General features: G+C 38.2%; 3 protein-coding genes across 6 annotated transcripts; 1 reads left to right on the plus strand and 2 right to left on the minus strand.

Annotated features, from left to right (window-relative positions):
* The first annotated feature begins 15,188 nt into the window (after positions 1-15,188).
* Ap1s2 (adaptor related protein complex 1 subunit sigma 2) lies at positions 15,189-43,108 on the plus strand. Of its 3 annotated transcripts, XR_003301543.2 has the most exons (6): positions 15,194-15,337; positions 17,533-17,711; positions 25,127-25,235; positions 25,821-25,958; positions 29,432-29,526; positions 41,538-43,108. XR_003301543.2 is itself a non-coding variant. In XM_026396715.2 (5 exons), the coding sequence occupies exons 2-5, from the start codon at positions 17,533-17,535 to the stop codon at positions 41,583-41,585; spliced, it is 474 nt and encodes a 157-aa protein (XP_026252500.1). In that variant the 5' UTR covers positions 15,189-15,337; the 3' UTR covers positions 41,586-43,108. The 3 variants fall into 3 exon arrangements, 2 of the variants coding, with proteins under 2 accessions (XP_026252500.1, XP_077650194.1); XM_026396715.2 differs by lacking the exon at positions 29,432-29,526 and having other exon boundaries at positions 15,189-15,337; XM_077794068.1 differs by lacking the exons at positions 15,194-15,337; positions 29,432-29,526 and adding an exon at positions 15,700-15,717.
* A 2,556-nt stretch (positions 43,109-45,664) lies between these two features.
* Positions 45,665-70,277, minus strand: Zrsr2 (zinc finger CCCH-type, RNA binding motif and serine/arginine rich 2). Its single transcript, XM_026396731.2, has 11 exons — positions 70,221-70,277; positions 69,758-69,837; positions 67,417-67,507; positions 64,036-64,144; positions 63,414-63,500; positions 60,195-60,233; positions 59,537-59,655; positions 53,054-53,267; positions 50,135-50,190; positions 49,258-49,367; positions 45,665-46,448 (listed from the first exon to the last, which is right to left on the minus strand). The coding sequence occupies exons 1-11, from the start codon at positions 70,256-70,258 to the stop codon at positions 45,766-45,768; spliced, it is 1,626 nt and encodes a 541-aa protein (XP_026252516.2). The 5' UTR covers positions 70,259-70,277; the 3' UTR covers positions 45,665-45,765.
* An 8,419-nt stretch (positions 70,278-78,696) lies between these two features.
* On the minus strand, positions 78,697-121,888 carry Ca5b (carbonic anhydrase 5B). 2 transcript variants are annotated; one of them, XM_026396739.2, is made up of 8 exons: positions 121,813-121,888; positions 109,064-109,258; positions 97,610-97,807; positions 89,781-89,899; positions 88,082-88,177; positions 86,818-86,880; positions 85,689-85,844; positions 78,697-79,291 (listed from the first exon to the last, which is right to left on the minus strand). In XM_026396739.2, the coding sequence occupies exons 2-8, from the start codon at positions 109,203-109,205 to the stop codon at positions 79,112-79,114; spliced, it is 954 nt and encodes a 317-aa protein (XP_026252524.1). In that variant the 5' UTR covers positions 109,206-109,258; positions 121,813-121,888; the 3' UTR covers positions 78,697-79,111. The 2 variants fall into 2 exon arrangements, with proteins under 2 accessions (XP_026252524.1, XP_026252525.1); XM_026396740.2 differs by having other exon boundaries at positions 121,838-121,866.
* Positions 121,889-144,179: the final 22,291 nt, after the last annotated feature.

The raw sequence follows: 144,179 nt of genomic DNA on the forward strand, positions 1-144,179 counted from the left end.
TAACTACCACGCCCTGGGGTCATTGGTCCTGATCTGGATGTGGGTGGCGGCTCTGCTGGGTCCCCACTCCAATTGGTGTGACGCGTCTACCACGCTGGCAGGCCTCTAGGCCGGTGGGTCGCAGTTCTGCACAGCCTCCACTCCCAATGGGGGTACCTGACTACCTCTCCAACGGGTCGCTGAGCCCCCTCCGGACCCGGTCGGCGACCCTGCTCCACCCCCACTCCAACCAGTGTGACGCAACTGCCTCGGTGTTACGTGTCCACCACGCTGGCAAGCTACCTGACCTGTCTTTCCAGTGGGCCCCAGGTATCGTTGCTCCCCCGCTCCGGCACCTTGCCGCTCCCCAGTGCGCGCCACAGACTCCAGCCGCGGGGCGATTGCCTATCAGGCTATGCGACCCTCCGTGTGGAGAAATGGAGCTCCCGCAGTCAAACTTCGCACGATGGAAATCTGTCCACTAGATTCTGGAGCACCTCAATTTCACTGGAAATTCCCTACAAGATAGCCTTCAGGCGATTCACATCATCTTTCTCCCGCTCAGTGACTCGGCGCACTGGGGTGATGCACTCCCTTCGCTGCCATCTTCCCTCCTCAGGACTTGACTTCTGCACCCGCCGCGGTGCCACCTGTGGAGCCGGGTAGCTGTGGCCGCGTGGTTAGGAACCGGGCGGGAGAGGCGGCTGTTCCCAGAGCGAGCGCTAGGCCTCCTGGGGGAGCCCGGATGGCGGAGGCTGACTGCCGGTTCGGGCGGGGCAGCCCAAGCCGCTCAGGGTGTCCGCCGCTTACAAAAGCGGCAGCTGGCTCCGGGACTTGACTTTTGCACCCGCCGTGGGGCCACCTGTGGAGCCGGGTAGCTGGGTAGCTGCGGCCGCGTGGTTAGGATCCGGGCGGGAGAGGCGGCTGCTCCCAGAGCGAGCGCTAGGCCTCCTAGGGGAGCCCGGATGGCGGAGGCCGACTGCCGGTTCGGGCGGGGCGGCCCAAGCCGCTCCGGGTGTCCGCCGCTTGCAAAAGCGGCTGCTGGCTCCGGGACTTGATTTCTGCACCCGCCGCGGGGCCACCTGTGGAGCCGGGTAGCTGCGGCCACGTGGTTAGGAACCGGGCGGGAGAGGCGGCTGTTCCCAGAGCGAGCGCTATACCTCCCGGGGGAGCCCGGATGGCAGAGGCCGACTGCCGGTTCGGGCGGGGCGGCCCAAGCCGTTCCGGGTGTCCGCCGCTTGCAAAGGCGGTTGCTGGTTCCGGGACTTGACTTCTGCACCCGCTGCGGGGCCACCTGTGTAGCCGGGTAGCTGATGGCTGTGAGACTAGACCTCTGTGCCCGAGTGGCCGTCCAAGATCCACTTTTCTGGGACAAACTGTCACTTCCAATAAACCTACCAGATCACGGCTGCTCTCCTCTTAAGGGAATTATGCTAGAAGTTCCTCCGTAGGTAGGCTGCAGCTGTTCAGATGGGTCTTTCTTATCCCGTTAAAGTAGAGACGTTGGAATCGCTGCTTCCTTGCCGGCCACCATGTTGGATCCCCCTTGTATTTTATTTAGAGACAGGGTCTCACTGAGTTGCTTAGCACCTTACTTTTGCTGAGGCTGGTTTTGAACTCGCAATCCTCCTGCCTCAGCCTCCAGAGCCTCTGGGATTACAGGCATGTACCACCATGCCCGGCTATCCTGTCTCTTTAAATGCTGTAAAATACCCCAGCCTTTTACCCTTAAGTATTATATTTACTAAGCAAACCATCCTCACTGATCTTGGCTATTGCTCAGATGCCATGATTTATAATACTCTATGATATGACTCTTAGGAAGAACTTGAAGTTGGTCTGTGTCCTCATGAAATATGTTTCCCAGAATTGAAGATAATAAATCAAAATGGTGATATTCATTATCAAAGCATGAAGCAGTCAGAATACTGTATTTATATTTAAATAGCCTAGGAATCCTTTGGTTTGGGTCCCCCTCCCCTTGGTTTTGCAGCCTCATTGTGTTCTTTGTTGTTAGTGAATTCAGACCACTAATGTCCTCAAGTCTTTTTTCCCCACATGATGCTATTTAGCAAGTTCTCCCTGCATCCTTAACTCTGGTCCCAAGAATAGAGCACTAAAACTTGTCCTATTTAAATTTTATTTTAATAGACATGCAATTTATGCATTTTTATCCTATGTTATTCCGAACAACACGAGGTGGCTGATACATCATCCCTGGGCCAATGCCAGTTTGGATCTTGTCTAGTGATCTAATTCATTCACACTCCCTCCTAGGCTCTTGTTCTTCATATATTGTTAACCAGGTTCACACAGTCCACACCTAGGTTACTTAAAAAGGCATTGAAAAATACCATGCTAGGAGAATAGCCCTGTTCCAGATTGTTGACAAACATTTGCCCGCTTTGACAAGAAAGACCCATTAATCAGCATTTGATTTTATCATCCATCCAGTTTCTCTACCTTTTCTACAAGGATGACATGAAACACTTTAAAAAATTCCTTAAGAGAATACAGAAACTCTATGTCTGTGGGATCCCTTTGGGGTGCCAATATAAGCAACATATCACAATAGAAAAAAAGACCAATTTATCATGTTCTTTTCTTAGTAAATTCATGTTGCTTTTTAAAGGATCTCCTCTTCTTTCTCTATAAACCACCCCTTTTTTTTTTTCTTTTGATACTGGGGATTGAACCCAGGGATGCTAAGCCATATCCCCAGCCCATTTTTTATGTTTTATTTGAGACAGGGTCTCACTAAATTGCTTAGGACCTCACTAAGTTGCTGAAGCTGGCTTCGAACTCACAATCCTCCTGCTTTGGCCTCCCAAGCCCCTGGGATTACAAGAATGTGTCACCAGGCTCAGCCTTGACATTCTTTTTAAGATGGTAAGCCTTTTTTAAATGCCTTTATTTTGTATTTATTTATTTTTATGTGGTACTGAGGATCTAACCCAGTGTCTTACACATGCTAGGAAAGTGCTCACTGAGCTACAACCCAGCCCTTGATATTCTTTGTTTTTTTTTTTTTTTGAGAGAGAGAGAGAGAGAGAGAGAGAGAGAGAGAGAGAATTTTTTAATATTTATTTTTTAGTTTTTGGTGGACATAACATCTTTTATTTTTATGTGGTGCTGAGGATTGAACCCAGTGCCCCGCGCATGCCAGGCGAGCGCGCTACTGCTTGAGCCACATCCCCAGTCCCCCTTGATTTTCTTAATAGAGAATTAAAATTGAAATCACTTGCTAACATTTGCATCATCTATCTTCTCCCCATTTTTGAATATCAAAACATTTACTTTCCTATAGACTGCAGATTATATTTTATGAATCTCTTTGGAAAACTGTTTTCAGATTATTAGCTATGATTTGTCCACACCTTAAGACTTACATTCTTTTAGTTTTGTTTTTGTTTTGTTTTGCAGTGCTGGGGATAGAACCTAGGGCTCTGAGTATGCTAGACAAGCGCTCTACCACTGAGCTACACCCCCAGTCCATTGTTGTAGTTTTCATGGTTGGAATGGCAGTAATGATGGTAGGAGGAGAGCAGTTTCCCCAAAGAATGGGGGTACTGTTTTCCAAAGGAGTAAGGAATACTGGGCAAACAAAATAGATTCCATCCCAGCAGTGAACCTGCAAATTCAAATACCCCTCATCAAGTCAGTTCTTTTTGGCTAGTCTTTCTTGCACTACACTCACAGGTCTGTGCTGTACTTGTGGTTGGAATGTCTGATTGTTATCTTCCTCTTCCCAGGCTTTTATGTGTCTTTTATAATCTGAGTTCCTCAGAGAGCCTCAGCTCCTCTCACCAGCAAATTTGGTCTCTTGTGTAACTTTCTCAATGCTACAGACTTAATGTTTGTGTCCCTTCAAAATTCATATGTTGAAACTTTAATTCCCAGTGTGATATTTGGAGATGGGGCTTCTGGGATGTAATTAGGCTCTGCTGATGGAGCCCTCATGATGCGATTAATGTCCTTATAAGAAGAGACTCCAGAGAGCTTGCCCTCCCTTTCTGTATCTCTCTACTCTGTGAGGACACATGAGAAAATGGCTGTCCACAAACCAAGAAGAGAGCCCTCACCAGACAATGGATCTACTAGCACCTTGATCTTGAACTTCCCGGACTCCAGAACTGTAAGAAATAAATATTTGTTACTTTCACTGTTTTGTTTTTTGTTTGTTTGTTTTGGTGCTGGGGGTTGAACATACTATATACCACTGAACCGCACTCCCAGCCTAGTAGTTCTTGTTTAAGCCAGATAATCTGTGGTATTCTGTGACAGCTGCCCAAACTGACCAAGATATTCCACTATCATTGAAAAGGTGCTCTAGTCCCTTCATACAGACAACAGTCCTTATGCTTGTTTATAATAGACATTTCCTGGACATAGATGTATTCATTCAGTTTCATCGCTTTCTGTGGGTTCTGATCCCCTTCTATGGCTTCAGTTACTAATGTAGTTGAAAATTAGCCAAAGACCAGAGAAGATATGAAGCCATTGAGGGCTTCCAAGGTCAGTAGGCTAGGAAATAAATGATTCCATTTATCAGGATGAAAACTGAATCCTCACATTAACCTTTCTAATTGCTTGCTTACCTTGTTTTTATACTTTCTAAGTGAATGGGAACAAAGCTACTTGCTGCTGTTCTCATTATCACTAATGATCAATAAGTAGAAAAAAATTTTTTTTGCTGATTCTTATATTTTGTTCAACGTTATGCATGCTTAATTTAGAGCTTATTAGGGCATTGCCAGTTTTGCTCATTATCTCCTCTAGAAGATGAATGTGTTTCTTAGGCAAGTAGTTAACATGAAGCAATAATGATGGACTAGATTTTTATGATCAAGCAAGGCTTTCAGTAATATTTACTGCTGGGGGTAGGTAGGGAAGAAGCAAGCATAAGCATTTAATATGGACTTATTTTAGACACCCCCAAGAGAAGGAGGTACTTATAACAATTTAGCTGAGCTGGTGTCCAAGGGAAGTGTTTGGCCTCAATCTCCTTTGAGGCTCTGTCATTCATTAAAATCCTGCTCTGCAATGAAATGCTGATACATACTGCAACATATATGAACTTTGAAAACATTGTGTGTTTATGCCCTTCCTCTATTTAACGCTGCTCTGTGTTTTGGGTTGCATCATCTCCTTACTTCCCAGTGTTTCTGTAGTACTGAGTTGTTGCTCCTTTTCCCCCATGTCTTCAACTGCCCTCTCTACTGACACCAGTATGTCTCTCCCTCCTGAGGCCGTGACAGCACCTCTAACTTCATGGCACACTCCCCTATCCAGTTCCCATTTGTGTCCTTGTCTTTAAATCTAGAAGAGCTGTCTCCACTTCTCCATTTCCACTTTTTCCTCCATATGCTGCAGTGGGTATTTCTATACATCATTTCAAATGGCTTTTTAAAAATCTAGTGAGCCTTTTCTTTTCCTACTTGAATTCCTAGCAATATTTGGCACATTTGACAATTTTCTCCTGCTTACCAAGATCTCTTCCTTGTCAGGTACAGTGGTGCACATCTATAATCTCAGTTACTTGGGAGGCTGAGGCTAACAAGTTGGAGGCCAGTCTAAGCAACTTAGCAAGGCCCTGCCTAAAAAAAAAAAAAAAAAAAAAATTAAGAGGACTGGGCACTTGCCTCTGGATTCAATCCCCAGTACAGTCACCCCCACCTGCAACCCCCAGCCAAAAATCTCTTCCTTTATCTTTAAGACTCTACATACTTCTGGACCTCTTCTTTTGAGGTGCTTCTCTGCCTAACTTAGTATTCTTTATTTGTATCCTGGGTATCTGTATGAGTGATCTATGAATGTATAACAAAATAACAGAAACACATCAGTCATTTAAAACAACGTCAACTGATCTCTCAGTTTCTGTGGGTTGGGAGTCTGGGCATGGGCTAACTGGGTCCTCTGCTCAGGTCTCATAAAGCTACAATCAATGTGTTAGCTGGGGCTGCGTTCTCCGCTGGAAATGAAAGTCCCCTCCCAAGCTTATTCATATTGTTGGTAGAATTCACTTCCTTGTGGTTATAGGACTGAGGCACCTGTTTTCATTTTGTTGGCTACCAGCTGGGTTCATTCTCACTTCTTGCAGGTAACTACCCAATCCTTCCACATAGCCCTTCCATCTTAGCAATAAAAATATCCTTTTGGGGCTGGGGTTGTGGCTCAGCAGTAGAGCAATTGCCTAGTATGTGCAAGGCCCTGGGTTCGATCCTCAGCACCACATGAAAATAAATAAATAAAATAAAAGATATTGTGTCCAACTACAACTAAAAAATAATATTAAAAAAATATATATCCTTTTGTGTTGAATCCACTCGTGCTTCAAATCTCTCTGACTTCTTCTACCAACCAGAGAAAATTCTTTTCTTTAGAGAGCTCTGTATGATTAGGTTAGGTCTACTTGGATAAACTGTCTTATGGTCAATAGATTAGTTACCTTAATTATATCTGCAAATTCCCTTTTCCATGTAACCTAACATAACGACAGCAGTAACATCAGGTAGGGAGCATCGTGGGAACCAGCTTATAATTCTTCCTTCCACAGAACATTTTTTTTTTTTTATCTTGCTGGGGATTGAACCCAAGGCCTTGTGCATGTGAGGCAAACACTCTACCAACTGAGCTATATCCCTAGTCCCTTCCACAGTACTTTTTAAAATTATATTATTGTGGTATAAATTCTCCTGGAGTGATCTCACCCTCCTACTCAGCTTTATTTACCAGCTCTATGCTGATGACTCACAAATCTCTAGCTCTAGCTCCAATCTCATTCTGGAACTTTTAGAACTGTATCCACAATTCCAACTGTCCACCTGGAGGCCCCACACATAACTGATTTGAGGTTCATCACCAGTCTGCCTTCTTCCTGGGTTTCTTCTCTCAGGGAATCATCCCCCAGCATCATCCCTGACTTTATGCCCATCCACCCTGCTGCATCAAAGCAATCTACACCAATCAATCCTATCTCCTAAAACCTCTCCAGTCTATATCCCTCTCTTTATTCCCTATTCACACTACCATCACCTCTCCTGTAAAATTTTCAACACAATTGGTCTCTTGATCACTAGTCCTGACCTCTGCAGTGGACACATGGATCTTCATTCCAAACCCTTACACTACTCTTTCAGGAAACTAAAAACTACATTTCTTTGGCTTCTGGTTGCAATGTAGATTCCAATAACCAGGTGCACCATGCCAGATTTGGGAGATGGAAGTGATATATTATGAAAGGGTGGGGGCTTGCTTCTGCTAGTTCTGTTGGCCAGCAGTATTATGAAGGCATTCGGCTTTTAACAGCAGTTGTAGAGGAAGTCCAGTGTCCAGTCCCTAGCTATATGAGTGAAAGGAGCATCCACTCTGCTGGCAGCAGCTTCCCAATCTCCAGATGACAGCAGAGTAAGGGTAGTCCTGGAGCCAGCAGTTATATGGAAACAGCATCTTAACATTCCAGCTCACTGCACAGCAGAGGCAACAGCTCTTTGGCAGTCAAATTCTGCAGTGTTATTCTGGAAGGTTTTCCTGGAAGCTCAGTCTAGATTTTGCTCCTCTAGCAATGCTAATCATTTTTAGACTGCTTCTGTTTGTACCAGTTAGAATGGCATATTTCATCTGCAACTAAATTCACTACAATTAACCACATCTCATCCAGAGTGGTATTTCTGAAACTCTAAAACCCCAAATCTATAATGGCATTGTCCTTGCTCAGTGTTTTTCACTGGCCCCAATATCCTCATATCAAGTCCAAACATTTTAATCTTTTTTGAAAGGTCCTACACAATCTAGTCCTCCTAATTTCTGTACAGTCATCTTTACCCAGGCACCCTCTGGCCACAATCACCTTTCATTTCAGGTGCCTAAGACAGTCAGGCACGCATCTCTTTGTTTTGGTACCTGCTATTCTCCCTGTGTGGAACTCTCCCTGTCTTCTCTTGGCCAACTCCCATTTTTCTTTCAATCTTGGCCTAAAGGCTATGTCCTCCAAGAAACCTTCTCTGACCCCACCACCCATCATCACCACAAAAACTCTGGGTTAGAAACTCTCCTATGTGCTACCACAGCATCCTGGTCTCCCTGCTTTGAAACGCTCCACCGAGTTGGGATTGACAATTATAGGCTGTGCCTTACGCCATTATACCATATGAACTTGGCAGAAGGTTCCTTGTCTAAGTTGCTGTCTATTTTGCCCCCAATATTCAGTGAGTGAATACTTTTCTAAATTTTTTCATCTTTAACGGACAAAGATCAGTTTAGGCTCAAGTTTATAAACTGAATGAAATAATAAAGAAATTCAAGAATTTTCAACAGAGGGTCTACTCTCTATAGGATCTGTTTTAGAAAAACAATCATATGTCTATGTGAAGAAGGAATTGTTAATGGGATCAGGTGGAGGGAAGGGGCTGAGATAGAACGTCCAGTTTGTTGGTTTGACATAGTAAAATATTAGTGGTGAGGGAAAGCAGGAGAATATTTCATAAAAACTGATAATATTCAAGAAGTAATAAGACAAGGCATTATTAAATTTTCTTTTGGCATTTCAAGTCAATTTAATTAACACATTGAGTACTTTATGCAAAGCATTATATTAGGTTATGAGACATCAATTTTTAAGTTATCCCAAACCTAGAGATAGTAAGCTAGTAGAACTTAGTAGAGTAGCTAGTAGAAATAGTTGAGTAGTAGAAGTACAGATACCTTAATACCAGGCAGGGAGAAAAAAGAAGGCAGAATTGAAGAGTTTATGTTTTGAGGGTGAGTGTGGTTTCTTGGTTTTTAATTAATTTGTTTGTTTTTGCCTAAAGACAATGAGCTAGTGATTGGCTGTAAAAGACAACGTACTGTGATGCGAAGAACATTGCCTGGAGGAGTTTTGGTTCCTCTCCTGCCACTAATTGTACTATAATCTTGAATAATTTGCTTAACTTCTCTGAGGTTTAATTTCATCATTTGTAAAATGAAGTTTTTGAATAAAATTACCTTTAATTCTATTGTTTTATATATTTGCCATACTTAAAATATGTGCAGTATTTCTAAAAGTTTTCAATCATCTAATTCAAAAGTCCATACAATCTAAATAGTGCTAATAGGACCTTAGTATAAATGTTTTAACTGTTCCTATAGTATTTAGATGAAGTTTGGTTTCTTGATTATAAGAGATTATAATATTCACATGCGTCCATTATGGACAGTTTACCCAAATGTGTCCCTCCCACCCCAACCCTTTCTAATTTTTCAGCCCTTTCAGCCTTCTGATTTTGTTTTTACTTTGTTTTATCAATTGTCTGGTATGAATGCCAGGCTTTATCAGAGAAATGTAAAGAAAAATCTCAAGTCTTTTTTGCCTTTTTGATAGATGAGTAGTTTTAAATTCTGGACTCAGACTATGTGACAATTATCTTCAAACATCAAAGGAAGGAGGATATAAAGCAGGATTAGAATTAAGAAAAAGTGCTATCCACTTGAAAATTCACCTTCTATTCCCACTACTATGGTTCTTTCTCTTTGTAACTGCGCATGCAACAGCTTGCAAGAATGGATAGTAGTGCTAGCAGCTGTAACAGATGAACCCAGAAAAATCAGTCTTATTCACTTAAAGCACAATTGATGGTAGGAATGATTGGTTGCAGTGGTCTGTGTATGTATGCTCCATACAGTCATTCAGGAACCCAGGCTGACAGAGACTCAGTTTCATTAATCAGATCTCAGCTCCATGGTCACACTTAACTGTAGAGGAGCCTGAGAAACAGGGTTCTTCTAAGGAAGAGAAGAGCAAGTTTGATTACTAACTACATAATGGTCTCTGCCTTACCCAAAGATATTGATTCTGTCTAGCTGTTCCCTCTTATCTTCCTCCTTTCCAGCCCATGTCTGAGTTGCTTATAAAATAGTTCAGGGGTGATTCCCACTTGCTATAAACAATTGGAAAAAACTTTTAGAGTAGTGACATTCATCCAGTAAACTTCTGATTTTTATGGTACAACCTTCAGGTTTCTCTAAGCACTCTGATTTCCTCTGCCTTAGAATCTTCTTATAGAGTACAGGGCATATAATGACCATATGTCACCCTGGGTTGTACATATAGATTTAGCTTCAGATTCACAGAATTGGGAATGTGACTCTCCTAATGTGATCAGGCTTAATGAAGTCAGTGACAAAAAGAAAAAAATCGGATCTCAATTCTCCAAGTATGGCCCCTAGATCAGCAGCATCAGGATCACCTAGTAACTTATTAGAAATACAGTTTTCAGGCCTTGCCTCAGACCTGTTAAATCAGACTCTGGGAATGAGGCCCAGCAATCAGTGCTTTCTAAGTCCTCTAAGAGAATATTCTAGAACCACTGGTCTATTTCAAATTGAGTTAGAGAACTTTGGAAGCACTTTGTTTAAAACATATAGAATCTTTTTTATATTGCTATGAATTAAGAGTGAGATAAAAAATTCATAGAATGCAAAAGATTGCTGCTAAGAGCCCTGGGAAGGGACTGGGGCTGTAGCTCAGTGGAAGAGTGCTTGCCTAGCACACGTGAGGCACTGGGTTTGATCCTCAGCACATTAAAAAATAAATAAATAAAACAAAGGTATTGTGTCCATCTACAAAAAAAAAAAAAAAAAAAGAGCCCCGGGAGGTCGTGAGGGCAAATAGTTTTCAAATGCGTCATACATGGAAATCTGAAGTTCTATTAAGTATCTCTAGGGATTTCCTAAAAGAAAATACATTCATATGTGACTGATGACTGCTAATTTAACCAGCTAGGATCTGTCTGCAAAAGAGTTGGAATTCTGTATCAGGAGTTTAAGGACTGAGTCAGTATCTTATTCATCTTTGTATCTCTGTTATCTCCTAGCACAGATACACAATAAGCATTCATGCATTCATGATAAATCAATGAAAGGGTGGAATAGCCATCTCATGTATTCAAGTTCCTAAGTAACTTTGACTTTGAGTAATGTTACAAGCTTACTTTTTTAAAGATCATATATTCATATATACTTTTTTTTTTTTAAAGAGAGAGAGAGAGAATCTTTTTTGTAGATGGACACAACACAATGCCTTTATTTTTATGTGGTGCTGAGAATGGAACCTGGGACCCGCCCATGCTAGGCGAGTGCTCTACCGCTGAGCCACAATCCCAGCCCCACATATAAACTTTTAAGAATACTGACTGCCTTATGTATGTGACCAGCCAACCTCTTCAGAAGTTTAGGTTTTATCTAATAAATTTTAAGAATAATGCCTCCAACTCTTCTGTGTGAGAAGGTGTGGGGGGGTGGCTTAAATGACTATCGTGCTTGCTTCATTTCTTGAAATGTTTATAAAAAGATTTTACCATGTATTAACTCTTCCAGTGACCAACCCAGGATTTTTCATCCTTGACACTATTTTTTTTTTTTTTGTACCAGGGGTGCTTAATCACTGAACCCTTTTAAAAAATATTTTATTTACAGACAGGGTCTTGCTGAGTTACTTAGGAACTTTGCTAAGTTGCTGAGACTGGCTTTGAACTTGCTATCCTCCTGCCTCAGCCTCCTGAGCTGCTGAGATTCCAGGCATGCACGACCCACATCTGGCTATTTTGACACTATTGACATTTGGGGCTAGGTTATTCTTTATTGTGGAGCTGTCCTGTGCACTGTAGGATGTTGAGCAGCATTCATGGCCTCTACCCACGAGATGCCAGTAACATCACCCACTTCCAGTTATAACAAACAAAATGTCTCCAGAGACTGACAAGTGTCCCCTAGGGAAGAAAATTGCTCAGGTTGAGAATCACTTCTCTAACCTAATATTAATATGGTAAATTTCTGCATTTCATTCAGAGCTATGGAAACAAGCTTCAAGAAGGAGCATATGTTGTTCTACATCTCTCTTTAACTCATTGGTGAGGCCTTTGGCAGTGACAGCTCTATTTTGAAATTAACTAGTTCACAAACCTCATTATTTTAGGCCAGTTTTCTCCCAGGAACAACTTTATCTTTGGAGATGCAAATTCACAAACTCTAAACATCTTTTTTATACATGTCTTGTATACTGTTTCAGCTCTGAATTCCATTACTAGGCATTTTTGTTTAATAGTTTCTAAATAATTTATAGACTGGCTAAAAGAACTCTATAGAAGCCGAAATACGGAGTTAGCAACTAATGGAATGGTTGTTTCATTACAATATTTTAAAGAATTATTTAAGTAAAAATCTAAATGAAATATAATAATTGTCTTTATTTCATCCTACTTCAAGGTTCTGTCCCTGGAAAAAAATTCATCACTGCTTCTGGAATTTACTTCCTGGTATCTAAGGAATATGCTAATAATTCTATTTCTGAATTTATTTCAGATATTATCTATTTTAAAATTATTTTAACTTATCCTCACTTCTGCTCCTCCATATTCTCAATATATTACAATTTTTGTTTAAATCATCAGTGATTAAATGATAAGTTGATAGTGTATGCTGACATCCTTATTGACACCTTCATGCTAATGTCTCCTCTCTTACTATACCTGTGGGTATAAATTTTAAACTTTTATTTTTCTTTTTTTCCATTTAATGGTCTTTGGAGAGTGAGAAGGGATGAAAGCAAATGGCCATAACACATTTGACAGAAATAACAGGAAACTAAAATTATTTCTAAAAACTGTAAATGATTACATAAAGAATCTCAAAATTTTACTTTAGAAGGTAGAATCCTATTTCATTCTCACCTCTTACATTTAGCATAAGTGACAGTAAGGCATTTTTTTTTAATTTAAGAAAAAAGTATAAAATCTGGTTTTTAATTTTTCTGAAATATAGTCTTATAATTTCTTTCATTATTAACACTGAAAAATCAGGATCATCAAGAAAGCAAAAACAGAAGATTAGAAAAGATAACCTATTGCCATGATACATTAAAAAAAGATACTAGGTGAAAAGTAACATGTATGTAATGAAGCCTACAATTTGGAAGTTGAGTCAAACAGTTAATTACTAACAAAGATGGCAACCATGTTTCTTTTTTGTCTTTCACAGTGAATGCACAATTAGCACTTAATGCTAAGACTGGGGAATAAACCATCTATAATCTACTGAAAAAGACCATCTGCTTCTATAAATTTTGTTCTCATATACTTGCCAAAAGAAGAGAACATATTAACAAAATAATGGGCCCTGCACTGTTAATTGCTAGGTTGTTTGCAGTTGTGCTGTTGCTATTAGAATTTAATAAGCCATTCCTTCTGCTAAATTAATAAGCAGCCAAGATTATGTAATAGCTGCTTTCAGCTGCTAATTATTTTTCCCATAATTCCTTCCCCTTTCTACCCCACCCCCACTTTTTTTGGCTAGGAACACAGAGATGAGGCTGCCAATATGTCATCAGCATATCTCGCGTCCTCATTTTCAGAGTCACAGACCAACATTAGGAGCATAACCAATGAGTTTAAACTCGGAGGTGTCTATCTCTGGAACCTTGAGGACATGTGTTTTGTACAGAAAAAGAAAGAGCATTTGAAATCAGAGGGCGAATTTTCATTGCATAGTATTAGAGCTATCTTTGAACTGGTTAATGGTATCTATTTCATGTAGTAAGGGAGAAAAAGGACATTAGTAAACACCTTTAGGGAATGTTTGGGCAGAGAGCAGGTAAAAATTTAAGCAGGGGGCCTAAAGAACTATAGAGATACAGCCCTGTGCTTTCAGTCTATCATTTTTTAAAAATAGCTTTCAGTATAAATTAATCATACATGTTTTAGGAAACTTTCCAAGCAGCATAGTAGGACTAAGAAGGGAAGGTATTATACATTTTTTATTTTGTCAAACCAGTGCATTAAAAATACCCCAAATGCCTTCAAATCCCTATTTTACATCATCTTGGTTTTATAGACATTGTAACTCAAAATGAACATAATCTCTAATATAGGATATCTTTAAATTGATCAAATTCACTTTCATGAAAAAATTAGTATTTCTTTTATACTTTAGGCCATTAAAAAAATTCTGGCGACCATGTTTAGTAACCTCCACAGAGGGAATAACCCAACAAAAGCATTTTTCCAGTTCCTTTTGTAAGAACCTAGGTGACTGGGGTAATGAATAGTATTCGACATGGGAAACCCGTGGCTATTCAAGCAAGGTCACCTAATCCTGTGAGTCCCCCCTCCTTTCCTTATCTATAAAAGATGAGTTTAACTAGATGATTCATCCATTCTATCATCCCCAAAAAAAAAAGCATTATCCATTATGTGCCCAGAACTAGCTCAGCATTTTGGCTCTTAACAAATCTACCCTTTAATAGTCTTATTAACTCACATTTATGTTGTTACATACTAGGCAGTTAACCAGGTTAGGAAGCAAAATGAATAAAATCCAAGATGTGCAAATATAGGCTAATGGGCATGTAGGTGAAAGAGGGGCTTGTGCTTACAGGGTTTTAGGGTGAGGCTTCATAGATGTGACATTTGACAGGAAGGACATGCCAGGCAGAGCAAGTCGTCGGCAAGGCTAAACTGGAACCCAGGCGGCTGGTGGGGGCGACCCTGTGTAAAGGAAGCGGGATCTCGAGGATTCCGTCTAGACTTTTCAGCCGAGAACGGACAGTAACTCATCCAGTCCACCGTGAGGAATGGGCGAGGCATGCCCATAGAAGAAACTCTTGCGAAGCTTGGAGGGAAAGTGTCTGGGCTAAGGCTGTAGCAATACGAGGTGAAGGAGGGGCCACGTGCACCAGCTCCACGAAAGAGCTGATTTGTTTTCCCCCGAGTTGCAGCACTCTCTCCTCTCACCATCATCACCGACCGTTACCCATGCCACCATCTCGGGGCACCGGAGTCTTCGGAGCTCAAACTTGGCTCTTTACTGTCCGGACCTTCCCTACCCTGCACCACCGGGTCAACTAAGGGCGCCGCAGAACCCCATCCTCCAGTCACTAAAGAGCCGGGACAACCGCCCGCGCGCGTCCCGGAGGCACAAGCATAAGTACGCAGGCGTGCCAGCCGCGGCAGAAGCCGCTTCCGGGTCACGTGGCCCAGCTTCCGGTTATAACCACGCCCCCGAGCGGAGAGATGGCCAATCGGCTACCTCAGACTACGCGGTATCTGCGCTGCCTACAGAGCCGTTGGCTACGGCTGAGCGCCTTCCCGCGCGTCGCCCAACCTGCCCCTCCTCTCGCCGCAGCTTCGGCTCCTCCCTCGTCCAGCCCCCGGGGCGGGGTCTGTTGGCTCGCCCTTCCCTCGCTGCTTAAGCCTGCCCTCCTCCAAGCGGGTCCCCTCCCCACAGCACCACGGCTTCTTTTCCTCAGCAAGGCGACAGGGGCTTCCCCTCAGCCGCCGCCGTCCCCGCCGGCCGAGCTCCGCCGCGTCCGCGGCCAGCGGCCGCCGTAAGTCCCGAGGGACAATTGGAGGTGCTGGGGATGGGAAGAGGGAGGGATGGCTGGGCGCGCCCCCCGCCGCCCCGCGCACGCCCCGACGACCCCACCCCGCGCCCGCCTGGCCCGCCACTGGGGCGCCGCGCCCCGCAACTCACTTCTTTCCACGTCCGCGCCCCGCACACTACTCTGCGCTGCGTTTGGATGCGGGGGCCAGTCCTAGGCTCCGCGGGGGCCCCGCGGCACCTGTGGTTCGAGAATCGACTTAAGTTTTGCGGGGCGTTTTTGGGAGGGGCCGGGGGCGGCGGCGGCCGAGGACTCTAGGCGCCCCCTGCGCGGCGGCGGATGCCATTGTCTGCACCGCTCCTTGCCTGTCACCTCGCCCGTGCTTGGTCAGTGATGGAGTGTGGCCCCGGGAGTGGGGGTGGCATCGGAGACGTCGGGACCCAAGGAACGCTGGACCCAAGCCCACTCCAGGGTTGAGCCCATTGTTTTTGACACCAGTCTCGAGGAATTGTAGTGCCCTGTGATTTGTGGCAAAAATCAGAGCATTGGTTTTTAAAGAGAGGAAAAGCAATACTTGTGCCTTGCTACCAGGTTTCGTCCCATGTTAGCGCATGATTTATTTTAAGGGGGATACATTGTTTCTTCGTCCGACAAAGTGATGGGGCGGTTACAGGACCCTGCTACAGACAGCCGGGAACCCATACTGTATTTTTCGAAAGCAAACGCCCACCCCTCCTGGCTACCAGGATCTGTGAACACAGGGTCCATTCTTGTCCAAGTTTTGGTAACGGGTTTGCATAACTGTGCAGTTGATGCTTCACTTGCTGTCCCTTCGAATGCCGCTATCTTCAGGACTTATATGGGAGGCACTTTGATACCACTGAATAAATATCTGTGTGTCTTGTGCTACGGAAGCTTTTTAAGTAGAGTAATAAGCTAATTTTAACTTTAATAAAGTTAAATTACCAAGTCATAAATTTTCCAGGTATCTTGATGCCTTTTTGCATTATCGCAAAAAAAGCAGCAATAATTTCTTATTGGAATTTAGATCCCATTTTATTCTGTTGGTTGTGTAAATTCCCCCTCCCCAGGTTCAAATTCAAGATGGTGTGGTGAATATTAAGAGTCAAGGCTTGAATCTTACTCTCAGTGGCACTGTTAAAGGCACTTATAAAGGTTAAAAAAAAAAAAATGAATACCTATCTGAATCCTACCTTTAAGTAAACTTTGTAGAAACAATACTTACCGTTTGTAGTTAAGATAACCAGTTGAATTTTAAAAAATGTTGGCTTTAAAAGAAGATGTACACCGATCAACAGACTTGCAAGTTTCAAATAAATCCATACAAATTAGTTTAAGTATAAAATATATTAGAATTTGGCATCTACTCCATCTGTAAACGCTATTTTTTGTTTTAAATGAAGTATTTCATGTATTGTCCGACGATGTATACCTCTTATTTTTAGCCTTTTTAAGGTTTGCATTCTCTTCCATAATATTAATAACTCAGTTCTTAATTGTGTACGTGTTTGTGTTTTTTTTTTTCTTTTAATGAGAAGAAAACATAAACTTCAAATCAGGCTTTTATTAGGAAAAATATATTTATGCGATCCTTTTTTTAGTTAATATTTTAGATCATTGTTTTGCTTAAAATATGCTAGCATAAATTGAAGAGAGCATTCTAAATGATAAGTAGTTTGTCTGCAAGTAATTCAGCCTGGAACTAGAACGGCCTCGGGGTGAAAAACAGTAGATCTCCTGTTTCTTCCGAATGTACCTAAACCAATTGATATCTATAGTTCTTTTTTGATGCATGGTGTAGGCACTGTGGAATGTATAGTATGAGTAGAAAATCGTTTCTTAAATTACCAAAGCTATCTTTTTCTTAAAAATTTCACTCCATCTTATTACTGTTTTTCTTTTTATACACACGTTTCCCTCCAAAGATGGTGTGGTGAATATCATATGTGGTCACATGTATGTGGGTCAGGGTGGGATGGGAAGGGAAGATTTGCATCTAAGTAGTAAGATCTTTCTAAAATAATTTTCTGCTATTTTAACTGGCATAAACATATTGATGACTGCTAATCATTTATCAGTTAAACACCTACCCCTCAAAGGTTCTCTGAGAAACATGTAATCTTATAACTATTGACTCAAAGTATTGCATTTAATATTGATTTTCTTATTTATCTTAACAGATGCAGTTTATGTTGCTTTTTAGTCGTCAGGGAAAGCTCCGACTGCAGAAATGGTATGTCCCACTCTCAGACAAAGAGAAGAAAAAGATCACAAGAGAACTTGTTCAAACCGTTTTAGCACGGAAACCTAAAATGTGCAGCTTCCTTGAGTGGCGAGATCTGAAGATTGTTTATAAAAGGTATAATTTTTAATTATCAGAAAGGTGGGATAGCAGAATGAAATGATAGGTCTTTTTTGTGGGGGGGTACAGGGGATTGAACCCAGGGGTGCTTTACCATTAAGCCACATCCCCAGTCCTTTTTATATTTTATTTTGAAACAGGGTCTCATCAAGTCACTAAGGCTCACCTCAAACTTGTGGTCCTCCTGGCAGTCTCATTGGGATTACAGGTGTGCATCACTGCACCTGGCATTGGTCATTTGTAATAGGGAAGTTGCAGACTTTTCAGCAATAACATTTATAAATAATGATCAATAAATATTTAAATGAAATAGGTTTAAAGGAAAGCTTTTTATTTTAAGATAACTGCTGTTTTGATGAGTTACCCAGGCCAAAATGATACGTAGGGAAATCATCTTTAATTATATAATTAAAGACATAAATGATTAGTCATACTCAACCATCTTTTCGGGAAAATTCAGTGAATTCAGGGGCAAAAAGGATCAGTATTTTAAATTATATGAGTAATTCTCTGAATTTAGGCAAGCATAGATGAGAGTCTAATTCCCATGAATCTTTATAAAATAATGACAAATATTTAACATGCCTTGTATCTGACTGTTAGAATCTTATAAATATCTTGGCTACATATAGACTTTTGCAATTATACAGATGTCTAAAAATTTTATGTATGTATAGGATCTGTTTGTTAATAGTATTTATTAATTTGAATTACACTTGTTGCTGTGGTGAAGGTGTTCTTAGATATGATAGATAATTTTGCCAAAGATAGGTTTCTTAAAATTTGGTAATTTTTTTACACTGATATTTAAAAAAATGCTTTATATCTTTATTTTACTGGTATCTGAAGAAACTGTTTTGAGTATCTTAAATTTTTAGGATTGTTCTTTAACAGGTTTAATGAAATATAATTTATTTTTTTACAGAGTATATTTTAAAGGGATATTATTTGCTTCTTCCCCATTTCTGTTCCCTTTTGAATAATTTACTGAATTTAAGATTAAAACATTTCTGCATATAAAAAATTCTCTTGTATGGGGAGTATACAGTGAACTAACAGAATGGAATGCCATGAGGGTAGAAGAGAAGTCTGTTTTTTCTCTTTTATACTCCAAGTGTGGATGGTTTTTTGTTTGTTTCATTTTGTGTGTGGAGGGGTGGGTGGCAGGGAAGGAAGTGGCCATTGTAGGACAAAGCGAGTTTCTTAAAGATTTTAGAAAAATCGTAGCACTTGAGATCTGAGAGATATCTTGGAATAATCTGGTCAAATACTCTTTTATTTTTTAAGCTTTTTGACCCAGGGATAGAGTCTTAAATAAAACAAGCAGAAATGGAACTGCTCTTGTGAAATCATAGGTATCCCATCACCCTGCTCACTTGGCCTCTACTCTTTGCACAGGAAACCGTTCTGAATTTGAAAAATAATAATATTGATCAAATTTCTATTGTATTAAAACAATATATTTGGGAAAAGTGACTTGTTGGAGGTCATATGCTGCTGGGGGTGGGGGGATGCAATTTAAATTTCAAGTATGGAGGCAAAGCTTTTAAATAGGAGTGAAAAAAGATTAGGTGAGCTTCTTTTCAGAGATTGAAGAATGACAAAGGGTGGGGGGAGGACAGGGACTGAAACTGGCACCTGCAGGATCTGTAGGAGACTGCATAATAATAAAGTCCTGAACCCAGAGGCTTGTAAAGGAGAGCTGTTACCTAGGGAAGTTTTATCAGACTTGGTCACACCTAGAAGTGGGGAGGACTGCCAAGGAATGGGAGAAGTGGGGTGATCTTCACATTTCTAATTTGGCTGATGGGATGAATGGTAAATTAGAGAACCCTGCTAATTTTTAGACAAGTTGGTTTTGGAATGTCTCACTTTCTGGTGGGTTGTGTTGAGCATAGGCATGGAATTCTGGGGAAACTTAGACGAAAAGTGTTACATATCCATCCTTCAAGTGGAAGGCATAGGGTAAGTATTAGGTCAGTAAAGTCAGGGAAGCGGAGTGTATTTCGAGAGTAAGATCAACTAATGCCAGATGTCACATAAAATTCAATGAAGGTGAAGAAAGAATCTGGTGGATTTTGTAGTAAGCACTTTATAAAATTGTCCTTTGCCAGAACATTTTGAGTGGAGTAATAGAGACAGAACTCACAATGTAATGGGGAAAGAGTGAAGAGGTAGAGTAATTTAAATAGCACATGGAGACTATTTTGGCGAGCTTTGCTGTGAGAGAGGTGGTAACCACCCCTAGACATAGGAGTTGGGGACAGGATTGAAAAAAGGTGTGAGAGGCTTAAGCTTATTTTTAGATAGGGGAAGGAGTCCCCCGTGTGGAGGAGGAAAATACCAGCAAGGGACTCAAGCCTATGAATGCGCAGTTAAAAGGAATAAAGGAAAGAACTGGTTGGTGTTCCTATGCGTTCCACTCAGCCTGTCCCTATTGGGCCACTTCTTTTTCTTAAAGTTATAAAGAATATTTAACCTGACTTTAATATTTAGATCAACACTCCCTTAAGTAAAAGGTGAGCTTAACAAAAAACAAAAAACGTAGCTTTATTGAAATAATCATGTACAAAACATGGATTTTTTTTTTTTAAAGAGAGAGAGAGAGAATTTTGTTTGTATGTGGTGCTGAGGATGGAACCCGGGCCGCACGCATGCCAGGCGAGCGCGCTACCACTTGAGCCACATCCCCAGCCCAAAAACATGGAATTTATAATCTGTTTTTCTATATACTCCCCCATTTCATCTTCTTACCACCTCATATATTTTTGTTGATATTATCAGGTGATTTGATTTCACTGCTCTAACTGGATGAAAAAGCCTTTTAAACCAGAGAATTACTGCTTAGCTCCTGAGAAATTCTGAACAGGCACTTTTTTTTTTGTATTAGTGATTTAACCCCTCGCTTTGCACTAGCACTCTGCCACTGAGCCATGTCTGCAGCACCACCAACCGTTTTATTATTTTTTTAAATTTTTTTTTTACCTTGAGACAGTTTCTCTTTAAGTTGCTCAGACTGGCCTGGCACTTGCAATCCTCCTGCTCCAGCCTCCAGAGTAGCTAGATTTACAGGTATGCGCCACCATGCATTGCTGTTCAAACAGCTCTTTTGCTGTTCATATCAGCAGAGGTTTTTTATGTCCTTTTTGTTAAATTGGGCCATACACATTCTTCATTCCAAGTGTTTGGCATATAGATTTCCCTTTGGGGAGGGGAGCTGTAGGGGAGATTAGGAAAATATAGCTGAAAAGACAGACTGAAAATCTGAGGACCTGAATTGTCCATTTGTGCTATTAGCTAGTTTTGTGACTTTAAGCAAGTCACTTTGCCTCTGTTTCCTCATCCCTAAAATAGATACTCTTAAAGATCTCTTGAAGACAGAATATTGTATGTTTCTGATTCCTATTTTATGCAGCACTTTTTAAAAGAGACATTGGATTAGTCTTCTTAAATTAATTTAAAAATATGTTCATGCATTACTAGCTTGAGAATTTGTTAAAGGGTACTTATTGATTTTCTTTACTAACAAAAGAATTCTTAATGACATACTAGTGGGTATTGAGAATAGTTTAGCTACATTCACCCATAGTCAGCTGATAATTTAGCTGACTGCAGAGAAGTCATGTGTTTGAATATAAGAATAGGCACTTTCAGATGTTCTCTGAGTGCCAGTAATTAGAGTAAGCCTTAATCCACCGTGCTAAAAATAACCAAACATACCTTTCTTCTTACTAGTCTATTATTAATTTCACTTCAGATTTAGACTTACAAATATGTACTAAGAGAACAAAATGAGCTCATTATTGAATTTTTAAAAATGTTGTTTTTTTTTTTTTTTCAAACCATTTGGATTTTAAAAATAGGGAAAACACTTCAGGTTTTCTTGGTAATCTTTTACTAAAATCAGTATGACATTTTTTAGTTCTCTCCTTTGAAGCTCTTAAAATACTGCTTTGAGCATAGTTTAATTTTTACCAGGTGCAGGTTTATTTTAATACGATTGCTGGCTATGGTTTTTAATGTAAAATTCGGCTGTGGGGTCAAATTGCTGTTCTGGGTACATTACTCAAGCCTGGATTTCCTATAAACTCAAGCAATAATAGTATCTCTGGTAAGGTAGTGAAGATTAAAATGGTAAAATATGAGGAAGCCTTAGCTAACATTTAGTGCCTCATTTAGAGTGAGGACTCAAGTTTGGAGCCAGACTTCTGTTTCTTCCTTCTTTAAACTTTCTGAAAAGGCTTATGATCCTGATAGCTTTCTGTTCATCTGAAAAAAAGAATTCATTAAATTTTGTGTGTGTGTGTGCACGCGCGCGCGCACTTGCTGGGGATGGAACCCGTGGCGTTGTGCATGCCAAGTAAGCACTCTACCAACTGAGCTACATCCCCAGCCCAAGAATTTATTAATTTGACAGCTTCTTTTACATTCTTTTAAAAAAAATATTTATTTTTTAGTTGTAAATGGACATAATATCTTTATTTTATTTTATTTTTAATGTGGTGCTGAGTATCGAACCCAGTGCCTCACGCGTACTAGGTGAGCACTCTATCACTGAGCCACAATCCCAGCCCTCTTTTCCATTCTTAATGAAAGTAAACATTTAGAGGGCCAGGGATATATTTCAGTGATAGAACACTTGCCTTGCATGCACAAGGCCCTGGGTTCGATCCCCAGTACCCAAACAAAAATTTTTTAGATAGTGTGGGTGGGACTTGTACCTCTTTTTAAAAATATTCCATAGCTGGGTATGATGGCACATGTCTGTAACCCTAGAGGCTCCAGATATTGAGGGTAGGTGGATGGAAAGTTTGGGGCCAGACTTTATTGAGACCCTCTATCCAAAAAAAAAAAAAAAAGAGGTGGGAATGTAGCTCAGGGGTAAAGAGCCTCTGGGTCTATCCCTATTGCCAAAAAACATTATTGGTTGGTGTTTAAATTGATGCTTCTGAATGATTTCTATAATTTCAGACCTTTGAGTCATATTTAAGTAAATAAGTATCTTAAGTATTTGTAAAAGGCAGTACTGTAGATAAGGAGTAACGATGGTGCAGCCATTAGATTATATAATACCAGCATTGAGGAAATCTTGAAAATAAGGAATTTTACTGGAAATTATTAGTAAATGCTGTGTAATAGAATTATTTGGTATTCTGTTCACGTCAGCTAGCATAGCTTGTTTTTAATGTACCATTTTTATGTGAGTCCTTTTAATCTTTAGTTTTTTCTTTTTCTTTTTTTTTTTTTTTAAGCTTTATTTTTATATGGTGCTGAGGATTGAACCCAGTGCCTCATGCATGGTAGGCAAGTGCTCTACCTCTGAGCCACAACCCCAGCCCCTGTAGTTTTCTTAATTCAGGGAATGTTATTTATCATTTCTGTGAATTTCTCCAAATTCAAAATTCTACTAAAGAGCATGGATTAGGAAGAACTTAGAGTTGGAATATTCCTTTGCTTTTTGAACAGATGATCAAAAACAGGGTAATGATGGGAAAGAGAGAAATCATTTGTTAAATTTGGAAGCCATGCCTTGTTATGTCTTCATGATTGATTCCCTTCAGGGTGATAAACAAATACATTCAGATGCCTACTTTATGTGACTACAGGAGACCCACCATTTTAAATAGCTTTCAGAAAATGGAAGTTAGGTAGAAGTTAGGACATGCAAAAAGACATGATGTGAGACAGACCCTATATACATGTGTGATTATACTAGTGGTGTGACTATACCATGTATAGCTAGAGGAATAAGAAGTTGTGCTCCATTTGTGTACAATGTGTCAAAATTAGTTCTGTCATGAATAACTCATTAAAACAAATTTAAAAAATAAATAAATAAATTGGAAAAAATAAAGACATGATACGTATGACAAAGGAGTCTAGTGAGAGGGTAAAGGACCTGGATTTAAGGAGGGAGACCAGTTTCTTGTCACAGTAGTTTTCTGGGCTTCATTGATTTTTGTTTTTTTGTGTGTGATCAAAGATGATAGTACTTGCTGTTGAAAAGATCCAATAAGGGGCTGGGATTGTGGCTCAGTGGTAGAGCGCTTGCCTAGCACGTGTGAGGGCCTGGGTTTGATCCTCAGCACCACATAAAAATAAATAAAATAAAGAGATTGTGTCCAACTACAACTAAAAAATAAATATTAAAAAAAGAAAAGATCCAATAAGATAAAATGGTTTTGATAATATTGAAATTAGTAGTGTTGTGTAAATAATAGGTTGTTTTTATACTGAGCAGGGACTCATTGAATCTTAAAACTGAAGTTGTGTATATTTTCTCTATATTATTTCACATTATACTATAAGCAGTAATTGCCTGTCATATTTTCTAAAAAATAATAAGTGCTCCTCATTGAAAAGTACAATCTAAACTGAGACTTGTTTAGAATATCTTAGGTTTTTATTTTCTTTCCTTTCAAAAGCTTTAAGTACACTTAAACTACTTTGAAATGTTCATTTAATCCTCCCTAAAGGACTTGTTATGCCTCAAGGTAAGTGTGTTTTTTTGGGATCAGGCATAACCCAGTTCCATGTGCCAGAATCCTGATTCGGAGGAGAGTAAGTGTCCCAGCCTTATTCTGTCTTCTCCGGTAAAGAATCTCCTTTTAATTCAACAGTGTGGAAGTGGGAAAATTTGAGGATGAGTCTCAAGTTTCCCTTACGTAATAAGAACTTTCTGTTCTATTTCTCAAACTTCTATAATAACTTGGAGCTGTCATTCTTTTTTTGTGGGGTGGACATTATTCCACAATCCTAGAAACCTCCTTTAATAAGGCTGTTCTGTGCTGTTAGAGGATAACATAGTGGTTACAATTGCCTATAGTGATGAGAGGTTGTGACAAGAAGAGGGTCTTCAGGTTCTGTACTATTCTGTTCTGGGTGCTGGTACATAAATGGGTTCACTTTGAAAACTCATCGAACTTTTATGACTTGAGATCTTCTCTGTGTATATATTATGCTTCAGTAAAATGTCCAAGGCAATGACCTCATCTGACAATATCTTCAATAAGTCCTTCAGTAGAAAGATCTATATTACTTGCTGTTTACTTGTAGTTTGAATTAATCCCGGTGTATTTTGCTCTAATTTAGTAGATTTCGTAGTAAAAAAAACCTGGGTCAACTGTTTTCAAATGTTTATAAAAAGGATCCTGAAAGGACAAAGAGCAAAATCAGTTACTCTTTCTAGATGGTATGATTTAGTGTTTTTTTTTTTCTTTTTGCCTGTGTTTTTCAAAATATCTCATGCATTTATTACTTTTGTAGTCTAGGAGAAAAAAATTCTGTACTGTTGTAAGAAAAGAAATAAACATGCTTATAGCATGAGACCTTCCACAATAGAATATGAAAATATATTTAGAAAACATGATTATAGGGGTAACTTTTTTTTCCACATTTGTTTTTTGTTATAGATATGCTAGTCTGTATTTTTGCTGCGCTATTGAGGATCAGGACAATGAACTAATTACCCTGGAAATAATTCATCGTTATGTGGAATTACTTGACAAGTATTTTGGCAGTGTGAGTATTTATTTTAAGAAATTGAATACCATCTCTCTCCTTTTTTAAAAAAAAAAATCTTTTTCCTAACAAGTTTATTATTTGCATATATTGGGGATTACAGGGAGAAAGCAATAATAACTTTTTCTCAGTTTGTCTACTCAGTTAACTTACAGGGTCATTGGCCATACAGACCTACTCATTTAATTATGATGGTTACAATGAGTTTTAAAATAGTACAATAGAAAGGACTCTTGACTGTAAACATTAATATCATGGTAGTGCTTAGTGCAGAATTCAGATTTGGTTAGCAGTTTAATCACATAACCCAGGAAATAAGTATTTAAAGATCAGTTTTAGGAGCAGAAAATTACTAAGTTGCTCACATTGAGAGTATGCAGAGACATGTCTTATTTATCTTGTATGCATTGTTTTTTCAAGTACTTTAAAATTTCAAAATTATGCTTACTTAAATTAATGATGCTTAGTCAATGTGATTGCTATTTTTAGAAAGAGTTAAAATTGATTCACTTTGGTCAGATTTCTTTGGCTTGCTTAAGTTTTAACAGTTTGAGGGATTTTGTTTGTATTGTTTTTGTTTTTCAGGTGTGTGAACTTGATATCATCTTTAATTTCGAGAAGGCTTATTTTATTTTGGATGAGTTTCTTTTGGGAGGGGAAGTTCAGGAAACATCCAAGAAAAATGTCCTTAAAGCAATTGAGCAGGCTGATCTACTACAGGAGGTAAGTCACTTGTTTTCCTGACTAGGCACTAGCATGTTTTGCTCTTGCTAGGGAAGTCTCAGTCATCCTTCTTAGAGTTTCGGTAGTTACCCAGAGCATGCTTGGCATGTATTATCCATGTGCAGTTTATTGATTGAAATATGTATCAGTCACATCAACTCAGTTATCTATGGATGGATGGTTCACTTTAGAGATGGTCTATTGGTCAAGCTTATTTTTGATGGCCCAGTTTTGGACCCTACTAGGACAGACTATTATAAAAAGAGAAAATATTGGCTAAACCTTACAGCAAGTTGAGAACTCTCCATCCATTGTTTTGAATTACTTAAGACAACCAACCTCCTTTTTAATTGGGAGTTGACTGTGAGATTACAGCATTTTCATTCCAGATTGGTTCATATTTTCACCTCATATCCATTAAGTACAAATGTAGCCAAGCAAGTGGTAGGGATTTCCAATTAGACATTTTGTAGAACTCTCTAGTTTTATATTAATAAAGCTAAAAAGTATTCATACTTTGCTTTTCTTAAATAGCAAACCATGTTCTATAAAACTACTGTTTTCTCATCTTACCTCCATATTTCAGAACCATAATAACCCCCTTCCCTTTTTAATTACTTCAGTCATCCTGGGGTAACCATGCATGTATTTGATACTTATGTACTTTCTGTTTCTGAAATTTAAAATTTCATATTGATATAAGTCTACCTTTTTAAAAAAATTTAATGATAGCTTAATTCAGGTACTAAATGGAATTATGCCTTAGAGCCAATTGTGGTTTTTATCATATAGAAAGTTTATAACATAAGAAAGGGTCAGTAAATAGAAAAAAAACAATGTAGTGTGTTTTCATTAAGGCAGTTGTTAAGTGTGTGTATATGTACATATATATAAAAAGTTGATTTTTTTTTGATTCACAGGTGTATTTTGCAGAAGCATTGAAAGTATGGTTTTGTATTTCTAGCTTATATTAGCCCCTCATTGTGCATTACACATGTATTTGTCAGTTCTTGCTTTTTTTTCAGTTACTAAAGGAGACTTTAAATTCAGTTTTTTAGTATTTCTATTTTTACAGAAATGGCAAGCTTTAAGGTAATGAAATGAGAGAAGATTTACTCTCTTTCTCCATTATAATTTCTTTACTATTGGCCTCTGGAGAGGAGGGAACTACTAGGGAAACCTACTACAACACTCAGTGGTAGGGGTTGCTGTAAGCTGAGGTGACAACAGTGCCTTGTGCACCTAATTATCTTGTAGTTATCAAAAGAATAGTTAGGGTACCTGCAAAAGTGAAGAATTTGTTGGCAGTCCTCATACCATCTGCTGTTCAGTAGTAGAATGAGAACAGACCTTTTTCCTTCTGTGTACAGTTTGCCACAGTGATTATATTTGGAGATTTTTATTTTTAGCATCAGGTGTGCTGACTATAAGCATATGTTGTATGGTTGTAAAATTGGTTTTAAAGTTAGTACTTTCTTATTTTGCTGCTCACTAAACAAACGTTTAAATATTAGGTAGAATCCAGGATGAGGAATTGGGAATTTTTCATATTTGTCTTTTTCCTTGGTCACTTTTATATTTCATTATTATGGACTTATATTCTGTTCTATCAGAACCTGGTATTTCTTCCAAGTTTTTCATCATTTTCTGATTAATTACATTTGCTTTAAACATTTAAAACATTTTGGAAGTTGTTGAAGTTCAGCTTCTTACTTTTAATGTTTTCCTTAGATGTTTAAGGCACTGATATCTCCTTGTGCCTGGAATATTTTTTTTTAATATTTATTTTTTAGTTGTAGATGGACACAATACCTTTATTTTACTTATTTATTTTTTATGTGGTGCTGAGGATGGAGCCCAGGGCTTCACATGTGCTAGCCAAGTGCTCTAACACTAAGCCACAGTCCCAGCCCTGGATTATTTTTTAAATGATACTGGGAAATTACTATGTACTTTATAATATATGGCAATGATGCTATGTTTAGCTTATAGTACTTAATATACTAGGGGATAAAAGCATTACTATAGAAGTATAATTCCTAATATAAATGCCATCTTTAGCCTCTTAGTCTGGGGATTTTTGTTGTTCATACTATCAGTGGTAAGAAATTTTTATTGACTATGTAGATATAAATAATATTTTTCAAATTATTTCTTGTTAGATTTATCAAAATGCTTAAATTTATGTTACCTATTTTGGTTTTGCTGTTTGGGGTGTAGTATTCAATTAGTCAGTGTCATGAAGTGATTTTACTTCCAAAATTGTAAATATGGCTGTACTATACTTTATTAAATTCAGCCTTAAGTTTTAACCTAATTTTTTAAAAGTATTTATTTTTTTAGTTGTAGGTGGACACAATGTCTTTATTTTACTTTATGTGGTGCTGAGGATCGAACCCAGTGCCTCACGCATGCCAGGCACTCCCTCTACCTCTGAGCCACAACCCCAGCTCTTAATCTAATTTTTAAAGCATTGTAATTTTTTCTATTTAGTGTCAGGTCTTTTATTTGGGTTATTTCTAAGCTCTAAAAACTTTCAACTTAAAATGAACTTATATCTGTTGGGCTTAAAGATAAATGAAATCACCAAATGATTTTGGTTTTTAGTTCTTTTTTAGCTTGTAAAATGTTTCTATCCTTAAGAATTAGATTTACCCAATTTATATGAATGTTACATAATTTAGATAGTCTTTCATCTTATAGGCAAACAGGACAGATTGTCATTGGCTCAAGTAGGTTGTCAGCATAAACATTAATAAGAATAAAACAAATGCATATTTAAATAATAATTGCTAAAATATCAGCATAAGTAATCAAAGAATAATGTTACCTTTTTCATTGTGGTTAATTACTTAGTAAACAAGGGATCATTTTTGGCATTTGTAGACTGAACTCTGTGCTTGTTCTTTTGGTATTTGGTTGTGTGAATACAGGATTAGATTTTGGGGGGAAGCCTGGAAATTGGCCCATTTTCCAATTTTTAATGTTTGTTGGGATTTTAAACATTTCATCTTAACATGCCACTGGTACTAAAGTTGACTCTTAAATTATTAAAGTATAACTTGTTGTGGTTGCTAAATTGGTAATTTTATATATATATATATATATATATATATATATATATATATATATATATAGTTTTAGTTGTCAATAGACCTTTATTTTATTTATTCATTTTTTATGTGGTGCTGAGAATTGAACCCAGTGCCTCACACATGCTATGCAAGCACTCTACCACTGAGCTACAACCCCAGCCCTATTGATAGATATTCTTTACAATGTTTGGAGTACCCCCACCATACACATATATATTTAAGCCAGATTTTTTGGAGGTGAAGTGGAGTATGATGATGCAGTTGGATTTATTTTATAAACACATACATGTATAATGACAAAGGAAATAATAGCATGGCATTTTTTTTCTGTAAAAAATCAGCCACTTACCGGTTTTTCTCTGCTCCTTAATTTTATAGAGCCAGAATGAAGAATGGGGAGGTTTGTCTGAGGATATCTTATGATAAAGAGCAGTCTAAGGCTTTAGTCCCTTTGACCCCCAACTTATTTATTGGTAACTACTAAATTTACCATTTTGTGGCATGGATAAAATGGGGTGCTATGCAAACACTGTTGCACGTGAGATGATTTAAAGTCCTTGCTTGATCTGTGAAGATCAAATAGTTAAATACTGGGCATTGGGCTTTAACCCTCAGCATTAGATGCATGATGGTGTTGATCAGCGCTTTGAGATGTGTTGAACTTTCTTTTTTATACTAACAGCATCGTTTTGAAATTTGTGGTGGTTTTTCTTTTGAGCTTTGTTTGCTGTTGGTATTGTTTCTCACTGAAGTAATCTGCAATGGAAAATAAGTGAGGTACCAAAAGCAAGCATTATTATACTCATGAATTTGCTTCTACTTCAAGATGATCCACTTTATGAATAGATTTACTGGATTTGCAGATGTTTATCTGCCTCATTTAGAAAGTGGTACTCTATGGAGAATTACTGCTGCTAAAATTGATTTGTTTTAGTGCTGGGGGCTGCATGATATGTCTTAGTACTATGCTGTATCTGTGAAAGCAATAATTAATAAATCTGTGGGACTGCATAAAATGGAAAGGTAAGAATCTTAGGAGAAAAAGTGATTTCTTTAAAAAAATGAGGCTTTTGTAACTTAAAATTATTTTAAGTAAATAAGGACTTTTTGAAGGATAACATTATACCTTTTAAATGAAGATATGAGTTATCTTAAAAATTACACCTTGCTAATTAAGAATATTGGGGCATGTTAGTCAAACTCAAGAATATCTTAGTTGTTTTAAAAGAGGTAGATGCTTTCAAATATATATAATAATGCCCTTTAACAGCAAAAAGTATTTTGATACAAATCCTCCTAAGATTTGTGTAGTATTGGACAACCTAAGACAGGCACGTCCCTAAGCCACATGCTTGGTGTTTAATTAAACAGAAGGGGGGAGATGCTGAGAGCCACAGCCGAGTCAGAATGGCCCCTGGCATTTTGCCAGAAGTAATGGTTGAGAAGGGAGCCATTAAGATGATGCTGGATTGATTCAATTGTATATTAGACCTTTACTGTCCGGCTAGTTTGGAGTTCTCTGGAGGATTGCCTGGGGAGTATGAGTTGGTGGGGGAAGTTGTTGGTGGGGGAAGTTCCAGGAGAGGGAAGTTCCAGGAGAGGGAGTTCCGGTTGGTATGTGGTGTGTCCCGGAGAAGGCCATGTGGGTGGCTTTCAGGGGAGTTCAGAAATAAAGTTTGTTCCTGCTTGAGAGACTTGTGCCCAGCCAGACTGCGGCAGATTTGCTTTAATAAGACAAACTCCTGAAATTCCTTTGTAATTATTGCTATTTATGTTAAAAGTTTTAAGCTTAAACCTCTTTCTTTTAAATTGGGCAAAAAATTAACAAAGCTACAGTCTTTTATGCCATCATATTTTAATTTTATGTAATCTTAATTGGGGTCTACCAGAACCAATTGGTTACATTGATTCTTGAGATGGACAATCCAGAAGGGGGAATATACAGAAGGCAGAATAAATCTTGCCTTTTACTTTTCTTTTTTTGTAATGGGGATTGAACCCAGGGGACTTTAGCATTGAGCTACATCCCCGGCCTTTTTTATTTTGAGACAGGGTCTTGCTAAGTTGCTGAGGCTGGCCTCAGACTTGTGATCCTCTTGCCTCAGCCTCCTAAGTCATTGGAATATTCCATTGTTTGTCTCCATACCTGGTTTACTTCACTTTTAGTAAGAAACACTTTGGCTAGTGTCCTTGGTTACTTGTTTCCATGTTGTAATCATTTTGTAGTGTGTGATTTTTAGCCCTTTTCCTTTGTCTGATTTTCAGAATTTTAAGAATTATCCTCCCTGCTGTTTCTTTTCTAGCTTATTGTGAATCACTTCTTATTACTTTGGGCTATTTGTAATGATGAAAAGTTGGAATAACTTTGATCAAGTAAATTTGATCTTCAAACGTTTTTGACTAGAACCCACAGTAATACATTTTTATATCACAATAGTACATAACTATAAAAAATTATTGAATAATACTCTGGTTTCTTCTTTTGTAATCTCTCATTTTCTATTATATTCTATTTTTCTGTGTTTGAATGTTTATCCTGACTTACTAAATTGATTTCATGAGCCATAGGGTTGGGGCCTGGAAAAAACACATTCCAGAAGGGTCAGTGGTGATTTTTTTTTTTTTTCAATTGAATAGTACTTTCTGAAAAATTTAGATTTGAATTTTTTCTCTGGCTGACATTGTAATTTCTTTAGTTTCCTCTGTTGCCTTTTTTTTTTAAAAAGTTAATTTCCATTATAGAAAAATGAGCAAATATAGGCAAACACAATAGAATATATAATCTTATCCCACCAACCAGATTAATTCAGTGGCTCTTCTCTGGTGGAGGTTGGGCATTTGTGCTTTTCCAGGGTCTGTTGAACTATGTGGACATACTTGTCACAACTGGTAGTACATTATTACTGATTTCTAGTAAGTAAAGACTATGGACACTGCTCACTATTTTGCAGTGCACAGGACAGACCCCCTAGCCCCCCAGAACCAGAACCAAGAATTATCCAATCCCAGTGTCAGTTCTGTCCAGGTTGAGAAAACCTGGTTTAATTTGACACCATGGAAGAAAAATCCCATTTACATTTATAGACTGCTACATTGTTTCAGTATTATACATAGTCTATAGTATAAATAACTGGCTTAGACATTAATCAAAAATGGAAAAGGAAGAGAAGAGAAAAAACCCTAAAAATTATGAAAGAAGAATATATGTGCTAAAAAACACATAAATGCCTATAAAAGTTATTCACCCAAATTATCTTTACTTGATAACCAGTGACTGGGAAGATAATCTGTGGTTGACTTTAGAACCTGTCCCACAGCAAGGCTTGTAGGATGTCACTATATAATCTAATTTCCTCAACAACAACCAAATCTGTTCACTTCTATTAAGGTAATTGAATTTTTATGTGGAAACAAAATTGAGTCTACCCTGCGCGGGGGCAGGCAGAACACTTTTGAATTTTCTGCCCATTTCCCCATCTACCTTAGGGATTTGATTATTTCTTAAAGAAGAATGGATTAAATGACCAGAATTTATACATATAGACTTTTCTTTTGTTGTGTAGTTAGACTTTTTGTTATTGTTCTTTTACATCCTCTAAGCCTTAAACAGTTTACTTAGTAAAGGTATTTTAGAGTTTGTGATTCCAAGAAAATTTTTTGTTTAGAAAGCCCTGATTGAATTTAGGTCATTTCAAGGCAAATACAATACAGGTAAATTAGAATAAGCTTAAAATATTTCTTTATAGTCTAAAATTATATTTGATAAGCTAATTTTTCTACCTTTTTTATTTAAAAAGTACAGTTAACTGCCAGAGAAAGTAATTTGTCCTTAGTATTTTATAGCTAACCAGCATCTATAAGCTATAGTAAAGTTACTCTCATCATTATTTTCAAGACAAATGTAATAGAAATAGATGAACAGCACAACAGAAAAAGATAGCAAGGACATGAATAAGCAATTCACAAATAAAAGAAAAGGAAATGAAAATTAAAATATCAAGGAGACCTTTGTTTCTTCTTGGATTTGCAAGATAGACACTCTGGTGCCTCCTTGTGAGCACTTAACTTGTATTTTGTTTTGGAGGATTACTTTGGAGATATATATTAGTGACTAAATGCACACTATGCCATTTGACCCATTACTTACACTTCCAAGAATTTTATTCAGTGGAAATATACAAATACATCAAGACGTGGCTCAGATATTAGATCATCGGAATGTACCCAAATGTCCATCAGTGGGAAATAGGTTAAGAATATCACAACACAGTCATATTTGCAGCTGCTATCATAGCTGTAAAAGAAATGAGATCATAGCTGAGTATTGCGGTGCACACTTGTATTCCAGCAACTTAGGAGGCTGAGGCAGGAGGATTGCAAGTTCCAGGCCAGCCTCAGCAATTTAGCAAGACCCTGTCTGAAAATAAAAAGGGCTGGGGATGTAACTCAGTGGTAGAGCACACCTGAGTTCCATCCCCAGGTACTCCCGCCAGAAAACAACCTCAAGACCAAATTTTCTGTGTAATATGGAAAGATACTCAAGGTATATCAAGTGAGGAAAAACAAAATCTATTAGAGGATAATAACTAACTTAAATGTTACCTCTGAAAATGTTTAAAAAAAGTTAGAACTTTTTAAAAAATAAAAATAATGCTCCTGGGGCTGGGGTTGTGGCTCAACAGTAGAGTGCTTGCCTATCACGTGCAAGGCCCTGGGTTTGATCTTCAGCACCACATAAAAATAAATGAATAAAATAAAGGTATTGTGTCCAACTACAACTAAAAAATAAATATTAAAAAAAATAATTCTCCTGTGTGAATGAAAGAGTACACATTGTGTTGCTTCAGATAGTACAACTAGAGCAGAATTTACTAAAATAAAGCTTTAGCATATAGCGTAAAGTACTTGTCTGCTCTTGGCCATTTTAGACAGTAACCATCTGGAGCAACCACATAGATCTTGCCTCTCATTGCCTAACAGTGTTAAAAAAAAAAAATCACTAGACTTTCTCAGTAATTCACAAATGCTCATGAAATAAGACTGACACCATAAGCCCTATCATTTAAAAGGTGCCTTATAAAATGTTCCCAGTTCTTCTCTTTTTAAATTCATTGCTCAAAATAGATCTTAGTGACATTAGATACTCTCTGGCCCTTTGGGGCTTTAACCCATATAATAGGGTTCCAGAGTTGAACATAAGGACTTTGCATGCTTTGCTACATAGTTCATTTAGGGGGATTAAAAAGGGCCATTGTGTTCTTGAACATGAAGGACAAAGGATACAATAGTATCGTATAAATAATAAGTGAAGAAGCCCCTATACCAAAAATCTGCAGTAGATCAATAACTTGAAAATATACTTATTTATATTTGCTTTTCATTATATGTAAATTATTTCTCTTTTACCACCTTGTATACTAGAATTAGGAGACTAGTCATTCAGCTTGGGTGTTAAGTACCATTAGTTTACTTCAGCGCTTCTCATCTCAGCAAGACTTAAGCCTGCAGATAATTGCTAGTTTACCAGTATTCATTATCGCTTCCCAGTTGGCTTTCCTTGTGAGTCATAGCCTAGTATGGTGGATATCTAGGAAATTGAATGGTAAATGGGGTCAGGCTTTTCTTAGGAAGGTAGGCATTTTTTGGAGAACAGGTGCAATTTTATTCCTCCCTGTTGTTTGTCAGCCTACACTTCCCACTACATCTGGTCCTTTTTGTACAGGATTGAGAATAAAATTATTCTTAGTGCAGAGGAAAGAAAAGATGCATGTATATAAAGGAGAAGGAGCTGATGGAAAGAATGGTGGCAAATAGGGATAAAGGGGAAAATGGACTGTTTGAGGAGGGAAAAAGGGAATGGAATCAAAAGCATTGTTCTTGGACAAGAAGAGTCCTTATGAGGAAATAACGGTGTAAAGGTGTAGGGTCCCCCCCCCCCCTTTATGAGTTGCATAAACAAAATTGAGAAAGTTGTTTTCTTGCCAACAGAGATGACACTAGAGGAGAATGGTTGTGACTGGGGAGAAGGAGAAGGGTAGATGAAGTCAGTGTGGAGGGTTGGCAGTAGACTTAGGGTGCAAATTAGTGATGGGCAAAGGATTGCCCAGGATTGAAGGCCCATTTCAGGTTGAAAATAATACATTTGTGATCTTTATTCAAAAATTGTTTCGTCACTACCATTCTGTTCTTTATTCCTACTTAATTTAGTGTATTGAAAAGCTCATAGTTTGCTGAGTAGTGTACATGACTATTTCCAAAGGCACCCATGGGAACAGCAAGACAGTAGGCCTAGTCCTGCATAGGGTCCCTTATGTGCTGTGACATACTTTATTGTCAACCTCCCTAATCTTAAATGATTTTTCTGTGACTCAAAAGATATAGTATGAAGGCACAGAATACTGCAGTTTATATTGAACCCACTATATTTTATTATATAAATTATATTTTTATTATATAATTTATTATATAAATTTTATTTATATTTTATCCTCGTATGCAAGAGGAAAAAATATTCTTGGTTAATTATTGGCATGTCTGTAGCATTTAGTTGAAATCAACTTCATGTTAACTGGTCATTAAGGTATTTACTTATAGCAGAACTTTGTCAGACCCTGGCATTCATAACTGGGAAATTATTTAAAACACATTATCCCAACTTAAAAGTGATAAAAGAATGCTATTTCTTGTACCAACATTTCTTTTTGTGCTATTATTTTAGAGTTTCTTTTCCATTTTTCTCCCCTGGCCCATGCCTTACCCCCTTCTGGGGATTGAACCAGGGCTATGCACATACTAGGCAAGGATTTCTTTCTTTTTGAAGAATGTTTTTCCAATGAAGATGGGTTTCTCCCTACAGAGAGTATTCTTCACAATTGATGAATGCTAATTTCTTGTTTAGAGTACAGTAATTGGATCATTGGCTGAGAAGAATAGTTTGGCTTATCATCACCCCTTTCCTTTTCTAAAGGTAGTAAAAGATCTATCAGATAATGAGTGATGGAAATGCCTGGGGCAGTCACATTTCAGAATTGTTCATATAGAACTTTTGTTCTCATTCAGGAAGTCTTCTGTGGGGGGGAAATGACTCCATACTCAGCCCTATTTGGGAAGCCACCTTTTTCTTTTAAGGGAAATAAAACTCTTCATAGTTGGTTTTTAGATGGTGTGATATAAAATTAAGAGAGAAAACCAAAACATTAAAAACTATATAATATAAAGGCAAAGAACTGGTATTTAGGTGAAGGTTATTTGACAGACTTAAACTTTTCTTGTTCTCTCTCCAGAAAACAGAGACTATGTATCACAGCAAGAGTTTCATTGGGTGTAAGAAAGCGTACTAGAATACGTGCTGGAGTTCTGACATGCATCAAAATGTAGTAGGATATGTGAATTCAGTTTGTAATTATAATTTTGTCAAGTGTGTTATTTATATTTTAGCATTACTTGGAAAGTCTCAATTATATAAATCCTAAAGGATGGTCCCAATTTTTAAACAAATGTTTTCATAGGGAATTTTGCTCTGATAGTGATCTATCATTGGGGCTTACAATTTATTTTTCATTGAAAAAATTAGGTATTCATTAAATACTGTGAATTTCCAATGCCACTGGTACACAAGTAGAATTTCCCTATGAAAACGAAGCTTCATTAAGGAAGTATTTGGGATGTAATTTATTATTAACACTATTATTTTAATTGCTTGCTATTTCATTTTACTATATATTCTGAGTGGGGAAAAAAGGGACAGCTGTCTCTTCAAAAATGTTTAGAAATCATCTGAGAATTAAAATATAACTGGCTTTTCTTCTTAGATACTTTTTATTTATGGTTGTGTAAGTTTAGGAATCTGTTACTTTTTTAATACTTTCCACGCATTTGTAGCCTAATAATTCAGAGTTCCAACTTGAATAAATACTAAAAGGAGGAGACTTTCAAAACACTCACATAAGAAGTTTTAAACTTTTTAGAGTCATAAACTTCTGGTGGGGGTAGAATCACTTAAAGAGTCTAAAGGGTAAAGAGCTCTCTTCCTAGGAAAATAGACACAGAATTTTGCCTCTAATTTCAGGGAATTTTTGGAGGCCCAGGACATCTCTCTGGGACACTCTAGGGTCAGTTTAAGACCCCACCTCAGGTTACCTTTTCCCCTTGTTGATGTGAGAAACATCTTGTTATATAAGTTTTTAGGCATAGATATGTAACAAATCTGTTTGAAGGGTTCTTTAAAAATCTATTTTGAAGATTTTTAAAAAATTTATATCCTTAGTCTCAAAGTTGCATTCTTTGGATTTTTTGTCTTTGTAGCTGAGTGAATATTTAAAAGCCTTTATTGCTACTTAAAATACCATATGGTTGACTACTTTTCCCTTTGCTTAGGGAAGATTTTCCTCTGGGATCTCTGCTTGATATAATAAAATCCTGATGAACTCAAGACACTGTGAAAGAAAGTATTCTAATTGAATTTTCAGTTAACTCAGAACTGACCAAATGTCTTACACTGGAAATCTTTTCAGAGTTATTAGTAAATACAGTACTGTAGGATTTTGTAGGATGTCAGTCATCATTTTGTTCGTCATACAAAGTTAAAAGATGAATCTGAATGCCTGGGCATTGTTTAAGAAGTTAAATGTTCAGCCATAAACCAAAGAACAAAAGTAAACAAAAACTCAAGTTTTAGGCAACTTTACTGTGAACTAAATGTTCTAGAAATCTGATTGTGTCTGTATCAGTTTGTGTACTGTGTATAAGAATATATGCATTTCTCTTGTAGCCACGTCATGAATATTTTAATGTCCCTGTGTACTAAATGACTACTCATCGAGTATGCAGAATTTCACAGAGGAAATAGAGAGCTGATATACTTATGAAAGAAAATATCCTCAGCTTGCTGACTATCTTGTAAAAATAATAGAACATTTCAGAACCAGTACCATTACAATTGTATTTTTTTCCTGTTTGCATTCCTCTTTCCTGTTTTATTTCATTCTATATATGATCTTGATATAACTTATTCCTGTTCACAACTGATTTAAATTCTTCTGACAAAGTATGATCTGTGAATGTTTTAAGTAATATTTCATCTTCAACACATGCATGTTACTATTAATGAACCATTTGTGATTAATCTTAAAAGAGGAAAACATGGCAATCATTATTGTTTACCAAAGAGACTATGACTGAATTACTCTGTCAAAATAAGCAGTGCCATAATATTTAGTTGTTCAGTCTTCAATTGTTGAAGGGGGGGAAAAAAACTATAGTGTGATTGTCTTGCAGACTGAGTTAAAATGTTCTAATGTATCACATAAAAGGGTATGTGGAAATAATACAATAAAATAAAATTAATTTGTACTAGTATATAATATTCAAAGTTAAAACATTCAGTTAAGAAATTTTGTAGTGCCACATTTATTGAATCACATTTGTGCGATATAATGATATTGAACTATCAGAAAGCTGTGTCAGAAAAGTCTCTTCTGCACTATTGCTCAGTGGAAAGCCCTTTCCAAGTATTAATACTGAGCTAATTTATATACTTCAAAAATTCCAATACTGTTCAATACTTAAAGTTTATATTTTACTATTAATAGTTTTCTAATATATTAAGTCTTCATTTAAATATGTAGTGCTTTGTTAATTATGGCTTTATATTTCTGAATACTAAAATTTTTAACATTGATCACTATTGTACATGCTTTTAATAAAACGTGTAGCATATTTTATCATAAAAGGAAAAGTACCAAATCATTCATTATTTTAATCTAGAGAATTTAAAGACTGAGTTAAGTAAGTTTTCATTACACAATAACTTCAGATGATACTCAAACTAGTTTATCACTGAAAGAAAACCTACCAGGAAACTTTGTATTAGGCAGGTAACAAATCAGTTATTTCCATTCTTGGCATTCTTGCTGTAATACACTACATTTGACGCACTGGGAAACATTGATCTTTCATTTCCATTTTTTTCCCCTTCATCCCTCCCCCTGCCCTGCAACATGTTATTCATCTGGTTTTAATGCTGCATAAATATGCATTGTCTCATGCCTGTTTGCTTTGGATGCTGTGTGCTGAGCTGTAACAAGATGTTGCTTTTGTTATCTGTATACAGCTGCTTGCTTGAAATCAGTAGATTCTGAAATAGCTTTTCTTGCATGTCTAAAATAAAAGTATTGCATGTACTTTGTCTCATGTGGATGACTTTTTTCTTCTCCACCCCTTTTGATAAGATAATGTTTTATATTTTCATTTTTCCAGGTAATTTTTTAAATTGTGGTAAAAACACATAATGTAGAGTTTATTTTAAAGGTTACAGTTCAATAGTGTCAAGTATATTCACATTCTTGTGCAACAAATCTCCAGAACTTCATCTTGCAAAACTGAAACTCTAGACCCATCAATCCACCACTCCCTACATCCCTCTCCACGAAACCATTGTACTTTGTTTCTATAAATTTGACTTTAGATAATAGTTTTTCTGGGTAATGTTGAGCTATGATTTCAGTGTGAACACGTGAAAAGTACATTTTATATTTTACACATAATTTGTGAAATATTCTACTTGTACAACTTGAAAGGATTAAAATATGTAAATGAAACTAGGCCTCTTAGAACAAATACACTAAGTAATTCATATTCAAAAAGCAATCTGACTCTCTTCAGGAAATGCTATATGAGACTATAAGCAATGAGCAGGTGTGGTAGGGGTGTGTGTGACTGGCTCCAGGGAATAGTTTTGGGCCATTTTTACATGGACAAGCTGGGAATGTAAACTGTATAGAATTGAGTGTAGGCATCCTTTAATAACATTGAAGGTCCATCACTTCCATCCGATTTCTTCAAAAACTTAACGTGCAGACTTCAAGAGAATACTATGAAGAACTTTTCTGTACACACATCCCTCAACTTCAGCAACCATCGATTTAATATTGTTTGCTCTAGCACAGCTCCCCCTATTTTTGCCTCAGTATTTGAGAGCAAGCCCTCTCCATCCTGTCATTTCATCTAGAATACTTTAGAAGGTATCTGCAACAAAATCAACAGTAAGTGATCCTAATATCTTTTGCCTGCCTGTTTTTTCTGCTTATCTGAGAAATGTCTTTTTATAACCGATTTAAGACCAGATTCCAATCAAGGCCCACATTGTATCTAGTTGATGCATCTTAAGTCTGTTTTAATTCTTCACAAGCCTACTTTTTATCCCCCTGCCATCTTTTTTTTTTGAACCAGGGTATTTATGCCATAAAATTTCTTCCATTCTGTATTTGGCTCGTTTTATTCTTGTGTCAATGTTTTACTTGTTCTCTTATCCTTCATCTATATTTTTATTTAGATCTGTAACCTGATTAGATTGAAGTTCAGTCTTAAGAGGGCAAGCATACTCCATAGATTAGACTGCCTTTTTAAAAAGGCCTTTTTTCACTCAAGCTAATTTTTATTCATTTCTAGTACTACACAAACATGCTGACAACTCATCATATGAACTTTATATAATTGGTTTATAGTACTTCAATATAGCACTGAATGCTAAATACCTTTATTTAGATTTTAGTCACGTAATGACATTATCAGCTAACATTTTTTGAGCACTTTCTATACACCAGGCACTGAGCCTTAAACTCATTTACTCTCAACATGAAGGTAAGTACCATTCTTCTTGTTTTCCAACTATGGAAACAGACTGTAGAATCTTATGTATGATTATACCATGAAGTGCCTTACATACAATTAAATCTAATGTTCTAAAGATTTATGATTTAATGTTTTCTTTCCTTGTTTTGTGCTGTACCACGAATAGGATGCAAAAGTAAGTTTATTCATTATTAGATACTAAAAATTTACATTGTTTTTCTCTTAAAATATTGTGTGACCTTTTAATTACAAAATTGATAATAATACCTGAAAGTTGACCTACTTGGTCCTTTTTTATGCCCCTTTGGAAAATTTTGAAGTACTTTTTCTACATATGGCTGCTTGTCTACCTTTAACATTTAAAAACAAGTATTGGTTGTTACATAAGACAAAGAGCCTTTAGTTCCAGAGTGTTTTTTCAGTATGTGACAAAAAAGCATGGAAAACACTAGGTGAAGCATTGTGGGAACTCAGGACTTGGTGGGGGCGGGTCCTGCTTTTTATTTGAATTATAAAAGTAAGTTAATCTTTCCTGTATATGATTAAGTAGCAGCAATTTCATACATTGCTAGTGAGTTTCCATTGAGCTTGACTGCTTTTTGTGTTATGGCAACAGTACCGAGCACATTAGTATGTAATTAGTTGGTATTTAATGAATGCCGAGAACATCCTTCTATGGTCGCCAATGATGTGGGCATAAATCCCTAGGTAACCACTGGCTGTCACTAGTAGAATGATCCTGTAACACTGAATTTCTTCTGTAAAATGGGCATGCCCTTTATGTCAGTTTTTCACATTTTTAAGACTCCCTCCCTGGATCTGCTTACCAGAGTCTCACGTTTTCCCTCCACAGGAAGCTGAGACCCCACGTAGTGTTCTTGAAGAAATTGGACTGACATAACTCTCCTCCCTTGTTGATGACTTCTTGTGGCATTTCACACACTGTAGATGGTCACTGCCTTCATGTCCATGTTAGCTAATGGTGTAAGATGATGTCTTGTCAGTATTACTGTTTTGCTAAGCTGCTTCATTCAGGCCTACATTTTTTTTTAAAGGGAACTTTGATCAATTGAATGAAAAGGGACTTCAATTTGGATTAGAAATATGCATAAAGTACTTGGATTTCTCAAATTTATAGGTCTATTTCTCATAACTGACTATGTGCATATGTGAAAATGACACATCTCTGTACAAGCAATATCAAACAATTCGGCAGTGTACATTTGTTAATTACTGTACTTGACAAAGGAAGGTTAAATTATAATGTGAAACCTGGTTTTACGAAACCAAAGATGAGTGCAGCATTTCCGTATATATGGTAAAAATAAGGGAATCAACATGTCACATATTGAATGAATGAAAATTTAATTGTTGAAACTTAAACAAAAACAAATTTATACCAAAGAACCCTATTGGACACTACATACCTTAAAATAAAGGGAATACAGATTATTTTAGATGACTAAATTGGAAGATGTCATTTAAAATTAATAACTAAGCATTCTGAATGAATGGGACAAGGAACAAAGATTGCTTTATAATAGCACATAATTTTTAAGGCCAAGGCACATTTGAACCCTGAGATGATTTTTTTTTTTTTTTTGGTGGTCATAATCATTTAGTTACTCAGATTGTTTTTGATGCCCCCCAAATGAAGTAGAAATGTTAGTGTATCAGTTCTTCATAACAGTATCTTACAGAAACATTGCCCTCTTCACAGTGTTGTGTAAAGTCATTGTTTAAAGCATGAATGTTCCTTCTGGGGTTCTTGTTCAAGCTGAGATTATTTTGGTTCCCTTTGCTTCCTTCCAATTACAAGTTCTGCAAACTTTACAGAAGCTTCCTTTCCTTCCATGGCACTACCTAGTTATCAGAAGTATAAAAATCTTAAAAAGACACCTTTCATTTAACAGTGAGTTGAAGTAAAATGGCATTAGGTGGCCCTATATTTTTAAAAGCTTATATAATTGTTCAGCATCACTTTTATACATACACATATCTAAACATGTCTGTGGTTTACACTTTCACTTGTATATGCTGGGCTGGATTAAGCTTTGTTGTAATTGTGACCAACATCAGGCCACGTGAGCACTGTCTTATCACATTGCCAATTAGCTGTAATAAATGTTCGACATACAAACACCGTAGTGTGTTTTTATCTTTTTCCAAAAGTGTGTCAAACTGTCAAGCTGCTGAAGGAAGATTTTTTTCCCCAGTAAAATGTTGAAAATTTCCCTTCATTTGACTGCCCCCCCCCATTTGAATGTGGTGGTGGGTTTATAAGCACACACAAGAAAAAATGGTGATGATTTACGGAGTCTTCATGTACTTCAAGTTCATTGAAAAGTAACATGGATTCCATGCTACCAAGAGCTTACCAACACATTTATTTTCAATCAATAAATGCCGCTTTTAAAACCTTGATGCAGTTGACTTTTCTACTCTCTGAATGAACAACTCGAAATTATTCCAGGTCATCGAAAGGTATTCCATATTATCTGAAAACTCTCATCTTCCATATACTGGCACATGCAACAAATCCACTTTGGTTATCATAATAGTAAAAGGGCCTCCTGGGCTGGAGATGTAGAGCACCTGCCTATCATGCATGAAGCCCTGGACTCAATCCCCAGGTTGGGGGGTGGGGAGGGAGCTATGGACTTTCTATTACTGTAGATAGGAAATGTTACATTTTTTAAAAAAAATTTTTTTTAGTTGTTAATGGACCTTTACTTATTTATATGCAGTGCTGAGAATCGAACCCAGTGCCTCATGCATGCTAGGCAAGCACTTTACCATTGAGCCACCACTCCAACCCCAGGAAATATTACATTCTAAAGCTGGGATTTTTAAGAACAAGGAAATGATTCCATCAAATTAAGTGGCTAGTCTACTAAAAAGACATAGGTCTAAAGCACCTCAGTCAATGCAGCTATTCAGTAAAAAGCCTATGGGCTTCTGCCAACAATGTAGAGTTGGAGCTTTTAAGTCACAAATAGTAATCAGGTTATGCATATAATACCTTAATAATATATTAATCTCCAGATGGATTTTTATCAGGGTAATGAACCAGTCAGAAGTTATAAACTTCCTTTCTCTCCCTTACTGCTTGTTAACATTCAAGGGAAGCTGAATGTGGTGGCAGCACACACCTGTAAACACAGGGATTTGGGCAGTTGGGGCAAGAGGATTGCAAGTTCAAGGCCAGGCTCTGGCAACTTAGAATGTGTCTCAAGTTTTTTTTTAAAGGGCTGGAGATGTAGCTCAGTGGCAAAGCATCCCTAGGTTCAATCCTCAGAATGGAAGGAGAAAAAATTGTTTTTTTCATCTCAAGTCATCTTGAACTCAAGAAGGGATATAACTTAAATGGTATTCGCCTAGCATGCTTGAGGCCCTACCAGGGCTCAATCCCCAGCAAAACCCACCCGCACCCCCAATTGTATAAGCATGTCTGTAGTTAGAAAACTATTAAAAAATAAAGAAAATTTTAATCATTTTTAGATTAAAGCAGGCATTTACAGTGGAACAAGTCAGATTCTTTAAACTGAAATTATTCTCAACCACATACTACTTTTATTAACTACCAGATTACAGAAGTCAAAGAATGTCATGCAAAAATCTGATTCTTTAAAAAGTTTGGCTGTTTCAGTTTTTTGTTTTAGCTTTTCAGGATTTGGTGTATCTTTAAGTTCTTATCCCCAAATCTTAAATTTCTAAATGCTACATACCCTGAAATTCGAGATCCAAAGTATGTCAATTGAAAATAGTTCTAAAAAATTTATAGAAAGGCATGAGAGCATCTTTTCTTATTTATGATCTGAAATCTAGGGATAATGTGCCTGAAGCTTTTTATACATTAGGTTTTCTTCCCTGACCTCTCTTCTATGATTTCTATTCTAGAATTGTTTTGACACTAGGCATATTCTGTAGCAATGACTGATTTTCCCAAAAATGACAAAGATAAGCATTATACCTAAAGAACTTAAAAAAATATATATATACGTAGATAGAAAATTCCCAACTGAAGAGGTACTACAGATATGTGGTAGGAGGGGGGAAATGTACTTTATCCTTTACTACTTTAAAACTGACAAAATGAATTTTAAAGCAAAAAAAGCCATTCAGCTTTTGCATACAGAAAAATCCAATAGATTATTTTTAAAAGGCAAACAAAATGGCCATTAAATACAGAAGAAAAAATGTTTGCTTTAATCAATATGTACAGAAACAAATATTTAAAATTTACCAAATTGACAAAGATTAAAATAACTTAGTGTTGTGAGAGCAGCAGAGCCTATTATTGCTAGAGTAAATGTTTTGTAGTCTTTCTGGAAGGCAATTTGAAAATATAATACTTGTCTTCTTTGATGTAAGTTATCCTAAGAATATGATTAGAAATATGTGGGATTAATTAAAGAAATCCATCACAGGATTGTTTTCAGCACAGGATTCTTGAATGGTACAAAATTAAAAATCCACCAATAGGGATATGGGTACATAAACTGGTAGAGGCCCACTGTGCAGTGTATAAAATGACAAGTGGGCTTGATGAAATGAGACGTTTCTTGTGGAAAACATTCAACTAGAGCTATATATAATCTTTGAATAAAAAAAATATGTGTACCCAGTGGCTCAGGAGGCTGAGACAGGAGGATCTGAGAGCAAAGCCAGCCTTAGCGATTTAGTGAGTCCCTAAGCAACTTAGTAAGATGCCGTCTCATAAGAAAAGGGCTGGGGATGTGGCTTAGTGGTTAAATGCCCCTGGATTCAATCCCCAGTACCCCCCCAAAAAAATAATTATATGTGTGTATGCATGTGTGTGTGTGGTGTAGACACACCACACACACACATAAATAATTTAATAATCTCTCAGGGTAAGAGTTATAAGTAATTTTCATATTATTAGATTTTCTATACTAAACTCAGTTTGATTATCAAAGAGTTAAAATATTTTAAAATAGGATTCCAGGTTATATAGGCTTTTGTCAGACTCGGGAACCCATCTGAGCACACAGTCCTCTATCTAAGAATGTAGTAGCCATAATAAGTAAGATATGCAACCATTAAAGAATAAAATAGGTTTATTTGGATTTGGGACTCTGAATCGTTCTGTCTTTACTACCTGACCTCCTCCCGCCACAACTCCTGGATCTAGACGAGCTCTGGCTCTGGCTCTGGCTCTGGCTCTGGCTCTGGCTCTGGCTCTGGCTCTGGCTCTGGCTCTGGCTCTTACTCCGACTCCGGCTCCGGCTCCGGCTCCGGCTCCGGCTCTTACTCCCGCTCCTGCTCTGGCTCTGGCTCCTGCTCCTGCTCCTGCTTTTCCTGCTCCTGCTCCTTCTGCTCCTGCTCCGGCTCCGGCTTCTGTGGCTCCTTCGGCTTCTATGGCTCCGGCTCTGGCTGCCCCGGCCCCTGCTTCGGTCTCTTTTTCTTCCTCTGCTTCGTGAATTATGCCTCTCACGACTCTTTGTCATGTGTTTGTGAGATTTCTTTGCCCTGTGTGCACTTCTCCTCTTCCTCTCAGACTCCCCATTTCTCTTGTAGTTGTGGTCAGCACTAGGGCTTCTTCTCCTCCTCCTGCCATAGTATTCTTCGTGGTGGCCCATTCTCTCCCTCCTCTCTGAGTTCTTACCAAAGGAGGAGCCAGTCCGATCCGGAGACAGGTAGATGTCTCTATTAGCTTCCCAAAATTCATTGTTGGGATTTCTGAATACATGAAGAAAGTTGCAGTGTTTTCCTCTTGGACATTGTTGTATTTCAAACAAACCTGCAATGGCACAGTGAGAAAAACAGCAATTACTACTGTGTATTCTGAAGATGGCACTTCGTTCCAAAGGTACATTTCTGATGTTCGGATATGTTTGAATTACTTCCTATTATTTGGTAGCTAAGAGGCTTACATATATTGATTCTCAAAATTTCAAAAACATTCAAATGGTCTAACAACTGGAACTCTGAAAGGTATCAAATCAGAAGTTTTAATTAACCAGAATATTCTGTACACCTATTGTATCATCAGAGTGCAACTGAACAAGTGGTGACCACATTACCTTTTCTACAGTAATTAGATCCCTAATAACACGGAAGAGCCAGGCCTTGGGGTCCCTGTGGTGATGACCTCAAAAGCGCATGTCGATGGCAGGACAGAACCACTGGTCAAAAGAAAAGGCCTATCATAGGTAGATGAGCCTATATTTTCTTAACGCTTTAAAAGTAAGATTATAGCCAGGCATGGTGACAAACACCTCCAGCAGCTTGGAAGACTGAGGCAGGAGAATTGAAAGTTCAAGGACAGCCTGGGCAACTTAGCAAAACTATACCTCAAAAAAGTGTATGGGGGGTGCTGAGGATGTAGTCCAGTGAGACAATGGGAAAGCACCCTTGGGTTCAATCCCCAGTAACTAACACACACACACACAAACCAAAACAACCCATTAAATTCCTATTCCCCAAATAGATAAAATAGCTAGAAATGAAATACTCCTATACCATATACTATATACAAAAATGAACTCAATCTGGATCAGAGACTTAAATGTAAGAGACAAAACTATAACTCTGAAGAAAACACAACACTTGAGACCCTGGGCTAAGCAATGCAGTCCTAGATATGATACCAGAAATACCAGTCCCCCAAAAGGAAAGAAAGTTGGACTTCATTTAAATAAAATAATGCCAGGCATGGTGGCACACACCAATAATCCTAGCTACTCAGGAGGTTGACACAGGAGGATTGCAAGTTTGAAGCCAATCGATGCAACTTAGCAAAAGCCTGCCTCAAAATAAAAAATGAAAAGGGATAGAGAGATAGCTGAGTCAGGTACAGTGCCCCTGTGTTCAATCTCCAATACTGAAAAAAATAAAATAAAAATAAAAATCTTTTGTGCTTCAAAGAACACAAAAGTAAAAAGACAACCCACAGAATAGGGGAAAATATTTGCAGATCATATTTTTTTAGTATATATTTTTTTTAATTGTAGGTGGACAAATACCTTTATTTTATTTATTTATATGTGGTGCTGAGAATCAAACCCAGGGCCTCACACATGCTAGGCGAGCACTCTACCACTGAGCCACAACCCCAGCCCTGCAGATCATATTTATGATAAGGTACTTGCATATAGAATACATCAAGAACTCAGTAATAAAAGAAGAAACAACCTGATTAAAAATGGATCAAGGATCTAAACAGATATTTCTCCAAAGAAGATATAGAAATGGCCAATAATAAAGACACAAAAAGATGTTCAAGGTCATTAGCCACTAAGAAAAACAACAAAGCTGTTATTTTTAAAATGGGAGTGGGAGGAGGCTGGGGCTTATAGCTCAGTGGTACTCGCATATGTGAGGCACTGGGTTTGATCCTCAGCACCACGTAAAAATAAATAAATAAAGATATTGTGCCTGTCTACAGCTAAAAAAAAATAAACAAATAAATAAATATAAAAAATGGGATGGGGGTTTTGAGGGGATAGCTCAGTGGTGGAATACTTGCCTAATGCACAAGGTCCTGAGTTCAATCCACAATACCACAAAAATAATAATATAGTCTCTTGCTTTGGCAGAGTTAAAGCTATACTCAGAAGCACCTCATGAAATCACACTGGATTCACACAAACTAGGAAAAGAAACAATCATGGAGAAAACAATTCCATCACTTTCATTCCCAGAGCCTTTAAACTTGATATTTAATGGTTCTTCTGGTTTCCCTAAGCAAGGAATTCTAAAATCTCTCCCCTGCTTCATAAGTGGTTTTAAAATGACAGTATCCATTAAGATAAGATTGCTAAAGATTCAGACTTTATAAATTATATATATATTTTTTACTGAGATTTTAAGCAGGTGAAAGCATTGAGCCAAGAAACACAAGGGAAGGATAAGTACACTCCTGAGGCATCAGAACATCATCCGTTCTCACCTGGGAAATTTGCACACAGATTCAGCCAAGCCCATTTTTAGAAATCGGAAAATAACTAGCACTTCAATACGGCAGGCTCTGTCCTACACAGTGCTGAATCACTTCCTGGTTCGGTTGCCACTGCCCCATGAGTCAGTGTAACTGAACTCATCAAACGCACACTTAACTAATCCTATACCTCCCATTTGGTTTCTAATGCACAAGAGCATGATTTCCAAAGATGGGAAACATTATCTATAGGTAATGTTTATGGTAAAGGAGAAAGATGTTTTAGAGAAAAAAGATGGAAACAAACAGCTCAAGTGAAGAGAACCAATGAATAGAAAATACCTCTGAAACTGCCACAAGGACAACATGGCTGCCTGCAGACACTTCTTAGGCTTCCTGATTTGTCAGAAAAGAGTCTAGGGCTGAAGATTGGAAGACTGAAATTCTACCCAACTTCTGCCACCACATTGTGACCTCAGTCACCTCCTCCACCAAGTGACCCACAAGGTCTATTACAGATCAAAACTGCAGTGTTCTTTACATGATGTCCCTGTTCATCTGCATGAAACAAATGCAATGTCTCATCCTTTTAAAAGAACTTTTTTCCCCCTAAGAATATCCTTTTATATAGTGAGATAATTGTGGGGGAAATCATTATGTTGTTTCTTACCACAAATTGCCATTTTCCATCGGGTCACTGGGCAAAATTCACACTGAAGCTGCCGTCCTGCATACCAACGTCCATTAAACAGAGCAAGGGCTGCTTGGCATTCTTCTTCCCTTTGAATAAAAAAATCAAAGGATGTGCTTTATAATAACTCTAATAGGCACATTAACCCTATTATTAATTAACCCTTTTACTCAGGTATCATAGGACCACCAAGTTTGCTGTTTGTATACTACCTAGGGAGTCTTCATTAGAACATTCGGGCTCCTGCAGCTTGCAATTTATTCAGGAGCCTTTTTTACTAACCCTCTGAGAGGTTGTGATGCATGGAAATTGGCTTGAGTCAAAGCTTCTTAATCCAAAAGACTGGGCCATTAAAACTGCAGAAGTGCTTTCCATTGTTAGAGCCTGTGCTTTCTTAGCTAGGACTGCTGTGCTCCTTATTACAATGGCTAATTGAACCCATTAGGCATGGTGCGGCCTAGGGAAACAGCAAGACAAGCAGAAATGATAGAGTAACTATTCTCCTAGCTGGTCAAATGCACACTGAGATCATTTGGGACTTCGATCTCTGGCTTTTTACATTTATATTTTATATTCTCTATTCTAGTTATCCCTTTTCAGTTTGAACTTTAATTAAAGTTATATAAGTAATAATATAACCATATTGTAAAAGATTCAAAACTAACCTAATATTTAAAGAATGAAATACAAATGTATTATTTTCACATGTCTTCTATGTTTCTATGTCAGCTCTTAATATTAACATTTTGAAAAATACCATGTTTATGAAGGGTATATATCCAGTTTAAAAGTCCTAGATGTCAACAAAAACAAAAGATCATACCATGACAAAACATGGTATGGTCACAATACTTACGACTGGTACTGAACATACACATTGCCCCTCAGATGAGGTTCTAAGTTGCAGCTAACCTAAGGAACAATGAAAAATGCTATCATAAAAAATTTAAAGAAACCATTCAGTCATCAAATGCTTTTCCAGGCTAACATTCCCAAAAGTAATTACTAATCAAAGATTCCAAAACAGACACTAGCCCACTCTTGTGTCTATTTAAGGCATACTTCAGCACAGAGAAGCACTGCAGGCCCCAATTATCTAATCTCTTGTTGATCAGTTCTGCTTTTACCCATAAGTATGTTTCACACATGCATAAAAATACAGAGAATGTAAATCATCCCATAGACAACACTACCCAGGTTTAACACTAACATTTTTCATTCTTGACCAAGAATATTTAAATAGTAAAACATTGAAGGCCCAGTTGAAGTCCTGCCATCCTGATCTTTTCCCTTCTCCATCACACAGGTGGGCACTACCTAGAGGCTGGGGGTAGCCTATTTTACTAAACACAAACACTAATGCATGTATACATATATAGATTTACACAGACACATCGTACATACATACACACACACATTCACACATACATTGTATGTGTGCCAGAAAATACGTAACATGTATACAAATGGTTATTATTCAAAATTGTAATACACATATTTCTGCATATATATGCAAGGAAATATGCATATGTATTAATAAACAATGTATATCTTTGTTTTGTATGTTTTAAAACTTTCTAAAAATGGTATTTGTTCTACATTCTTTTTTCAAGATATAATAGTGTAAACTTAATGACTCATCTGATACATCAAATTAGCAAATTTATATATCTGCTCCTATAAAGATGGCTACTGAGGTGCTTCCAATTTTCCATCCACAAATAGCACTGTGGTCAGCATTCTTCAACACACTTCTGTGGGTGTAAGGACCTCTCTAGTGTGCACAACCAGAAGGAACATGCCAATGTGTAGTTTAGGTGTGCCTTCCACTTCACAAACTATTGACAAACTGCTCTCTGAAGAAGTTTAACTAATATATACATCCTTATCTACTCTTGGGATCAATAGAATTTATAATCTTTTGGCCAATAGGTGTGAATAATATCTGACTTTTATATGCATTATTCTTATTACTAGGAATTACTAGGAATACTTGATCATTTAGGCTGAATACTTGATCATTTGTCTTCAAAAATGACAAGTTTATTTTTTAATATGGTATATAAGAAGGTCCTCAAATATACTGACTGGTGTTTAGTTTTTCTCTTCCAAATTAATCTATAATTTTACAAATTTGTTCCAGAGCATTTTTATTAGAGCATCCCAAAATAGGCAGGATCCATACTCAATGACAGTTTGCAACACCATCCTTAAAAGGAAGAATGAAAGTCCTGAGGAGTGTCAGCTGTGCCAGAGACCTTTAAGATTATTTAATCCAATGGTTCCCAAGGACCTGCTATTAATTTTCTCTAACAAATTTGATATTCTAAAATTTCTCCCTGTAAAAATTTACTAAGTAGCTTTCCTTTTGTAACTGCCAATGTGATTAGCATGAGCTTGGTCATCCTAATGTCATGGTCAGTGGATGCAGCCTATCACAGGTAATGGTATGATTTCCATTAACCAGTCTGAAGTTTTAAAAGCAGCTCTACCACTACCATATCACAGAAACAGTATGATCCAAGAATCGCATGAGGGACACCACTGATGTAAGTGAAAAAGCACTTAAAGATAAAGTGACAAGTCTGAGAGCACAGGCCTGGTCAAACCACACTGCTTCCACAGCTGGTGCTTCCTTCAAGGTGGTATCTTGTAGGTGTGACCATGCACTTCCACTTACAGGTTATTGCTTGTGCTGAGCAGCACCAAGACAGGAAGGCATACTCCACAGAAACAAAAGGTTAAGTGGGAAAGAAATCTTAAAAGAATTTTGAAAGATCTTCACATCAGTTAATAGAAGCATGACCTTGAATTTCATGAATATATCTGTTTCTCAGCTGTTCCAACTCTTTACTATCATTTCCAATTGCAGACAAATATCAGATTTATTTATTTATTTTTTTTCCCCCCAAGCTAAGGGACATTTTCCTTGCCCTAACAAAACAAAGTCATTCAGGTTCAAATCTGATCAAATAAACAGGTTAGGAGGCTTCATTGTTAGGATTCAACTAATGGGTCCCAGGAGCAGCAGGGATCACATCTGACCTTCAAGGTTTTAAAATAATTATGTGTCATCTGAATGCCTCTTTCTCATCTAGTATACGTCATCACAAACCATGGTTTTGGCGATGCTATGTTCAGTACTGAAAGTAGCCAATGAATAAAAATAATATTAAAAAAGAAAAGAAAAGAAATCAAAAGATCTATGTTTCTTGTGTAGTTCCAGAACCAAGAACGAGCATCTTGGGCAGAAGATGCAAGCAGGCACCATTAACACAGTGCACCAACAGGCTCAGGGAGTGAAGCTGAGTCCTGCTGCATCACCACAGCTCTAGGTGAAGTGCCTACAGAGGAAGGAAGGGATACACTGCCCATCAAAGGCAGTGTTTAAGTGAAAGCTTGGGCAGCTATGTGCAAGGACCTGATACAGAGAGTTCCAACAGGAAAAGAATTCAAACAGCACAAAGGTACTGAATAAACAAAAAATCCTCACCAACCCAGACCCCACTAGTCCAGAAATTTCACATTACTACACACTTATGATTTCATGTGGTATCTATATGGCATGATTCCTTTTTTTATGGCATCTATATGGCACCAGAGTGGAGGTGGAAAAGGAGAAGTGATGAAGTAAGTGACATTTACTGAGGGCCTAATCCTGGGTCAGGCATGTATTGGCACACGGCTCCACCCAGGTAAACAGCCTGGGCCCCAGCTCTCTCATGCACTGAGTACTTCAGAGGGAGGCACAACAGTCCTCTCCACACACACTCACCTTGAACTGAATCACTTTCCCCACATTCTTGAACTCAGGTAGCACATCATCATAGAAGTCTAGGAACTGTTGGTAGGTTTCCTCTTCGCTATACTCCAGGCTTGCGTCAGGGTCATAGTCATCTCTCCTGCACTGGTCCATTCCAAATGTAGTAAACATACTTTTAATAAGAAGGGTGGGACTTGATGCAGGAAAGTTATGCTTACGTGAGCACCTGCATATGAAAAAAAAAAAAACCCAATTCACTAGTCCAATAGTTAAAAATCATTTGTAAAAAACTTAAGAGATAAAGACTCAAGTAACTTAGCTGTTTTGACTTGCCTGGAAGATAAATCCTACTCAGATGTCAAGTTTCAGCATGTGAGAAAACTGTTATAAGATTGACCAATATATTGGCTTCTCATTAAAATGTCAGATTGGGCCGGGTGCAGTGGTGTACACCTGTAATCCACACACCTGTAATCCCAGCAACTTGGAAGGCTGAGGCAGGAGGATCGCAAGTTCGAGGCCAGCCTCGGAAACTTAGCGAGACCCTGTCTCAAAATAAGAATAAAAAAGGGATGGGGGCGTAGGTCAGTGGTACAGCACCCCTGCATCAATTCCCAGTAACACACACACACACACACACACACACACACACACACACACACACAGAATCAGACTGTAAACGATTTTCAACTTCATATGCCATGAAATTCAGTAATTTTTTTTTTTTTTTTTTAATGCTGGGGATGTGTCTCATTGGTAGAATGCTTGCCTAGCACGCATGAGGCCCTGGGTTTGATGCTCAGTACCCCACCACCAACACCAAAAGAAAGTAAATAGAAAGCTTTTTATATGTTGAACCATAGAGAAAAAGAAAGCCCCACTGGTATGACAGAGTATAGTGACAGGCACGAGATGCCACACGTGGGACTCTTGGGAAGATAGTAAAAATTGACAATAGAATCTTGGTACTACATGATCTTCAGTTAATTTACATGCATAGAGAATAGGGCAATCTAAGAATTTTCAATGAGTAGAAAATTTTAATCTCATCTATGTATAGCACTTTATAGTTTTCATGCCATTTTTACATTTTTCCCTCTGATTCTTAAAACCTTCAGGACAACTGGTACTAGTACTATTCCCACTTTGGAAAGAAAGAAACTGAAACCTAGAGAAGCCCATCTGCCCAGGTCATATGGTTGGAAGAGACAGATCTGGGAGATCTGAGTTAACCTACAATCTGGTACCTATTCATTATAGAGTACAATAAATATAATTTTTATTTAATGAAGGCTAATCACTATGAAGAATTTTCTTTTCACAGTTTAAACTGGAACAAGGAAAAGCTGATGAGACTCCATGTGAACAATTCTTCTTAAAATCCTTTATATGAATTTAATTTTTTATTTGTTTCCTTTTTCTAAAGTGGGAAAGAAATATATAATTCAAAGTTCTAAATAAACAAAATTTCTTTGTTAGGCTTCTAGTTAAAAATCAATAAGACAGGAGTGGGGTTGTGCCTCGGTGGTAGAGCACTCGCCTAGCACATGTGGGTACTGGGTTTGATCCTCAGCACCACATAAAAATACATAAATAAAATAAAGGTATTGTGGGGCTGGGGCTCAGCAGTAGAGCGCTCACCTAGCATGTTCGAGGCCCTGGGTTTGATCCTCAGCACCACATAAAAATAAATAAATAAATAAATAAATAAAAGGCATTGTATCCAACTACAATTGAAAAATAAAAATATTTTTTAAAAAATAAATAAAGGTATTGTATTCATCTACAACTAAAAAAAATTTTTTAAACAGTAAGACAAAAAGTTAAAGAATAAGGCAAGTATTGAGGAAAATCCTTGACCCTGAAGTGACTGTTACTCATGCTCGCTTTCCACAGCTGTAATATCCATCTATACACTTGTGAGAATGCACAACACACACCATGCCCAACTCAGAAATGTTCCACCAATGCTCATTAATGTGAAATTTTCTATATTCCAAATGACCTTCTTGATTATTCAATTAGAGACCTTGTAATTAGATCCATATTCCCAAGTACTGCTACTGACAGCACTAAGAGCAAGGATTCAACCTGGCCAGCAATGTTTGTGGTGAATTAAATTTTATAAGTGTGAAGCACATATAGAGGGAATTAGACAAGGAAATAACTTAACGAGGTTAAAATTCTGCTAACGGGGTTGTTAGATCTGAATAAAACTGGCCTTAGTTCCCAGGGTGTCAAATGAACATTCATCAGTTTTAGAACAGAGCCAAAGTCCCTGTCTAGGGAAAATCCCAGCTTGGCCTGGAGACAGTCATTATAATCTGAGGGTATTCAAAAGGCAGCCCTAGACCACCCACAGAAAGGTCAGCTAAAAAAGCTAATATGTAGGAAGGAGTTTAATGCTGTAGTACCAAGGCTGTGTGGTTCTCAGAATTACTTGGAAGAGAGATTTCTCCAGTCTGCCCCAGAGCTCAAGGGGTAGAGAACCCATATTTTCGAAATACCACCTCAGCAGGTCCTGATGATTAGCCAGATTTGGCATGCTATTTACCCATGATACTGATACCTGAATCAAGTCAAACTGCCACAAAAACACAGAGTTGAACATTATTTAGCCCAAGGATGCCAATAAATTGTGTGGGTATCTAATGGACCCCTCAGGAACAACTAACTGACTATTCTTCTTTTTCCTTATCTCAAGGGAGCATTTCTGGTGCTCACAACCTTTGTCTTTCATAGAATCACTATGCTGCATGTGAAAGGTGGGCTGTAATCATTTAGCAAAGGTCACTGTAAGAAACATTCTCATGAAAACTACACATCAACTGTTATAAAACTTCTATCAGGGCTGGGTATATAGCTCAGTTGGTAGAGTACTTACCTCACATGCACAAGGCCCCAGCACCACCAAAAAAATAAACAAATTAATTAATTAATTAATTAAATAAAATAAAAATAAAAAATCTGGGGCTGGGTTTGTGGCTCAGCGGTAGAGCGCTCGCCTAGCACGGGCAGGACTGGGGTTCGATCCTCAGCACCACATAAAAAAATAAATAAAGGCATTGTGTTAAAAAAAAAATCAAAGTTACTGTCCATCTTCATATCTAATGCCTTTATCCAAGATTCCATGGGAGACACATTTAGATTCAGGTACCAAGGGTTGGGGTTGTGGCTCTGTGATAGAGCACTTACCTTACATATGTGGGGCACGGGGTTCGATCCTGAGCACCACATCAATAAATAAAATAAAGGTATCATGTCAATATACAACTAAAAATTAAAAAAATAAAAAAAGAATCGGGTGCCAAGAAAATTTTCTTTCCAAAGATACCATTCATTCTTCTTTTTTAGTAAGAAACATACAGCTTAGTATCTGCATGGGATGCATTAAAATCCAGAGTCAGAAGCATCATACATTCACAATAACTCACTTTCCCCTCCTTCCCTTGCTTTCAATTTCCTTTATTTAATTTAACTTAATGTAGTTGATCATGAGCCTTCTTTAAATCACTTCTGGAAGTAGGTGGGGTGTAAATAATTCCTCAGTGATTATGTTGTTTTAAGAAGAAAACAATAAAATTCCTTTCAAAGGAGTTGTCATTTGAAAAAAAACGTCAGTTCTAGAAATGTTCTAATTGGATTCCGTACTAATTACAAAAACAACCAAAGAAATGTTTAGGTTAAGGAAGTGTTTCTGTGACAATCTGACAAATCTTAAAGAAAAGAACAGCTATATCAACTGAAGCAAATCACCAAGGCTCTCTGTAAAAGGGGACAATGTACTGTCTGAAGCGATGGGGCTAGGTTTCCTAACTGCTAATTTTACAGAATTTTATGTCACAATTCATCATTTAAACAATGCAAATACCTGAATCACTCTCATATTTTGATAATTATAGTAGTGCAATTTCATAGCCTATGAAAACAGAAAGAAGTGGTCACAAACTGCTAGGTGCAGTGGTGCACACCTGTAATACAAGCAACTCTGGAGGCAGGAGGATTTAAAGTTTGAGGCCAGCCTCAGCAATTCAAAATAAAATATTAAAATAAATATCAAAATTAAAAGGGCTGGGCTGGGGTTGTAGCTCAGTGGTGGAGTGCTTGCCTCGCATGCATGAGGCGCTGGGTTCGATCCTCAGCACCACATAAAAATAAATAAATAGAAGATTTTTAAAAAAAATATCACCATTAAAAAAAATTTTTTTAAATGGCCAGGGATGTAGCTCAGTGGTAAAATATCCCAGGTTCGATCTTTACTAACACAAGAAAGGAAAAAGAAAATTGGTCACAAACTAATGTGACTACAGTCCATATTTCCTTGAAATGACTCTCAGATGGGATCAGAGTCTAATAGGCCACTCCCCTTTCCTCAAAGAAGTGGGTGTCAACCATTTAAGACATTGCCCCTTCTCTCACTTAGGTCCAACAGAAGAAAAATCCAGATTCAGGCTTCCTTAAGTCTCAAATTTCAAACAAGTGTTAAAGATATATAACAAGGGCTGGGATTGTGGCTCAGTGGTAGAGCACTGGCCTAGCATGTGCAAGGAGCTGGGTTCAATCCTCAGCACCACATAAAAATAAATAAATAAGGGGCTGGAGTAGTGGCTCAGTGGTAGCCTGGCGTATGTAAGGCCCCGGGTTCAATCCTCAGCATCACATAGAAATAAACAAATAAAGTAAAAATAAATAAATAAATAAAAGTATTGTGTCCAACTACAACTAAAAAAATATATATATATTTTTAAAATATATATATAACAAGGGATCCTGGGGCTGGAAAAGACCACTTGGTTCAACTACCCACATATATGTGAATTCAAATTGACTCAGTTGTCTCAACAAAGGTATTTTGCTGTATGTTTTTCTTTGGTAGGAATTGTTGTATATTAATTATTACTGTTTCTTTTTTAAATTTTTAATTGTAGATGGACACAATACCTTTATTTTACTTAGTTTTATGTGGTGCTAAGGATTGAACCCAGTGCCTCACATGTGCTAGGCAAGCGCTCTACCACTGGCCACATCCCCAGCCCTATTACTGTTTCTTGATAAGATTAAATGTACATATGGGAAATGCTTCTAAAGATACCAAAGGGAACAAAGTCTCCTTAGTCCCTAGTTCCTCAAGAGGAGGTTTTCTACTAGATATCAGATCCTGTAAGTCCTTTTATAGGTATTCTGGGCATCTACAATCCCAGCCATAAAATGTAAAGGGAGTTACATATTGGACATCAATCCCAGGGCACATTAGAAACACATGAGGACATTTCAAAACTAAGGCCATTTGAGTCTCTAAGATTCTGAATTATTCAATTTGAGGTGGGAGACATAAGTTTTGAAAGCTTCCTAGATGATTCTAATATGCATCCAGGGTTGGAGAACCATTAATCTTAAAAAATGAAAAATGGTGTGAAGGCTTAAATTAAAACAAAAAGAAAGAAAGAAAGAAGAAAGAAAGAAAGAAAGACAAACAAAGCTAGAGAAAGTTCATATTTTCAAAGAAGCAGGAGGGTGGGGGGCTCAGGCCATGGACAATTTTATGAGTCAAAAAAGAAAACCTGAGACAACATATAGATATTTATTAAATACATATGAATTTCCCTACTCATCCCTTTTTAGGGATTAATAAGACATTAAGACATTAGATCTTCTCTTCCACAGGATGAATATACAGAAATAATTAGATTTTGCTTCAGATGGACTCATTCACCCTTAGAAATTTGGAGTTGTTCATTCATAAATAAGCCAAATTACAAAAATCACCATTACCTGGCATAAGCTAGTTGTTTAAATGTTTGCTAAATGACTGAAAAGATCAACATTAGGTTTCCACATGAATGAATGTCTTGTTTCAAAATCATTATCCCAAGAGGCAAGGATCAAGAATGTATCAGTGAATGATGGCAACCGTAGCAATAATGAAAACACCAGAGAACACCCAGTGCTCTCTGTGGTTCCTTGCGCTTGCCAGGCATTCACTCCTTCACTCCTTCCGGCCTCACAGCCCCCTCAGAAGGATGATACTGTGTTTCTACCCCATTTCACACATGAGGGGAATTAAATCACAGATTGTTTAATTAACGTTTCTGAAGAGAAGGCTACTGAAGCCAGTTTTTGAACCCAGGAGTCTGTTTCTGAGTCCCTTTACTCATGTCAAGTTTTAAAAGCCTATTTTGGGCACAGTGTTTACCATTCAAAAGATAAAGGCCAGCTGCTCCAATCATTTCCCTGTCCAAGTTGTTCACTGTGGACTCACATGAGCACAGGAGGAAACCAAGAACAAAAGGTTAAAGAGAGAATACAAAGGACACACCCTGCTCAGCCCACCTAGGGAAGAGGGTGGGTACAGAGGATGACCAGCTTGGGAGACAGAGTCAGTAAAAAAGCAGCAGAGGCCTGATGATTTCAAATTGAGCCTCTCCCCAAAGGAGTACTCAAAAACCTCCCATTTTGAATCACTTCATTCTGACATGATAAAGCAAAATATGTTACCTATCTCCAAATCTGCAAGCTCCTGTTTTACTGTAGAATGGACAATTGGCACGATCTTTCTCCATTATTCTTAAATCTGCTGGTGGTTCTGGGTTCTGCCAGGTGGTACCATTTTCCAGCTGTTGAAAATAACCATAACTTTACTTGTGGTATAAAAACCCATGAAAGACTCAATGTTTCCAAAAATATTCAAATGCTTCCATCAAAAATTAAAATGTTTTCAGTTAAAATCATTCATATTTAAGTTATAAATTTCTCTGCTGCCCAGTCACTTTGCTTGATCAGGTATCACTACTGCTACCAGGTTTCCTTTCTGTTTATCTATTCTGAAGAGGACCCAAAGACTTACGGAGCCAACATGAGAAAAGTAAAAGTTACTCTCAATCGAGGTAAACTGACCATTTGAGGCTAACAGTATGTGATGTTGCTTATACACACTTAAGGACTCAAAATAAGTACAGTTCATAGGGTGATTCAATACCACTTGTTTTTGTTCATTAATAAACTTATTGTCATATACACTAAAATGCCACAAAAGTGATTCCAGTTATCCAGGTGTGATCTAAGTAGCCTACCACCAATCTAACATTATTGAAATTATTGTTTCTAATGAAATATAAACTGATCTCAAATTCTTAATGAAAGGTTATGAAAATACCTCATTTTCAGCCTGATCCAGCATCTTCTGCACAGCTTCCTATAAATGGTGCAAACATAGGACTAATGAAAACCTGGAAGTCAGGTAAGTCACATCTGGTTTCTCTGGTTAAGAATCTAATGTGTAACAATTAAAACACACACACATACACATACACACACATACACATACACACACACCTACCTACATACATGTGGTTTTAGGTTTTGATTTTCTTTCTAAGCACAAATCTTCTGAAAAGCTTTCAAAGGACATATAGCTTAGAATTTTTATTCAAATAGAAAACTGACTAGATCAGATTGAAAAAGGTTTAAAATATAATAGTTTCAGTAACAGTATTATTTAGTATATTTGAGTATCTATATCACCTTCTAGTTTTTAAGATAATTTATTAATGAATATTATAAAATACAATACTAGGTAAAACATTATAAATATTTAACAGAAGCTAAACTATGACCAGTAATAATTAGGATTTATGAGAAATTTCAAACTTTTCAATAAGGCAAAGGGAGTCTTGCAATATGCTAGTAAATTTCTACCTAATTGATATTTGAAGAAGTTTTAAATTATGTTCTACAGACTTTTCTTTACTAGCTCCTTAAAGCAATACATAAGACTTAAGTATCTAGCTGCTTACTTGATACCTACCTGGTCATGGAAGAGTCCTTGGTAACTTAAAAGGCTCACAACAGAGGTCTACCCACCCCTCCTGCTAGGGATTAAACCCAGAGCCATATGCTACATGCTAGACCCCAAACAGAACTGGTTGTCCTCCCCCACCCGCCTACCTAAATATCCCTCTCACTAACTGGTGCTGCCATTTGCCCATCTGTTCAAACAAAAAAACTAAAACTAGGACTTGAAAACTAAACAAAAACTAAAAATAGGACGTGAATTCCCCTCACTTTTCTTCTCTTTCTCTCCCATTCAATCTGCCAGCTAGAGTTCTGTTAACTCTGCCTCGCAGCACTCCAAATCTGTGAACTTATCTTTTTAAAGCACTACCCTCATCCAAACCACTGTTGTCTCCCATCTGGAATGGCAGCCTTGAAACTGGTTACACTGTTTCCTTCTCGCTTCCTTGGTCACGGTTCACCATCCCCCATTCTTTGTATGAAAAGTTAGAATGATCTATTGAAGATAATATTACAAATGGGATGAAGTCACTTCTGGCTTAAAAAAAATCCTTTTAATGTCTTTCCATTGATTATATTAACATAAAATCCAAACTCCTTCAAATCCAAAAGGCCTTGCATAATCAGACTTCGTACCCTCCTGACTTCTTAGGATACCCTGACTCACTTTTCTTTAGTCTCTATGTTTTGAGTACCCTGCCCTTCTTTTCACTTCCAAGCCTCTTCTCCCCAAGATCTCTGCACTCAGGTGTCAATTCAAACATTACCTCTTCAGAGACTTCCTTAACCTGGCAATCTAAATAAGTACTCCCCTGTCCCCATCACTCTATCACATGACTCTCTGCTTTCTTCCTTTATAGCATTTAACATTATCTTATTGTATTTTAAGTTATGTGTTTTGCTTACTTATCATCTGACTCCCCATCTAGAAAAGTACCTCAATGAGAACAGACTGTGTGCTTTTTCACTGCTCTATTTCTGTCCACCAGAGAAGTGTCATATACACAACAGAAATGCATACAACAGAAACATACATTGCATGTTCTCCCCTCATGCTAGGGATCATGCCCACTACTTTACTGCTGAGCTCCATTTTTAAGCTATATCCACAGCCCATATTCCTTCATATATGCTCAGAATTTATTTTATTTGACCCACTTCTCTTTAATATTTAACCAGACTTCCTTTGAAACAAAAGCATAAAAGCATTAGTTTTTATTTGATCCCTAAAAGAATATTCTACCATTAAGACAGAAATTGATTTCTCTCTATAAAATATGATAAGCTCCAAATAATTTCTGCACCTCCCTAAAAACCTACTATGTTATGTTGCTTCATCTCAAAAGCAGTGTTCAAATAAGGGTATCAAAAATTTGCACTGAAACTAATGCCTGAGACTCAAAAAATATAGGCATTGGAAGCTGCTTCTACCCCAACATGATTAGGATGTAAACATATGTATTTTCCCCATTATAAGTTTATTACCCAATTTGACTCTATTCAAATTTAGCAATATTCCAAAAAAGATACATCCTGATGAATCAGTCAAGGAAAGATGAGCTGTGTTATCTTTGAAATAAATACACTGTTAAGGAATAACAGCATAACAAACCAAGTCAATCTTTAAAAAAGAATCCTGGAAAATATAGATAATACATACATACATACATATTATCATTTTTTTAAAATGACAACTGTGTGTTAGCTACAATTATCTTTAAAGCCCAAGTTAGAAAGTCATGATTTAATAACAGTTAAAAAAAAAAGTTTAAATAATGCCTCATTATTTGAGCTTCTGATTTCTTTAAGTCAAATAATTCTTGTTGATGTGTCATAAACTGTCCAATTTCTTAAGAACTAAATAAATGTGGAAACAATATAAATATTCTCTAAAGAAGTCAACACATATACAATAAAACCTCAAAAAACATGACTTGCTATAGAGTGGTACACAGAACAAAGCATGAGCCAGCTGACTGTTTTATAGAAATGTTTTACTAGAACACCTTAACCATTTGTTTACATATAACCTGTGGCTGTTTTCAGAGTACACTGGCAGAGCTGGTTCCATATAGACCACAAAGCCTAAAATACCAGTATCTGGTCCTTTAAGGAAAAAATTTGCTAATCGCTGGTATAAAGGGCAAACTGGGTAAAAGCTAAAGAAAACCGGGGCTGGGGATGTGGCTCAAGCGGTAGCGCGCTCGCCTGGCATGCGTGCGGCCCGGGTTCGATCCTCAGCACCACAAACAAAGATGTTGTGTCCGCCAAGAACTAAAAATAAATAAATATTAAAAAAAAAAAAAAAAAAAAAAAAGAGTCTCCTCTACAAACTTCAAAAAAAAAAAAAAAGAAAACCTTAATTTAAGGAATCTGTCACTGAATGACCCAAAGAAGAACATCACAAAGAAATTAGTGTGTTTCTAGACGAAAAGTCTGACTCTTTCCAAACAAATGAAACAAGAAACAAGAAAAAAATCCAAACCCTGACATGCCCACAGCTTTTTCTTCAAACCCATCACCCAGCACATGTGCACACTAAGAAGATACGCAGCGCCTATCCTCCTGTGACAGGAATCACCTCTCTTTCTCTCTTCTCCTGCAGCTTCTGCTCCTCCTCTTCTCTCTCTTTTCTCTGCTGTTCTTCCCATTCTTCCTTTAACTTTCTCTTTAAAGGAAAAAAAAAAACAGAAGAGAAGGAAAGGTCATTTCTTTTCAGACTTACTTTTAAAAAAACATTTAACATAGAGAGCAAATAAATGAAAAGAAAAACTAAAAATATTGGTAAAAAGGACCATATATATATTTGGTACTAGGGATTGAATCCAGGGATACTTTATCACCAAGTATATCCCCAGCCTTTTTAAATTTTTTTATTTTGAGACAGGATCTCACTAGATTGCAGAGGCTGGCCTCGAACTTGCAATTCTCCTGCCCCAGCCTGCCAAGTTGCTGGGATTATAGGTATGCACCACCATAGCCGGCAAGATATGCAACTCTTTTTTTTTTTTAATATATATTTTTTAGTTGTTGATGGACCTTTATTATATTTATATATGGTGCTGAGAATTGAACCCAGTGCCTCACAGATGCTAGGCAAGCACTCTACCACTGAGCTACAACCCCAGCCCAGATATGCAACTCTTAGTGAGAGATATTTTGGTTAACTATTTAGTTAATTGGTTATTTGATTAATACTGTACCTCTTGTTCTTCCTGCCGTTTTCTGGCTGCCTCTTCCTTTTCCTTCTTCATTCTGAATTCTTCTTGTGCCTTCTGCTCCCTTAGCAACCATTCCTCATGTAATTTTTGCCTATTAATTAATGATGTAATCAAATAAATGGGAATTAATCTACACACACACACAAGATAGCAAAAAGAAACAAAAAAGACATGTTTGAAGAATGATTAAAATATCATGAAATGTATTTTCTATAAAGCAGTTAAATGGGGTAAGAGAACAAAAAGATATCTTAAAAAATTTGGACAAGAACTAAGTATCAGGAGTTGGGGCTGTGGCTCAGTGGTAGAGCATTTGCCTAGCATGTGTGAGGCACTGGGTTCGATCCTCAACACCACATAAAAATAAACAAAAGCATTCTGTCCATTTACAATTACAAAAAAAAAAAAAAAAGAAGAAAGAAAAAAAAGGACTAATTATCAGCAAGTATCTTAGACAGTAATAAGCTTCAATCACTCATTCTGTTTCATAAGTGTGTGTGACTATGACATCTTTTATGTAAAAAAAAAAAAAAAAAAAAGACTATGACTTCCCCTTTAGGCTAATCACACTAATGTTTAGGTGCAAACAAGTGGGTAATAAGTTTTGAAGCAACATTTAGCTTTTCACATTATGAAAGCACTATACTTCCCATTCTAAGCATTTAAAAATAATGGCAACTCTATGACTGTAGCACTATGAAAACACTATACTTCCCATTCTAAGCATTTAAAAATAATGGCAACTCTATGACTGTAGCACTATGAAAACCTGGTTTGCCATGAACCTTGGACTACTACTCCACACAGTTAAGAGATTCTTGTGGTTTGCCTTGAAACATCTAAACTGCTGAAAAAAAGAAAAAAAAATTACACTATGAGCATGTCTTTGAAATAAAGAAAGCTTTTGGTTTTAAAATGAAAAGAAGTTTAAAAAAATGGTGTCTAGTTAATTTTTTTTTAAATGACTAATTATAAGAATTGATGTTATCTTAAAGTGGCAAGAGTCTCAGATATATGATCTTACAAGTTTCTAACTTAAAAGGGGGTTATATTTACAAAGTTTATTTGCAAATCAGGTGTTTAGAACTTAGATTTCATTTTCCCACTGATTTTTGTAGACTAGAAATGGAACATGAGAAATTGTTCTATTATTACTACAGCAACTTTAGGTGCTATATATGATTTTATGTATAGCCTGGGGACCTAACCACAGTTTCAAATATTCTAGGAAAATATGTTCCATTTCTAACTGCAGATTCCAGGAACACATCTTTTAGCTATGGTAGAGGCTGTGAATTACATATTTTAATGTTCCTATGTGTGCTTTAGGGAAACATATAGATGTTTCAGTGTGCAGAACTCTGACTTACGAATCTTTTAAGAAACACATTAATTGTATATAACTGAACCAAATGGTATATAAATTTAGGACCACATTATTAAGATGTTAAAAATTTTAGTATTTAATAACTTGAATATACTATTCATCTGCTTTAAAATAGGACATAAATCCATATGGTACTTTCCTATCATTAATTTCCCTGTTTTTCAACATTAGTTAGAGTATGCATATTCATATAGGAATAAACAAAAGATCCAAGGACAACAAAGACACATGTATATAATTTAAAAGATGGATTTCAAGTGGGAAAACAAAAATTACTTCCCTATTTCATTCCATACATATTTTGACATTTTGATAATTCCATCTACTTCTGTACCTTGGTAGACAACAGGAATCAACTACAAGAAAACAAGCAACACTTCCACTGATCATGCTAAATAGCTAAAGAATGCCTATAAAGTTCATTCTCTTTTTTAAAAAATCATGCTTGCTTTTTATTGTGGTAAAAAGTACATACCATAAAATATACCATTTTAACCATTTTTAAGTGAACAGTTGAATAGCATTAAATACATTCATATTGGTGTGTACCACAAACTATTCACTGAAAAAAATACTAAAAGAAAAATAGAAGTTTTCATCATCACATGACAGAGGAGAGCTTTTAAAGTCAGGCAACAAGGGCAGATATTATAATGAAATTTGACAACATGAAAATTGAATCATAGCAAGTAATTACAAGGTAAGTTAGGACTGACAATGATGGAGAAAAATGTATATCACACATGACAGTTAAAGAATTAGTATCTTTAATCAAGTAATAACATTATTTATAAAATACATTTTTTAAAAAGTATCCCCAAAGAGAAAGCTGTAAGACTTAAGCAATCTAAGATGTATACAAAGGCCAGGTACAATGGCACATGTCTGTAATTCCAGCTACTTGGGAGGCTGAGGCAGGAAGATCTCAAGTTCAAGGACAGCCTGGTCAATTTGGTGAGAACTTGTCTCAAAAATAAAATAAAAAGGCCTGAGGATGGAGCTCAGTGGTAGAGTGCTTGCCTAGAATGCACAAGGTCCTGTGTTCAATCCCCAGTGCTGATCAAAAAAAATTAAACACCCATAAATATATTCAATTTTACTAATTCAGAAATGTACCTTTGAAACAATGAAATATAACTTTTTACTACAGCATTTAAAAAAACTGGTAGTGTGACTGAAAATATAGGGATATAGTCACCTTGATTCACTGCTGAAAGTGATACAAATTGCAAACCAGTATACCCTTTCAACTCTGCTTATCCTTTGATCACAATTTCATGTTACATGAACTTATCCTTTTGATCACAATTTCATTTCATGGTATTTCCCTAAAGAAATAATAGGACAATTACCAAGGATACATAAGCATCAAAGCTTATTGCAACTTTTTATATAATAGTAAAATCCATTATAACCTGAAAGTCCACCAATAGAGAACTATATATTATGAATAAAGAATAAATTATGCTACATCCATACAATGGATACTGTATTGACATCAAAATGGTTGAATTAGATCCCTGTATCAACATGAAATATATGTATTATGTGTCTAATTAGATCCCTGTATCAACATGAAATATATGTATTATGTGTCTAACAAGAAAGCAATTTATAGAAAAATATGCATAAATATCATGCCATTTGAGAATTGTACAGGATATTTATATTTTCTTTCTTGGTAGTGGCTGTCTTTGGGTGTGCTGTTTATTAAAGACCTTTCACTTCCTATGCTTGTTAATTATATATTTTTTAACATTGATCAATTAGCAAACACAGTACAAAATATTTCCATTTTAAAAAAAGATATTATGTAATTTTAGCCCATCAGCTAGTTTTAAATAGTTTATACAGAGTATTTTATAAGACCCATTTTATACAAGATTTTATACAGAAAACAAACCCATACTAGCTACTAAAGACTTATAATACTCCTATAAAATAACAGAGTTCACTTTATTTCACTTAGTGCTGACCTCTCTTTTTCCAACAGCTTCTCTTCTTCTAGTTGTTGTTCTTCAATGAAAGCTTCCTCCTCTTCCTCCTCCTCCTCCTTCTGTGAGACTCCTGAGAAAATTCAAATGTTTATTAAACTTTTGAGTATTGCAAATCCTTGGTCAATAATTCAGGGAAAACATACATATAATCTTTATAAAATTTATGGTAAAAATTTTTTAAGCTTTTCTAATAATAAGGGCTTTAATTGCCTAAATTTGGTACAAAGTGACCATCAAAATAATAATAATAATGGTAGTGGAAAACACATCAAAATTTTAAAATTAATCAATGGTTCCCTAGTGATACTCAAAAAGGTGGTGGGATGTTAGAAGGAACATCCATCTTTACATAAGAATGGCAACTAAAAAATGTAGAAAGACTGAAGCAGAAAAAAATCATCACTTTTACAACTCCTACTTAACTCAGAAAAAGATGTTAAAAACATTGGATGAAAGTTTCTTGGAATGAGGATATTTACATCATCTCAAAAATGTCATCTCACAGATGAGGATTAATTGTAAAGGGGGAAATGTGCACTTACAGTAGCACAATCTGTTCACTCAGAGTGGAACAACCTGTCATTATAGCTCTTATGATGTATGCAATAAGAAGTTTATAATATGCATTCTGTAGCATTTTGGCATAAAGATGCTAATAATGAGAAAAATTTATTACCTGATGCTAATAACAAGAAAATGAACTAATCCAGAATGCAAAGCATTCCACAAGAAAACTGGCTTGAAATTTTCAAAACAGTCAATCCCCGTTTGAGAAAGTTTCAATAAGACCCATGCATACTATTGAATTACTCTTCATTTACATAGGTACAAGTTTGGCATTGTGGTTCTGCAGGAAAACATCCTTATTCTTAGAACAGGCAGGCTTAAGGATTTAGGGGTGAAGTGCTATGTAATGGGTTCAGAAAAAATGTTGTATGTATCTGTAAAAAAGAGAGAGAAAATAAGGCCAAATGTTAACAATTGACAAAACTAGCAGAAGGGTTCATAGGTATTTACTGTACTGTTTCTTCAACTTTCTGTGCATTGGAACCATTTTAAAATAAAGACATGGTAAAATAATTTTAAATATATCTTCTATTCAAAATTTAATTTTGAGAGGAAAAAAAAGTGAAATTGGGGTGGGGGGGATAAAGTTATCTTGAGGAAATGTAACAGAAAAACACAAACTTAAAGGAAAAAGATTTTGTCTGCCATATATTGAGTATAGGTCTAACCAAAGACTCACCCAGTCCAGGATCACTACAATAATTTATTATTCTTAAGTAAACTTTATTTCAGCACTTGTAATTAAAATAGGCAAAAAATTTAGGCTAAGTTCTAACATAATTATTAAGACAATTAAATTAAGATCTAATGCATGTAAAGGACCAGAAATATGACTGACTTGCATCGAGGTATGCCCACAGATTAGGCAGAGCCTGCATATAGTTGATAAAGTATCCGTTGAATGGCTTACTCAACTCCCCATCCCCTGCTGCCAAACAAGCTCACTCACTCCACAGAGGTGTCCATTAACAGTTCTGAGTGTAGCATTTTCAGTACATGTACAATCAAAATATATGAGAGGATACATATAAACACAATATATCTAATTGTATTATATATGTAACTGTATACCTAAAATCATGCTACAAACCAGACACTGTGGCCCGTGCCTATAATCGCAGTGACTCAAGCGGCTGATGCAGGAGGATCCCAAGTCCCAGGCCAGCCTCAGCAATTTAGTGAGACCCTCAGCAATTTAGTGAGACCCTCAGCAACTTAGCAAGACCCTATCTCAAAATAAAAAATAAAAAGGTCTGGGGTTGTAGCTCAGCGGTAAAGCACCCCTGGGTTCATTCAATCTCCAGCAGCACCACCACAATAATAATAATAATTTGAGTAAACAAAGGGTTTCTTATAAGTTTTGGGAAAAGGTTTCTTATAAGTTTGGGGAAAACTTGCAAAGTGTCTAATTAAAACTTTCAACTCATGCTGGGCTTACAAAGAAATATATTCGCCACCAAAAACTATTTACAAGAGCTTTGCTAGCTGCTGCAATTCATAATGCCTGCACCTGTACTGTTAGGTACTTAATAAATACAAAATCGGTTGATGATGATTAACTATGACTCTCCCCCTCTCGGACATTAACATTGTTTGTGAAATGGGTCTAACATAGCTTTACTTGGAAGACAGCAGTCACAGCAATTCTTCATCAGATGCAGTACTTGACTTCCGACACTGGGGCCCTAACTTGGGCGGGAATAGAGCGAGCAATTTCATACCCAGAAAAACCGGATAAGGAGCCTATTGATACCTGAGTCTCTCAATCGAGCGAGTTCCTGTCGACGCTTCTTCCTTTTCTCCTTCTTCAGGGCGGCCCTGTACTTTTTGTGACTGGAAGATCGAAAAATAAACACAACAATGTTAGCAGCCGCACCCGCAGCGCTGCCCGGGATCCTCTCTTCCAGGCGCCCACTTACAGGAGACCGCTCGGATGCTTGGGAGAGAAATCGCACTTCCAGTGTTTTTGAACATGTAACTACTATTACCTCATCCCTCCACACCCAAATAGCAGTTTTTCTCCAATTTGCTACTTGTTCCCCTCCTCGCTTCCCTAAGCCCACGGACGACGGTTTGACAGCCAGGGAAAGGGTTAGGGTCCAAACGAGCGCGGTGGGCCCAGCTCCCTTTTCCTTCCAGCCTGCTCAACCTCTATGACAGCTTTGGCCAGCTCCGTCCCTTTTTCTCTCCAGCCCATCTCCTCAAGCGGAGCTTACCTAGGTTTCTCGGGAACCATCGCCTCGGACGCTGCCATTTTACCGGCGCGCCCCACCCCCAAGATTTGACCGGAAGAGGAGGGATTAAGAATGGAGAAGGCGAGCGCAGGCGTCGGTGCCGCGCGGCATCAGCCCGGGCGGGACCAAAGACCAAAGGCGGGAGGTTTCTTTTTGTGACTGGTTTGCCAAAACCCTGCCTAAATAAATGTCTCCTTCCCGAAACCTCTGGAGCACTCATTCCGCTCAGGAAATAATCATTTTCTTCTCAGCGCTTCGATACCTCTTATTGGGAGTGTGGAGGCCAGGGGGTTAAAGCCGTACCTCCCCCCCAACCCCGTTTTCTCATTCACTCACGAATACTCATTCTCCCCAGAACTGCTAGCCCGGCTTCCCTTAGAATTTCTTCAGGCTCCGCCTCCTTCCGCGGCTCCACCTATCAGCGCCTCAGCAAGGCTTTAGACTCCACCCCCTTCCATTCACTCCGCTGGGCTCCTGTAATGGGAGCTAACTCAGGGGTTGCAAAATCGTAACCTGTGTACCCAAGGAGTTTACAATTTGAGGTGCAGAGAAGGATCGTTACATAGAAAAGTTAATATGTTGCCGGCAAAGATGAAGTTTAATTAAAATAGTCCACCTGGGAATTCAGAGAGTTTAGTGATGCTTGTGTTGATACTGTTTTTGGTTTTGTTTGTTTTGTTATTGTGTTTTGTTTTGTTGTACTCGGTGGTATTCAACCTAGGGGTGCTTTACCTCTGAGCTTTACCACTGATTGAACCAGCCTATTTTGGGGTTTTTTGTTTGTTTTTTAAGACAGGGTCTCACTAAATTGCTAGGACCTCGCTAATTTTTCCAAGGAACGTGGCTTTTATCCAGGTGGAGAAGGGCAAGAACAAGGTTGCAGGCAGATGATTATAAGCAAAGGTATGAAGAGGTGAAACGAATGTTCTGGGAACGGCGAGAATTTCGTTTATGGAATTTCAGCCGCAAATAAATAGTGTCAAGGAATGCAGCCGTGTAGGTGAGCTGGGCCTAGCTTATGGATGAAGGCTAAAATAATGTTCTGTAAACAACAGGGAACTATCTCTTTTAAGTAGAGGACTGTTGTAGTGGTATTTGTGTTTTAAGCAAATTACGGTGGTTTGCGATATAAAGGATTAAAAGATAAAACTGCAGCCAGTCAGGGTGGAACAAGCCTGTAGTTCCAGCTACTTGGGAGGCTGAGGCAGGAGGATCGCTGGAGCCCAGAGTTTAATACCAATCTGGACAACAAAGTAGGGAGACCCCCTCCCACTCTCAAACATATGAACATAAAATTGAAATACAGTATCACATAATCTAGGAGAGGGGTGATGAAACTAAACTGGATGGATGAGATTAGAGACTGAGAGAGTAAAACAGCCCTGCTAGCAATAAGACTGTGATGTACACATACAAGGCCAGGAACAAGGACAAGGAAAAAACTTTTCTTCCTAGTATACATTAATGACCACAGTCTTTTGAGTGATTCAGTAACTTTCCTGGCTTAGCTTTGTTTTTCTCCTCTCCAAATTAAATTATTGATATACCTTCCCCAGTTGGTAGAGCATATCTGTAATCCCAGCATCTGGGGAGGCTGAGGCAGAAAGATCACAAGTTTGAGACCAACCTCAGCAACTGAGTGAGACTGTCTTTAAAAAAAAATAAAAAGGTCTTGGGGTCGTAACTCAATGGTAAGTACCTATGGGTTCAGTCCCCAGTACCCCTCTCCCCCCCAAAAATTACAGACATACCCACTTACTAAACTGCCCTCACTTCCCCCAATCTCTTCTTAGAATCTTTCAGCTGAAGACCAAGCCTGCATAAACTTCACCCTTTACAATCTGAGCAACTCAATGCCCCCTTCACTTCCAGGTTGACCTTTCCAACTCAGTGCCTCAATAATTAGAGACATAGGCTTTGTGGGGTTTTGTTTTTTTGTTTTTGTTTTGGTACAGGAGATTGAACCCAGAGGCATTTTACCACTGAACTATAATCCCCAGTCCTTTCATTTTATTTACTATTTTTATTTTTATTTTTTTGAGACAGGGTCTGGCTAAGTTGCTGAGGGTCTCACTAAGTGGCCAAAGCTGGCCTAGAACTTGTGTTCCCTCTGCCTCAGCCTCCCAAATCACTGGGATTATGGGTATGCAACACCAAGCTCCATGGAGACATAGGCTTTAGAGTTGAATGGGCCAGGAAACTTAAGCTTTGACCATCTTTGGTCTCAAGTAAATTCCTTAATGTCTACTCCTCAACTTTTTCATCTGTAGAAATCAAGATAATAATGTTATTTCCCATCTTATATAGCTTTTATTGTGATGATTGGATAACATATACTATTTATGAGCAGTGCCTGGCAACAGTATCCCCCAAAACTTTAGCTGTCATATCATCATCACCACCACTATCATCACCATCATCAGTATGAAAGCTTCCTGATCCTGGCCCCCCAAGAATAGATTAGGTACTTGCCGTGAGTACACTCCCAGCATAAATATTTCACTTTTATAATACCTATCACAGTGTACTGGACTTTGTGTCTTCTTTTATATTTCTTGCACTAAATCTTAAACATTTTGAAGCTGTGGTTGGCCATTATATCCCCAAGCTAGAGAATACCCTGAGATGCATAGAATATTGTAGTTACGTAAGTCATCAATTTGCTGGTCCTTATAGGACTTATGCTGAGAGTTTCTGCCATTCTGGAAGCATCGGTGTTTGGGTTGCTGTAACATTGAAACAGATCAGACTTTTACTTTAGAACAATAAGTAAGAATATCCTCTGGAAAGATATTCCTAATTAAAAAAGATACAGATGTAGGTTCTGTTTTATTATGATTTATAAGTGAATGTAAATTTCCTTTTATAGGAGTTTGACATTTATTTTCAACAGTTAACCACTGAATTCATTTTCATGAACAAGCTTGAATTGCTCAAGTTAATTTCATTACAGAAGGAACTCTAAAAGCCAATTATATTTCCAAACTATAATTATCATCGTTTGAATTCAATAAGTAAAGACATCTTCCTTTACTTTTGAGGAACAGATACCTGGTTTTAGAAGAACCCACTTTACCATAACCCCCATGCAAGACAGTTGTCCAGGTGACTTCAAACTAACCCAGTTCCAACTTTCTCACTTGTAGATCTCCAGAATAAGTGTTGAATATTCTGGGAACACAATGAATATCCTGAGATATGGAGAAACAACCCAGACCTTGTTCATGCCCTTCCTTGGGAATATACCAGCTTGAGGTAGGGAGGAACTAGTCTTAGACACGCCAGATTTTGTTCCACTCTCCTCTGGAAATGGAATGTCTTTTGAAACTTTGCCCAGTGGGACCTGTGGCCCCTGGGTTATATACCTGGGGTGGACTGCTTTTTGGGGTCCCTCACATTGTGATACAAGTGGGGCCATGTAGTCAAGCCTCCATCTACCCTGTGGTAGCTTTTTCAAGCCTCAAGTCATGGGGGAACCAGCTCATAAATGATCCTAGGCTTCTTTTGTCCCTTGATGCCTATCTATTGCCAAAGTCTCGGCTTGGCACAGAATCACGAGCCACCACACACCTTGTAGATTCAAACAGCAATCCTTTATTCCCCAACTCACACCGGCCTCTACAAACACGTTCTGGGGAAATCCAAGTTCTGCCGCCCCCTTCACCTACTCCACGAGGCTTTTTCCAAATCCCATTTGAATATCACGAGAACTCAACGGGAACAAGCAGCAGGAACACCCTAAACCCAGCAGCAATAATCTTCAACCTCCAACTTCCCTAAAACCCGTATTGTCTCAGACCGGGAACGCCCTAAACTCAAGGAGCGGGGAAACTTCCTCAAACCTGATCATCTCTAAACCCGGATCCGCCCTGGTCTTTGAGCAGGGTCACCTTTCTCAAACACACATGCAAGGTCACAGCAAATTTCCAAGGCAAGTCCATTTAACATGGGGTACGCTGGCAAGGAAATATTGATGCGTCATTCCTACTTGGCAATGGCCCTCAGCAATCTATAAGTAATGCATCTGCTTCCTATGACTTGCTCTCTGCCACTGTGTTCTGTTTCACTGAACTCTGACAAATGGGTGCCCAGCACACATTGAACCTGCTCCACACCATGTACCCTGGGAAAGAAGAAAGGGGCTGGCAGCTTGCCTTTGGTGATGTCAGCAAAGTGTGCACTGGACTGTGCACAGAAAAGAGGTGAACTGTGCAAAATTAGCTGGTTCTTCACATTACTGCTCCTCTAGTAAATCCCTTATGAATTTTCCAGTTGCTAGCTGATCTACACGTTAAAGAGTGTCTTGCTAATTTTACAAACATCTTATATGCCAAAACATATGAAAGAAAAGTCATTAAACAAGCATTAATGTTGTAAAAAGATTATTTAATGAAGATGAGGAGCAATTTTAATACAAAACTCTTTCTCAAGACGTTTGACAGATCTTAGGCCCACTTCCCATCTTTATATTTAGGAAGGTATCACTTTTGAAGTCATAAAAGACATAAAGTTTCTTGCCAGGGGATCTGTAATGGCCCTTAGAGAATCATATGACAAAGATAAAATGGAAGAGACCATAATCTCAAAGCAATTTCCATAACTTTTGTACAGAAGGTGACTGAGAATTTATCATGTAAACCAGAGTATGGTTGAGAGGGAAAGGGGGTGCCATTATAATTACACCAGAACACCAGGTATAAGAAAATCAGGAGTTGGAAACCAGAATACACAGTCATCTTATAAATGCATCCTTTTTACCTGTGAGACATAAGGGCAAGACAGTCATTCTGTACCTTGATTCCTGCTCCAAAATGGCAGATTTAACACAATAGAGTTTTGCACTAAGTGTTTGTAAGAGGTTAGGAGGAAAGTCTGTGTACCCTGGAAGATGCATAGCTTATGTTTACCTTTTGAAAGGTGTCTAAGGCAGTTTTCCTTCACTCTGACAAAATACCTGGAAAAAAAAAAATCAACTTCAAGGAGAAAAGATATACTCTGGCTCCCAGTTTGAGAAGTTTTAGTCCATGGCCAACCGGATCCATGGAGTTTAGGCCTGTAGCCTGGCAGACCATGATGGCAGGGAACACATAGGAGAGCAAAGCTGCTCGCTTCATGGCAGCCAGAGAGCAAAGAGAGAGCTCACTTATAACAAAGCTCCTCCCCTCAAGCTCATGAAGCTTTCAATCCATCCATTGATGAGGTCACAGCCTTCACCTCTCAAAGGCCCCACCTCTGAACACTGCTGAATTAGGGACCAAGCCTTCAACATGGGGGGGGGGATTTCAGATCCAAACCATAACAAAAGGTAACTACTATAGTTTGAAATAGATGAACTACATAAAGCTAACTAACTTTTTTTTATACCACGTTCATCTTTATTTTTCTTCTTGCCGTGCTAGGGATTGAACCCAGGGCATGTGCCAGGCAAGCATTCTATCACTGAGACACATCCTCAGCCTTCCATGTTTATCTTTTTAAGAATTTTATGCATTTTTCTAAGACAACATGCATAAGCCTTCACCACCCCTCTTTGCTTAGAGAAGAGATACCCTTCCAACTTGAATATATAATTCCAATTCTATCCATTTTTTCCTACTGAATTTATTTTTTACTTCTAACTGGTTAAATACACATAAAATTTACCATCTTAACCATTTTAAAAATTTATCATCTTGAGCATTTTTAAGTGTCCAGTACAGTAGTATTACTTATATTCACATTCAACATATCTCTAAAAACTCTTTTATCTTGTATCACTGAAACTCTATATCCACTATGCATAAATTCCTAACCTCTCTCCCCATGGCTCTTTTTTTAAAACTTTTTTAAAATACTTTTTTAGTTGTAGATGAACACAATATCTTTATTTATTTATTTTTATGTGGTGCTGAGGATTGAACCCAGTACCTCACACATGGTAGGTGAGCACTCTACCACCGAGCCACAACCCCAGCCACCCGCCATAGCTCTTGGCAACCACCTTTTTTACTTTCTGTTTCTATGATTTTGATGAGTTTAGATACTTCATATGAGTGGAATCATGCAGTATCTTTCTGTGACTAGCTTATTTCACTTGGCATAATGTCTTCAGGGTTCAGCCACATTACATATGTGACAGGATTTTCTTCTTTTAAAGGTAATATCCTATTTTATGTATTTATCTCATTTTCTTTATTGATTCATTTGTTGATGGACATTTAGGTTGCTTCCACCTCTTGGTTATTGTGAATAATGCTGCTGTGAATATGGGAGTGCAGTTTTTTCTCTGGGATCCTGGTTTGAATTCTTTGGGATATATATACGTAGGGGTGGGGTTGCTGGATCTCAGGGTAATTCCATCGGTTACCTTTTCACATTGTTGAATGCTTTCTTTGACAAGCAGACACTTTTAATTTTGGTATAATCCCAGTTCCATCTTAACCATCTTTAAGTGTACAGTTGAATAATGGTAGTGTATATTCATCCAACCTTGTTTTACAAACTAGATGACGAGCATACTAATGAAACATTTCTAGTTTTTGATACAGTGTTGCATCTGAAAACAACCTTAGTGGCAACTGGAAACATTCTAAGATATTTATAAGCAAGAGCAACAGTGGCATGGATTCTTCAGACTATGGAGAATTATCCAGATTTTATATTTTAGCCCTCTTCCAAAAGTCTTCCAAACAACTGTATAAATTGGGACATTTAAGTTGATCACATGTCTTGGAAAAAAACCTTAACTAATAAGTAAATAAAGTTCATAAAGTTTTTTATTTGATTTTTGTAATGCTAAAGTATAAGGGATTCACAAATGCAAGGTAGGCACTCCACTACTGACTACATCACTAGACTAAGTTCAGATACTTTTTTTACAGTGGTGGGGATTGAACCCAGGGCCTTATGCATGCAAGGCAAGTACTCTACTAACTGAGCTATATTGCCAACCCTAAGTTTGAATACTTTTAAGGGAAGCTTTAAAAGAAGATAGCTCTATCATTGGGAAAATATCATAATCTATGTAATGGTGTATAAATATTGCAAAATAATACTATTTGCATTTGAAGATTATTTCTGTAAGTGTTCCATGAAAGAATTCTAAGTTATATGCACTTTAAGCATTTTTCTTTACAATGTTCTGCAGTGCTTTCTATGAGATCAAACAATTAAGTAAAACATCTAGTCTTCAGAAATGTAAAGGATTCTAGATATTGTTTTCTTATAATTACAAAACAAATTTTCTGTATAATACAATGATAATAAGTAAGTACATCATGTACTACTAATAACAAATAAAAATAAAGGCAAACACACTCATTGAGAAACCATAATAAAAGAATATTCTCATTTTAAAATAAAGTAGACCCAAAACCATGGCATTGTTCAAGCAGTAAGGACCAGTTTGGGCCCTGTGGCTGTTTCTGAAAAGCCTGTGTTCTGTGATGTCAGTATCTATACCTTTACTAGTTATTAATCACTTTGATTATAATTCCTACTTATAACTCTATAGAACCATTAATTGATAAGTATAAAAAGATAGCTCAAAAACATCAGATACAGCCAAGCATGGTGATGCACACCTGTAATCCCAGCAGCTTGGGAGGCTGAGACAGGAGGATCACAATTCAAGGCCAGCTGCAGCAACTTAGTGAGGACCTAAGTAACTTGGTGATACCCTGTTTCAAAATAAAAAACAAAGAAGGCTGTGGTTTGGGATGTGTCTCAGTGTTTAAGTGTCCCTGGGTTCAATCCCCAGTACCAAAAAAAAAAAAAAAAATTACAATTACCAACAGGTTGCCTAAGAAAAACTTGTATCTCTTGCTGGTACTTCAGTGATAAACACTGTTATCAATCAAATAAATAATTTGTTTACCAAATAATATTTCTCAAAAATTGGTTAAGTACTCATACCTATAAACACACATCTAACCTTTGAATGACATGTTGAGACCAGAAGCCCAAGATGATGGTAACTAAGAGGAGTACTAATGCCCAAAGGTGGTAAAAGTCTGACTAAAAGGTGGAAATTGTTCAACAAAAATTATAGGAAGCCATTGTTTTGGACTAAGTTCCTGTGCTAGGCCCCAACAGACCAGGCTAAATATCAAAATGGAATCACTCATACTAAAGTTCCACTTGACTAAGCAGAAACAAAACTCACTTTCTGAGAAACCAGGACTAGAAAAATAATAGCCAAATTTCTCAAACAGGCCATTTTCAATTGGTATAGTAATCTAGTCTTCAGAAATGTAAAGGATTCTAGATATTGTTTTCTTATTTTTTTTTTTAAAGAGAGAGTGAGAGAGGAGAGAAAGAGAGAGAGAGAGAGAATTTTTAATATTTATTTATTTTTAGTTCTTGGTGGACACAACATCTTTGTTGGTATGTGGTGCTGAGGATGGAACCCGGGCCGCACGCATGCCAGGCGAGCACGCTACCGCTTGAGCCACATCCCCAGCCCCTGTTTTCTTATAATTACAAAACAAATTTTCTGTATAATACAATGATAATAAGTAAGTATATCATGTACTACTAATAACAAATAAAAATAAAGGCAAATACACTCATTGAGAAACCATAATGAAAGAATATTCTCATTTTAAAATAAAGTAGACCTAAAACCATGGCATTGTTCAAGCAGTAATTCTGCCTTAATTCTTTCACACAAAAAATTGTAACTTAAAGTAACCCCGTATTAACTATTCAGTTGTTTTTCTATTGTTCTGTTTCCCTGTCCCTGCCTTGCTGGGATAGTGACTTTGAAATGCTAAAAAAAAGAGAAAGAAATATATATTTAAAGATATTAAAATGAAGGTACTTAAAATAGTCTAGTTAACAATTTTTTAAAGCTAATATGTATTAAAGCAAAATATTGCCTAGATATGAACATCTTAGGGAGTCATTTGGCTGGCAATTGTCTTGGGGTTCTTTTGTATATTCAGCACGTAATCATGGCGGAAGGATGATCGGACAGTACGATTCATCAAGGGCTGAAGGGGGCGAAAGTTGTCCACCATTCTTTTCTCTTTCTCCCCCTCAGAAGTGAAAAGCAAGGTCCGAAATTGCTCAAGCTGAAAAAAAAAATTTTTGAAAAAGGACAAATAAATTTAGTAGAAATCCAGCTTTGTCTCGTGAATAAATAACTTTCATTTTTCTAATTCTAAAACATTTTGTCTCAAACTGGATTCAGAAGCAGAAGTTATTTCTAAGTAAGATACCTTCACCCTCCACAAGGAATAAAATACTATGTTTTGCCATCCTTATGTGAGAAGGTGATGAAACCAGCCATTCACTTTGAATCAGAAGACTGAGGACAAAGGCCCTGTCGCCCATATTAACCATTTATCAAAGATGAGTTACTTTATCTCTTTGATTCTCAAGAACTTAATATTTAATTGAGCAAAACAGTCAGCCAAATAATAAAGAAAGGCCTGATACATACAGTAACAGCATAAAAAGTATGTTTTTTAAAAATTTACCAAATCATTAGCATAAAATTGTGTAATTGATTGCTCACTGCAATTTGTATTGTGAGCAAAGAAATAACACATTGAGGTCTTGTGAGATGCTTCATACTGGTGCTGTCCAATAGAACTTTTTCTAATGGTAGAAATATCCTCTGCATGGTCCATCCTGGTAACCACAAGACACATATGGCTACTGAGCACTTGAAATGTGACCAGGTGACCAGTGTGAGAAACTGAATTTTTTATTTAAGTTGATTCATATTTAAATATAAGTGGCCATATGTGGCTAGTGGCTATTATGTTGGATAGTATAGCTCAATACAGAAGCAGCAACCCAAAATATTAAGGCAATATGTTGTTCTTTGATGTGGCAATAGCCCCTTGTCTTTCTTAGCAACCATGTTATAGCATACTACTTCAAGCTAGCCAGAAAATCTGTTCAGTCAATCTGGCCCACTGTGGCTACATAGAATAACCTGGGTCACAGTAAGTAAGCATGTAAAAATTTGTTTGGAGGGCTGGGGGTGTAGCTCAGTGGTAGAGCACTTGTCGAGCAAGCACAAGGTCCAACAAAAAGAAAAAGAAAAAAGAGAATTTAGTTTGTTGAAGTAAAGACTTCAGACCAAATAAAACTGAAGAAGTAGGACATGATCAGAAGCAAGTACCAACAGAGTGGTTGTACTTGCAAATTACACATATGCCTTAGGAAATTAGGAAGCTGTACAAGTAGTTAATGTTAATTTTTTATTCAGCTAATTGAAAAAGATTAGAAACAACCCAAGTACCATAAAGTAGGTAATAAAAAGTGACATGAGATCAATAAAATGGGCTAGTATATATCCATTAAAATTATATAGAAGATAATGGTTATTATCTATAAAATGTTCTGCACATCACTGAGCAAAAAGACAAGTAAAATGGTATGCACAGAATGATTCTGTTACAAAAATTACATATATTTATATAGATAAAAGACCTGCAGGATTTCCCCCAAACAATGAATAACACTGAATGGTAGGATTCCAGGTTACTAGGATTAGTTGACAGGAAATGGTTTTTTAACTGAATTTCCTGTGTTGAGATTTTATTTGAAAATTCCTTACATGGGCTACTGACCTTCTGATTTATTTATTTTTTAACTTTTTAGTGTTATGAAAATTATAAATATGAAGACTAGTAGCAGAAAATGTGTAAACCACAAAGCCTAGGCTTATGGGCAACCAAAATCTGTTATTTGTCATTTATTTATGGTGGTTTTTATATTACAGAATTTTTTAAAAATACGCAGTCTCAGTTACTAGCTGTTTTCTTTTGGACTTCTTGTTTTGTATTATAATTAGATAAAGCTTCTTTCATATGAAGGTATGAAAGGATTTTCCTATGCTTATTCTAGGATTTTTATGATGGTATTTTTTGCATTTAATAGTTTGAATGCTGGATCCAACTTTTTTCCCCCACTCATTTAACTCCTCAGTTGTTCCTTAGTAGCACTTACTGAATGCTGTATCATTTCCCCTCACTGAGCTGAGATGCTACCTTTATCCTAAAATAAATTCTCATATGTATTTGGATATAATTTTGAACTTACTGTTTTATTCCTGTGATGTCTAATTTTATGTGCCAACTTGATTGGGCCAGGGATGCCCAGATAGCTAGTTAAGCACTATTTCTGGATATGTCTGTGGGAGTGTTTTCTAAAGAAATTAAGATTTGAATTGGTGGACTGAGTGAAGCAGATAGCCTTTCCAATGTGGATGGACATCATTTAATCCACTGAGGACCTGAATAGAACAAAAAGGCATAAGGCTGAATTTGCTCTGTGACTATTTTTTTTTTTTAACTGAGACATCAATCTTATGCCTTTTGGAGCTCCTGATTCTCAGTCTCCAGACCAGGACTGGAATCTACACCATTGGCTTATCAGGTCTCAGGTCTTTGGGCTACCCTACCAGCTTTCCTGGGACTCTCAGCCTTTATAATCGAATGAGAAAATATCTTATAAATAAATCTCTATCTCCATCTCTCTGATGGTTAATCTTGGTTGTTAACTTGATGGATTGAGAGGTGCCTTGAAATTGTTAAAGCACACTCTGGGTGAATCTATGAGGGTGTTTTCAGAAATGATTGGCATGTGGGTCAGAGAACTGAGGGGGGAAGACCTACCTTGAATGTGGGTGCACCATTCAATAGACTGGGGGCCCCCAGACAGAACAAAAAGCAGTAGAAGGGGATGCTCATAAGCTCACATTTGTGCAAGCTCCATTCTCCTACAGTGGATGTAGTTTTTGATGCTGCCATTGCTGTGAATATGGCTCCAGATTTTTCAGGTTTTGAACATGGACTTATACTAATGACTTTCCAGGGAGCTCCCAGGCCTTCAGCCTCAGATTGAGGCTGCATCGTTGTTCCTTCTGGTTCTGAGACTTCCAATTTCTTAGACTGAGTAGTTACTGATTTCCTCAGTTTTCCAGCCTGCATCCAGCTTCTGATCATGTAAGCCAATCTAATAAATCTCCTCTTATATATACATTCTATTCTGTTTTTCTAGAGGACCCCAATACTAATTCATCCTCCCCACCATTGGTTCTGTTTCTCTGCAGATTCCTAGCACACTTCACTTAACTGTTCTTTTTATTCATGCATCAGTACTATAGTATTTAATTTTTGAGTCTTTATAATTTTGTGAATGTAATCATTCCTCATTTTCTCTTTTAGAATTTTCCCTGGTTATTTATACTTATCTGTTTTTACTTGAATTTAGAAGTAACATACCTATTTAAAATTTTATTGGTATAGGGACTGGGGTTGTGGCTCAGTGGTAGAGCACTTGCCTAGCACATGTGAGGCACTGGGTTTGATCTTCAGCACCACATAAAAATAAATAAATAAAATAAAGGTATTGTGTCCATCTACAACTAAAATTTTTATTGGTATATTTATTGAGACTATGTTAAGTTTATGGAGAATAAACAATTCATGAAGAATAACAACTTCAGGAGAATAGATAGCAAAGGTGTTTTTATGATATCTTCCTGTCCAATAATATAGAGTGAATTTTACTAACTCATCTTCTTTGTGTCCTGCAGGAATATTTTAAGTTTTCTTATTGAATTCTCTTCTTAAACTTATTGCAAAGTATTTTATATTTTAAAATAATTTAAACATTATTTTATAATGTTTCTATTATAAATAGGGTTCTTTCTTCCATTATATCTTTTAACTAATTGTGATTTACATATTTCAAATATATTTTTTATTTATATAAATTAATATGGTAGGGGCTGGGGTTGTGGCTCAGTGGTAGAGCATTCACCTACTATGCATAAGGCACTGGGTTCAATACTCAGTACCACACAGGGTAAAAATGGGAGTTCATAATCTGCTTGAATCAAATGTATGAAATATGATATGTAAAGAGCTTTGTAATGTTTCGAACAATAATAAAAAATAAATAAAAATAAAATAAAATAAAGGTATTGTGTCCATCTATAACTTAAAAAATGTAAAAAAAATTAATATTGTACTCCAGTAATCACCAAATTAACTTATATTTTGTAGTATATTTTATTGTTTCTCCTATTTTTTAAAATTTTCTCATCTAATTGTATTAGCTACTTCTAGAACATTTTTTTTTAAGAGACAGGGTCTTGCTTTGTTTCCCATAGCTGGCCCAAAATTCCTGGGCTCAAGAGATTCCCCTGCCTAAGCCTTAGGTGGGTCAACAGACACACACCACTAAACCCTGCTAATTCCAGAATATAATTTAATATAAAATTTAATATTGGAATAATCCTCTCTATATTAAACATACTATAGTTGGTCCTCTGAATTCATGAATTCCACATTTGTGGATTCTTCCAACTGTGGATCAAAAGTATTGGGGGAAAAAAATTGCACCTGTCCTGATCATGTACAGACTTTTTTCTTGTCATTATTCCCTAAACAATACATTATAACAACCATGTACATAGGATATACATTGTAGTATGAGTACTCTAGAGATGATTAAAGTATACAGGATGATGTATGTAGGTCACATGCAAATATTATGCCATTCCATGTAAGGGCTTGAGCATCTGTAGATTTTGGTATCTGTGGGGAGTCTTAATCCTCTGCAGATACCAAGTGACAACTGTATTTACTTTCCTTTCTTTTGTTTTCTTTTTGTTCCTTCAGTGCTGGAGATGAAACCCAGGGCCTCACTCATATTAGGTATATGTTCTACCACTGAACCACATCCCTAGCTCTGTTCAAATTTACTTTTAAACTGAGATTAATCTCTTTTATCATATTAAGTAAGTCTCTATTCATTTCTATTTTATTAAAAATTATTTAAAACTGTCAGGTGGAGTGGGGTAGGGTTGTGGCTCAGTGGTAGAACACTTGCCTAGCACGTGTGAGGCACTGGGTTCAATTCTCAGCACTTTATACAAATAAATAAAATAAAGGTCCATCAACAACTAAAAAGATATTAAAAAAAAACTGCCAAGTACAGTGGCATATGCCTGTAATCCCAGTTATTTGGGAAGCTCAGGCAGGAGGATTGCACGTTCAAGGCCAGCCTGGGCAACTTAGTCAGACCCTGTTTCAAAATAAGTATAAAAGGCCAGGGATATAGCTCAGTGGTAGAGCATCCCTGGGTTCAATCCGAAGTAATGTAGAATAAATAAATACTGAATAGAAAAATTTACAAATGTCTATTAAGAATCTATAGAACCCAGGTGTGGTGGAGCATGCCTGTAGTCCCAGCAACTGGAGAGGCTAAGACAGGAGGACCGCAAATTCAAGGCCAGTCTCAGTAACTAAGTGAGGCCCTAAGCAACTTAGAGAGACCCTGTTTCTAAATAAAAAAATAAAAAGGGCTGGGGATACAGCTCAGTGGTAAAGTACCTCTGGGTTCAATCCCCAGTACAAAAAAATAAAAAAAGAATCTATGGAAATAACATGACTTTTAAACATTAGATTCACTGATATAATGAATTATATTAATATCATTCATAATGAATCATTCTTCCTACATTACTACAATATACACGACTTGGACAAAGTATGTAGTTCTTCTAATGTATTGGTAGATTTTTATTTTGGATTCTATTTCTAATATTTTAGGGCTTTTTTTGTTTGTTTGTTGTTTTTTAGCTTGTGTGTTCTTCAGAGATACCAATTCAGAGTTTACTCTTGAGGAAGGGTCCAATTTTCAATGGATGTTAATATTGGTAATCCTGACTTCATAAAAAAAGAGTTTAGAAGGCTTTTTTTGTGAAAATGGTTTATAGTCAATTTTTTAAAATCCCATAAAGCAATTATGAGCAAATACTATTTTACTTTAGTTATAATATGAATTAAACAGGATTCTGTTTATCGACATAGTAGCTACCACTCAAACTTATTTTCTAGGGAAAAAAATTAGTCCCAGGTTTTTTTTTTTTTTTTAAAGAGAGAGTGAGAGAAGAGAGAGAGAGAGAGAATTTTTAACATTTATTTTTTAGTTCTCGGCGGACACATCTTTGTTTGTATGTGGTGCTGAGGATCGAACCCGGGTCGCACGCATGCCAGGCGAGCGCGCTACCGCTGAGCCACATCTCCAGCCCCAATCCCAGGTTTAAAACAAGTAACTTACATTAAAATTCTTGGACAGTCATTGTTAGATTCTTTTTATCTTGCGATTCTATTGCAAAATTCCCTTAAGAATTTTAAAGATCTTTGAATATATCTCATTGCCAGCCTCCATTCTTCCTTTTAAATGGGTCTTGAATTTATATAGAGATTCATGCTCTCTATAAAATGCACAATGTATAAAACATAGGTAATTGTTAAATACAGAAGCAAGCAGCTTATGTTCTTCCTTGTTTGAACTCTTCTTTCAAATTAATCTGAAGCATTTCCTAAATCATATCCAAATTAAGATACGGTATTAAAACTGTCAAAGTTTGAACCCAACCTTTTTTTTTAGACAGGCAAACTAGGGTCTCCACAGATGGAAAACGTGAAAACAACATACCTGATCATGATCAACCTCTACTGGCTGCTTCTTAATGATCCAGGTGACAGACTCAGAGAGGGGAGGGGTAGTCAGAGACCCAGAGTATGTCCAGTAATCCGGGCAGGCAGGCATCATGCAGGAAGGGTCAAATGACCCAAATTCCACAAGGGTGTCCTGGCCATGAGAAGAAGTTACCCAGCTATTATTCAGTAGTAAAAACCACTCAGGAATTAGAAAATCACTGAGGCAATGATTCTCAGGGGGTCTGGGAACCAGCAGTGGTCCCAGGGAGCTCCAGGCACCCTGGGCAGCTTTCTGCTTAACACAGAATCATGTCCAGGCTTTGTTTCCACAATCAACTGTGTATTTCTGATATTTCTTAGTGGGAGAACAGTCAGAACCATTGTCTCCCTCAATTTTGATGAGCCTATAGCAGGTGGTCCCCTCTGTTATTGGGAGATCTTAGGTAGTGACTGCTGCATAAACAAGGAGACTTCTCCTATTCAAGACAGACTAATGCAGTTTAAATCAGGAGGAGCCAGAATCCTGGACTGAGGAGAGAGGGAAAGAGAGAGAGGGGATGGAAAGGGGGAGAGATGGAAAATGAGGGAGGGAAAGAGGAGAAGAGAGGAATGATAAACAGACTTCCAGGGAGCAGATCTTTGGGGTGATGAATGTGGAGGACTTCATCTTGGGGACTGGACAAGGGACAAGGATAATTGTTCTTTACAGCCAGACAAATCAAGTCTCTAAAGGACTTTTCTTGCTCCTTCCCTGTGGATGTGACTATAGAAAAGAAGACTGCTCATCTGGGTGTTTTCACAAGGACTTGCAAGGAGTTGGTGTCAAGAACAAAGGAGGGGAAAGTAGTATGTTCATAAGTCCAGAGTCCCAAGCAGCATGGCAGCAAAACTAGAGAGCTCAATGCCCATCAATGCAGTCACGTCTGTGCCCTGCAGTGGGACCCAGGGCCAGGGGCTCTTAACACAAGCATCATAAATGCCAAGTTCCCTACCTCGGCAGTGTTGAAGGAGAACCTGAACATAGGTCACCTAATTACACTTCCTGGTACAAAGGGCCTATTAATGTCTCCACTCTGAGATTGGAAAATAAAGTATATTTCAAGTGAGCCAGAAAAAAATATTACCTTATGCTTAATTGATGGCAAAGAATCCACCAACTTCTGTAGCTCTTTATGATGTTTGCCTAGCTAAAGAACAAAGACAAAAATATTAATAACAACAGACATCTCGCTGTAGAAACTGTAACAGAATGGGAATTAAAATTAACCACCTGATGATTACATATAAATAAACCACAGGACTGAAACTAGACTTAAGCTGATAATTGAGAATGTTATAAACATCACTGAATTCAATTAGATACAAAACAAATGAGTAGGCTGTTTGCTGAAAGGCCAGGTGCCTGCAGGGAAAGGTGCCTCCAGGCCCTATTAAGTATCAGATCTTACATTAAAATTTAAATTAATTAAAATTAGAAATTATTCTGCACTTGCACTAACTACGTTTCAAGGGTTCAATTGACACAGATGGCTTGTGATTCTAGTACTGTGCACTTTTATATCATTTGAAACATATTCATAATAACCTTGTGTTTTAAGCATTGTTTATTTTACCAGACTATTGACCCTAATACTCTTAAAATAAATAACTTATATTGTAATGTTCTAACTTTTTAATTTTTTTTGATTTTTAAAATATTTTGAGTTGTAGATGTTATTTATTTATTTTTATGTGTTACTGAGTCTCAAACCCAGTGCCTCACACATACTAGGCAAAAGCTCTACCGGTGAGCCCTCTTTTTTATTTTTGGTTACTGGGATTGAACCCAGAAGTGCTTAACCACTGATCCGCACCAAAGCCCTTTTATTTTATTTTATTTTTTGGTGGGGGGTACTAGGGATTGAGCTCAGGAGCAGTCAACCACTGAGCCATACCCGTAGCCTTATTTTGTATTTTATTTAGAGACAGGGTCTTGGTGAATTGCTTAGTGCCTCAATTTTTTGCTGAGGCTGGCTTTAAACTTGTGATCCTCTTACCTCAGCCTCCAGAGTTTTTGGGATTACAGGTATGCACCACAGTGCCCAGTTATTTTTAAATTTTATTATTATTATTATTATTATTTTAGTACTGGCCACTTAACCACTGAGCCACATTCCCAGCCCTTTTTTAATATTTTTTATTTAGAAACAGGGTATTCCTAAGTTGCTTAAGGCCTCGCTAAGTTGCTGAGGCTAGCTTTGAAATTGTTATCCTCTTTCCTCAGCCTCCAGAGCTATTGGGATTATAGGCATGCACTACAGTGCCCGGCTATCTTTGCATTTCTTGGGTACAAGAAGACATCATTTAAAGTTAATAAGGTTTTTTTTTTTTTTTTGGTGTGTTTATTACCTTTAAAAATACTCCTATCACAGCCAAACCATTTTCTTCCAGCGCAGCATCCTCGAAGGTTTCAAACTTGACTGCATTCCAATGTACCAAGTGCAGCTGGAACATCGTTAAAAGTGAGTTTAACATATAACCCTACAGGATCATTCCCAAATAAACTGTCAACCTCTTTCAACATACACATTTAATCATGTTTCTTCATCCCAAATAAAGCTACTGAGAAAAGCATATGACAATTGTGTATAAAATGAGATATTGAAAACAGGGAAAATTTAGGCAAGAACAATTAATATCACTTTGGAAGAGAAAGATTTATTAATGGAGAAAAATAGATTCACATAGCAAAGTACCATTTTAGTAAGGAATCAACATTTGTTCATTCCCATCTTGATTTGCATGAAATACTAATATCTAAAATCTATTTGCATCTAAGGGAGAGAAGCTGTTTATATACTAACAGAAAGAGATCCTCCCTATGGAAATTAGACAGGAGTTGAAGACAGATTTCTTCTTGGCAGGATAACCATTTGCAATGTGTTTTCTTTTTTCTTTGGGGTGGGGATGGGGGGGGGGCGATACTGAGGACTGAACACCCAGGGCCTTGTGCCCGCGAGGCAAGCACTCTACCAACTGAGCTATATCCCCAGCCCATGTTTTCATTTTTAACATAACATTTCAAACAGAATTAGGGGGAAAGTTGTAAGAAGAAATTCAATTTCCTTATGCTCTCTTTATATTTTCTTATAAATCATTCCTCATGTATCATTCATGAATATGACTGCATTATCACCCAGCCTCCAAATGAGACACCTCAAGGTCAGAGTTAACTTTGTCATCTTTTCTCCTGAAGAGGATCCCATAAACATCCAGGTCCTAGTGCTTTTATTTCAGAAATGTTCAATAAATTTTTTTCTTTCTATTTCTATTGTGATAGACTTCATTTAGGCCCCACATTTCTCATTTGGATTAATCCAACCTGTGGCTGTGCATTGTTTCCTGGATTAGTACTTTACACAATAGTTTGAGCCTAGTTTAGAATTCTGGAAGAATTCAGTTTCAGGATTTGTTTGTTTATTTTGGTTTGTGGTACAGGAAATTGAACCCAGAGGCACTCTACCACCGAGCTAATCCTCAGTCCTATTTATTTATTTATTTATTTATTTTGGTGCTGGAGATTGAACCCAGTGCCTCTTTACCACTGAGCTACATTCCCAACACTTTTTATTTTTTATTTTGAGACAGGGTCTCACTAAATTGCTGAGGCTGACCTCATACTTGTGATTCCCCTGCCTCAGACTCCCAACTCACTGGAATTACAGACATGCACCAGTGTGCCCAGCTCATCTTTTTATTGTTTATTTTTAAATAGGATCTCAATTAATTGCTGAGGGTATTGTTAAATTGCCCAGGTTGGCCTTGAACTCACAATCCTCCTGCCTCAGCCTACCAAGTAGCTGGGATTACAGGTGTGTGATACCATGTCAGACAGTTTCAGAATATTAAGGTTCATTTCAACCATTTTATTTCAGATGTATGTAATTTTTACATGTCTAGGCTAGAAATGATCAAATATGCCCCTGATTGAGTTATGTAGCATTTATAGGAACAACCTCATTCTTTCCTCTAACTTCTTAGAACTAGAAATGTTAGAACTATCCCCACTTCTCCACAGTTGTCCCAGTTCCTGACCTTCTCAACCTACCTCTGCTGGGTAGCATTTGCTGTCCACAGTGTGCTCAGAGCCCCAGGCATCAATTGCCCCCCAGTGAAAATGGAACTGCTTCAGTCTGTAGATGTGTTCCAGGGGTCCTCCTTCAATCACTGAAATGGAACATCCAACAATTCAGGGGATAGTTATTTACACTGTGGGGAAAAGGCTGAACCTGCAGGTGGACCATCTTTGTGAACTGTCTGAAATGGAGTACACCATATTATATACAAGTATTTATAACTTGATTTCCATGCAGTCAATACATGTATAAGGGCAAGATCAAATGGCATTAAGATTTAACCAGCAAAGCTACATGCAACTGTTAAGGCCAATTTTTGACTCATTTCTATATGCAAGTTTCTCTTAGCATATTTATTCAATCCAATCTGATAAAACAAATACAGTGACAAAAGATACTCTCTTTTTTATGCAATAACAATTTGCTTTTTAACTTTTGGAGATATTAATATTTCTTTTCCTTTCACAGAAATGAAATAGGAAATTTACAAGTCAAAAATGATTGCCTAGGGGGCTGGCCAGGGCTATGGCTCAGTGGTGGAGTGCTTGCCTAGCATGTGTGAGGCACTGGGTTCAATCCTCAGCACCCCATAAAAATAAATAAAGGTATTGTGTCCATCTACAACTAAAAAAATATTTTAAAAAGTGATTGCCCAGGAGATGTTGGCCAAAGAGTATACAGTTTCAGTGAAATAGGAGGAACAATTTCTCAAGATCTATTTCACAGTGTGGTTACCACAGTTAATAATAATGTATTGTGTATTTCAAAATTTCTAAAAGTAAATTTTAAAATGTTCTCACTACAAAAAAAAAAAAAAAAAAGAGTAAGTGGAGCTGGGGGTAGAGCACTTGCCCAGTACATGTGAAGTACAGGGTTCAATCCTCAGTACCACATTAAAAATAAATAAATAAAATAAAGGTATTATGTCCATCTACAACTAAAAAAAAAAGGAGTAAGTATGTGAAGTGATGGATATGTTAATTAGCTTGATATAACATCACACAATGTATACATATATCAAAACATCACATGTGGCCTAGAGGTACATGCCTATAATCCTAGGTACATGGGAGGCTGATGTAGGAGGATCACAAGTTGGAGATCAGCCTGGGCAAGTTAGCTATACCCTATCTTAAAATAACAAAAGGCTGGGAATGTAGCTCAGTGGTAGAGAGCTTGCTTAGCATGTCATGTGCAAGGCTCTGGGTTCAATCCCCAGCACCACACACACACACACACACAAATAGCATCACACTGTACCTCATAAATACACATAACTATTGTCAATTAAAAAACACAAAAATTATCATTCATCTTCCTTTGAAGAGAGTGAACAATGTGAACCATTTATACACTTTACTGCAGCCTTTATGGGGTTGAATAATTAATATGCCAAACAAGACTACTTTTCTGGAACTGGTAAAATCAATACAGTATAGAGAAAATAAATATTCAGAAAAAGTAAGCTGTTAAAGTCACCTTAGACTTTGAGTCGTGCTGATTTTTCCCCCTTGAATTTTCTAATGCATATTAGTTCCTCATTTCCTCTCTCTGACCAGACCCTGGCAATATCTGTACACAGTCAAACCAATATAGCATCATTAAAATCATCCATCCTATTCATCTTAATGATCCTCAGTTGAATTTTATGTACACAAATGATCAAGTACAGAAATCCCAAGGCCTAAATAACACTGAAATGAAATGGTCTGCTATGTACCTTACTGACTTTGAAAAATTCTTACATAATTTCCTCTAAAAATCAGTTTTGTAAGAGGCAAATGAAGACACCAATGACTTCTTCTTTTTAGGGGGCAGGAGAGATGCAGAGAATAATACCACATGATTCACTAGGTAATAGAAGAATAGTACTAAAATGAAATGAAGTCAAAATAAAATATCTGTCAAAAAAAATCTTACTTTTCTACACGAACTCCAAATAGAATGATTTTGGCAAATACTGAATCCAATCTGTTGAACAAAATTGAAATTCTGGTCTCAGGTTAAGGGCCAGCCCTCCTCTCCTGTCCCTAGAACAATCCTGACAACATCTTCTAGATCCTTACTGTGTGTCTCCTCCAAAGATGATAAACAGGGCAAAGAGAAGATGTCACCAACAGGTGGCTGAGGGACAGAATTGGTCTTCCGGTGAGTTTTGATTCACCTACATAGTGTTGGTGGTGCACAAGCTACTAAACAAATTTTAATAAAATTAGTTGCCAACGTTTAATGCTGGCCAATCTAGGTTTCCAACTTCATTTATGAGAATTAAATGCCATGGCCATGGTGGGAACACAATCCCCCGGGGCTACAGGGTTGGCAGAGGAAATGGATACCCCCTTAAGTAGGCCACCAGTTGTTCACCATGGTCACCTCTGCCATTTCCCTCATTCCCAGTCTCACTCATTCTCATTCCCTCCCTGGACTGTAGGTACAACTGCATTTGTGATCCCTGGGAGATAAAAGGTTAGTGGTTCAGCATCTGACTTTGGCACTTGCTACCTGGAAAAGTTAAGTCCCTACCATGTGCTGGGTATCATACCTATATAAATTGTACTAGGGGAGAGATGAGACAGTGTAGTATTCTTCTGTGGAATGTGGCTAAGAGCACACACTTTGTAGGAAAAAGCCCTGTTTCAGTGAATTGGCTATGTGTCATTTGCCACATGTGCCAGCAGCTTCTAACTCAATGCCCAGTGATCCCCATTCCCTGGTATTCACAACCTTATATAATCTCCTCCCCTGGATGTGACCTGGACCTCAGACTTGCTTCCTACGGGCAAAAGTAAGAGGATGTCTCTTTTGGGGATGAGCTTTCAAAAAAGACTGGCTTCTGTTCTGCTTGCCCTCTCTGACCTTCCCCCATTTGCTTGCTTGTCCTATGGAGAAGCCTGTAAAGTAAGGAAATGAGGGTGGACTTCAGCCATCAGCCACCCAGGAATGGAGGTTCTGAAAGAAACAGAACCAAGCTAACAGGCACCTGAGTAAGTTTGCAAGAGGATCGTTTGCCTGAGAAGCCTTGAGATAAGATCCTAACCAAAACTGATAACTTGATCACAGCCCTATGAGAAACTCAGAGCCAGAACACCCAGATAAATTGCTCCCAGATTCCTACTCTATGAGCATGGTCTACAAAATTCACCATGAATCAGCTCTTGCCTGCCTCTGGCCCTGCTCTCTGTCACCTCCTTCTTACACATTAAATCACAGTAACACCTAACACAAGGATCACATCACCTCTCACTTCTACCTCCATGTCGATCACCCAGATGTCACCTCTATCAAGAACCTTTCTCCCCAGACTCATGTGTACACCTCCGCCGTAGCACTTAGCACTTTGCAATGGCATCATCTCTCCTAGGGTCTGTCTCCTCATCACACTTATAAGCTCCTTAAAGGCAGGGTCCATAACCTCTTCCTCTTTCTATTCTGAGTACAGTGTCTGGCACTTAGTAGATTCACAATAAAACGAGGAACTAAAGAAATAGACTGTCAAGTGGCTGTCACTGGTAACTGGGATATCACTGGTAACCTCAACAAATGGGAAGGGAAAGGGTGGGGTTGGGTATAGCAGATGAGTGGAAGAGGGAAAGTATTGTCACCTGGAATAAGACAGAGAAGAAAGAAGATAGTAAATCAGAGAGGAAAACAAGACAGGTGTGGTGGTGCACACCTGTAATACCAGCAACCTGGGAGGCTGAGGCAGGAGGATTGCAAGTTAGAGGCCAGACAAGGCAACTTATGGAGGCCCTGTCTCAAAATTAAAAAGAAAAGGCTGGGCATGTGGTAGAGCACCTCTGGGTTCAATCCCCAGTACCAAAAAAAAAAAAAAAAAAAAAAAAGAAAAAGAAAGAAAGAAAAAGAAGAGAACAGTCAAACAACATAGCAAATGTGTATTTGACATTGGTATTTTGTTATTTCTGTGCTCTAAGATGAGAAACAATTAAACTTATAAAGAATTTTAGGTAACAAAAATAAAACATCTGGGGTCTGGGGTTGTGGCCTAGTGGTAGAGTGCTCACTTAGGACCTGAGTTCGATCCTCAGCACTGCATAAAAATGTAAATAAAAAAAATAAAAAGGTATTGTGTCCAACTACAACTAAAAAATAGATATTTTTAAAAAAATAATAAAATAAAATATATAACATGGAGCATGTTATGTAAAATTACAATACATCAATAAAAAGTATGGGGGAAAAAAATAACATGGAGTCTGGCTCCCAGCAAGCAATCTCTATAATATTCACTCCCTTCTTTTGCATTTCAATGTGCAAGTCAAGGAGCTAGCAGAGACATGATCAAGAGAAAGGGAACACACAGAACCCATACAAATAAAAGCAAAAGGCTGGGCATTTACCCTTGGAATCCCAACAGCTCCAGAGGCTGAGGCAGGAGGATTGCAGGTTCAAAGTCAGCCTCAGAAATTAGTGAGGCTACAAGCAATCTAGTGAGACTCTGTCTCGAAATAAAAAAATAAAATAAAATAAAAAGGATTGTGGATGTGACTCAGTGGTTAAATGTCCTTGAGTTCAATTCCTGGTACTAAAAAAAAAAAAAAGACAAACAAAGAACAACAAAAATGAGTAAGTGCAGGAAGTGGGCATGAAAACTCTTTAGGGGTGATGAAAACATTCTAAAATGGGATTGTAATGATGTTTGCTCAACTCTGTAAATTTACCAAAAAAAATTATATTTTTAAGTAAATATAGAACCAAAAATGGGGCAGGAGAACTTAAAATTTTTATGAAAGCATTCTTACTAGGTTCACTGCCTGCCTATGATCCCCTATAAAAGCATGGAGTGAAGCAGGTTGAAATAGGAAACACCCTTAGGAGGAGAACAAAGGGACTCTCCTCTCCTCTCCTTCTATTTAATGCCTTTTGACTGTCAATAAAAGGAATTTCAGGAAAAGTGATAATTTACAGGGTCAACCATGTTAGCCCAGGGATAGTTTATTGCCCTTCCCTATAATATTTTCTTATTTCTCACATGCACTTATTAAAATCAGTAATTGTGTCCTATTCTGGGGAACCAGATAACAAAACAATAACCAGAAGAGAGTGACATGAGACATGCACATACCTTATTAGAAATCTGTTAATATCTCTAAGAGAGATTGTGTTGTTTCCACTTTCATTCCAGATTTTAGTTATTCGAGTCTTCTTTCTTTCTCTCTCTCTCCTGTTTTTTCTTTGGTCCACCTAACTAAAGGTTTGTCAACTCTGTAGATCTTTCCAAAGAACCAACTTTCAATTTTATCGATTTCTGCTCTATTCTTAATTATTATTTCCTTCTTCATTGCTTTGGATTTAGTTTGCTCTTCTCTTTATAGTTTCTTAAGATGGAAAGCTAGGTTACTGATTTGAGAAATTTCTTCTTCTCTGTTACATGCATTTTCATCTATAAATTTCCCTCGAAGCACTGCTTTAGCCGCATTCCATAAGGTTTGTTATAAAGCTTTTGTTACAAACCTTTCCTGACTCATTTTCCTTCACTTTATTCCAGATCTTTATAAAGCACGCAGTAGTAGCACATTTCTTAGGGTTGGTTTGTTGGTTTTTGTTGTTTTTTTGAAACTCATAGACATTGATATTTGTTAGATTCTTCCTTTTCTAGAATTGTTCCTTCCTTCTCTTCATTTCTAGGATGTCTTTGCTTTCTTTTTTAATTTTTATATTTTTCTTGTTCTCCCCACCCCCGGCTATTGATTGTTTTGCAACTGCATGGAGAAATAGTAGTGAAGAAAAAGCAGGAAATAAGAGGCAGTCACTGAAAGGAAAAAAGAGATGGAGAAAGGCACTTACTGGTGTCCTATAGAAAATAATTATTAAAGCATAATAAAATGGGACTATCAGTTTTAGTTCATTCAGACCAAACAAGTAAAAAATTATCAAACTCTCTACAATTTTTCTTACACATTTTGTAAAAAAAATTTTTTTAATGAAATTCATTTCATGTAGGGAAGGTAGGATGAAGAGAAGACTAAGGTTTTTAAAAGATCTATTATTGATGAAAATATTTGTTATCCATTAGAAAATTTTTATGCAAATGGATGGATAAGAATCCTTAAATCAATTGGGTGCAGTATACCTATAATTCCAGCTACTCAGAAGGCTGAGACAGGAGGATCCCAAATTCAAGACCAGCCTGAGAAACTTAGTGAGATCTTGTCTCAAAATAAAATAAAAAGTGCTGTAGTTCAGTACTAGAGTGCTTGCCTTGCATGCATGAAGCCCTGGGTTTGATCCATATACCACACACACAGAAAATAATCTTAAATCTATTATTCAAAAGAAAAAGAGACTGAAAAATAAAACAAACAGATGTTTACCTAGAAAGCTCTCAAGAAACCCATTAAACAACTTCCTAAAATTTCTAACTCGGTGTAGCAATGGTATATTGGCAATACAAGGTCCCTAAACTATCAAGGGCTTTAAAAGCTGAACAACACCTAGGATCCTCAGAAGAAAAGAAAGAAGATTATCACGGACCTAGATAGGTCTGAGACTTAAAGGAACTACTATGCATACAGAATGAATGTATGAGAGTTGGTGTTCCATAGTTGGGTCTATCAATTTGTTTTAGTCAGCAATTTTGCTGCTGTGACTAAAAGACCTGAGCAGCACAATTGTAGAGGAGGAAAAGTTTATTTGAGGGCCCACAGTTTTTAGTCCATAGAAGGCTGGCTCCATTCCTCAGGGCTCAAAGTGAGGCAAAACATCATGGCTTGAGAGTGTGGTAGAGGAAGCAGCTCACATGATGATGAGTATGCACAGAGAGAGAGACTCCACTCACCAGATACAAATATACAGAGCCACGCCCCCAATGACCCACCTCCTACAGCCACACCACACCCTGCCCACCTTCAGTTACCACTCGGTTAATCCCATCAGGGGATTAATTCACTGATTGGGATAAGGCTTTCACAACCCAATCATTTCTCCTCTGAACCTTCTTGCATTGCCTCACACATGGCTTTTGGTGGATACCTCACATCCAAACTACAACACAATTAGTTTAGGTCTGGCAGGGGTAATGTTAAGAGTTCCAAGGGAAACAAGTCAAGCTTCCCAGAGTACAGAATAGTCATCTGGAACATGGAAATTTAGCTTGCTGCTTTGAGGATTTCTGGAATTCTTATACACAGGATAATATTATAGGTTTCTAGTTAAGATGGGGGCACACTCCAGTGTTTTGGAAAATTTAAGAAAGAAGCCCATGAATCTAGGGGAAAAATGAGCAATTCTTCTTAGTTTGAGATATGGAAGTAAGGTACTCAGAGTTTTGGTACCATGTAATACCATGGAGAAAAAGCAGAAAATGGGGATGTGGAGACACCTAAGCCTTTAAGGACAGACTAGGGATGTAGCTCAGAGGTAGAATTCTTGTCTAGCATGCACAAGGCCCTGGGTTTGATCACCAGCACCACAATCTGACAATTTAAATATTATTAATAATATTACTATTTCGTGTAATAGTTCATGTAAAGTCAGCAAGCAGAAAAAAAAGTACATATTCAATATGCACAAACCAAATAAACTTCTGGTAGAGTTTCATTTTCACATCGTCTTTTCTATAGCAATTATATATATATTTAGTAATAAAAATGTTACTTATACTAATCAAAGAAAATCTGAATAAAAACTAGAAGGAAGTTTTTTATACATTTAAAAAATAATATCAATGAGTTCCTTTGCTAACAAAGAAGTCAACACTGTCACAGAAACAGTGTGATGTGTCTGATGTTGATATCACACTCTTCCTTTATGTGCAAATAGAACCACCAGATCTTGTTTTTACCTGATTTGTCTGTAGAATCTTCAAATTCCACAAGGAAAGAGTACCCATTATTCCAGACGTGGAGGCAGGTAGCCGGGTCATAAGAGATGGTGAGAGGTTTTAAGCCAGGATCATAAACACTGTCCTTCCACCGGATATTGATGGGTGACTGACGATCACCCCCAGGAAGCAGGTCCACACTCTCCCAGAGTGGATGCACTAGGAGAGAGCAGGGTGGGGCCATTAGCAAGAGCAGGAGGCAGTCCCACTTGGGGAGAATCGGCACAGGCCAATGGCAACTGGAAGTCTTTGGAATTAGCGACTCAGAGCCTCAACTGCCTAAAGCAGAGGATAAAGGCAGACCAGAGAGCACCTTGCATGGGCTCATGTCTGCCATCTTGAAAAGCCAACATGTCCCATCTGCCTACTAATGTCCCCTGAACTCAGTGCTGTCAAGTCCTGTCACAACAGCAAAATGATTAGTGCCAGCTGCAAATGGGGTTTTCACAAGTGAATTTCTTTGTTTCATGGCTAATGTCCCAAGCCCCCAACTGGCTTTAAACACAAAGTCAAGTCAATTTAATTTCCAGTGACAGACTTCATTTTGAGCCAAGGGAATGGGGGAAGAATTTTGGAAAGCAAACTTTCATCGAGTGCAGCGTCTTCAGCTGGGTGGCTAGGGTAAACTGCTGACATGCGCAGTGTGCACGCTGAGCTCACCCCTGTGCCAGCCATCAGGCAGCCGTCATGCAAGGCCAGGGCGAATATCAACATTGCCCAGGTCCCTCAAGTTCCCGGCCTGTCACTCAAATGTGGACGTCATCTATTATGGTGTGTATACATGGTTTGTCCCCCACAGCCACTGACAATGTGACTGATGCTGACTCTTTCCCACAGAATCAAGCCCCAGGGCTTTGCAGCAATAAATATCAGTGGACTTCCTGCTAACAGAGACCTGTTGAGACACCCACATGTGATGAATGGAACCCTCATCTAGTGGTTTGGGGTGGTCCAGTTCCCAGCCTTGTAGAAGCATCATGGATGGGTAGAATCAAAATCAACTGGAAATGTGAATGGACAGAAGTCGTTGCCAATGGCCCCTGCATCTTGCCCCACCACTAAGAATGAGTAAGGATTGGAGTAGTGGGGTAAGATTCGGGTAAGGATTACTCGAATTTGAGTAAGGATTCACAGTATTTTTTTCTTTCCTTTTTTTTTTTCCCATAAAATATAGTACTCTTATCTCTGGAGAGGTCCAAACCCAACTTTGAATTTTTTTCCACCTTAGTATAAAAGAACTTGTGAAGAACAAGAATTTCCTTTAGAGAAGATCTGTTTCAGAACTGTAAAAGAGAAAATGCGTATGAACTGATACAATGCATCATCTTCTAATCTGATGAAACTGCAATGTTGTGGGCAGGAGTGAAATCTTCCTCCTTCCATTGTCACCCTATACTGCCTAATTAAATATATATCCTTTAATTTTATTATTGATTATCCAACTGCTATTGTTGGGTGGGGGAGCTACATTTGCTTCAAATTACACTGATTTTTAAAATATATTTTTTAGTTGTCAATGGACCTTTATTTTATTTGTTTATATGTGGTGCTGAGAATCGAACCCAGTGCCTCACACATGCTAGGCAAGTGCTCTACCACTGGGCCACAACCCCACCCTCCTTCAGCCCTTTTTATTTTTTATTTTGTGACAAGATCTTGTTAACTTGCTTAGGGCCTCACTGAGTTGCTGAGGCTGAACTTGTGATCCTCCTACCTCAGCTTCCAGAGCAGCTGAGATTACAGGTGTGCACCACCATTCCTGACTCACGCTGATTTTTTTTAATTTTATGTATTTTATTTAATTATTCTTTTTGTGTTTTTTATTAATTTTTTATTTATATATGACAGCAGAATGCATTATAATTCTTATTACACATATAGAGCATAATTTTTCATATTTCTTGTTGTATACAAAGTATATTCACACCAACTTGTGTCTTTTTTTAGAAATAAAAGTTCATTAAAGTTACTACATAAAATATTAATATGTAAAATGAAATAATTTCCATACAACATGATTAAAAGTGAAATTGAAATAGAAATCATATACTTTTCTAAATAATGCATAAAATATGGTCTACAACAAACTTACTCCTTATAAAATTACTGAATATTACTAAAGATCATTAAAGAAGTCATAAATAAATGAAAATAAAACATAATTTTTGTATAAAATAAGACAGTATTATAAAGACAGCAATTCTCCTCCAAAATTGGCTATGAACTAAATGGAATTCTAGTGAAACTCTCAACAGGATTTTTCATGAAAGTTGACAAGCTGTCTGCTAAATCACATGGAGAATAAATGATTACTAACTGCCAAGATAACTTTGCAAAGGACATGGGCATGCAATGGCTCCATACCACACAGAATGGAGAAGATTCTGGTTTAGCTCTTTTATCATACAATGTGTTCTATTAGAAAAAAAATATTCAATTTGATAAATTTCTCATATTAATTGTTTGAAAAAAAATATTTATTTAACCCATAATTATGTTTTAAAACTGTTGGTTGAAGCGGTCAGGGTAGATAAGTTTGACCACAAAGAAGTGAGAATGTTTTGGCAGGAGCTGAGATAGTTGTTTTATTGTGGTCTATTATTTTAAGTGTCTGAAGCATCATTATCAATAATCTTTTCTTCTAGAACTTACTTTAAACTTCAGTTTTTTTAAGGAAAAAAATGGCTACAATAACACTAATACATCTCTTCTGAATTACTTTGGAAATGTTTGGTATTATTCTGTTCTAACTATGCAGGAGAGACACATTTGTCCTGTGTTATTATTTTCAAATGAAGCAATCCTGTATGCTTGTGTAATTTTAAAAGTTACATTGTCATTGCTATTACTCTAGTTCTTACACAGGCAAACCTCTGTTGTCACTTAAGGACATCAGACTCAAGTCCTTCCTTGATTAACCCTCCATGCATCTATGGTCCATTTGATGTCTTTGATATGAATACACTAAAGGGCTTTTACTGATGAACTAATCATTTAATTCCTTTAGGCTAAATTTTCTTCTCTTTTAAAAGAGTAATCTCCATAGGACCATGCTTCAGCATGCAAAACATATAATAATACTTTGCATGTTTTTTTACATGCAAATAAATTTTTTATTAATATTTTTATTTATATATGACAGCAGAATGCATTACAACTCTTATTACACATATAGGGCACAATTTTTCATATCTCTGGTTGTATACAAAGTATATTCACACCAATTCGTGTCTTTATACATGTACTTTGGAATAATGTCCACCACATTCCACCATCATTAATAACCTCATACTCCTTCCCTTCCCCTCTCACCCCTCTGCCCTCTTTTTAATATCCTGGAAAATCTTAACAGCCCTGATTCAGTTTCAAAGATTCCTGAAACAAACAGACCACAGATCTTCACCTCTAAGATGCTCAGATATGAGAATTAGAGAATTCAAACTCTTTAAAGCCAGTTCATGAGGATCTCCTCTGAAGACTATGGAAGAACTGGAATAGTGATCAGGTCCCTAAAATGATGCCCTTGGTCATCCTTAATTGTAGGCCATTTCATCCAAGAAATGGAAATCATCAACTCTCACACCCCAGAGAACTAACTAACACAAGAAAACTGGGTTCATTCCTTCACTGCCCTTTTATGAACATAATGCCATCAATTTATGACTTTTGGTTTACAAGTTCAGCTCCCAGTGGAATTTCCTTCCTGTGACCACCTCTTCTTTTTATTACCCTAGACCATCCCCCATTGGAAGTGGAGGGACTTAGTCACTGTCCCCTTATTGAAGCCAGCATTGCCAAGGGTTTGTTTTTCTAAAGATAAACTCACATTTTTGTTCTTCCCTCCCCTTTCTCTTCCTCCACTTAAACAAAAAGCAGATTGAAATAATTTCCTGGTAGTTGCTCATATTTTCCCTCAAAATAGGGAGCTGTTTTGTATTCTAACACGGGCTTTATTTTCAAGTTTTTCTTATGTAGAAAAAAATGAAATAAACAAAGATAGTGATTGTATCGACCATGGCTTAAGTGAGCAAAATAACACTGTCATTAAGAATCTCATAGCCAGGCACAGTGGTGCATGCCTATAATCCCAGCAGTTTAGAAGGCTGAGGGATGTGGGAGGATCACAAGTTCAAAGCCAGCCTTAGCAACAGCGAGGTATTAAGCAACTCTCTGAGACCCTGTCTCTAAATAAAATATAAAAAAGGTCTGGGGATGTGACTCAGTGATTAAGCACCCCTGGATTCAATTCTCAGTACCAAAAAAAAAAAAAAAATCTCATAGCTGAGATGGCATGGTAGCCCATGCCTATCATTCCAGTGATTTGGAAGATTGAATCAGGAGGATCACAAGTTGAAGGCCAGCTTCAGCAATTTAGCAAGACCCCATCTCAAAATAAAAAATAAAAAGGGTTAAGGATGTACTCAGTGGGAAAGCACCCCAGGTTCAATCCACCGTTTCAATCATTCACCCAGGCTAAGGTATTTTTGTATAGCAGCTTAAACACACTAAGGCAGTTTGATTCTCCTTCTTGCTTTATTTCCTCTTACCCCACTGATCACCATATTATTTCTTCTTGAAGAATCTTTCAGGTCATTTCTTCCTTGCCTTGCCCATAACCACTACCCAAGTTGAGGCCCCTAAACCCCAGACTTCATTTGAAGCCTCTTGGGGGTATCTCTCTCCTCCCCCACACCCCTGGATCCTGTGTTCTGACACTCAGCAGTTTCCCTAAACCATCAGCTTTGCTGTGTTGCATTCCTGCTAACAACTGTACATCAACCTGTAACTTGTGTCCAAGGGCCCCGGTGCTCCTATTCAAGCTTCTCTCACTTATCCCATTCCTCCTCCTCCTCCTTCCCAAGCTCTTGTCTCCCGTGCTGCTTTTCTTATCATGCCACCACCCTTGACTGTGCCACAATTATTACAACTGCCACCTGCACAGACTGAGCTCTTTTTGCTTGTGCTTAGATACCTTCATTCTCCTTACCACTTAGGAGATCTTCCACTGCATATCTTCTCCTTGGGATGACACTTTCTCCAGCCACTCTTTTCTTTGCTTTTTTAAACTCACACTGCATTCACTCACACCATTTAGCATCCAGAATCCCTCATGTAATGTGTGTTTGCTTTATCTGTTCAAAGGGCCTGTGTCAACCCCGAGCCTATGGGGCCCATGTCCTGCACTTTTTCTGTAGCTTCCAGGGCTAAACCTGGTACTAGGCACAGAGGAGGCACTAAATAGTCATATTTTACAACTTTTTAAAAATGATATTTTTTTAAAAAAAATTTTAAGTTGTCAATGGATATTTATTTATTTATATGCAGTACTAAGGATCAAACCCAGTGCCTCACACATGCTAGGCAAGTGCTCTACCACTGAGTTACAGCCCCAGCCCCTAAATGGTTATTTTACTGATAGAGAAAAACCAGAGTTGATGCCCGGTTGTCCACTCTTACCTCACACCCATCATCTCTCTACCAGGCAAACTGGTTTGCCCAAATAGCTCCTGGGATCTCATGATTAGATCTACCTGTTTCTCAAAATATCAAAGAATTCTTGCCGGTTCTCAAAGTCAATTCTTTCCCCTTCCCTGCCAATCCTATCCTAAATTTAATCACCCCTTTAGCTGCTCTGACTTCTCAGTACCCATTCCCTTGTTAAACCAAACCTGGAAGAGACCAAAGGATCTCTGAAGCAAAAAGGTCCACCACACCAACGCAGGTTAGGTGTTAGTCAGAAATAAAGTAGCAGTCCTGGGATAAGTTTCTGAAGCTCCCAAAACCAAGACTAGAAAGCACTTGGAAAAATGTCACTGGATCCAACAAAACAACATAACACAACACACACACACATACACAGTACTTTAAAATGAAAATTTGAGAAAGGAAGGCATAGATTATTTACATCAAACCTACATTGGCTACAGATTATAGGGGCAGGATTATCTGAAGCAGGGATATTAGATAGTAGTTAGTGATGAGCCGTGAAATGTGAACCAATAACATAGGAGGGTCATGGGGCTTCTCTGAATAGCCTTAATGAACAATCAAGTAACTTGTAGAACAACAGGTATGCTAACCCTGAGAATAAGCAGGTGGAAACAAGGGAGAACAATTAATAAATATGTCAAGAGAGGAAGATCAATGGGGTTATTGACTCATTGTAAAGTTAGGATTTATGGCCACAGGTTTCTTAATGTGTTTCAGAAGTCAGTCCAGTCATTGACTTGTAGATGACAGCCCCCTGAATGGGATGGTTGCCGTGACAGTTCTGGAGAGGGCCAAGAAGGGTTAAAAACTCTCCCACCTTATGTGAAGGAGGAGTCAGTCTCCTGATTGGTGGAGGGTACAGAAGAAGACCCCTGGCAACCATCAAACAGAAGTAAATTTGGAAGCAGCTTTATTGTTCTCTGGTCTCTCTCTCTCTCTCTCTCTCTCTCTCTCTCTCTCTCTGCTTTAGCCTTACTTTACTTTCACTTAATAAAATTGTCTTAGCCAGGCGCAGTGCCGCACACCTGGAATCCCAGCAGCTGGGGAGGCTGAGGCAGAGGATCTCGGGTTTAAAGCCAGCCTCAACAACAGGGAGGCCCTAAGCAACTCAGTGAGATCCTGTCTGTAATAAAATACAAAATAGGGCTGGGGATATGGCTCAGTGGTTGAGTGCCCCTGAGTTCAATACCCAATACCAAAAAAAAAAAAAAAAAAAAAAAAAAAATTCTCTTACTTGGCTTTTCATGTCTGACTTTAAATTTTCTTTCATCAGGACACAAGAACCGAGGTTTAGAACTTCAGCTCTCCCCTCTCCTGTGATAGGGGAAGCTTTGGGATAGGAAGACAGCCCACAAGAGAAGCATTTGACCTTCTCTATCTCTTTTTCCCTTCCACCCACAGGACCTCTGTAATTAAATTTAGAACATCAAAATTTAGGACTTCCCCACTCTCTATACCTGAGTTTATCAATATGGTGGCCACTTGCCATGTGTCTAAATTGAGATGTGCTATAATGAATGACACTAGGGACTTTGAAAACATAGCATAAAATAAAGACTTAAAAATTCATTTATAATTTATAATTCTTATCATCACTTCATGTTAAAATGATAATATTTTGGATATATTGGGTTAAATAAAATTCACCAGTAAAATTAATCTTATCTGTGTATCCACCTTAGTAATGTGATTATCAGAAAATATAGAATTACCTATATGGGTCATATTTCTGGCTTACATTATTTATTTACTGGACAGCATCGTTCTATACCCTCAGTGGCTTTTTAGTCTGTGCCTTGCCACTGGACTCTTTTCTTCCCCCTTGGAGTGTGCTGTTTTCTCATGTAATTGAAGACCATCTTTGGCCTTAGAGCAGTTGCAGGCAGGGATCCTGCACATGATTTTGTTGAGGACAATGAGAAAATCATAAATTGCCATGTTGCAGCATGTGGCTGTAAAAGGCACTTTGATGCTGAGTCCATTAACCACAAGATACCCATGTCATGACCAGCACAGGAGAATAAAGCCCAAACTTCCTGTGGTCACTTCCAGGGTTATTTGTTGGTCTTAGAGAGCCGAAGGTAACTCTGAGGCCACTATGCAATTTTAAGGTGATCTTAATGGGCCCATTGTTTCTCAAGGTATTTGAATATTAATACAACAGTCTGGGACATCCTGGATGTAAATTATCTAGGGATTATCAGAGTTCCTTGAGAAAACACTGACAGGCTTTTTAATATTGTTTTCCAGGCTTTATTTGTATTTCTCAAAATTAAATAGAGAAATAATAGAACAACATTGAAACCGTTCAGTTATAATATAGATCAGTGCTGTCAGAACTTTGATGATGGGAATATCCAGTGTGGTGAAAACAAAGTGTATGTGGCTATAATATATGAATGAAATTAAATTTACATATAAATATTCACATGGGGCTAGTGGCTACATTTTGTACACTGCAGTTCTAGTTCAAGTTATCCTAAAATGTTTGTCATCATTCTAAAAGTAGGGAGACCTTGAACATTAAGAATCACTGGGGGGGCTGGGGTTGTGGCTCAGTGATAGAGCGCAAGACTCTGGGTTTGATCCTCAGCACCACATAAAAATAAATAAGGTATTTTGTTCAACTACAACTAAAAAATAAATATTAAAAAAATAAGAATCACTGGAAGCCAGGCACAGTGGTACATTCCCACAATCCTATCAACTCGGGAGACTGAGACAGTGGGATGGCAAATTCAAGGTCAGCCTCAGCAAATTAGCAAGACCCTGTCTTAGAATTAAAAATAAGCCGGGGTCAGTGGTGCACACCTGAAATGCCAGAGGCTCAGGAGGCTGAGGCATGAGGATCGAGAGTTCAAAGCCAGCCTCAGCAAAAGTGAGGTGCTAAGTAACTCAGTGAGACCCTATCTCTAAATAAAATACAAAGTAGGGCTAGGGATGTGGCTCAGTGGTCAAGTGCCCCTGAGTTTAATCCCCTGGACCAAAAAAAAAAAAAAAAAAAAAATGGTCGGGTAGGCTGGGGATATAGCTAGGGATGTAGCTCAGTGGTAAATGCCCTGGGTTTAATCCCCAGTCCCTCCGGCAAAAAAAAAAAAAAAAAAAAAAAAAAAAATCATTGTAATAATAACAAATATATACCATTTCCATCCTAGACTGTATTCTTTATATATCTAATTAAATTAAGATGTACTAAATTATCAAATTCATTTTTCTATGGTCCAAGATCTTGTGCCTAAATTTTTTTAATGTAATGATTAGGCTAAATGTCATTAGATGATACCCTAGGTGGAACTGATTTGATTTCCATCATGGGTAACAGGTGTACAATCCGTAAGTCCCCAACAGGGCTGCCTGCTTCTTGAGATAACAGCAAACAGCAATTTGAGTTGACAGCCAGTGATTACTTGGTAGGAGGGCAGGGAGCTAAGGTAAAGGCGCAGATCTCAAGGCTGACCTATAAGGTTGCTTTCTGAATTTGTCACAACCTCCCACTTGATTTATTCCTTACTCTGCTTCATTTCATCTTAAAATGGTCAGATTTAAACACCTGTGGCAGGCACTGAGCCTATGAAAATAAAGATAATGATAATACAGTTAATGATAACAATTGCAGTACTAGTCGAATTAGTAACCATAGTAGTAGTACTTGTAGAATTTAGTAATACTAAAGGGTTTTTTTTTTTTGGGGGGGTGGTAGTTTTTGTGGTTGTTTGGTGCTAGAAATTGAAATCAGGGCCTCACCCATACTAAGCAAGTCCTAACACTGAGTTTCTAACCCTTAACAATCTTAGGTGGTTCTTGGTCCAGTGTATTCTCGGCCTTCCAAAAACAATGAGTGCTGTCGACACAGGTAAGTAGGCGAGGGGTCAGGATAACAGAAGAGGAAATGCTCAGTGAGAAAGCAAAGACTATAATATTCTCCTGAGTGAAAGCAAGTCAGGACAGTGCAGTATACCAAAAGCCAAATAAATGGTGACCATGTCATTTGTCCTACCAACTTGGAAACAAGAATGTGTCATATAATGTGGTAAATTAATCTAGTGAAACCTCCCCAAACCCCTGCAGTTTTTTTTTTTGTCAGAAATAAAAGAAGTACCTCAACTGTCCTAAAGACAAAAGCATGCAGAACTTTAGATGTTTAACTTTCATCTTTCTGTAAAAAAAAAAAAAAAAAAGGAAATCTTTGGTAACTCACTAAATATGACTAATTTTTTCCATTTTAAGCCTTAGGTCATAGAGCGCCAGTCTGAGTAGGATGTGGGCATGCTGGTAGGAAGCCACACCTAACAACCAGAAATTTATTATGACTCAGGCCAGTTTAATTTAATGAGAATACAGTCAACGAGGAAGGAAAGAAAATAAACATACAATAAAATTATATTTATGAAACAGTTTCAAGCCTTTGAATTTAGCTAGATTAGCATTACTAATTTATAAGCATTCAATTTTTACCCATTCTTTGTATTGTATATATTTGGGGTCAAAGAGGATCAACAACAACAACAAACAACAGAAATCCAGACCAACCTGGATGCAAGCCCACATTTGAAAATTTTGTGTCAATTTCTTTTAATAATGGAAAACATGAAAAATTTCTCTTGAATGCTATGCTTAGCCACTTCATCTCTCCATAAACTCAAACTCATCTTTCCACAAATACCCACATCCTCTCCCAGCACCTTGACTGTTCTTAATGATGGGGGCAATTTTGTCCCCAAGAGCTTGTTTGACAATGTCTGCTGACTTTTTTTTTTTTTTTTCTGGTGGCAGGCATTGAACTCAGGGCCTCAAACATGCTTGGCAAGTGCTCTATCACTGAGCTACATCCTCAGTTCCCTGCAGAAATTTGTGGTTCTTATAACTGGGTGGGAGTCCTACTGGCATCTAGTGGGTAGAGGCCAGGGATGCTGCTCAACACCCTGCCATTCTCAGGAGAGTTCCCAACAACAATGACCCACCTACCATGTCAAGGTCATGGTTGAGAATCCCTACAACATCCTGATGTGGACATTAATTTGTATTCCCAGGGCAAGAATCAGAGGTTTGAGAGACCACCTTCTGGCTCACTTGATTTTCTGTGTTTACAGCAGAACACATACTATCAAGTTAGTCAGCTAGAATTAACTCCAGGATTTGTAACTCCGGTTAGAATATCCCTTAGTGTGAAGCCACTGACTTGCTTGCAAAAATTAAAGCAACTTCCAGAAACTTAAGATTTACTGAAATAATTTGTACTCTGTGGATTGCCCTTAGTAAAAAGATCATTACTAACAAGAAACAATAAAAACAGCAGGTTGTGAGGCCTGGTGGTACACAGCTTTAAGCCCAGTGACTTGGGAGGCAGAGGCAGAAAGATCACAAATTGGAGGCCAGCCTAGTAACTTAGCAAGACTCTGTTTTGAAATAAAAAAAAAAGAGTTAGGGATGTAGCTTGTGGGAGAGCACCCCTGAATTCAATTGTCAGTACCATTACAAAAAAAAAAAAGTTGCTTAGGGTTTCATTAAGTTGCTGAGGCTGGCCTTGAACTTGTGATCGTCTTGCCTCAGCTTCCCAAGATAATCAGATTCCAAGATATTTGAAACTGGAAGTCTTATTTGTCCAATTTCTGCACCATTTTAGTATACTAAACCTGACCAAGAAAGAACTTTCCACATTTACTTTAGAGGATCAATAGAAAAGTTAGCATAGTAGTATACCTGTAATCCCAGCAACTTGGGAGGCTGAGGCAGGAGGATCACAAGTTCAACTCCAGCCTCATCAATTTAGCAAGGCCCTAAGCAACCTGGCAAGACCCTGTCTCAAAATTACAACATATAATCACACCAGACTGCCAATGACACCATACCTACAAATGCTTAACACAAATGATTGTTATAAAAACCAAACAAGCGATTTTGTTCTCTTTAGGAAAATGTACTCACAGGCTCGGTTCCGGCTTTTATAAGTGCAGGTGTAGAGACTGCAGGGCCTCACTGGCATGGACTGAAGAACCTGGAAACTTCTCCATGGTGATTTGCATGGAGAAGCTTGAAGAATGACCCTCAAGCTATTCATCACCACCATCTCTAGCTGGAAATCTCTGTCAGTTTCCAAATAGTTTGCAGGAACCTCAAAACCTAGAGGAGGAGGGCAGAAGAGGAAAAGCTATGACCAATAGAGAAAGAAAATCATGTGGAAACATCTAAGTTCACACCCTGAGGTGGGGGGGGGAGGGCGTGGGACAATAGTTTTATTCACTTTTGGGTTTCAAACTCATTGGTTCCTCACTAAGCTGTGTCCAGATGACTGACTCATATGCCCTGCCTTTCAGGGCTGGCAAATACTTGAGGCCCAGAGAAAACATTCTCCTCATTTACATGAATAAAAAAACTGTTTGTACTGGGGATTAAACCCAGGAGTGCTTAACCACTGAGCAACATCCCCAGACCTTTTTATTTTTTGAGATAGGGTCTTAATAAGTTGCTTAGGGTCTCACTAAGTTACTGAGGCTGCCCTCAAACTTGTGATCCTCCTGCTTCAGCCTCCCAAAATGCAGGGATTACAGGCATGCACCACTGTTCCTGGCTGGTTTCTTAAACAAACAAAAAATTACTCCCTGAAATCCCAATTCATTACCCAGCATGGTATTTCCATATAGGAAGAATTCAATGATTAAAATTCCCTCCAGGCTGAATAAAAACAATCATCTGCTTTTGGATTGCTTAAAAACAACAACAACAAAGAAAAGAAAGAAAGAAAGAAAGAAAGAAAGAAAGAAAGAAAGAAAGAAAGAAAGAAAGAAAGAAAGAAAGAAAGAAAGGAAAAAATTTTTAAATAATATATCCTGCCAAAATAGTCATGGGTGGTTTTGAAATCTAAGCTTAAATACAATCTGTGACTCTTTGCCCATTCTTGTTGTAATGTTATGGCTCCAGAACATGGGAAAAACAGACAATGTTACTCTTGAACTGTCACTCTCTGCACCTCTTGCAGTAAAAATCTCAGAAGATGATGTTTTGCAAGGTATCCAACATGGGGTTCTGAAATTATGGTAATATTAACTTTGAACACTTTTCGCCTACCAGCCCTGTACTCCTGCTCCATTATGGCTTCATCCACTTTTCCTCCAAAATCCTGTCCCAAGTGAATAAACAAGTTCTGAAATTGAAAACAAACACTTCTCTTGGTTCCCTATTCATTCCACTATAGATTTTTCGAGTGTTTTGTATGATTACTTGGGATGCCTCCAGACAGCTGTTGGGGACATAACTGATGTTGAGTGACCATGACTGGTACGACTGCATAGACCTGGCCCCATTGAGCTCCTAGCCCCTTTGAGTCCATTTGTTTTCCTGCTTGCCCACCAACCAGGTGGACTTCAGTTTCTCCAGCTCCTTAGGCCCTCTGCAGCAGGTGAAGATGGTCTTCTTTCCCTGGGACACTCTCCTTACCTCTGTGTCTGGTTGATTCCTTCAGATTACCGACTCTAGTGCCACTTGCTTTAAACTTTCCCCCAACCATGTGCTCCCCAGGTTAACCCGGCACAGGCACTCTTCTGCAGCAGAGTGCTTACTGCAGTTCAATTAAGTACCTGATTGGGAAGGCAGACTGCAACCAATCCTCCCCAGCACCTAAGCTCCATAGTGAGAGGGGTGGTTGTCTCTTAGAGACACAGCATCATAGCTTCATTTCTTAGGGACACAGTTCCTGTGTTCGGGGAGTGCAAGATGAGGGACCTGAGCAGGCTCCTTTGGTGATGGGGAAGATGTTGATTCTAATTTCAAGAATAGAGAACTGTGATGTGACTACCCACATGTTTGGGGACAGTACTAAAGGTCTTTCATTTTTTCAATTGGTACCATTACCCATTTGTAGGGTTGTTTTTATTTTGTTTTGCTTTACCTTGTATTTTTCTTTATTGCAATACTGGGGATCCCAGGGCCTCTAATATGGCAAATGCTCTACCACTGAGTTATACGCTCAGCCCACATGAGTTGCTTGCATCATTATTATAATCATCATCATTATTATTATTAGGTACTAGGGACTGAACCCAGGGACACTCTACCACTGAGTGACTGACACCCACAGCACATTTTATTTTTTTTATTTTGAGACAGAGTCTCACTAAGTTGCTGAAGCTGGCCTCAAACTTGTGATCCTCCTGCAGAGTCTCTGGGATCATAGGTGTGTGCCACCACATCCCGCTTGTATTTTTTTTTTTTTTTTTTTTTGAGGAAGTTACTTGGGATTGAACACTCAGGGACACTCAATCACTGAGCCACATCCCTAGCCCTATTTTGTATTTTATTTAGAGACAGGGTCTCACTGAGTTGCTTAGTGTCTCACAGTTGCTGAGGCTGGCTTTGAACCCAGACCTCCTGTTTCAGCCTCCCGAGCCGCTGGGATTATAGGTTTGCCCCACCACACCTGGCCCAGCTTGGATTTTTTATATGCTTTTAAATACTGTTCTTTAAGAGGAGAGTCTCATATTTCTACTTATAGGATCTGAAGGACTCACAAAGTCCTGTTTGATCTAAAAGAAGAACTTACCTGTGTATAAACCTATCCTAGTCTCTCAAGGATGGGAATTCTCTCAGTGCACATTTTCACTTCAACATTTATTATCATTTCATTTGTTCTAGCACTGTGTTGGATGCTGTGAGTCTAAGATGATGAAAGTCATAAAAAGGACACACTAAAATGTGATGAACCTAAAAAACATGATGCCAAAGTAAAAGAAGCCACATACAAGGGATGTTATTAATTTCTGGCACCACTACTGCTACTGACTAAATAAGAATTAAAGACTATGCTGCTTTTGTCACATAAAGAAATTAAGGCGAACAAACTCATTTTTAAAAGAGATGGCTTTGTCTGTGTCCCTGTACCTCAAAGGGAATCTGTGCCAAAATGGAAGACACTTGGAACTATAAACTAATATGAAATGCAGAACCTCTGTTGAGTCTTGAGTGTTTTGAAGATTGAAAAATCTTGCTCAGCATGGGTGTCCACCAAAAGACCATCTAAAACTATCTGTGCGTCACAACTGAGACCAATCAGGGAGTTTTCTATCTGTTGTAAAGTTAAATGCATTGTCTTGGGGGGAAAAAAAGCACATGAAATGCTTAGGGGAAATCTGCAGAGCCAGAAGACAGACTGGAGGTTGCTAGGGGGCAGTGACTGCTGAGCGGGCTCCAGGTTTCTTTTTGGGGTGATGAAAATGTTTTGGAACTAGATAGAAGAGGTGGTTGCACAACACTTATGATTACTAAATGCCACTGAATTCTTCACTTAAGTGAGGTTTTTTTTTTTGTTTTTTTTTTTTGTTGTTGTTGTTTTTTTGGTACCAGGGATTGAACCCAGGGGCACTTAACCACTGAGCACATCCTCAGCCCTTTTAAAATTTTATTTAGGGACAGGGTATTGCCGAGTTGCTTAGGGCCTTTCAAAGTTGCTGAAGCTGGCTTTTAACTCGTGATTCTCTTGTCTCAGTTTCCCGAGCCGCTAGGATTATAGTTGTGCACGACCACGCCCAGCAAGAGAGGTTCATTTTACATTAAATTTCACATCAATAATGTCCTTATTTTTAAAGAAGATGAATAAGGAAAACACAGTAAATGAGTTCATAGATTCTGCCTTCTCCTGTCGAAAGGAGGACTCTCAGAAGTTTGGCCTGGACTTGGGGGATGGGGAGCCAAGGCACAAGAGAAACTCAGGGGACACTAAAGACGCAGTTGGTATACAGACTTGAATTTTTCTTTCTGAGTGTAAAATTAAAAAACAAAACAAAACCCCACATCACGATCCCCATCAATGCTGAGCAAGGAGTCAAACAGTGTGATTCCATCTTCCTCTCTCTTTATGCACATCCCTATTTTTAATTGCCTGTGACCTGACTGACTCTTTTCTGTATTGCTGTTTGACCCTGCTCCTTCTGAGCTAGAAAGGAAAAGACTCCACCTGAGTGAAAGGAGAAAATTACCCCATAAGCCACATCCAATGAAAACAGAAAGGAGAATTACTTCCTATCGCTAGACTCCAAGGAACAATTGAGGGCTCCAGGCAGAACTCAAACTGGCTCCCATCAAGCCATCTTCCCAGACCAGAATTGGACCAATCTTTTGGCCTGGTCCTACGCACTTTGAGTATGCATCAGTTTGCCAACGAACACGCTGGACTCAAGGTGGAGATTTGCAGCCTTCACAAGATTGGAAGGACATTTTCGAATCTCTTGGAGGTTCCTCTCCTCCAGGACTAACTCTGCCTGGAGTCTGCAGACCAGTGACATCTAAAGTGTGTGTACATTGCCTAAAAGGTGTTTGAACTTCACTACCCATTAAGATCAGTTTTGCCTATAGTTTTATTTGTGTGTTTGTGGATATACACGTTGGGAGGAAGTATGTATGTCAAAATGTACCATATTCAAGATATGCAAAAGTTTGACTCGGGACTTCAAACACATCTCATAATAAACATTCATGAGATTATCTTTTTTTTTTTTTTAAGAGAGAGTGAGAGAGGAGAGAGAGAGAGAGAGAGAGAGAGAATATTTAATATTTATTTTTTAATTCTCGGCGGACACAACATCTTTGTTGGTATGTGGTGCTGAGGATGGAACCCGGGCCGCACGCATGCCAGGCGAGCGCGCTACCGCTGAGCCACATCCCCAGCCCCAAGAGATTATCTTGATAGTATCATTTTTCTTCTTGCTTTTTGGTACCAGGGATTGAACCCACAGGTGCTTAACCATTGAGCCGCATCCCTAACCCATTTTTTATTTTGAGATGGGATCTCACAAAGTTGCTTAAGGCCTTACTAAATTGCTGAGGCTGGCTTTGAACTCAAGATCCTTCTTCCTCACCTCCGGAGTCGCTGGGATTACAGGCATGGGCCACCATGTCTTGATAGTATCTTGAGACAAATAATGGCACCTTGTTTTCAAATACCTCCCTTAACTGAATTAACTGAGCAGCCTTACAGAACAATAATTTATTGATTACCTCAATTCAGAATATGATTCTGCTTTCTTTCTCTTAATTTTCTCTTATGGAAAATTTCAAACTAATACAAATACTATTTGCCTTCCATATTTATGGATTTGGTCAACTGCAGATTGAAAATATTTGAAAAAATTTGTATTTATATTGAACACATACATACCTTTTTCCTTATTATTTCTCTCTAAAAATATAGTATAATAGCTGTTGACATAGCATTTATATTGTATTAGGTGTTATAAGTAATCTACAGGCCATCTAAATTTATTTTTTACTGATACATAAAAACATAAAAATTGGACATATTTATGAGGTTCCATTGTGACTATGCCATTTTATATGAATATCTTGAGCCTCTGAGGATTTTGGTATCTGAAGGGGTTCTAGAATCAATCTTCCATGGACATTGAGAGACAACAGTAGAATGAGAATACTATACTAAAACCATCCATGCACCCATTATTCCTTTTCAACAATTACCTGTTCATAGACAATCATGTTTTATTTTACTTCCTCTTTGCTTTCCCTCCCTAGGTTATTTTGAAGCAAGTCTCAGCATATCTGTATTAACTTATCCATGATTATATTTCTCATAGGAAAATATCCCCCTAATGCACAGTTTCTTCTCCATAAAAATTATCTTATAAAACAGCCTCTGGTAGTAATTTATTACAGAATATGAAAACTTTCAATTTTTTTCAAAATTCAAAACTAGTCAAAGCCCAGTAACACTATAGACTTTCTTGGCTTCAACCTGACCCTTGGGATTACTATCTTCATCTCAGATGAGAGTTCAAATGATGAACTTTAGGTTCTAACTTGAAAGTCTATGTTTAGATGAAAGTGCATAATTTATAACTGCAGTATGGCAGAATAAAAGGATCATATGAACTGAAGTGTTTAAGATTAAAGCATAATACACACCCTTGAACTTATGCAAGAATCTACAACCAGAAGAACAGAAAAATATTTATTTAGTAACATGGTAAGAAGTTGACTCTGACTTCAAATAATGCAAGCTATCAGAAAGTTCTTGGAAAAAGCAGTGAAGGGTTAGATAAATGCAAGTTATTATTACTCAATGCCAAAATGCCACCATGCTATAAATGCCAAAACTAAGAAAATAGAAAGCAGTTTTGAATGACTTTGAATATCATTTTAAGCCAATAACTTCAAACAACTGCCACTAATCAGAATTTAGTTGATTTGACACTAAAATGAAAATTGAAAACCTGACAAGAGATATGGGGAAGAGGTGCCTCAGCTTTGTGCTTCTCTTCCATTGATGTTCAATCCTGAATCAAAGCAATAATCAATGATTATCTTATGTACAGCAATGTACTGGTGTAAATAAATATGAAATAAGCCATGCCCTTCCCCTCTCTCCAAAGCTTATAATCTACATGCAAAAACTATTTAAGCAAATAACTGCTCTTTTTTTTTTACTTTCTTTAAAACTGTGGTAAAATGTACATAATACTTATCATTTTAATCAATTGTAATTAGACATATTCATCAGTCTTAAATACATTCACAATGTATTTAATTAATGTCGCCACCATCTATACTTAGAATGTTTTCATTACCCCCAACATAAACTCTGTCCTCATTAAATAATAATGCCTCCTCTCCTTCCTTGGGTTCTCTATTCTATTATATGTCTTTGTGTTGCTGATTCTAGGTATCTCACATAAGTGGAATGATATAAATATTGTCTATGACTGGCTTATTTTAGTTAGCAAAATTAAACAGATATTTCTTAATCAAAGCTGGATGTGATGACAGTCTCAATTTAGTGCAGTGAGGACATAAAGAGTAGAGGCTTTGTGGGTAGGAAGGAGAGTAGAATGAATCAGATGTTATTACCCTATGTACATATATGATTATACAACTGGTATAACTCTATGTCATGTACAACCAGAAGAATGAGAAGTTACACTTTGTTTATGTATGACATGTCAAAATGCATTCTACTCTAATGTATAACAAATTAGAACAATTTTTAAAAAGAGTAGAGGCTTGAAGTAGGGGTGGCATCTGAGACACTTTCAAGGGGCAAGGGCAGAGGGATAGACGAGATATTTCAGGAATGATGAGGAGGACATGGTAGGGTGATTAGACATCAAGCCTGAAGAGGACAATGGAGGTCGAACTAAGCAGAATTTAGGATTATTAAAGGAACAATTCCAGAGTCAGAGGGATCTGGGCAAACAAGTGAAAAAGACTCTTTTCTTTTTTTATAATCTAGTAATTTTCAGGAAGCTAATGGCAGGTACAATGTACACTCAACAGAAGGGAGGTACCGGCTCAGCCTTCAGAGGAAAGGTTGTGATAAGCAAGGCCAAGGGCATGCTAACTGGCCATGAAAGCTGATCAAACAGATGAGTGGGCACACATGTGGCCAAAGCACAGAGTGCTCCACTAGAAGCTGTTTGGAGGTTTTAGGCCTGTTAGCCTGACTCTCAGAGGAAGTGTGAGTAAATGACCTTCGGCTCCGCCCGACAGACAGTCATCAAGAAAGCATTGAGGGAAGGCTGAGCTGGCCCCACAAGCTGGGATGAACACTAGGGTTGTGTTCATGCCTTGGGGACTGACCTGCATTCAGCACTCATGCTGTCTGCAAATAATGCCAAGGCTGGTGGCTGATGACATGTGGCCTAGAAGTGTATTGGCTCTTTACGGATAGGAGGAAAAGGCTCCTGAGTGCTTGACATCACTTTCCCTCGCTCAGTCATTCTCTACAACGCCCATCACCAAGTGGTGGCCTGCATGTAGTGGTCTGGAAGTCTGGATCTCTGTCCACTGACCTCACTGCAGGGGACCCTACTTCTGCCAACTTGCTTTTACACCCTGTTGACCAAACAAAAGAAAAACAAATTCCCAAACCTGTCCGCTATCACCATTCCAAGTCTGCTGTTAATATTTGTCAATGCGTTAGCTGAGTAGATGCCCAAAGGATGCATTGGAAAGTGAGTCTGGGTGAGGATTTGAGATAAATTTGGGGAATATGAGTTTCCAAGAGGCTGGAAGGCTTTCAAATATTATTCCATGTGTGTAGGAGGAAGAAATGATCATTTCTGATGACTGACAGCAGAGCACTGAACAGATAGGAGAGGGAAAGAGTAGAGCTACAAGTCAAGAAGCAGGGGATTCTTTGAATCATCCTCCATAAATCCATCACTTTTTTTTTTGTTGTTATACATATACAAGGGCATTCAACCAGTGAGCCACAACTTCAGCCCTTTTTATTTTTTATTTAGAGACAGGGTCTCACTAAGTTGCTTAAGGCTTTGCTAAGTTGCTGAAGCTGGCTTTGAACGCAAGATCCTCCTGACTCAGCTTCTTGAGCTGCCAGTTGTGTACTACCAAGCCCGGCTATCACTCTTTCATTCTTTCTTTCTTCAAGATATTAATTGAACATCTACTAAATGTCGGACACTCGTCTAGGCTCCTTGGGGAAAAAAAGAAAATCTTAACTCTATGAAACTTGTCTTCTAGTCAGGAGATACAGACAATTAACAACAAATGTAATAAATAAGCCACTTGTAGAGACAATTAGAACATATTCAAAGAAAAGTAGCAGAATCTGGAGTACCATTGGGGAGAGAGGCATTGTATTTGGCCCCATCAAAAAAGTAAAATTTGGGGCTGGGATTGTGGCTCGGGGTAGAGCTCTCAGCTAGCATGCATGGGGCCCTGGGTTCGATCCTCAGCATCACATAAAAATAAATGAATGGAATAAAGGTATTGTGTCCAACTACAACTAAAAAATAAATATTAAAAAAAGTAAAATTTGATCAAAGGACTGAAAGAGGTAGAGAATTACATGGCCATCTAGAAGAAGGACCATTCCAGGCAGGGGACAATGCTCATGCCAAGACCCTGAAGTGCACTGGACATGGTGGTACACCTGGCTATGTTGTTGACATTTTTGACTAGATGATTCTTGGTTGTGACAGGTATTCTGTTCTGCATTACAGGGTATTTAGCAGCATCCCTACTGGCTAGCATCCACTAGATGCCACTAGATGCACTCTACACTAGAGTGTGATAACAAAAAATGACTCCAGCCAGGTGCAGTGGTACATGCCAGTAATCTCAGTTACCAGGGAGGCTGAAGCAGGAGAATCGCAAATTCGAGGGCATCCTTGGCAATTTAGCAAGATCCTATCTCAAAGTAAAAAATAAAAAGGACTGCTGAAGGGAAAAAAGTCTCCTGAGAATTTGGTGAGAGAGGTTGCCCTGGGTTGAGAAATACTGCTTGAAGTGAAATGGGGATAATTTAGAGATTTTTGAACAGAAGAGTAACACTCTGATTTACATTTTTAAAAAGATCAACTCAGTATGACCTATTAAAAATCGCCTTGGGGGGGCTTGGGGTGGAGCACTTGCCTAGCATGTGCGAGGCCCTAGGTTTGACCTGAGTATGCAAAACAAAATAAAACAAAAACATCACCTTGGGTAGTGGGGTGGCGACAGAAAGGAAAAAAGCAGAAAGAGTGTTTAGGATAATTCAGAAACTTGAACTAAGTGGAGGTGGTAAGAAGTAGTTAGATTTTGGATATATCTTATAGATATAGCCTATAAGATATGAAAGAAAGTAGTTAAGGATTATGGTGGGATTCTTGGCCTAAGCAACTGGAAGGATAGAGTTTCCATGATCTGAGATAGGGAAGACTGTGAGTGGAATAGGTTTTGAATGAGAAACCAGGAGACCAGGTTTGGTCATCCAGAGTTTGAAGTGAAATTCCAATAATCCAAGTGACAGAATATGAAGCACTGAACTGGGCAGCGATGGTAGAGATGGGCAAGATACATTGTGCTCAACAGAAAGCCAGTTTGCATAGTGGTGCACGCCTGTAATCCCAGCTGCTGGGGAAGCTGAGACAGGAGGATCCCGAGTTCAAAGCCAGCCTCAGCAACAGTGAAGTGCTAAGCAACTTAGTGAGACACTGTCTCTAAATAAAATACAAAATAGGGCTGGGGATGCGGCTCAGTGGTAGAGTGCCCTTGAGTTCAATCCCTGGTACGCTCCCTGCCCCCCCACCAAAAAAAAAAAAAAAAAAGAGAGAGAGAGAGAAAAAAAAAGCCAGTTTGATTAAAAAAAAAAAGTAGGGCTTGGCACCCAACAAAGAAATGGAAGAAAATCTTGTGATTTTATGACTGGAGCAATGCTGATAGAATGAGGATGAATTCCTGAAGAAAGAGACAGAACCTAGCATGAGAAAGAGGAAAGGAAAAGACTGTATTTGCACCACTTATCATACTGGATTTGAGATGCCCAATGGTCCAGGCAAGAGGAAAGGTCTGGGAGTTGATGAACGCTACTCTGGTGCTCAGAAATGATTACATAGCTAGAAAGAAACAAAAGGAATAACTCCTTCCTCCCAGAGTTACAGATGTTCTGAGAGAGACAGACAAAAAGAAGCAATTAAGGATGTCAATAGACTAAGAAGGAACAAAGATATCCAAGAAAGGAACAGGGCATTGGAGGTCAGAGGTGAATAAGGTTCTTGGAAAATCCAAATAAACAGAAACTCAGTTTAGCTAATGCTAGGTTCCAACACCTATGACAATACACAAGGTGTTTTAATGTTCAGGTCCAAGACCAATCCCTTCTGTTAAATTAAAAGTAAGAATTTATTGAGAGTCAATTATTCAAAACTTACTCACTGAAGTCATAATGTTCAAGCTTGTGGAATCATAAATAATGTTTACTAGACATAGCACATAACAACGAACTGCTATCATACATTACCATAGTTCGTGAAAAATCTGTGCTTAAGTTTATACATGGGCTCAATAGGCCTCAGAGAAGCCAAGCTTTCTGTACCCTTTGTTATCACTGATTATTTATTTCTATCTTTGGATTTGATCAATGTGTTCCTTCTACAATGTTTTACAGACTTAGAAATATATGGAAAAATCAGAGATTCTGAAAGTCCTTAAAGAATCATTCATAAATTGTGTGTTTGTTATATGACAAGTGTTTTGAACTCTTTCTGATTAAACTACTTATATCTATGCAAAATGGGCAGCAAAAAAGAGACATGTACTCTCCCTAAAGGTTACAATAACACTGAAAGAAATTACTTGATCCTCATCAGATTGACCCTTCGTTTTCTCACCTCCCAATATCAAAAGGAAGCAGGCCTTTTGCAATTCCCTGAAATCTAAAGTTGAGATGAATTTGCCATGTCTTGACTGAGATAGCTTAGCTTCCTCCTCTCACCCACTTCTTTCCTTGGAGCATGATCCCAATCTGAGATAGTCAAAGGTTTCAAAATACATGTCTAATAATTGCTCTGTATGTTACAACTAACTGTGGCCAATGAGATGAAATACGTTATCCTTTTCTATTAGATTTCCAAAACACTCATGTTCACTCATTTACTCACAATTCACTCAAACTTTATTGTGTTCCAACTGAGAGTGGTCACAGCCTCTTGCCTGGCTTCAGGGAGAACAGGGCAGAAGTGTACTGGCACAGAGAACTGTACCCTTGCTGCTTTTGGCCTTCCAGTGCTTTCCAGTCCAGGTACTTATTAAAAATTATCTGAGTAAAGGAGGAAAGTTCTACAAAGAGCTGAAAGGTTTTTCCATTTCCAACAGATCCGCAAATAGTGGCCACTCTGAGGAATGTTCCGGGACAGCTCAGGGGGCTGGACCCCTCCTCTCTCACTGGAGAAACAGGGCAGCTTGTCTCTATTTCCCAGCAAACTTTTTAAACAGCAGAGCAGAGATGGCCAGATTATCAGAAAGGAAGAAGAAGCAGAAAGCAATGTGGTTTTCAGTTGCTCAGAAAGAATAAGTTTTATCCAAACTAAGATGTATTCACTAACTCACCATATTTCTCAAACTTTCCCAGAGAAAATTCACAAGAGGGGAGGGCATTGGCATTAATATTAACAAGTTGCCACCAGCCTCAGTGCAGAAGCATTTAACAACAAATGCAGTTTAAAAAAACAATATCTCAGCCACCAACAAGGTTTGCATTTTGGAGATTCCTCTCCTCCAGGTCTAGGGTAGGGCGCACACACAGACACACACACACACACACACACACACACACAAGTTCAGAAGAAAGAATTGCGAGTGTAGAAGGCTCAGATTTCTCCACTGACACAGCTATGATGCTGATCTCCTGCTCTGGGGGCGGCTGCAATTCTGTTCACAGCTCTTGGCAGAATGGGGGTGGGGGTGGGGAAGAAATACAATGAAGAGCCAAATGAGTTCTAGCTTACGGCGCCTCGGTTTCTGGAACTGCAACCTCAGATTTGTAGCCTTTATCCTCGTCTCCGGCTATTTTACAATAGGCTGTACTTTCTTAAGTTATTCAGATTCAACCAACTCTGGCAACTTGCCCTCCTTAAGGAATTGCCCTCCGTCCCCAACAAATGCTCTGGGACAGGTAGGTGTTCACTAGTCAAGTGCAAAAAAACCCTAAGGGAGGTTTGGCCGTCTAGTGACCCAGGGTGAAGGAAGAGGGCTGGGGTGGAGAGGACTGCCCAGTTAGGCCCTCCTGGTCTGGCGCACCCCAGGGGAACGCAGAAAATACTCGCAGGGCCAACAGCTGTCCCAGCCCGGAGACATCTAGCGGCGGGGCGGAGGGTCGTGGGGAGCGTCACGGCCTTCTCTGGGTCTGCCTGTCCCCGCTCTGGCCCCTACTCGACTCGGCCGCCCATCCTTACCTGAACGGTTCCTTACAGCACTGACCTCTTAGCCCGCTTGCCTCTCAGGACCCGGGACCCACAGACTGGGCTGTCATAGCCTCGCCCACTTGTATCTTGCCACGCCCCAGACGCTCGGGCCACGCCCCTTCATCGAGGCCACACCCCCATCGAGGCCACACCCTCTCCAAACTTTAGCGTCCCGCTACTTCCCTACGTACCGCTCTGGCCACGCCCACCAGACTGTGCCAGCCCCTGCCCTCCGCCCTGGCCACACCCCTCCCACCTCGCCAAAGCCTCTTCCCTCTGAGCCTCGAGACTTGCCTCTGAGCTCCGCTCTGTCCCCACCTCTACCTTTCCCACAGGACCAACCCCACCTCTTTCCCTCTGCCTACCGCTAGCGGCATTTGTAGAGTGAGTCTCGTCTAAAAACTGACATTCCTCAGGTTTCTCCCATCTCCAAACACCGTGACTTAATGTGCTGGGAACAGATGACTCAATAGGGAAACAAACACTGGACGTGTACTTTCCCTTTAGATTTCATGTCCTATTTACTCGAGTTTCTTAATATCCTCTGAACTTGAACTGTGGATCCGTGTTGCTTCCAACCAATTTTCATATCCTCTAAACCAGAACTGTGGGATCATGTTCCTTCCAGCCCCTTGACTTTTGTCGACCTTAAATGCTAGGAAAATGCACAGAGTAAACGCTGTATTTTCCGGTGTCTCCTTCTGATGACTTTTCCTAGGCATTCAGTACCTTCTTGCTGCCTCCATTTACAACTCTGGGTCCATGAGAAAACCGTGAAGAAGTTATAACCAGCTTTCTTAAATCTCTGACTCATTCACTCAAGCCATGTTTATGAAGCATATGCTCTCCTGACAAGCAAGACAAGCTTCAGTCTGAAGACCTTTCAGTCTGAAGTTGCCCCAACCAATATTTGGATGTGACCAAAAAAAAAAAAAAAAAAAAAAAGAAAAGAAAAAAGAAAGAAAGAAAGAAAAAAAGAAAGAAATGATGAGAAAGGGAGGGAAGTTGTGGCAAGGAGTTGATAGGTGAAAAAGGACTTGGTTATGACAAGTCTTCTTGATCCCATTGTCAGGAACATTTTTGACAGGAACATTTTGGGGGGAGGGAGCACTGGGGATTGAAGATGGCCACTTAACCACTGAACCACATCCCTAGCCCCCCCCATTTTAAATTTTTATTTTGGAGCAAGGTCTCACTAAGTTGCTTAGGACCTCACTAAGTTGCTTAGGACTTCACTAAGTTGCTAGGGCTTCACTAAGTTGCTAGGGCTTCGCTAAGTTGCTAGGGCTTCACTAAGTTGCTAGGGCTTCGCTAAGTTGCTGAGGCTCGTTTTGAACTTGTAATTTTCCTGCCTCTGCTTCCAGAGTCGCTGGGATTACAGGCATGCTCCACTTGGCCATAGGAAGCAATTTCTATAATACTTAGTACACTGTTTTATACAATAAATTTTTTATTGAATATCTTTACTTTTTACATAATCAGAATTTTCTCTTTGTAAGCTTTGCTACTTATGTTTCTTCATATGCCAACAATAAAGATTTTGTGATCACATACTAGTTCGTTTTTCTTTTCTCACCCTCCATTCCATTTCTGGCTTGAAGACAATGAGAATATTTGAAGTGTTGCCCTAGAAGGACCACAAGGAAAAGAACAAGTTTCAAGAGAACACTTTTATTAAGTCACTCTGACCTTAAGAACTCTGCCTCATTTATAAAATGTTTCAGCTGTCAGTCATTTCTTTTGTCTGAAAAATGAACTCACAAAAAATTGGTACAAATAAATCCTGTATACATTACTGAGTTGGTTTTTATATACATAATTCTACCTCATCTTCTTCCATAAATTACTTGAGGCACATTACTAAGATATAGACATTACTAGGTGAAAGAAATACTTGACAGAACCAGGGAGAGGAGAGTTTAGTGGAAGGAGAACAATGTGGTTAATAAGACTAATATTTAAGGGGCTGGGGTCGTGGCTCAGCGATAGAGTGCTCACCTAGTCCGTGTGAGGCACTAGGTTTGATCCTCAGCACCACATAAAAATAAATAAATAAATAAATAAAATAAAGGTATTGTGTCCAACTACAACTAAAAAAAAATTTTAAATTAATATTTAAGCTTGTATTCTATCAGATCCAGAACGGTTGTCAAAGGCAGGACAGAAATTTGAACCTAAGTTTTTTAGCTACAGAAAAGAAGAGACAGCAATCATTTTAAGGGTTTCCGGTGTTCATAAGATAAAAATCAACTGGGTTATTTGTTTTTGTTTTATTTTTATAGTTGCGCAGTTTTTCTTGAATTTTAGTCCTGAGGGAAATCCTGTTTCCTCTTAAAATTGATGCAGCAAGCTAATTGGAAATTCAGTGTTTTAAAGACTTGTACCCAGATCCCCTCAATGGAAACTGCTGGCACAATGACAAAGCAAAGTGCATTAAATTAATTCTATAAACCATCAAAACTTTTCTGTTCACTTGAATACATAGGCCCTCAGTGGTCTGCTGAATTCAGGATAGCAATTAGATGATGTCTCCCTGGGATAAATATCAGACAGTAGAAGGCTTAAGACCTCTTTCTCAAGTTGTGCCACCCACATTGGTCCCAGAACATTTCCCTTAGTTACTCTCATTGTTTGGACCACTCTTTGTCCAGATCTTTACAAGGCTTAGATCTTCAATTGTTTTTTTTTTTCTTTAGATTTTCAATTGTTTACATCATTCTATTCTCAACTAACTCGTATTTCTTTAGAGACATCTTTCCTGACAACCATATCTGAAGATTTATCCAGAACCCCTCAATCTGTACTGTGCATAGGGACCACCTAGAGATCACATTTTAAAGTAGATCTGACTCAGTGGTTCTGGCATACAACCTGAGTTCTGCATTTCAAGCAAGCTCCCATGTTCCATGAAAGAAACTTCTGTTATGAAAATGAGAGCATCTAACAAAAGTGGCATATGGCCCAATGCCACTTACACCTCTTTATAAAAGCTGGCCAAAGAAAGTTTGTATGGGCAGGCTAAACAATATTGAGCAAATTCTAACAGGTGGCCAAATAAGTGATTAAAAATCAGAACTTCTAACTCCTATTTCCATGCATGGCTGTAAGAATTTTAGCCTAGAAAAACAGGCATTATGTGCCAAGACCATGGAAAAATTTTAACATAACACACAAAAGCAGTCTAAACAGGGCTGGGGATATATCTTGGTGGGTAGAGTGCTTGCCTCGTATGCACAAGGTCCTGGGTTCAATCCCTAGCATCACAAAAAAAAAAAAAAAAAAAAAAAAAAAGCAATGTAAACAAGAATCTAAAGAAAAAAAAAACAATTGAAGATCTAAGAAGAAATATCAGAAGATTCAGTCCAGTCTTGCTTTTATTGTATGTAACTCACTTTTTTGGTGTTCATTCACATAATGAGACACACATACAAGCACTTAAGCATCAAAGTTTAGAAAACTATTCTGTCAGTTCTCATATTAGGAATATAAAGGTGGCAAAATTACACACACTCAGTTTGTCTGAGTTAATTTTTATTTCCAAGCAGTAGTGATTAACTTTCCATGAAGTAAAAAATAATGTTAGCCTGCAGGGGGAAAAAAAATCAAAGTTCACATTAGCTATGCTATTAATTAACCTACAAAATTTTGATGAGCCTTTTGAATATGCTAATTTCATAAGATTCTCTCACCTCAAAATAGGAATAAAATATAAGAATGGAGACAAAAAGATTCCAAAATCCAAATTTCTTTGTTTAATAAATTCTGGAAGTTGGTTCTCCTTTTTTGCCTGGCCATGAATGAGAAAAAAAAAGTGTAATATAGATCAAGACACTTCATTCCTAATAGTTTGGGGCTTTGTAGGACTCCAGTTTGTGGGGCTGGGGATGTGGCTCAAGCGGTAGCATGCTCGCCTGGCATGCGTGCGGCCCGGGTTCGATCCTCAGCACCACATACCAACAAAGATGTTGTGTCCACCAAGTTGATTCAATTATATTCAACAAATATTCTTCAACTATGAGAAAAACAAAAATGAACCAAATATAGTCTCTGCCCTCCGGGAACTGGGAACACATGAGGAGAGAATAAAAAGTGGGTTCACAAATCAATTATAAAAACTGTTGAACAAAATAAAAAGAAAAGAGGTGATAGTCAAGTTAGATCTAAAACAAGAGCCATGATGTTTAAAGGTAAAAAGTAAAAGCTTGCAGGATGTAAGTTAAAGAAATCCTGTAAAAACACATACAAAGGACAAAGGTAAGATGGGACCAACTTGCAGATTCAATGGCTCTGAAGAGGATAGGGGAGGCAGCATTAGTGTAGATGCATCTGAAAAGCCAAGTTAGGACAGAAGTGGCACAAGCCTGTAATCCCAGTGACTTGGGAGGCTAAGGAGGAGTATCGCCAGTTCATAAACCAGCCTCAGCAATTTAGCAAGGCCTTTAGCAATTTAGTGATAACCTCTCCGAAACCTGAAAAATAAAAAGGGCTGGGGATATATGTGGCTCAGTGGTTAAGTGCCCCTGGGTACAATCCCCAGTACCAAAAACAAAAAAGCCAAGTTGGGTCCATATTTAGGGGACAAAGTTTTGGGATTCACTGACATTGGCTCTAGGGTGCTAAGAAAGATAGCAATGTAGGGGCTGGGATTGTGGCTCAGTGGTAGAGTGCTCGCCTAGCATGCATGAAACACTGGGTTCGATCCTCAGCACCACATAGAAATAAAATAAAGATATTGTGTCCACCTAAAACTAAAAAACAGATATTAAAAAAAAGAAAAGAAAGATAGCTGGGGTTGTGGCTCTGTGGTAGAGTGCTTGCTTCACATGTGTGAGGCACTGGGTTTGATTCTCAGCACTATATATAAGTAAATGAATAAAATAAAGGCCTATCAACAACTAAAAAAATATTTTTAAAGAAGAGAAAGATAGCAATGTGAGAATGGCTTTCACATAAATGCCAAGGAGAAGGACAATGGAAGTTAGAGAGCACTCAATGACAGTGAGCCCTTCTAATCAAGGAATCTTGGACAGGTGGGACATACTGCTTCAAACACCCAGGGGAGGGTCACTGTGGCTATGGCAGCAGGAAGGGAAAGGAAACAGATAATTTACAAAAGGAATGAATGAAAGGGGAAAGCAAGAGAAGGGGAGTTAAGAAATCATAGTCAGCTGGTATAAACTTTGTGCCACCCTTTCTGGACCCTGGTCATTTCCATTGTAAACAGACGCCCTGGACTAAAGGATATGTGAGATTTCTCTCAGGATTGCTAATTCTACACCTCTCTGTGGTGTTTCAAATTATGAACAAATGTGAGAAAAGAATGCTAGGGGCTTGAGGTGGGTGCTAGGTCATCTGAAAATGAGTTCCTGAACTAACAGATGCCAGAATTGGGAGAAAAAAAAACACAAAACCTCAGGACTCACGGACAGAAAAGCACACAAAGAAGGAAAACTTCGGATATGATAGGGGTGAAAAGGAGGCAGTGGAAGTAGCAGAAGATTAGATCTTAATACAGGGATCTTTGGAACAAATTTTGAGTTGGAATAATAGATGAGCAGGCTCAAGGGCCACAAAGCAGAGTTGAGCCTCTGGGCTGCTCCCTCCCACCTTCCTATTCTGGAATCTTCTACCCTTTACATCTGCTGACATTACTGAATTCCCTTCCCTTCTGCTGCTTCTTCTGTGTTCCATAAACTGAGCAGAGTTGCTTCCATCTATTCTCTTTCCCTGGACTTCAAAGCTCAATGGTCCAATACCGCTTTCTCTTCTTCACACCCTATAGTCAATGGCTAGAATCCTCTGTGGATTTACTTCCTGAAGGTTTCCTCAAGCTTGTCCTCACTTCTGTATTTGCAGTGGCCATTATTGAGGCATCTCGTCCTCTCCCTGACTCATCACTGGTTATGGCTGGAGCCTCAGCCCCAGGCCCTTTCATACCGGTGCACTGTGCTGGTTCCTATAAGCAAATCTCAGTGTGCATCTCTTTCCTTAAAACCTTAGCTGGGCCCAATGCAGTGGTGCACACCTGTAATCCCAGCAGCTTGGGAGGCCAAGGCAGAAGGATCGCGAGTTCAAAGCCATTCTCAGCAACTTAGTGAGGCCCTAAGCAATTTAGTGAGACTGTCTCTAAATAAAATACAAAAAAAGGTTGGGGATGTGGCTCAGTGGTTAAGTACCCCTGGGTTCAGTCCCCAGTACCAAAAAAAAAAAAAAAAAAAGCCAAAAAATAAACCCACAAAAAACCTTAGCTAGCCTGTCATTGGTCTCCTGATGAAGTCCAAACTCCTTAGCAGAGCCTATAAAAGCCCTTGTCATCTGGTCCCACCCTGATTCTCCAGCTTCTCCCAATCCCTCCATTCCAATCGCATGCTGTGGCCATCCCCAAACAACATACAAATGTTGTGCTTTATGTGTTGATACAGGTTCTTTATGTGTTGATACGGGTTCTTTATGTGTTGATACGGGTTCTTTTTCAAGTCATCTTTCCCCTCTTCTCTCATGTTGGCCTGTCTTGTAAGACCTAGTCTGACTGTCCCCTCCTCCAGAAATTCTCACCAATGCTTCAAAATCCAATGTAGTCAGTGTTCCTTTGACACTCAGCAGATTTTTTAAACAAAAATTAATATTGTCCTTACTTATTTGTGGACTTTCATAATTATACTCCTCAAAGATACTCATCCCAGCTCACTGAAATGGTGCTAACCAGGAAGCAGATGCTTAGTGAAGATTTGTCTAAGATCAAATTCAGTTAACTTGTGTAAAGTGCCCAGTTAGTAACAATACACCAGATAATTAATCACAAAGGCTCAGTGTGAAACTATTAGTCTTAGAGTGAACCCTAAAATGGTATAAGCTTAAGGATGTAGTGAGCAAGTCAAGCTTCATCATGATAGTTTAAATAAGAAGACTGTATTTACTGTACTTTGTAACTCTGGGCTCCCTTCCCCCATAAATCAAAGTAGTTCTTACATTATGAATAACTTCCTACATGTACTGAAGAGATTGAAATTGAAGCAGATGGGAAAAAGAGAGGAAACAACCCAAATCAAACTTTTATTCTCATCTTTTCCCCTCAAACTGTGAACATGTTATATAGTTTATTACTAGTATTGTTATACTTAGCTTTTATTGAGTGCCTATCATGTTCCAGGAAATATATAAGTACATAGCATACAGACCTTACTTGATGCTCACAAAATCTAGCAACTTAGAAAGATCTTGTCTCAAAATAAAAATATCCATATTACAGGTAAAGTAATACTAAGCAAGATTTTGCAACAAGAGCTAGTTCTTACCTCACTCAGATGAAGCCATGATGAGCAATCCTGTTCCTAGATGCTACTAACCCTTGAAGTTGCTGTGACAGTTCTTACATAGCCAGTTCATGCCCATAATTAGAATATATGTCACCTAGTCTTTAATAATTTGCTATTGTTACAATCTTATTTAAAATATAAAGTTATTATGAAGACCCCATCTCCTAAGCAAGAATTTTCTTGATCCTATTGTCAATTATTCTTATTTTCCAACTAAATCTTTTGGAACCGCACGATACATTGAAAGCCACACAAACTCCATTTTTCCATCAAAAATCTGTAATTTCCTATTATTATTATAAACAAACTTTGAGCACTTATTACATGCAAGGACTAAATATTTAGGTGTTAATGCAAAATAGTGAATGGAATGCATGGTGATATGGCAATGGCCAGGTACATTAGTTAAAGGAGTTTTCAAACAGTCCTATTGTAATAAACTGGAAGATGTCATGGAAACTGAGGGCTGGCAGGACCTTCCTGAGGACAAAAAGAAGGGAGAGGTGGCTACCTCCTCAAGAAATATTTGTGGGAATCAACCCATTGCTCCCAGGAGGAAAGTACTGCAAACACATAGACTCATCTTATAAAGGAGCAGTGGAAATCCAGCAGTGAAATGTTTACTTAAGAAAGGGACAGCTAGCCTTATTGCGCTAACCAGTAATTCCAGCGGCTTGGGAGGCTGAGGCAGGAGGATCTCAAGTTCAAAGCCAGCCTCAGCAATGGCGAGATGCTTAGCAACTCAGTGAGACCCTGTCTCTAAATAAAATACAATAGGGTTGGGGATGTGGCTCAGTAGTCAAGTGCCCCTGAGTTTAAATTCCTAGTACCCACTTGCAAAAGAAAAAGAAAAAAAAAAAGGAAAGGGACATTTTGACAGGGCGTGGCCATTCACATAGTGTGGCCTGGAGCAACTTAGCAAGATCTTGTCTCAAAATAAAAAAAGTTAAAAAGAGCTGGAAATGTGGCTCAGTGGTAAAGCCCCTGGGTTCAATCCTTGGTATCAAAAAAAGGGGGGGTGTGTGGGAGACCAACCTTGCACATGACTGAGTCACACTCCCCGGCTGGGTGCTGAGGCGCTCAGTCACAGTAATGTGGCAGAGCTTTCCCCACCCTTCTTCGGTTCCAGGGATGGTGTCTAGTGCATGGGTGTATCTTGCTACAGCCCCATGGGTGGAGCTGTGCTCACCTGTTCCTTTGTAATATAACCCCTTGCCCTGTTTAGGATAGAATGTTCCATGGAAGTGCCTTGTGTGTGTCCCCTTCTCTTACTTGCCCTTGGGTGTGGCTTACCTAGATGTCAGTCAACCTGCTGACAGTGGACATCATGAAGATAGACTCAGCCCCCTGAAACCTGACCCCTGGCCTCATTTGAATAGCTTCTCCTCAATAAAAGGGGTCAGCGCGTGCTCTCGCTCTCTCTCTTTCTGCGGACCCTTAAGGTCAGAGGAGCCATCACAGCGATCCCAAAGAAAAAGGTATTTGTGTCTCTTGGTTGGTTATTTTGCTCAGCCCAGTTAGCCCAGTTTACCTGGAGTGACCCCTGAGCCTTTTAGTCATGAACAGAAACTTGGCGGGGTGGGGGGGAATAGTTAAAGGGGGTAAAATCTAAGTACAAATTTCATATTAAAAATTGTATCTATATTGTATGTGTAATTGTTAACATATGGATGATAGCTTAAAGATTGTAGAATCATTTTGTTACCTCTTTATTATTCACAAAGTATTGGGATAATATTATAAAACTTTTGAAGTTGTTTATTCTGTACACATCAATATCATTTCAATTAAACTGTGACAAATCACTTTAAAAATTTTTTTTTTAGTTATGGATGAACAGAATACCTTTATTTATTTATTTTTATGTGGTGCTGAGGATCAAACCCAGTGCCTCACATGTGCTAGGCAAGTGCTCTACCACTGAGCTACAACCCCAGCCCCGACAAATCACTTTTGATTAAAAAAAAAAAAAATCTACAATTTTGAATCTAGAGAGCTGCCAAGTGGTACTAAGTAATTTAGATGTTGACTGGGATGTAGCTCAATGGTAGAGTGCTTGCTCAGCATTCATAAGGCCCTGGGTTCAATCCCTAGTACCACAAGAAAAAAAATTTAGATGCAAGTTTTAAAAGTATAAGATTTTCAATCCTATAAAAGATTTTCATATTCAGTGATTAAATGTTTTATTTGATTTCTTTTAATGTGTAACAGCCAGATACATTTCCTAAAACTCCATAAAAATTAATGGAGTAATATCACATTTGAAATGGTTTTAATAGTTTTCTGTACTAGTTTTAGATGCTATAAGTATAATAAATTTCTGTTTGTGACAATGAAACAGTATAAATAGGGTCAAATTTTAAAGGGACAGCAGTCCTCCCTGACTCTTGCTTTATGGCCGGTAAATGGAGCCTACATATACCTGTGTGCTTTTACAACTTTCGGAAACTTTAAAATGCATCTTGCATGAATCAAAAGAACAACACCCATGTTTTTATTTCATGTGATCTTATATTTTATTTACCCCCAGAGCAGTAGATCAATAGTTATGTACCCAGAAACTGCCTTGTGCTGTGGAGTATAAAAAAGAGAGAAATCAATTTCTTTTTCCTGTCTCAGGAGACTGAGTGACCTTTTGGGTTGCTCATGGCAACAGTAATCTAAACTTTTTATTTATGCTCTCTAAATTCTGAATGTTTGGAAGCAAATAGTAACATATTCACAATGATTGAACTGCTTTGTTTGTCATCCTAATCATAGTTACTAATAAGTTATGAAGCCCTTATATGTGAACTTGCTGAAATGAGTTTATGAAGCAAGATATACAGACATGAATCCTCTGAAGTTTACTACTTTTCGGACATCAAACCAAACACTAAATTTGTGTAAGTTTTGAAAAGTGTAAGAAAATTAAGACAGTTTGTTGAGAATTCTGCTATCTAGTTCTAATGTTTGCCACCCGCACCTCTATCTGCAGTGCGGGTGGCAAATATTTTCTCCCATTCTGTAGGCTCTCTGTTCACATTCTTGATTGTTTCCTTTGCTGTGAAGAAGCTTTTTAGTTTGATGCCATCCCATTCATTGATTCTTGATTTTACTTTTTGCACTTTAGGAGTCTTGTTGAGGAAGTCAGTTTCTAAGCCGACATGATGGAGAGTTGGGTCTACTTTTTCTTCTAGTAGGAGCAGGGTCTCTGGTCTAATGCCTAGGTCCTTGATCCACTTGGATAAACTCATTTATTTTTAGTGTAAGTTAATAAAGAGAATATCTGTGACTATGAATTTTCCTCTGAGTACTGCTCTGACCACATGGCATAAGAAGTATAGCTACAATAATCTCATGAGCATTAATTTTCAAGATGGTCTATAATTACAGTTTTATTTTTCTTTTCTTTTTTTTTTAAGAGAGAGTGAGAGAGGAGAGAGAGAGAGAGAGAGAGAGAGAGAGAGAGAGAGAGGGAATTTTTAATATTTATTTTTTAGTTCTCGGCGGACACAACATCTTTGTTGGTATGTGGTGCTGAGGATCGAACCCGGGCCGCACGCATGCCAGGCGAGCGCGCTACCGCTTGAGCCACATCCCCAGCCCCACAGTTTTATTTTTCTATAACCCAATATTTATTTAGAAAAATATTTTCTAAATCTTTAATGCTTTTCAGATTTAACTATAAATACATGTATATATCATATTTTAAATACTATTCTTATTAATATCAAGCATTTTAATGAATGTTAATCTTAGAATTTATAAGAGGAAGTCTTAGAGTTTACCTTTTGATCTCCAAATATATTTTATAAATAACTTCAAATAAGCATCTGTCAATATTCTTTGTAAAGGAATTATGAATGAATGCTGCACTGTTAGAGTAAATTTTTATTTTTACAACAAAAACATTATCTATGATTTCCATATTACTTTAAAGCAGATATATACAATGGGTATGAAATGGAAATTTAAAGTAATAAAAGTTTTATATCAGGATAAAGCAAACTTCTACCCATGTGCCAATGTGCTCATATATTTAGATTTAACAACAAGTAAAAAAATTGTCAAATCAGTGGCCCAAACTGGCATAATTCAAAATAGAAATTTCATATATCCTGTTAAGAGGATAGAAAGATAAAAGTTCAAATGACAAATAATGAGATGCTGCCAATAACTTGATTTCAAATATGAAGATGACACAAGTTGTTACATGGAAGGTACTAAAAACAAATTCATTGTTAAGTAGCTTGATGGAAGACTGGGGGTGTAGCTCAGTGATAGAGCATATGCTTGGCATGCATGAAGCCTTGGGCTCAATCACACACACACACACACAGAGTCTCAATAAATAGATGGAAAACAGAACTAGATAGTGGAGTTCTCAACAAACTGTCTTATCTCACACTTTTCAAAACCTTGCACAAATTTAGTGTTTGTTTTGATGTACAAAAAGTAGTAAACTTCAGAGGATTCATGTCTGTATATCTTGCTTCATAAACTCATTTCAGCAAGTTCACATATAAGGGCTTCATAACTTATTAGTAACTATGATAACAATGACAAACAAAGCAGTTTCAATCATTGTGTATATCTCCAGGATATACAAAGAACTGAAAAAACTTAATACCAAAAAAAAAAAAAAAACGTAATCAATAAATGGGCAAAGGAACTGAACAGGCACTTCACAGAAGAAGAAATATGAATGGTCAACAAACATGAAAAAATGTTCAACATCTCTAGCAATTAGAGAAATGCAAATTAAAACTACACTGAGAGGGGCTGGGGATGTGGCTCAAGTGGTAGCGCGCTCGCCTACCATGTGTGCAGCCCGGGTTCGATCCTCAGCACCACATACAAACAAAGATGTTGTGTCCACCAAAAACTAAAAAATAAATATTAAAATTCTCTCTCTCTCTTTAAAAAAAAAAAACTACACTGAATGCAGTATTAGATAACCATTAAAACTATATTATGGAAGAATATTTAAGGATCTGGAAATTCATCCAAAATACACCATTAAGTTCAATAAAGAAGAGGACAAAACAGTATAATAGTATGATCTCAGTTTTGTTTTTAAGAAGAAATGTATCTAGGGGTTGGGGTTGTGGCTCAGCGGTAGAGCACTTGCCTAGCACATGCCAGGCCCTGGGCTCGATCCTCAGCACCACATAAAAAAAATAAAATAAAGATACTTAAAAAGATATAAGCATAATTTAAAAAAGAAGAAGAAGAAATGTATCTATAGCTGGGCATTGTGGTGCATGCCTATAATCCCAGCAACTAGGGAGACTAAGGCAGGAGAATTACAAGGTCAAAGTCAGTCTTGGCCATTTAGGGAGACCCTGACTCAAAAAAATGAAGGGCTGAGGATTTAGCTCAGTGGTAAAATGCTCCTGGGATCAATCTTCAGTATTCCAAAAAATCTGCGTTTATACACATACATTCAAAGGAAAAAACAAGGCTGAAAACATAGGTTCTAAGTATTTAGAAAACATTAGCCTTGGTCATTGATGCTGGTAGAGTTACAAGTGTTTTTAACTTTCTTCTTTTTGCTTCTCTGTATTTCCTAGAAAGGATTTCTCTTGCTGTTTCAAAACATATGAGATAACAAATTGAAAAAAAAATCATAATTCAAAGGGGGAAGATATTTCCTTCACAAAGGAATTACACTAAAACTTAGTATTTTGTTGTCTTTGATCCTAGTCATGTACTTAGCTCAATAAAAGCAAATGAGACATGATCCTTTTGCTAAGAGTGGCTAAAATATTGCTGAATCACATTTCTGTGTCCCCTACCTGGCTTTGATGCAAATAAAATACTTTGTTACAAAATCTTTATCTCTGCATGTATTGACTTTTCTTCCCCCAGTTAACTTCATTCAGTCTGCATTTTTTTCAGGGTGGAGTAGTTAAGTGAGCTCTTCTAGGAAATTTCCACTACAGGTCACAGTGAAATTGCCACACTGGCTGGGCTGACTCTGGGCAGCCCCTCCCTGTGGTACAGCTTTTTTTTTTTTTTTTTTTTTTTTTTTTTTTGTACTAAGGATTGAACCCAGGGGCGCTTAAACACTGAGCCACAACCACAGCCCTTTTTTATATTTTATTTAGAGTCAGGGTCTCACTAAATTGCTTAGGCCTTGCTAAATTGCTGAGGCTGACTTAGAACTTGTGATCCTCCTGCCTCAGCCTCCCTAGCCCTGTTGTACAGCTTTTCCTGACTTTGTCCTTGCAGCTAGAAGAGAAGGAGATGAGAAAAAGCTTCCTCAGTTAGGTTGAGATAACAGGAATGGGTCATCTTAGTATATTAATACTCAGACCATCTCTGAGGTTTTGTTGCAATTTCTGTTTTGACCTATGGGGACCGGAGATGCAATGTGGCTCAGTGTGGTGGACCTGGGTTCCATTGTAGTCAGCCTAGGCACTAAACCTGTTCCACTCAAGGCATTGCTGCCAATTTGGACACCAGATCCTTGGTTCTCTCACAGGTCAGGTGATTATAATAACTGAGGTGTTGTTTTGAGGCTTAGCAGAATAATCCAGTGAGCCTAGTTCATGGTAGGTAGCTCTAGGTCACAGTTGTGTAGCTGTGACCAATGCAGTCACTAGCTACTGTGGCTAAACTATATTAAATGCTACTAAACAAAAAGTTCAGCTTCTCAGCAGCACCAGCCCCATTTCAACTGCTCTACAGCCACCTATGTCCAGGGGCTACATACTGGGTAGCACAAGCACAGCGCATTTCCATCATCAAATGGTATTTCATTTAGGGCTAGGATGCAGCTCAGTGGTAGAGCGCTTAGCTAGCATGTGGAAAGCCTGGGTTCCATCTCCAGTGTCACAGAAACAAAACAAAGAAGCAGAATGGTCCATTGGGCAGCACCGCTCCATATCACTAACTTGGATTTTCAATAATGGCCAAACCCTAGGGCCAAACAAAACCATCCCAGGAAGCTGTCCTGGGATGTTTACCTGCCAAGGTAAGAGTCAGAAGAGGACACTCAGGGAAGTGCATCCTTTGTTCCCCAGAGATAGAAAGGAGTGATATTTGCTTCCCAAATTCAAAGAGCCTATCTGTGAACCAGGTAGTTTAGCCCTGACAAGGTGGAAAGTTCATGCCAAGGAAAACCTCCATTGAGGACTCCCTTCCTTCCACTGTGCACTTAACCAGGCGGCTGCAGAAGGGGTGGGGTGGGGGGCGGATCCCCATTCTGTCAGCAGAGGAAACATTCTTCTGAGGTAGAGTTTGGGAAAAACAACTGATCTGTAGATTTCCATGAGTAACTGATAGGAGATGGTCTGCTCTAATGCGAGTTATTAGCCCAAATGATGTGTGTTAATCACCAAGTCTTTCAGATGGGGTTTCACTTGTTTTTCTGATTTTCTAATCCAGACCACAGAACAGGTAAGACAGCTTTAAGTAAGTACAGGATGAATTTTTTTCTTTTTTCCTTCTTCTGTTTGCCTTGTGTTTTCCCCTCCAGAGGAATGTTGTGACCGTTTTTCTGGTGACTGCTATTTCTGCTGAACTCTGTCAACAGATATGTAGCCTTGAAACTTAATAAGAGATGAAAAGTTTTCTGTCGTTTAAGTCTTTGGCTTAAAGGACTTTCTATTTCTCTAAATCTGCAGACAAGCTCAGCCTTGAAATTTAGGACTGTGACTGTTTTATGAGTTTGGGAAGAAAATATTAAATCATCCAAAATGACTGAGGGTAAATGTTCAGGAATACTTGGGGCCTTTTAATTGTAGATTTGTCTTCTGTTTGTTCCAGTTGCATTAAGTATTAGGACTTATTTGGCTCTGTTTAGCACATTTTGTTATCATCTGCTCTTTCAAGTGCTCAAGCTACCTACATCAAGTGGTTGCCATAATGGCAGCCCAAATCTAGAATATTTCCATCATTGCAGAATGTTCCATTGGACAGCTCTGTTATATGTCATTAACTTTGATTTTCACAATGACCCAAACCAAGCCTCTTCCAAGAAAATGCTTTTAAAGTGAGACAGTGTCAGAGTAGCTCGGGAAGATAGAGCAGGAGGTAGAGCACCAGCATGTTCATTTAAAATTTAATTTTCTAATAACATTGTGCTTTCTCTATTAATGGGCCTTTCTACATAATTATTTTCTTAAGCTTGAATACATTATTCCTAAAGACCACAATCTGATGTTTTATTAAAGTAAAATAGAATAAAATGGAAAGTATTAATAAAACAGGTTTGCTTCAAGTATTTAATCTATAGTATACACTAGAAATCTGAACTGATGACATAACTAATATGTGCCACTTCACCTGTGAAGGAAGCCACATGTGGAATATAAAGATATGTCTGATCCAATAACCTAAATTTGCTGAGAACTAATTATGTGTCAAGCATATGAACAGCAGGTAGCTAAGCTGCTATGAACATTCTTATATATATATTTTTCATTTCTTGGATATTTACTCAGGAGTAGAACTGTGGGTCACAGTATACATATATTTCATTTCAGCATGTCTTTCCTCATCCTCTCCTGAGTGATGCATTTTCTCATAAGCTCATGTACTCAGTTCCTCATTTTGAATTCTCTAGTAGAAAAATGTAATGCCCAATGCACAAACTTTCAATTCTTTCACATTTACCAAACATAAGTTATTCTACTGGCAAGATACCAGCCCAGAACTGTGTCTATCCTGTTCTGATCTAAAAACCTTGGACTTGGTTCTGTGACCAAAACTGGACTCCTACCCATCACCAGCCAGTTCATGCTCTTAGTTTAAAGAGGAGCCCTTCTGCTTCAAAGAGCAGATCAGGTCAAATCATCATCAAGACCTAAAAAGCAATTTAAATTCACTTTCTGGGTGAAATTTGGTTAACATCTTCATTTTTACCTCCTGCATTCCATTAACAAGCCTTCCCTGTCTGAATAGTCAATGTCCCCCCTTATCAACAATGGCCTTGCTTGATTTTTAAATTTGTAGATTTAAGATCTTTCTATAATTCTGCTCTTTAAACAGGAAAAGAACCCAGGGGAGAGCGATGCTTGAACTTATTTTTCCTTCTATTTATGAAAGTAGCTTTGAGGAAAGAGAATGTTCAAATTATTAACTAAAATGAGGATTTGAATTTTACTTGTCTTTCAGAAAATCACCTTTTCCTGTCTGAAGATAGTACAAAGGAATCTGTCTAAAGCTAGCTTTTCCTTCACACTCAAGGGAGTTGTTTAACTGCAATATAAATTAGTTTTTAACATCCATCTCACATTGACTATGAGACCTATCTTCTGGTTTTCAGTAGCCAGTGAGAAGACCTATCCTCAGGGACAGTGCTGACTTTAGATTTCCTGTGCCAATAGTTGGGGAGGATATAGGGGATTCATGTTGAAATTACATTTTGACAGCATGTTCCCCTTTCACCAAAATCTCACTTTTATATGGAGTGGCTATTAGAGTGGTACTGAGGGGTATTATCATGGACTAAACCCACATGGGTTAAAGAACCCCCATCCCTTGGAACCACCATTGTTTACCTACCTATACCTTTACTTGTGTGAAGTTTCAGGAAAAAGCAGCAACAAACTGTGTAAGGCACAGTGACATAAGTAACAGATGTTGCTAGGCTTATGGTACACGTAATTTCTCAAGCCAAAATTGGAACACATGGTTGACCACCGTGAGTGTACTTAAGTGACCTGTCATGGTGTCTATACACTGATGGAGAGACTGGTGGTAAATATGTGTGACAAAGAAAAATAAATATTGACTTCCTTGACCTTGAGATGCAATGGTGGAGACTTGATTGGGTGGTCAGGGGACAGCCTCTCTGTGGAGGTGCCATTTAAGCTGAGATTGGATTAACAAAAAGAAGTCTCTAAGGAGAAGAGGGCTTGTGGAAGGAGGACTTGGCTGTTGGCGGGATGCCCTGCATGGAGAGACATGCTGATCATGCTGCCAGGGGGGTATGAATCCAGGCACAGTGCTGTCAGGGGGATGAGTAATGAGGGCTGCTTAACAAGGCAGGGTGTGTTTAAGATGCACTCCTTGTGCTGGGCTGGATTCTACATGCACTCATGTAAAGAAGGCTGCATCCCTTATATGAACAGATTTCCCCTCTGGAGAAGAGCACCACATAAGGCAAGACAGGACTGAAAACAGCTTCCCACACAGGCTGCCTCTCTTGAGCATGGCAGATGGATGGAAGACATCAATAGCTTGGCAATGTGGACACAGTGCCATCTGAATTGTAGCTGGATTGTGTCCCCTCCAAGTTCATGTTGAAGTCCTAACTCCCAGTTCATGAGAGTATTTGAAGATAGGATATTCAAAGAGGTGATTATGGTCAAATGAGGTTATCAGAGTGGGTCCTAATCCAATAAGAGTGGTGTTCTTAAAGAAAGAGGAGTTTAGGATACAGATGTGCACAAAGTTAAGACCCTGAGAAGACAGGCTGGGGACACCTATATAACAATGAAGAGATTAGAGAGAGGCCTGAGAAAAAAATCAACATTGCTATCACTTTGATCTTAAGCTTTCAGCTTCCAGAACTGTGAGAAAATATATTTCTGTTCTTTAAATCACTCAATCTGTAGTATTTGCCACAGTAGCCCCAGGAAACTGACACTATAGAAATAGAAATATCCCTTTCAGAGATATTGACTACATGGATCTTAGACATTGGCTGTTGTCTTTTATCCCCCCATATTTCATTTTTTTAGTTGTTGATTGACCTTTATTTTATTTATTTGTATGTGGTGCTGAGAATCAAACCCAGTGCCTCACATGTGCTAGGCAAGTACACTATCACTGAGCCACAACCCCAGCCCCCCCCCATATTTCTTATTGTATGAATATTGCAGAAAACTTAAGATACTGAAATGTACAAAGAATTAAACAAAAATAACAGGAATTCAAATTGTAAAGAGTAACTTATTAAAGATATTCAGGTCACTAAGAGAATGCTGAATCCTCTCTCATTTTCATCCACCTCTGACCCCCCTCATTCCTACAGTAACTCACATTAGGTTTGATTACCATCAGTGATACAGAGCTCATTCTCTCCTGAGGAAGCCAGTTCATATGTCGAGATCTAGAATTGGTATATACTTAAGACATGAGTATATGGTGAGGTCAGAAAGAGAATGTGACTTCTGAAGAGAGGTCCTGGCTGCATCCATGCAGAACTTGCTGGAGAGCCGATCTGGTCAGGGCACCGGGAGCAGGTGGATGATAGAACACAATCCTGGGATTCCCTAAGAGGATCAGAGGGCCAGCAGGTGTGGGCCTGCAGAGAGGGCTGTGAGAGTGCCACTCCCTTCCCCAGGGAGCTTAGGGCAGAATGGGTTCCTGTGCAGACACCAATGCAGCCAGTCAGGGTGTGGACAGTTGGGTCCATGAGGATTAGATGGTGCCCATTGCACACCAGAGGTCATGTGTATGGGGTGAGGTCTCTTCTCTTTTGCCTGCCACCTCCAGCCAGGTAGAGAACTGATAGAATCAGAGGGTGGAGGTGTCTGTGAGAGGGGAGATGGCATATTATCTCCTGGTTGGCTGCTCCCCAATCAAAGACATTCTCAGGACTCTGTCCAGGTGCCACCAGAATAGCAGCAACTAGGGTTCTAGAGATAGGATGGCATCCCAAGTCCCTGGGTGTGCAGTGGGACAGAAAAGACCACTAGCCTCTCAGCTGGAGAAGTCCAGAGTTATAGGGCTGGCTTGATCCATCTGGAGATGGGGTGAGAGAGGGCAGCTCTCTCAACAGTCAGTACCTAAATACATTCCTGTGCCTAGGAGGAAGCTTCCAAGAAGAATTGGATGGAGTCACTGCCTGTTGAGCAGAACATCAACTGCAGGGCAAGGCAAGATGGTGGAGTGAGGCCACAGGTGCACCACTGGAGGCCAAGTCATGGTTGGGAGGGGGGACTGGAAGAAGTCAGAGTGCAGCATCATTTTCTGGGACACCATCAGTGCCGAAGATCTCAGAGGGCTCCCCAAAGACCCTATAGGAGCCCTCTGAATAGAGAGCTTGTGGATGCCTACCACGACCAAGGACCACCAACAGCAAGAGGGAGCCAGAGAGGGCCCTGGGCAGTGAGAATGCACTTTGCCTTTCTTTGCTTGTCTTGTCTGATCCCATCCCTCTTGCCCCCACTTCTAAATGAGCCAGGATGTAGCTGGGAGTGGGGAGTGAGTGTAGGGCAGAAGCAGAGCCCAGAGGGTGAAGGACTGGGCCCACACTCAGTGCCCCTGGTTGGGCCAGACCTGCTGGAAGGAGAGCACCTGCAGGTTCCAGTTTTAATTAGGAGCTGGAAGTGACAGGAAGGCTACACCATCTGCTGCAGATGCCATCTGGTGAGAAAGAAAGCACTGACAGAGGGGCCAAAGGCAGTGGTGTGAGAAACATCTATTTCTTCCTTCATTGCCATCTAGGAAGTCAGATCTGTGGAATTGAGTAACCTACACTGAAGTCCTGCTGTGTGCTGGGCATGAGCATAAAAGCATGCGTATACCAGGTATCAGCAAATCATGGCCTAAAGGCCTAATCCAGTCTGATACAACTTACAAGGTAACATTAATTCTTATATATTTAAGTGGTTTGACAATGAAAGAGAAAAAGACTTATGATACCTGAAAATTATCTGAATTTCCAAATTCAATCTCCACACGTAAAAGTTTTTGGAACACACCCTCAGGCTTTTGTGTATCTCCTGCCATGGAGATTTTCCTGCTACAAATGCAGAGTTGAATTGTCTCGACAGATGCCACATGCCTGCACAGCTGAACAGCTGTAGCACCTGGCCCTTTATGAAAAGTTTAGTATCAGAGAGCAGGGTCTCTGATACTAAAAGAAATCAGTCTAGCAAGGCATATGTCATAAAGATAGCTCATTTGAAATACAAATTGTAATGTGTTTTTGAAATCTTGAATCTGTAATGTTGTTTACTTTTTTGCTCTTAGAGTATATTGGACTTTGTGTTTCATTAAAAGCTAAGCATCTATCAATTTTATCTTTCAAAGAAATTAAGTAAATATGTCAAAACCTTTGAAGCATAAAGGAGAAATGCATGAGTGTCATATATTCTTAATTTGTATGGAATTCTCATGGTGCAGCTATGCAATTTGCAGGGCCCTGGACAAAATGAAAACAGAAGGCCCCTTCTTCAAAAATGATTAACAATTTCAAGACTGTAACAGCAGGTTGTTAAACCAAGAGTAGAGTCCTTTTAGGGTTAGAGGCTTCTGCAAATGCAAAGGTTATATGCCCAAGAAATTAGCCTAAGTAGAAATTACAGAAAGATGGACTAAGTGTAACAGAAATCAGACAATTTCCTTGAAATTATTATTATTATGATTTTTTTTTTTTTGAGTCAGGGTCCCACTATCTCACTGCACGGCCTAGGCTGGTCTTGAACTCCTGGGCTCAAGTGATCCTCCTATCTCAGTCTCCTGAGTTGCTTGGACTACAGGACTACATCATTGCTGCTGGCTCCAAATCTTGATGTCAAATCGTTCTCTCATTATTTGCTAGTTTTTCTTAAAAGCAGAATGCAAGATGGATGAATAGAAAAAGCCTTGATACTCCCATTTTTATAGGACTTGCTACTTGAAGTTTTCTTGCGACTTAGACTAAAGATGACAACCAGGTATTCTCAACTATTTACATTAAGATTTAGACCAGATCTACTAAAATGATTTCAAGGCAGTTTCAAAATATTGGAAGTACTTTCTGCAGACTCTATAATCTATGTTTAAAGTTTACTCTTTCTCATGCAAACTGGGAGGTTTATGTACCTAGTTTACTCATTATTGGCTTTTAGATAATTTACCATTAGCAGGAGAATTAGAAGTGTAATTGAGACCTGGCTTTCTCTTTCTTAAATGGTGTAGGACATATAATGGGTTTCTTCCACTGCTTAGTTATTCAAGGATGAATCTTGTGATCTGAAAAAGAACAACGTGCTCTTGTATTCATCGTAAATTAAGGGGATTAACGGTCTTGTGCTTGTAAAACAGTAGCCCAGCTCCCATTTAGTCCTTTTGATTTCCAGAAACAAGAGCCTGATTCTTACCACCCCTTGGATACCATTGGCTTTTTCTGGCCCCATTGATGAGAAATGGCAGTTGTGCCAATTCTTAGAGAATTACCTTCAGACCAGGGCTTCTCACACTTGAGATGGAGGGAGCATTCCCCCCCCCTTTTTTTTGTAGAGATTTGTTTTAAAAAGCCACTCGTGTACATCTTCATATAATTTATTGTTAAAAAAAATCCTTTGGTCAAAGTGATTACTGAAGTGAATTCATCAGACCCATTTATTATTTATCATCTTGAAAATGTAGATTTTGTGTTTAGTTATGCTAATGACATTGTAGTATATTACCTCAAACTCACTCTTCCTTTTATTATAATTATTGGTTCATATCAATCATATAATGGGTTTTATTATGACATTTTCATTACATGCAAATAACAGGCTTTGATTGTATCCACCTTCTTATTCCTTCTTTTACTCCCCTCCCCCTGGTTTCCTTCCCCTTCCCTAATACTGTCCCTTCTACTTTCATGTTGTCCTTCCCCCCTCTAAATTCCACATGAGAGAAAACATGTGATACACATCTGAGTTTGGCTTAGTTCACTTAACATGATAATCTCCAGTTCCATCCATTTCCCTGCAAATGATATGAATTCATTCTTCTTTCTGGTTGAATAATACTCCATTGTCTCTATATACTACACTTTCTTTACCCATTCATCCACTGCTGGGCCTCTACACTGAGTTCAAAGTTTGGCTATTGTGAATAGTGCCTCTATAAACACAGGTGTGCAGGTATCTATGTAGTATCTGACTCTGATTCCATTGGATATATACCTAGGAGTGGTATAACTGGATCATATGGTACTTCTATTTTTAGTTTTTTGAGGAACCCCCATAATGATTTTCATAGTGGCTCTACCAATTTAAATTCTCACCAATGGTGTGTAAGGGTTCCTTTTCCCTTGCATCCTCACCAGCATTTGTTATTTCTTAATTTTCTTGATAATAGCCATTTTGACTGGTGGTAATATGGAATCTCAGGGTAGTTTTT

Source organism: Urocitellus parryii, chromosome X (genome assembly GCF_045843805.1).
Source record: "Urocitellus parryii isolate mUroPar1 chromosome X, mUroPar1.hap1, whole genome shotgun sequence".
In the NCBI taxonomy this organism is placed as follows: Eukaryota; Metazoa; Chordata; class Mammalia; order Rodentia; family Sciuridae; genus Urocitellus; species Urocitellus parryii.

Bases quoted from the DNA above. Each gene is read 5' to 3' on its own strand.
- Ap1s2 (XM_026396715.2), top strand. From the start codon at position 17,533: ATGCAGTTTATGTTGCTTTTTAGTCGTCAGGGAAAGCTCCGACTGCAG. The intron at 17,712-25,126 runs GTATAATTTTTA...TTTTTGTTATAG, and splicing joins CTGAAGATTGTTTATAAAAG to ATATGCTAGTCTGTATTTTT. The intron at 25,236-25,820 runs GTGAGTATTTAT...TTTGTTTTTCAG, and splicing joins TTGACAAGTATTTTGGCAGT to GTGTGTGAACTTGATATCAT.
- Zrsr2 (XM_026396731.2), bottom strand. From the start codon at position 70,258: ATGGCAGCGTCCGAGGCGATGGTTCCCGAGAAACCTAG. The intron at 64,145-67,416 runs GTCAGCACTAAG...ATTAATTAATAG, and splicing joins AAGCTGTTGGAAAAAGAGAG to GCAAAAATTACATGAGGAAT. The intron at 46,449-49,257 runs GTAAGAAACAAC...GTGCCATTGCAG, and splicing joins ATGGAAAATGGCAATTTGTG to GTTTGTTTGAAATACAACAA.
- Ca5b (XM_026396739.2), bottom strand. From the start codon at position 109,205: ATGGTGGTGATGAATAGCTTGAGGGTCATTCTTCAAGCTTCTCCATGC. The intron at 88,178-89,780 runs GTAGGTTGAGAA...ACGATGTTCCAG, and splicing joins GCAAATGCTACCCAGCAGAG to CTGCACTTGGTACATTGGAA. The intron at 85,845-86,817 runs GTAATATTTTTT...TCTCATGGCCAG, and splicing joins TGCCATCAATTAAGCATAAG to GACACCCTTGTGGAATTTGG.